This window comes from Sceloporus occidentalis, unplaced genomic scaffold (assembly GCF_023333645.1).
Source record: "Sceloporus occidentalis isolate IW3139 unplaced genomic scaffold, rSceOcc1.0.p SCAF_44, whole genome shotgun sequence".
In the NCBI taxonomy this organism is placed as follows: domain Eukaryota; kingdom Metazoa; phylum Chordata; class Lepidosauria; order Squamata; family Phrynosomatidae; genus Sceloporus; species Sceloporus occidentalis.
Window position 1 is genome coordinate 2,446,296 of NW_028317024.1, and position 111,565 is coordinate 2,557,860.

Genomic DNA, 111,565 nt, shown 5'->3' on the forward strand with positions numbered 1-111,565 from the left:
AATATCAAGGTTGCTGTAGCATGTTTGAAAGTTCTTATCTGTAGCAGAACCAATGAAATATTTTATGAAAGCTGATAATGATAAACAGCCAATTAAAAATAATTCTAATACTGTACCACATGATGCTAAATGTTAGGTTGATGATGATGCAGACACAGAGGATGTCAGCAAAGATGATGTAGGCATAGTAGGTACACTATGGATCAGTCTATATTTGAACTTACCAGTGCATGAATTCATGTTAACTATCCTACAGTATATACAGTATAGTATCTATTCTACAGTATATACAGTATAGTATCTCCATGTCTTCAGTAATTATTTCAAAAGATCACTATTTGTTGCAACTTAAATATACGCAAAATGATAACTATGGACCACAAACTCCCTTTAAGCAGACAATGTGGTTCTTTATACCACATTTATAATATCCTATTATCAAGGTTGCAAATAAGATAAAACACTTTACATTATATAGTACTGTATATACACTGGCATTTCTCTCTGGTATGGCTGTATTAAGGCATCCTTGTTGGTATGTATCCTGCTTTCATTTTCATCAATTTACAGAGGATCATAGATACTGATTTATACTGCTGCAGTCCCTTCTTGAATGTGCATGGCTGTCTAATCACCACAATTATCCTTTCTTTTAAAGCATAGAAAAATAGCTAATGACTACATAATTGTAAAATACAAAGAATCTAACATAAATTACAAAAGGGCAATTAGAATGGCTTAAGTAGATAATGGGAAAATCATTCTCAATGACAGCAAGACAAAACCCAAACAATTTTTAAATACATTAATGACAAAAAATGAAGGAAGGAAACTGTTGGCTTTTTGAAGTCTGTAATTGGTAAGTTGGTTAGCGAAGACCAAAAGTTTTAAATCATTTTTTTTTGCCTCTGTGTATACCAAAGCAGAACCAATGCCTTAAGATTTGAAAAGTATTGCTACAATAAGTTTGCAGCAATCACATGATTGGCTGACACAGGGCAAGTGATGAAACTCGTAAAATTAATTAAAATACATAAAATCCCAGGGGCAGATGGTATACATCCCTGAGTACTTTGGGAGGTTAGCCAAAAACTAGCAAAACTATTGCTTTTGATCTTCAATAATTTTCTCTCGTCTGGGGTGCTGCCAGAAAACTACAGACCTGTGAGACTGTGGTGGGAAAAATATTTAAAGGCTTGCTAAGGATTACTATTGAGGAATACTGTTACATGCTGTTATGCGAACGCCGGAAAACTGTTACATTTTTAAATGCCCGATCGCCCAACCTAGATATGAAGATAGGCTAGAGAAGCTGCATTTGTTTACTTTCGAAAAAAGGGTGTCAAGATGTGATAGCATTATGCAAATAAATACAGGCACAATACCAGCTGCCCTCTGATGAACTGTTCAATAATAGGACTGTGCAAAGAACAAAAGGTCATCCCTTCAGAAAGGAATTTTCATTTAAAATATCGAAAAATGATTTTTTACAGTAAGAACAATAAAGATGTGGAAATCACTACTGACATGTGGTCAAATTATGTCATATTTTATTTGAGCTGAGTGAGGCAACATTAACTTTTTATTGAATCCACTGTTTGTTCCTCACAGACGTGCATAGAGATCGCAGCGTCTGTGCCTCATCGGAGGACAGGATATCCCCAGCAGGGGATATCCTGTCCTCCGATGAACTTCCGGGTTACATCAGCAGTGACGCAACCCAGAAGGGAATGCCCGATCACGCGATCAGGCAGTTTGAAATGTAACAGCTTTCCGTGTGAGGAAAGGGATTTAGGGGTAATTATTTCTGAGGATTTACAGGTAGGCAGACAATGCAGTAGAGCCGCAGGTAATGCTAGCAGAATGCTTGGTTGTATAGCGAGAGGTATTAGCAGTAGAAAGAGGGAAGAACTCATGCCGTTGTACAGATCACTGGTGAGACCTCACTTGGAGTATTGTGTACAGTACTGGAGAGAGTATCTCCAGAAGGATATAGATATGCAGAGAAGGGCTACTAAAATGGTTTATGGATTACAAGATAAACCTTACCAGGACAGGTTAAAGGATCTTAACCTATATAGCCTGGAAAAAAGATGGGACAGGGGGGATATGATAGAAACATTTAAATACTCAAAGGGAATCAACAAGGTAAAGGAAGAGAGTTTATTTAAAAGGAGAAATACTACCACAACAAGAGGACACAAGCATAAACTAGAGGGGCAAAGGTTTAATGGTAACATCAGACACTATTACTTTACGGAAAGGGTAGTGGACACATGGAATAGCCTTCCAGCAGAAGTGGTAGATGTTAATACAGTAAAGTCATTTAAGCAAGCATGGGATAGGCATAAGGCCAAGCTAGATATAGGATAAGGGCAAGTACTAAAGGAAAGTACTCAGAGGTTGGGCAGACTGGATGGGCCCACTGGTTCTTATCTGCAGTCACTTTCTATGTTTCTGGCTTTCATGCCAGGAGCTGTTACATCAGATCGGACAGCAGAAAGCTGGCGACAGCCTGATCTCCCGTGCAGCGTCAGGGACACACACGAAGGGCTGGACGTGCCGGTACGTCCATAGGGGTTTCTTAATAGGCGTTTTTTGGACATCCCAGTATGTCCATAGGGGATTGAAGGGGTTAAGGGGTTAATGGCAACAGCAGTTATTCATAAAAAATACCTAAAATAAGAGGACCTTGCCAGCACATTAGATATTTCAAATTTAATTTTGAATCTGCTCACGTTCTCCAATTAATGTTTTCACTGCTTGTACCACCATGCGTGGCCAGCATCACAATCTCACATCCACTATTAAGATTGAGCACTGCCACTACCCGAAACAGGATGCAACCCCAAACTCCAAACCATAAACCTGACCTGTCGTAATCTCTACAAGCCCAGTCGCCCATCCTGCTGTGCCACAATGTGATCTAGCATTGGGATGTAGTAGCATATTCCTTATGAGCAAAAAGGGGCAACATAATTAAAATAAAAAATGGTGGGCAAATTTCCCCCTGCAGCTCCACCTACACTGTTTATAATATCTTAATCCTAAACTCTCCTTTTCTACAGATTGTTACAACATCTTACATGGGTGATATAAGCATAGTCTGAATGACCTGGCTACAGCTTTTTTTGGATCCTTAATCATGCTGCCTTAAAGCTTAAAGCTTCTGAGCTTTCTTTTTCAGACCAACAAAATGGTAATAAAATTCAAGGCGATATCCGGTGAATAATAGGCATGGGAACAACATACAAAAACTACTTTGCATGTACTTGTGAGAGAGAGTGTTTGTATATAAATGCAGGGCTTGCGGTCCCACCCTGTTCAAGCCACACTCTCAGTCCTTTAATCACAATTAAAAAAATAATTAATTACAGACATCAAGCTTAAATTTGGATGTTTTGGGATAAAAATGTTTTTGTGATTACTAGCTGCTGCTTAAGATTTATGATTGATAATCTTGCTGCTGGTAGGGTTTATTTTGATGTCACTATTTTACTTAGTGGAAAGTAGAATGTAAATCGTTACTTAATTAGAGATAACAGATCAAATTTTTTCCCCCCAGCTGTCATTTATTGTAGAGTTTTAATTGAAACAGAGACATTTCAGCATTTTATAATAACTGTACCATGAAGTACTTCACTTGTGACACATATCCAAGAGTCTCAAAGTCTCCATCTACATATTATACCTAGAGGGAAGGACATTTCACTGAACTAATACATCTTCTTTCCTGATTATGAGCAAAAATATTAGTTGTAGATGAATGCAAAAAGAATCCTGAAATTCCACTTAGACAAGTTCCATTATTTAAAATCCATTAATTCAAAGTCATAGGTCACCAAAATGATAATAATCTAACAGAAAGTGCCTCCAGCGTGTAAGGCTACCCATTTAATTGTCTTTTGTGTTAGCCATTACTTTGTTGTAATCTATCACATGAAAATGAAACAATTAATTCTTGTTGTGGAGCACTAATTAATTATTTAGGAGAGGGTAAGTAAAATGGCACACACATTAACCTCTGCTGGGGGGCACAAACTTCTGGCTAATTTACAAACTGCTTTGCGCGAAGCAGCAAATCGTATGATAACACTTTGTCATTTGTCAGACACTGACATCCAACTATGTCCCTGTGGTATCTAGAGATTTTAGACATGGTGCTAATACACCTTTCCTTAAATAATTGATAGCTGTCTGGCCGTGTGGCCAGGAGGTTTTAGCCTAGGTATTGGCTATTCCTTGATATTATGCAGCAAAATCTGTTTATGTCACTCGAATAAAGAATAGTTAATACACGTAAGAAAGGGGGGGAGTACTGAAAGTCTTACCTTTTTATTATCAAAATGTTAAGCCTGAAAGCTGAAAGATAATGCCACTCTTCTATTCAAAATCTAGACCATGAGTTAGTAATAATCAGTAACTTAAAATGAAGGAGATTAAAGGTCAAACCACAATTCTTGGTTTTGGCTGATTAAGGATTACAAAAAAAATTTTAGGATTTTTTTTAAAGTTTTAATGACATGCCAGAATGAGTGATACTAGTTGGCACTTTCAGTTCAAAACATATTATTATTATACTTTGCTTATAAAGCGCCGACAGATTCCGCAGCGCTGTACAAGATGAAAATGTTACAGATAACGACAAGTACAATACAGCAATTGACATACAGATACAAGAGCAATGAGGAGACCTGTTCCCGCAGGAATTTACAATCTAGGTGATTGTAACACTAACGTTTTCTCACACTATGTTAACCCCACAATCAGTGTCAATAGTTCACAAGTGTAATCCTGTATAACATTATATCATGCCATGTGCTATATATACAGGGTCACCAGTAGGGTCCGTTACATTAGAAGTATTTTATGGGTACCTAATACAGGGTATAGTGCTTTATGCATGCTCATTTTAATTTGTATCTGTACATTCAGGCATATACCCCTAGTGTCTCTTTTTAGCAGGCACAGCCTCAGTCAATCTTTCCTAACTTGATGATGCTCTTTTCTAGGAGACTATTTGAGTATAGATACAGTATCTATAGATGAAATGTGTAGAGCAATATACTGTAATTGGTAATAATGACCAATGTGGTGGAAGACCTTGGTCTGTGTGGTTTTTGTTTGTTTGTAATTACTATAACAACTGAGTCATGGTCCAGGCTGTGCTTGTGAACCATTTATTGAAGAGGACCTGGAATTAAGATGCCTAACATACCAACACCTTCTTTTGTTTTTTTTATTAACTCTCTTTGTCTATACACAGGTATGCACAATGATAAGTGGTGGTGGGTTGAGAACTGCATGAAGTCATTGTTATTCTTATTACCACCAAACTTCTCTTCTCAAAGATATAGCCCAATACTAGTATTTATACGTTTATGCATATGGGGTCCATGGGGTTTATTCACCAAAACAGTTCATTGGTGTACAACAGCAGAAAATAACTGGGATTAGAAATTGGGATATCCAGAAGCAGAGAAGGACATCTGAGAACAGTGATTCAAACGTAAATCAAGATAGAATATGTAAATTAACACAATCATTTCTCATCAGACTCACATACCAGACCATATATCTAGGGGATTACCATGGACAGCTTTGCTTTTCATCAAGGGTCAACTGAGGCAGGTCTCTACTTCCATTATATACCCAATCACTTGATGAGTCTTATATAAAACACTTTACTGTTAAGTACTTGGTGCTCAATTGTTTTACCTGCTTCAAAGCTACTCAGTGATTTTGCACACAAATGGGTTACTGACCTTTTGCTTTGGATACCCATTGCTGAACCTAAGCTGTCTGCACTGACCGTGGTACATTTTGCCTGCCCCCTTTGTACCTTGCTAGTGGCTCTAGGGCCCCAGACCAACTGCAAGTGAATCCGCAGTACCCTTACAATTATCTATAACTATTTTCTGTTATTATTCATATTACGCAACTACATCTATTGTATTCATTAATTTGTGATCATTATTGATGAAACATTTTCTGAAACATGGGCCTAGTCTAAGGTGATATCTCTTATTGGTCCAACACACAGAATTTTTTTTCTGAAACATGGGCCTAGTCTAAGGTGATATCTATTATTGGTCAAACACACAGAAAATTATGTATAGTTGAATATGTTTTAATTACCTCGGACAGGGCCGTCTTTACCCCAGGGAAAAAAGGGCAGCTGTCCAGGGCCAAAACATCCTTTGGAGCCTATGCACATCTTTCCCCCTCCCTGCTGGTTGTCTTTCAATGTCCTGAATGATCCCTTTGTATCAATATACATTGCGAAGCATGGTATCTACTAGGAGTAACACTAAGCTGAATCGATTTCACCCCCTTGCCTCCGCTGTGTTTGTTCTACTGACTGTCCTGTCTGGACTGTAAATGTAGAGTGCATCTTGTAACGTAATATACACCCTGACTACTATAAACATAGATCCCATCCAATTTCTACAGAGTATGTCTCGATGTAGCTGAAGGTTCGTGGCTTGGGATCCTGAAACAGTTAACTCGGAGACTTTCCTTTTGTTTACAACAGAGAGCCATGAGCCTTGCAAGCTTACACCTGACCAGGAAGAAGCGGCAGATCTTGTCACATGACAGGAATTAGAAAGCTCCTGCTGCAGGACAGAGGACCCATGAACCAAGTGTGTGCCCATATGGCCATGCACATCACCCGTCACAACAAGTACTGTATTGATGCTATGCAGTACAAATACATAAATGACATTGTATCACGTAACCAGCAAGTGGGGGCCACGTGCTGGGGGTCCCTGTGTGACAATTTATTTTTTCTGAGCTGTGCTGGCCCATAAAGCTGTTATATTTGATTAGAGACTGCATCTTCTCTTGGACCAACACAACTATATGTATTTTCCTTAAAAAGATTTAGAGATTTTCATCCGCAAACTATTTTATTCTTCATTCTAATATGTAAACAAATTGTACCTGATACATTGCATGTTCTACTACCACATTACTCCATTTAGTATCATTCATGAAATGCAATCAAAATTATCTTTTAATTATGTAGGTACACACAACCGTATGATTCCAAGAATAACATTTACAGCAATGCTAGTGAAAAATGTGGAATTGCATCATTCTCTATTTCTTTGAAAAAATAGGGTGTTATCTTATTATAACACACAAAAAATAGAGCATAATATTTCAGATCACACTTGTATTAAGCAGCTACATCTATCGTATTCGTTACTTTGTGATCATTATTGATGACTAAAGCTGAAATAGGAAAATATAACACATTTTACTAAATCTCATGTATGACTTTATCTTGTCCACAATTCTTGAGATTTGCCTTTAAAGTCCATTATTGGAGGAAAAATCTTAACGTTGTCGACAAGTGAGGATGAGTCACTGTATAATTTGCTCAACCATGTTCATATGAGTCATCAGTGACTGACATGCATTTCTCTGCGTATAGCGTCTTATTATGAAACCATTTTTTACCCAGAGGTGCTATTCCATTAGACCTTTCAGCTGCCCGGTTACATTTGTTGAAATGTGTCTTAGGATGACCTGCTTAGAATAGAATGAACTATGGTTATCAGTTAGCAGGTGTCATTGTTCAATGTAAGCAAAAGAAGAAACAAGACCAATAATGCTTTTTACTAAAGCAGTGAATCAAGGAGAACACATAAATACACTGGTATAGTTCCCTGTCTGCCTGCATCGATCATATCCTCCTTTTCTGTATTCTCATTTTCATTCCTTCCCTATCTATTCAGCCATTTTCTAAGATGTTTTGTGTGTGACATTTATCTCTGTGCCACTGAGAGGGTCAATAATAATAATAATACCGCATCCTCCTGAACTCTTCATGTAGGTATTACATGAGTCTTTCAAAGGTAGGCAGAAATGCTGCACTAAAATCTGTACATTTCTCAATGTTGCCTATTCTGATTTATAAACAGATAGACTTTAAAGTCACCCAAAAAGAAACTTCAAATTTTATTGAAGCAAGAAAACATATAGCTTTTTGGGTATTTTGTTTTTAAAGGGACACTCCAGTCATCATATGCACTTTAATGCGTGGCCATTTAAATGGAGGTATTCTGCAATGCTTCCCCTACCTCCACCCCCACCCAATTTGGCTTGCAGGAGAAGTGTTTTGGCCAAAATCCATTTTCTGCTAAATAGTATACTTAGTGCCAGCTTGGGCACTGGCTCTGCAAGTGTTCTGGGTAGGGTCTAAAAAGTGCGCTTTAAGCTGCCAATTGGTTGCGCAAAACATCAGACCATGAAAGAGGCATTGCACTATAGCTCCGGAGATGAACATTCCCCTGAAGGTAAGTGATTTAATTTATTTTATTTGTTTTTTAGCTTTAGCGAACGCATATTAAAATATTTACAAAGTAAAGTGTATCTTTCCAATTTGTATAATTTTACCTTCAAATTTGGAGTTGGCTGCATCTTTATTTATGGAAAACATGCAAAATTATACATTCCAGTTACTACTTTTCATTAATTTACTACTCCCTGTCATAGTGAGTATTTACAAAAATAGGTAAAACTTTAATTAGGTAAAATGTTCTACCTTGTAGATAATAACAACATATGAAGAAAATATTTTACAAAGTAGTAATTCAAGGAAACTGAGAAACTCTTAAGTGGATTTCCGAACCTGATGTAATATAGAAAGCATTACCTCTTTCTCCTTCGTTCAGAGGAAAATGTGTGCAGCAGGGTCATTCGGATTTAGTTAAGAATTCATTAAAACTGAAAATTGTGAGGCTAATTGAATAAAATGATCTCAAAGTTTGCTTTTAGCTATTAGTGCACACTTTTAACGAGTGCTCAGGGAGCCACATTTTCCTGCACCCTTTTCCATAGAACCTATCTCTGTTTTGATTAGCATGCATGTATAATTATTTTTGCCTGAAGTCAATCTAGTTTCCAGAGATTGCTCTGTTTATGTGGACCTAATCATTTTTATGAGCTAGGAAAGTTCTTGTTTCTTTTAAATCGTACTTTGAATATTACATTCAAAGGAAGAAAACGATCAATTAAGAAGGTAATTTTTCAGAATACTACGTGTATTAGACTTGTGCACATGGACCAAAAAATGAAATGAAAAATGTGTCATTTGTTTTCAGGCAACAAAAATTGATTCGTGCAATTTTGGTTCTGATTAAATATGGAGGGCTTTTTCTATTTGAAAATGAAATTCATTTTCACTCAACGCCCTCACTCTCATTCTCTCTCATACTCTCATTCACACTCTCATTCTCATTCTCTCACACTCTAGTTTCTGTGTTTTTGCAACTCCTTCTTTCTTTGTCCACTTCTCCCCCTGATCTGCTCCAGACACCCCTGAGCATTTCTTCAAAAGGGCAGAGCCTCTGTGCACACCTTCTCCCACAATTGGAGAAAGGGAGAGACATGGCTCCACTCCTCCGTGGAGATACTCCAAGAGGCCAGAATAATGATAATGGATTTGTGAAGAGAAGTGTTTCACAAATCTGTCTTCATTATTCTGGCCTCTTGGATTGCCCTCTCAGACAAGGGAGAGGTTAAGTAACTCCTCTGTGAGACCTGTTCAACGAAGAAGATAGCAGAGATAAGCTATGAGATATGAAAGACAAGAAGAGACAGGAGAAGAAGCTGAGGGAAAGGAGACAGAGACACAGAAGCAGTCAATATAGAAGGATGGGAGACATTGAAAGAGTATATGAGCACGTTAAAAAAAGAGAACCCCTCTAAAAAGAGTTAAACAACAAAATGCAAACTGAAATTCAGAGCTCACTGCTTCATTTTGTTTGATTCATTGGATTCCCTACTCATTTTTGGACATATGTACGAATTAAAATTGACAAATAAAAATGTTTTTTATAATGTTTATAGTGCAATGTTCCTTTAAAGGTGGGAGTGTGAGATTGCATAAGGGCACATTCATGTATAAAATTACCACAACTTTGTGCAAATTATCAAATGTTTCTAAGCTGTTTCACGCTAGCATAAGGAGGCCATGCGTAAATTTTCTCACTTCAATATCTAAAAAAATGGCTGCACTGGACATGTCAAATGATGCCAATGTGCATTTAACATGAAAAAACCTAGAGTGTTCTTTCAAAGCGACACGGTGATGTGTAAGTACTTTCATATGTATTCAGCTAGGAAAAATGAAACTCAATTCCATAGCTTTAAGAGAAGCTGTTGCCAACCAATGGTAGGAAAACACAGCCATTTTAATCAATGGGAGGTCTTTTTGCCCTATTGTGACATCACATCCACCTTTGGAAGTGGATCCAGGGGCGTTCCTCTTATCCCAATAGTATGGCAAAGCAATGCTGCCTATTTTTAGAAAGCTTGTAACACTGAACTTTGCAAATCTAATGTATTTGTAATGTATTTTAGCATGGAGTAAAATGTTTAAAATATATTACATTCTTAAAGCCGGTTTATAATATCACAACGTTTAAGAAGGTAGTAGATACGTATTTGTATCAAGTTACTAGTGTCTTTGCGTGTAGAAGGCTGGTCTGGAGGCAGGGGGCAATTTCCCTCTGGTCCATTTCAAAATCCCACAGTTGACTGGGCAACTTGGACCAGTCCAGTCACATGGTGGGGTCATGCAATGAGATTATATGTGACCCTGCTGTGAAGCTGCTTGCACAACATATATATCTAAGTTAAAGCGAGTGTGTATGTGTTAGCATTGGGTATGTATGTGTAAATGTTTGTTAGAGGGAAGGTGAGTTAGCATGAGTATGTATGTGTGTGTTAGTGTGACATTAAGTGTGTATGTATAAATTGGTGTTAGTGAGATTGTGTATGTATACGTATGTGTTTGTGTGTTTCAATGAGTGCGAAAGTGTAAGAGCATGTATGCATATGTGTGTGCTGGCACTCGACCGAGGGTGCAAAGGGCCGAGGGGGTCACTTGGCTTTACCTGCACCCTGGGACCATAAGGTGCCATCCCTGTGTCTTTGCATGGACACTTTGCCTACTGATGGCTAGGAATCAGGTCCCAATCCAAACAATGTAGCATTGAACATGATACAAGATACATACAATACCAATAAGCACTTGTAAATGCATATCCTATGTGAGTGTGTGTGGGGGGGGTATATTAGACATGTTAATGGCATGTTAATAAGCTTGAGAACTCCAGCCCTTGACTATGCAGATATTCCATCCTGCAGCAGGTGTTTTTGAATTTGCAAACAATCCACACTAGATTGAAATCTTAATGCAGTGCGTTATGTGTGATCCTGTTATTATTAATTCATGATAAAGACAGCCGGTGTTGAGATCTGGCACATTATATCGATGTATGAAGTTTTTCCGCTCAGCTGCACTGGGTGATGGGTGATGTGTGACGCTGTGGAGCTGCACGTTACTCCCGGTACGGGATCGTTCAAAGCACAAGTGTGCGAGCTGCCCCTCCTACGCTGGATGCTCGCCGGCCTCGGCAGCTCACTGAGCTCAGTGCGCAGGCACAGGGAGCGGGGCTCTCGACAGGGGGAATAATACGTGGTGTCTGAGGCTGGAGACGCTCAGAGGGATGGGACCCGAACGAGAAGAGATCGGCAGCTAGCAGCACGGCTCCTCGGGCAGAGCACGGCATCGGGAAAGGTAACGGGAACGGGGGTGCGGGGTAGCGCGGGGCTTCGTGTTCCAGAATATACAACGAAAGCGGCACTAGATACACGTATATGCGTTATACATTGCACAGGCACCAGGGGAGAGCCGGCATCACATTGCACATATATATATATATATATATATATATATATATATATATATATATATATATATATATATATATATATATATATATATATATATATATATATATATATATATATATATATATATATATATATATATATATATATATATAACCATACATATATATATAGATATATAATTATATACGTGTATGTGTGTATAATATATGTATGAGCATGTAAAGCCCGTTTTGAAGGCATTAGCGATGTTTGACCGAGAAGTAACGTAAAGTAGGCAGGGCATCTTTAGAAGTGTTGCAGGAATCTCCTTTATTTTGGACATTCTGATCCCCGAGAATCCGTTGAAGGTTCTGCGGGTGACACGGCGTGTGACGGATAGGAGGTGGTTGTAAGCCCACAGTGCACTCAGCACTAGAAAGGCATTGATGGATGAACAGATGGCGAGTAGTGTCGTCACAATGTACGTGTGCCTGGGCTTGGAATCGACTCCAGCACCATGGAGAGCGGAGTGAAGGACACGCAGAGACCGGATCGTTCCTCCCACACACTGCCGAGATGCGTTAAGAAAGGTGGCCTGCTTCCTTCAGCTCTGCGCTCATACATTGATCCCACAAGACATGGCAGCTTAGTCACTGGAACATAACGGCCGTGCTGCTCTATGACTCGTTCCTGCCAGGTGCCCTGATACCCAGCGCTGCACACAAAGCTGCTCACATAAACCACAGACAATAAAATCATGCCAATTATACAGATTTCTGGGGTTTTTGTTTTGTTTTTTCTCTTATGAGCAGACGACGCTTTATTTCAGTTTAATAAAATTACAGTGGAATATATAATTTCTTCTTATTAAATGAACATTTAGAATTTGACTTAGAGGATGTGGGTTCTGGATTGGATCCAAATAGTTTAGTTATCTAAGTTTGCATCCAGACATGATCTCGCTTTCTCTCTCTGTCACTTCTATTTTCCTCCCTCTTTCTATCTCTCTTTTCCCTCTATCTCTCTCCTTTCCTCTCTCTACCTCTCAAGTCTCTTTTGCTTTGTCTTTTCTTCTTTCTTTTGTAAAATACCTTCTGGATTTAACAGCGACACACGTTTAATCCGTACCCAATGAACAAAACATACTTCCTCTGTACTATATATATATATATTTATATATATATATGAATATGGAACAGTGTTCCCATTTCTAAAGCTTCATCTCGCCTTCAGTGAATGGCGATGATCCTTTCCCATGGAAACGTAATTTAAATAATCATTAACCAATGTGCTAATGCGTGGATTAAAATTCCTACTTTGTCATTTACGTGTAAAGGTCAACAACAGATTTTCTGGAGCCAATTTCTATGGCTCTGAAGCATTTGATTTTGTAATTGTCCTTTCTGTAATCAAAACTCTCATCTTCAAAAAATCCTATTTGCCTGCCTAATGCTATGTGCTTATTAGAATTCCCAGGATGCGGTTCCTGGTTGCTATTGCTAGGGAGCAATATTCTTACTGCTCAACTCATATGTGTTGCTGTATGACTCGATACGGAGGAGGAGTGACATAAATGTTAGCATTTCCACCCACCACTTCCTCCTGGCAGAATTGCTCTTGAAGCTATATCTTCATTTTTACATTTTTCAATTTCTTTTTTTTTTTTCGTGTTACGTTGTGATTATTTTTACAATTTTTTTCTTCAGCAGAAGAAGACGACGGTGTGAAGATAATAATGTCCTGTTACACTGTGTGTCCCACAAAGATTATAATATATACAATATTATTTGATATGGCATGCGACGATACGATCTCCTTGGCATTTACTTAACAAAGGATCTGTTTACAGTACAGCAAAATATTAATATCAAATTCTATTAATGGTAATTCTGTTATATTTAGAATACCAATAATTTAACATATTAATGAAGGACGACCAAATACTTTATAAAATGCAATATTATTAGGTAGGCATATATTACAAACAGTAGTGAGTGGAAATATATTTACAATGAACTAAGTTTACTTACATTGTGAAAGCTATTTTGATACAGTGCCATGCGGGAGGTTAAAGTAGATATTTATTAAAGGAGACAGTGGCAGAGTGCAGAGACCTATCATTAGAAGACAGTAGTAAGGGCTTTTCCTCCCGAGAGGTCAGGGTGATAATACCTAATATACTGTACAATGAAAAACTTTAAAATAATAATTAATACTATTTGTGTTGACTTTGGAGCCACAAAAAGTACAACAATTCTATAAGAGCTGTGGCGATAATACCATTTTCCAGGTGCTGTTTTTATTGTATCACTTGTGCCTCCAGAGGTATCCTATGTTGATAAAGAAAACCTGTTGGGTACAGTGTAGCAATTAATTTGTATAATACAAGAATGTACCTTCAGTAAGGAAGTTTTCTTATTTATTTATTTGCTTAGTGGCATTATTTTGGATTAATAGCAACTGGTAGAGGATTTGTAAACTGCTATCTCGTTTCCAAGTTTATAGTTCAGAAATCAAGGCTGCAATAGGTGGTGTAGGTCAGCATATAGATTGCTTAGCTCCTAAAACTTATATAGTAAGCAAGAACATATGCAAGTACATGTAAAAATACTTTTTCAAACAATTATGCAATTTTTAGTTGCTCCAACATTTCTGAAGTCAAGCTAAACATCTGGTAATTAATATGTGTGAATTGTATTAAGAAGTATTCCTTCCTAAGCCTTTTATGGCGACCTTAAATCTCATCACTGAGTTTGATAGTATTTTTACAAAAAAGTATTTGTTTTTAAATAAACGTACAATATATAGAGATTATGGTAATTTGATGAGCTACATTCTTCATGTGATATATTTCTGGCATACTTATCTATAGCTGGCTTTCTAGCTGTAAACTGAATTTAATTTGAATCTATCCTAGAAATATAATCTTTCCTAAGTGTCAAATCGGTGGTTTTACACAGTATATAGCAGATCATGCTATTTTATTTTTTTTCTTTGAAGGTAATATTCCATTTATACAAAACATTAACTGCACTTCCTAGCGTGATAAACTATGACAACAGATATGTAATTTTTTAATTTATTTTTTTAATTTAACAAAATAACTAAAAAGGTTTTTTTTCAGTTTCCACAGCAACAACTTATCAGTGACTGCTTTGTGTCATATGACAATTAAGTGTTCCCAGTAAAAGTTATGAAAGGTAAAATTATACACAATGGAATATATTTCCAGGAAAGGTTTAGACGCTCAACAGTCCTAGAAAATATTTTTTTCCACTGCTGCATTAACAAAAATGTTCAATTCAACAGAATAGCAGGAACAACACCTCTAAATAGCTGAATAAAGAAATTAGAAAGGTTGTTGTATATTTAGATGCTGACCTTTGCAAAGTGACTAGATATACAGGGAGCCCATTGAGTTCTCTTATTTGAGAGAAATAATTAAAGGTGTGAGGCAGAGGGCAGATTCACTAAATAGTGTATCCAAATGTTCTTGCATGCAATAAAACAGTTGTTTCATGTGTATGTGAAATGTTTAAAATGTACCTATCATCTTCAATTATACACTTGGAATGTAAAAGAAAAGTTCCTTATTGTCCATGTGCCAATAAAGATATGCATTTTGAATAACGATGTCCCTCCTTATGAAAGACTGCGCTAAGCTGTCACAGCCTCTTTAGTTCGCTTTCCTCCGATACCACCTATCCTTATAAAGCAGAAGGCTGGGATATGACATCATATCCTATCAAGAAGGAGGATGATGTCATAGAGGGGGCTGTTGGTGGCTCTGCCGTGGCTTAGGCCTAAACCAGCGCTGCAGATTAATATGTACATGGCAACTGAATAAAATCATTCTCCAAAAGGCTAGTCATAACAAAATAGTTGTTTTTATTAATGACTCTAGAGTCCATGAAGTGTTGCTAAGTGAATGAAAGCTATTTAGAGTGTATGCTGGGCTTTATCAAGTTAGGGTGTGTATGGGGTCCCTTAGAAAAACATTTGTTATACTGATATTTATTTATATTTAGCTTTCCTATAACCATTGGGGTATTCCTACTTGGTCTATGTCTGAGGTGGTCCCTCTCTTGCATTACTGAGGTCAGATTTGCCTATTGGGTGATCAGGCTCCCCAGTTATGGGAAAACAAAGATATCCATTGTAACTGAGTCATTTACCCGCAAGTATGGGGGGAAAAAATGGGTGTGGGCACTATAACCTTAAAATAGTATTTTAAAATAACCAGTGTAAAATACATTGAAACACTGTGTCAGGTGCTAAATCACAAGTGTGATATTCCTCCCAAATCACACACATAGCGAACCAACACATAAATCAAAATGGAGATGAATAACAAGAGATACAAAAAAAGTACAACACATATAATTAGGGCTGAAACAACGAATCGATAAAATTGATAATAATCGATAACGGAAATCGTTGTCGACGATTTCCGTTATCGATTAATCGAGTGATCGATTCGTTGTTGGAGCACTCGGCTCCTTTTACTTACCTCCGCGAGCGTTCCCCGCTTCCGCTGCACTCTCCGCCTTCTTTTAGTTGCGAGTGGCTCCGTTCGCACAGAGCGGTTCGCGGGGGTGGGGGTGGGGTTTCAGGGGATGCAGGGCAGAGTGGGGGTGGGGGGGCAGGCCAGGGTAGGAGACTGAGTGCAGGGCAGAGTGGGGGTGGGGATGCAGGGCAGGGTGTGAGTGTGGGGGCAGGGCAGGAGACTGGGTGCAGGGCAGAGTGGGGGTGGGGGTGCAGGGCAGAGTTGGAGACTGGGTGCAGGGCAGAGTTGGAGACTGGGTGCAGGGCAGAGTGGGTGCAGGGTGTGAGTGTGGGTGCAGGGCAGAGTGGGTGCAGGGTGTGAGTGTGGGGGCAGGGCAGAATGTGGGGGCAGGGCTGGGTGCAGGGCAGAGTTGGAGACTGGGTGCAGGGGCACAGTGCAACGTGCTGGGTGCAAAGTGCCAGGGCTGGGTGCAAAGTGCCAGGGTGCAAAGTTCTGGGTGCAAAGTGCCAGGGCTGGGTGCAAAGTGCTGGGTGCACAGTGCCAGGGCTGGGGCAAAGTGCTGAGTGCTGGGTGCAAAGTGCCGGGTGCAAAGTGCTGGGTGCAAAGTGCCAGGGCTGGGTGCAAAGTGCCAGGGCTGGGTGCAAAGTTCTGGGTGCAAAGTGCCAGGGCTGGGTGCAAAGTGCCAGGGCTGGGGCAAAGTGCTGAGTGCTGGGTGCAAAGTGCCAGGGCTGGGTGCAAAGTGCTGGGTGCAAAGTGCTGGGTGCAAAGTGCCAGGGGTGGGGCAAAGTGCTGGGTGCAAAGTGCCAGGGCTGGGTGCAAAGTGCTGGGTGCAAAGTGCTGGGTGCAAAGTGCCAGGGCTGGGGCAAAGTTTCTTGAACAGTAATAGTCCACCTCTTTTCAGAATGTTTGGGGTTATTTTGTTTCATAAATATTGTGTTTGGGTTTTTGTACTTTGAACATATTGTTTTTTTATTACATCATAACAAAAAAAAATGTTAATGTAAATTTTAAGTTGTTTTTTAACATTCAGTTCATTAAATTTTAAATAAACAAAAAATTTGCATATTGTTTTTTTTTATCCGATTAATCGATTAATCGAAAAAATAATCGGCCAACTAATCGATTATTAAAATAATCGTTAGTTGCAGCCCTACATATAATATCGCATTCCTATGTGCTACTATAAGCAGTGATATAGGCAAAAAAGCCTCCTTTTGTTGTGGTGCGGCTTGCGCAGAAGGAGGCGCAAACCTGGCTGTTCATTGTGAAATGGTAGAAACCAAGGTGTCTCTTCCTTCAAAACACTAACAGTCATATATTGACCGATATTATAGTTTGGTGTATCGAAACATAAAAAATCAAAACAAGTACAAGTGAAGTACTTCTTCATGTTATAAAGTTATTACATCAAAAAAAGGGAGAAGACCGAAAACTGCTACTATAACTACCATACTCTGACTGATTACCCAATAGCTGAAGGGTGTTTCGAGTGCTTGTATGGATGTGATATGATATGTTGTGTGGTTGTGAGGTGTAAATTGATCTTCTATCACACTATAAATTTGTTTCTGCCGAAGTTCTGCGATATGTTCCTGTCCATTTGTAGTCAATACCACATTTTAATTATTGGCGATAGCTGAGAGGGGAAGGGATACTCTGACTACAATCAACTGCTTTTCTGCAAGAGCCTGGTTTGGGCCTCCCTCTTTGCGAGTGGGAATATATTATTTAATGCACTTTTGTTCTTTTGTTTTTTTTAAAAAAGGTATATTTTTGCATCTATCATTGCTTTTAGTAATCACAATATTATACGGTATTAATTGTAGGTTTAATTTCACTTAATCATTTTACTGGTTATTGCATGTTTTATTAAAGTCCATAAGTTTGTTTAGTACTTTTTTGATTGACATGCGTATGTGCCTAGTTGAGACTCCATAGCACTTTACCCCTAGCCACGCGTTCCTATAACTACTCAGTGTTTTGAGATTCATGTAAATGAATCAATTATTTATTGTAATCCTACTATGTGGTATTTCTGTAATTTCAGTTAATAAGGATGAGTTCATGTGCTGATATCTGTGGGTCCCATCAATCCCAAAACACCCCAGAAGGAGGATACCATCGTTATGGAGTTCGGTCCTATCTGCATCAGTTTTATGAGGACTGCACAGCTTCAATCTGGGAATATGAGGATGATTTTCAGATCCAGAGATCGCCGAGTAGGTGGAGCTCTGCTTTCTGGAAGGTAGATAATCAGGTCACATTACTCAAATGTTGTTAGATTCTGATGACACTGATACTGTAATTACATTCTCTTCATCTGGTTAAATAAAGAAGGACAATCTATCTTTTTGCTTCAGGCAGAGATAAGTCATAATTTCCTCTATTTAAATCAAGACTGTTTGTATTTAATGGCTGGCTATGAGAATGCTTGCCCTGAATTCATGATTATTTATTCCACTTTGGTTATGAATTCAGTGATAGTTATGATTCTCAAAATATATGGTATTACAAATACAATTAGTTCTGTGCTACACACAACCACCCAAAAATTGACAAAACATATTGCAAATAAAGGAGAAATATCATATTTTTTAAAAAAAAGTTTTTTTCTAAAATATTGTCTATGTTACAAACCTGCAATTTACCCCTGGACAATGACACCCCTCCCCATACAAACCTCACCCAACCTTCACCTAAACATAGCCACCAGGACAGGAGCATACCAAGATGAAACCCTGTCCAAAACCAGGTTCCAAACCATTGACCAGCTGAAAACCACCCACACCACACCGCTACACCGCATTTAGAACAGATCCTGCTGCTTTTTAAACCTTTCTACCACAACTCTACCAGAACTTCTGTTACAATAAGAGTAGCAAAGGGACCAATCACAGTGCAGCAAGTCCACTATTATGGAGCCACCATAGTTCCCATGATGACATTTGATAGACATGTAAGCCATATAAGTGATGTCACTAAAAGAGACAGAGTTTTTCTGTCACTTTCCAAATACACTAAACAAAGCTATATAATGATCTGGTATGGTTTTTGCCTTCTGTTTGGGGGATTTGAATGACTCTTATTCTGCATTGCCCCACCCCTGCCTTTTATTACGTTCTCATGAAACGCATGATCATCCCTCCCCTTTGGTTGAAGTTGGTTTAGTGGCCTTTGGAATGGTAGGGTTTGGATAAGGCAGAGGTCTTAAGAAAAATAGTTTTACTGGTTTGGCGCTATTTGCCAATAAACGCTACTTCACTGAGGTCAAATGCTACTACTTCACTGAGGTCTTAACTTTGTATGATAATCATAAGCTATAAGTAATTTAATTATACACATGTGATGAGGTAAGATTCGCTGTTTTAGTATGTTCTCCATGTTTAATTGTGATGGTAATTAATTTTGTAAACTTTTATTTTAGGTCGGACTCATTTTGGGCATTGTCCTCATGCTGATAGGTTTAACAGTACTCGCAGTTGGTTTTCTGGTGTCTCCTAAAATCGAGGCTTTCGGCGAAGACAATTTTGTTGTTGTGGATAGTCGTGCCATTGAGTTTAATGGCGCACTTGATATTTGTAAGTTATCAGGGGCAATTATGTTCTGCATTGGAGGAACCACATTGGCGGCATGTCTGCTTATGTCTGCCTTTGCCAAGAGTTACTCCAAAGAAGAAAAGTACCTTCAGCAAAAATTTAAAGAAAGAATAGCAGACCTAAAAGCTCACGTCCACCCGGTGACAAAGGCCCCAGCACCAGGAGAATCGAAGATACCTGTCACTCTGTCCAAAGTTCAAAATATTCAGCCATCATCTGAAACTTGACATTTACTCATAAGTGTAAGTGTAATTACATTGAAAAGGTCAGCTTTTGTGAATGTTACAGTTAAAGTCTTATTTTCAGAACTGTACCAAGCTGAAAAAACATATGAATAGACCTCATATCAGCAAAGTGTGAAAAGATAGCAATTTTTGTGTGTTAATATGGGAAGTTTACAATGTCTTAATGGTAAAGCTTCTGAATCTTATACAGCTGGCTACACACAATACTTATTGACAACAGCAGCAAAGTGCTATTTATCTTGTGCTTTGACTTTTTTTGTTTGAACTGTTACTTAAGCTAAATAGGGAAGTATTTCAACACAATTTTGAGTTTACCGAAAATCTAAGAGAGTTACATATCCGTTATGAAGTGCTTGGCTCCATGCATAGACTGAAGATGCATAAGTGGAGAGTCATATGTACAAGCATAGTGCTTAGAGAAAAAAATTTCATTTTTTTTCTCATTAGTATTTTTTAGTCTCTGTTTACTCATTGGGTCTTTTATTTGATATAATTCATGCTTCCTTTATTGCTATTTTGTTGTTTAATCTAAAAATTTGTTTGATGTGCTTTCCCTTGTCCTCTTCTAATGTCAATTATTGAACCCAATCTCTATTCCATTCATTCATTTGATGAGATTTCATTAATGGAAAATACGCCTCAAAAAAAAACAAAAACATATCTTTAGACTCCAGCATTTGAGAGAAGTCAATTATTACTGACAGATCACTCAGTCTGTGTAAACCAGGAAATGCAAAAAAGATCATTTCTTGCATCATTTGACACCTCTGATAATTTAAGTGTAAAACGTGGGTGCTTGCTTTTCTACATCCTCCAAGGTTTGCAGATGCAGAAGAAATAACCTATTCATTGCACTCCATGAAGCTAAGGCAAATGTTGAATTGCTAGTTGATTTGTTAATGATCAGCAAACATAAGCAGGTTCACTTGCCTATGCGTTCAATTTACAGATTGTAGGTCAAAGGATCTATTTTCTTGTATGTTGTTGAAGGTTTAATTGAGGTAAACTGCAAGTGTCAGATACTATTGTAAAACATTTATCTATTTTGGAGACCAGTGCACCAAAGCAGGCATATGGTAGGCATCCAGCTGGTATTTAACTACAACTCCCACAATGCCATTTCCCACAGGAGCTCAGAACCAGTCGAATTGTAACGCTTTAATTATATCATCAGATATCATCAGATTCATTTTTAGAGCAGAACTGTCAAGTCGATCTATAAAAAATATTGCAATTAAATATACCTCTAGTTGAAGCCTTAAGTAGTGATTTGTAGTTTTTACATTTGAATATAATTCAGTCATGTATCTCTGTACAGCTTCCATCTCCTCACTCCATGCTCACCTTACTTGTTGACTAACTAGCCAGAAAACTACTGCCACTAACTGTATGATTTATTTTTAAGATGAAACCCCAAGCGCCATTAATGTTCAACCCAATGAAACTTTTAGAGTTATTGTGGCACTAATCCTTCTTCAAATACTTGGTCTTACTTTGCCCGGAGTCCAATAAACGTAGTCATCACACATTTAGCACCTGCTGAGATGTCACATATTATACAGTAGCTTGACCTTACAGCATTGATTTGCCTGATCTGTAGAATAAAACATGCATTTATGTTTTCAGAAAGCTCAATAGGGTTTTAGCAGATGTGTTTTCTCTGATTTAGCAAGTTTTGGGGTTTGAGCTAAACAGATTGGGAAGCCTCAACATCCAGGATGCCCCAGAAACATTGCTCATTATGCACCTGCCTAGTGTAAAATCACACCCCGACTACATAAACCTTTACATGATACCTATGGTCAATACTGCACTAAATGACACTACCATATTTTTAAAGATATAGAGCAGGGGTTTCAAATTCAGGTCCATCGGGCCACAAAAACAGGAATTCTGTATATCTATGTAGAACACAAGTGGTTTAATCAATTTTACCGTTTTTGATTGCACTACTTGTGCTCAAGGCAGGATATTCAAACAAAAACCTGTAGCCTGTTCATTCACCTCAAATCCTGAAATTCAACACCATTTGTTCAAAATATAAGAACATGTTGTTTTCATGATAGAGTGCCTTTAAAACCATAATTTTCTCTGCTGCTTAGGGAATTGATTTTACAACTTTATAACACTAATCGACAATTTCACTCACCTTTTGCATAGGTTTATAGCTTTCTCAGAGTTTCCAAAACGCTCTACAATGTGTACATGGGTCTACCTAGACTGTATGAGGGTAATGAATGGGATCACAATGAACATCAATATAATGCTTAGATGCAGCCGCTAATGGTCCAATCCAGAATATGTTAAAACCACAGATAAAAATATCACAAAGTATATATTTTGAAGCAAAACCGGGTACAAATATGCAAACATTCAAAACCCATGCCGAGTTATTATCATATACAGTATATTGCCATATGTGAATTTATAAAGATGAGTAATAATGTATGTTGTACCATCTCCAGCAGTGCAGTGAGGTCTACAATTCATGTCATGCTTATAGTCAATAAGAGAACTTTATAAATGTGATGATATATTTTTATAACCATATTAATGTATTCCTTCAAGGAATATATGATCTGTCTATACACATGTTATATAGCCTATAACATTTTCTCAAAAACAAAAATCAATTATAAGCTCAGATATTTTTATTTTTCTGTTTTAAAGATTATAACAGTTCTCAATTTTAAGGTAGTCAAGAAAAAAAATCAAATGAATCCATGAAAGTGATTTTATCTGGTATGCTGTTAAACTTTGTGTGTCTCTTGGTCACTTATTCTACTGTATGTAACACGGAGCTGTTCTATGTTTTAACTGAGATTTGTCACAATACAGTAGAATTTCACTAATTAACATGTAATCTATTCGGTGTTAATACATCTTCTGCATCTGCTATACAAATCAAACGTCTAGATGTGTATTGTTATCGCGAATAGCAAAGAAAAAAAAATGAAACAGTAAACAATTTCGATTTTTTTGCATAATTTCTTTTGTTGCAAAATGTCACAAGCGAGCCGAAAAATACCAGTGTTTTGTCAGTCTAGACTGAAGACTCCTTGTATGTCAACTAATGATAAAAAATTGTTTTCCAATGTTTACTGTAGATTTCACGATTAGTAGCTGCCATCTTTATCGTCTGAAATAAAAGATTGTTGAGCAATGACAGAAGTGTGGAATTTTTTAAATGTCACTATATAATCTATAAAAGGAACTATGCATAATTGTATACACTGGGGTTAGTAGATAATAGTTACAGTCGAATTGGAAATAAAAATAGACCAAAAGTTAAAGGTAAACACCTTCCTATATTTTGTAATAATGGCCCACTACTTATCCACCCTATACACCCTTCGACTTTATATACATTGTATTACATCTATTTGTATTTACATCTAAAACAAGCCCCTTGGTATGGAGCAAAGTGGTCTGTTGTGTTAATTTGGGCTAAGCAATGGTAATATGGTATATATTTTTGTTAAAACTGCAAATAAGTTTATGAAATATTCATTTTCCCCATAATTTAGCAAAACTCCTAATCAAAGCATTTTTCATTATTGTACTTTATTTCATATTATTATTATTATTATTATTATTATTATTATTATTGACATATTGTTTCAATTCAAAACTCTTCACAGCAAAATGTTCAAGCAACCTAATTTAAAATTCATATGCAACCTATAAAGATGACTTTTTAGTGTATAACAACACAGAATGTTTGAATCACATGCATTATTGATTTATTATTTGTATAAAAGAACATAAGTGTAGAAACAGATTACAGAGCATGGCAGCAAAGAAAAGGGAGGTCGGTCTGGAGGTAGCTATAGGTAACACCCCTAATAAATACCATGTTTAAATATCGGCATATGGCAATGTTTTTTCAAGAAAAATAATCTGAAATTGAAACCTCACCTTTTATTCATACCTAACAGAGCTCACATAAAAAAAATTATCTTTTAATATTTTTAGTTTTATTCTAGGGGCGTAAATTAGGGCCCCACAGCCCATGCCATGCAGCACCGGACCTGGGTCTTAGGGTCCTCTCAAAAGCTTCTTGTGTACAGGGGTGTTTCCAGAGGTAGGTAAGGTGCCGAGGTTATTGAGTTGAATTGGGTGGGTACAGGGAGTGGATAGTGTTGGTCTTTATTTTCCTTCCCTCCCCAATGTTTTCTTTGTATTTGTTGCAGGGCTGTGCTTGGTGGTGTGGATTAAACATTCTCATGTTTACTGGGACTGGCAGATAGCCAAAGTTAGAAACAACAGGCCTGCGGCTGCACTTCTCTAAGGACCAGGTTCATGTGAAGTGGTTTCGTGTGCAGGGTATTTTGTCGGATGGTGTTGACAGTTGTCAAGTTTCTTGGGAGTTTCGGTGATCCATGCTGGGGTGAAGGATATGGTGGTCCCTCAGAGGGAGTTGGTATGAAATATGAAGCAGGATGTGTTGTGGTTATTGGAGCTACTCCCTGGTGTAAACTTAATGTGGTCAGAAATGATCCGTAGGGTGCACTGGCATCAGGTCAAGTATTATGCGGCAATGGAGCACAGTCGGGGGGGGGGAAGCAGAGTAAATAGAGACAGCAAGGGTTAGTGGTGAGGCATGTGGCTCTTGAAAGGGAATGCTCCAGGTTACTAATTGGGAATGGGGTGCATCTTAATGACTCGGGTTCAGACTTTTTAAGCCATGAGATGGACTCATGGCGGTAGCTTGGGGGTTTATGGGGTTACGTATGTTACATTTTTGGTGTCATTGTTGATGTTAACAGTCCTTTATGTTTACAGGTTGCATGGCAATTACTTTGTAAATATATTGGCTCTGGCCTTTTCAACCCACAAAGTGTTTTATTTGAGGGCACTGGGCATAGCATAGCTTGGGAGTCAGGGCTACACCTGTCAATAGTGCAAGCAACCAGTTTGATCTTCTCTAAATTTTAGGAGCACATGGAAACCTTAAGGAACAAAATGTTGCTCCAATACCTGTTTGGAAAATGAATAGTATTTGATAGGAAATCATTGGCGTTAAAAGTATCCGTTGAACGAAGTCATAATATTAATCTGTTTACTGGTAATTGGTTGGATAAAAGTTGGGAATGTCAACAAGCATAATAATTAATAAACGAGTCATGATTTCAATACTCAGCATGCGAGTGTTTTGACTTTTTAATTAATTATATTCATTGAATAAAAGCAGAACACCAAGGTTCAAAAAAGGAATTCAAATTGAGTACACATTTCTAACACTGTTATGATCTCTCAATAATGAAATCAAAATATGTGTTACTGGCAAGGCATCCCTCAGCACAAATATGTGGCAGAAGGATGACAATATCAATATTTTAAGTTATGCTTTAGAGAAGGCTTAAACCAGCTTTTTAATGAAATGTGCATTTTACGAAATAAAAGGAGAAAGGCCATCAAAAGCACATACCCAGGTACTCAAATCTGCAGCCTAAGAGACAATTCTTTAGTGACACTTAAATAATAGCAAATATCTCTGATGCTATAATTGCATATATTTTGCCTCGTGATGCGCTGCTAAGCCAGGAATCAGCAAGCAAACAGCCGAAGCACATTAACATGGGATGCAGTCTGGACTGGTGCTTCTTGGGAGAAATTCGGTTGTTTTTTTTTGGTAATAATACAGACATCTCTAAATACTATTGCCTGGATTGTGGTATTTAACTTGCTACAAAGACGGGTATAGATCCTTCAGAGCATATTTTGTGAATATAAAAATATCAGCTCTCTATACAAAAAAGTAAACCCTGAAGTCCATGAGGTTAGACAAAAAGCAGTGTTGTTGAGTCCACGTAGAGAAACTGAATACAAATCAAAAGTTAAAACTTGTACTGTGAACATCAGTGTCGGGATTATATATTCCTTACATTTTATCAGTTTAAAGAGGTTAAGATCAGTTAAGAAGAGAAGGAGCCTTAACATCTTTTTCTATGAAGAGTAAAACTAGTGTCTGCCTAATTAACTTGGCAAATTTCTTGACATGAGTGTATATGAATTAATACAGTATTTGCTTGATTATAAGAGCTAACTAAATAAAGTTGGTAGATTTATCTACTTCTAATTTAGAAAAATTATATATTTCAACTTTAGTGTGGTTGTATTAGTAAAAAAAAAAATCATGACCTCTGCACAGACAACGGTGAAGTCACACCTAAAATAAAAGATAAATGAAATTGGCAGACTAACTGGATTTTAAAGTCCACACTGCAACATGTTTCATAAATAGCAATTATCAAGTATAACATAAACGTACTTTTTTTTCAAGAATTCTAAACATCTTAAAGTAAACGCATTCCTCTGTCTTCATCCATTTCTTGAGCAGCGTGTTGCTGAATGCCACCGGCCGCATCCAACACCAACATGGTGGGTCAGGGATGCCCCCACCCTGGTTTCCACCAGGAAGGATCCTTGAACTTAATCTGTCCCCCAAGGATGCAATCAGACAACCAAATTTAAACAAGGTTGCCCCCAGCCCAAACTTATCCTACCTGGAGGGTATGCTACACAATTCTCCTATCACTTAACAAACACGATGCCCAAAAAGGGAGAAAGGGCAAAAATACCTAAAAGGAAGTGGTCCAGCAGTACTCTCCCCTAATATGCAGCTCCTGAGGGACCAACCCCTAAGGCCCAGCACGGCCCTCACCCAATAACTGCCCCAAATTATATGTGACTTTACCTCACCTCTGGCGAGGTCATTCTATCCCTCCACTTATGCTGCTCAGTGGGACACTTATGCTCCTCCAAAGTAATGTCTCTACCATCCAATAAAAACATGGCGTCTACATGATGTAAATCAGTTCCAAGGTGTAGGGCGCCAGCTCTCTCCTGGGCTACACGCTTGCACTGAATCCTCCAACAAACATGCACCATGATGCATTTGACATCAGAGGTAGACGCTAGACATGTGAAAATGGGCTAAAAAAATATTTGGACAAATTTTTCGGTTTGCATTTGACCCATTCGCTTTCAGTGGTGAATGGAGTGGAATCATGGCTGGTGATAAAGGACCTCTGTACACCTATGAAGATATTCCATAAAAAATCCGCCATTTCCAGATACAATAGTCATTTACAACATTAACAACGTCTGAACTATATTTATGATCCATTTGATGTTATTTTAATGGACAAAATTTGTCTTTCAAAAACAAGGACATTTCTCAGTGACCTCAAATTTTTTAACAGGGGTGTTAATTTTCAAAAATTAGGGTTTTTAAATTTGGAAACAAAATTGGTGGTCCAAAGCTCACATTCTCTCTCACTTTCTCTAATGTTAGAGTGCTTCTCCCCGGTGTCAGATATGCTGACCAGGCTCCACAGAGTGCTTCCACACAAGGGAGGAGTCACTATGCACAACCGATTGGAGGAATGGGGAGAGGTGCCCATCGGTGGAAAAGGGACTTTCTGAGAGACTTGGGACCTCTGCGTGTGGCACCTCCCTGATGAGTGGCATTCATGGCGAACTGCCCCGCCCTCCCTAAAGTACACCACTTGGCCAACTAACCAATTCCCCCCAAGTAATCTTCAAAAACATGTTATGTGTAAGCTACTGTGCCCTGTGTGTTCAATGAGAAGCATCTGACAGCCGAGCTGAAAAAATGGAATGCCTGGAATCAGTGCATGGAACTGATAACGTATTATTATTTCTGGGAATGTTTTGGACATCTAACAGTAGTTGAAGTTACCTAGCTCTGAAACATATAGTAGGTTGAACAACCAGTAAGGGAGTTCCCCCTTAAAAAAAAGAGAAAATTCACAACAAAATGAAATGTTAAAGACCAAGATGTACATCTGGTACTGGAGAAATAACATTAATTTTCTAACTGTGACTTTTCACAGAATATCATATGAAATAATGAGTACAGAAATGCAAAGCAGTGTTCTTGAACAATAATACTGATGACCATATCCATATTTTTTTTAAAAAACAGAGACAGATTATGAGGTCTCTCTTTAACAGATGGGCCTATTGGCAGCTCCTGAAAGGCAGCTGTGCACATATTGATAACTGAAAGTGAAGTAAGATAACAGAATTAATTGCTGTATAGGTCTGGTAGAAATATTTCCAAAGGGTGTGTAGGTCCTATTAAGGAATATCATAAACTGGATTTAAATTGCTATATTAAACTCAACACATTTTTCATGGTAAAATTTTTCATGTCAGCTTCTGGGGCCCTACATTTCATAGTTCTTTGTAAAGAATAATGTATGATACTGACTATAGACTATGTAATTATGCATGTAATAAATAAGTATTATCTACCAGCTAAAAGGATCAACCAGTCTTGTAGACTTGTGCATAGCAAGTAAAATTGATTTGAATAAAAGTTTCGTTTCATTTTTCATTTTCGGCCAAAGAATTTCTTTGACCATTTGGGTCAGACGAAATTCAGAGGGCTTTTTTAATTCAGAAAGTAAATTCAGAAGGGTATTTTGAAAGGGGGAGGTCCCTACCACCTTCTGGACTTTTAGTTACAAGAGCAGTATCTCAAGGTTTAGGAAGACTCTATTTTGCATTACAGGACACAAGCAAAGCAGCATACCAAGACATTTTGGACAATGCTATGCTTCCAACTTTGTGGGGACAGCTTGGGGAAGGCACTTTTCTATTCCAGTATGATGGTGCACCTGTGAACAAAGCAAGGCCCATAAAGACATGGTTGGATGAGTCTGGTGTGGAAAAACATGACTCGCCCGCACAGAGCAGAACAGAAACACTCCAAAATCTTCTGGAAATCCTTCCCAGAAGAGTAGAAGCTATTTTAGCGGGGACCAACTGCATATTAATGTATGTATTTAGAATGTGATGTCATAAAAGTCCCTGTTGGTGTAATGGTCAGGTGTCCCCAATACTTTTGTCCTTATAGTGTGTGTGCGTTTATATATGTATATAAATACATTTTAGTAAATTTGGCGATTTGTACGAAGCCCTGGAAACGAGGTCACACCCCCCATGAATTTGGGACAAAAATTCAGAGCTTTTGGCTTAGTTTTTGTCCCAAAGTCATGGTTCCACATCCACTCACACTCATATTCTCGTTCACTCTCAATTCACAAACCCCCCCCCATATTAGAAAAAAGAAAGAGAATTGATCAACTGGAGTAAGGAAGGACATTGAGACACATGGCAGGCGCTGGCAGACAGATACATCCAGCCATATGGCACAAGACTAAATGCCCCCAATATTAGAAAAACAACAATAATTGATTACCCCAGAGTAAGGAAGAAGATTGAAATGCAGAGATAGAGCACGGGGAAATCACCAGCATAGAGAAATAGAGTCACATAGTCCAAGACTTAATTTCCCCCAATAACAGAAAAAAAACAACAAGAATTGACCACCTCGGGGGGAGGAAAGAGATAGAAGGGCTGCAGCAGTAGTAGGGCATGTGGCCTGGGTAGGCACTGGCAGATAGAGGCATGCAACCCCTTGGTGCAGGATATTCAAAAAAAAAATTAAAGAACTGACAACCTAAGAGTAAGGAAGGAGAAAGAGGATCAGCATCAACAGTAGTAAGGGCATGTGACCTTGGCAGGCTCTGGCACATGCAGCCCCTTGCAGGACTACATTTCCCTAATATTCAACAAAAAATGTAACTGCTTATGGTAGTGGTAGCCCCAGTGATGGTTGTGGTGGCACTGCTAGTTGTTTTATTCAGTGCTTCACCACAGCTTATAAGAAATCTTCGCCTTTGATCCAACAAAGGCGCAAGAATATGACCCTTCACTTGGTGAGTCCTTGGTAGTGACTAAGATTGCGATTCACGTTGGTAGGTGGGGTACAGAATATTTTACCACTGATACAGTCAGGATGTTTGCTAGTACTGCTTGTGCTGCATGTGGCTGGTTATATTTTGGCAAGAAGGCTCTTACAAGCTGCTGTGAAGCCTATGGCTGGAGATTAAAGGCCATGTAGTATGAAGGGAAACAAGAGGTAGGGCAGTGAAGTGAGGAAATAAAAAGGAAGCTGGACAGCCAATTAGAGTGCACTCTGGCTTAAAGCCCTCCCTTGCCTCTTGGTTAATCCAGTGGCATATTCTAGTTGGCCTAGGCCTATAGTGGAACAATGTTGGGCAAGTAGCCTATCCAGTTTACTGCTTATTTAATGGACCAGTTCATGGTATAGGAGACCTCCCTTGTATCCAGCCCAATTACACTATGGCACAACCTCAATAAAATACGATATCCATATTTCAGGTCCATAAGAGGCAGAGCCCAAGCATATTGCATCATATCCTGGCAGTCAGCACAGAGGACAGTAGAATGAAGGAAAGTACTGCGGTGCTACCCTGGGTCTGACTATCTAGTCAATTAATTGTTAACTTGCCATTTCTCCCTAATCAATAATTCTTCCTATGATTTGACGATGAGTCTGACACCAGTTGTGATAAATATAAGCAATGATGGTAAAATTGTGTAGGTAATAGGTCTATTTCAGCATTTCAATATTTAGAATAACATCACACAAAACAAAATATTGATAAAATAGCACACATCAAGCATGAATAACGCATGTGTATAGTTTATTTATGACAATTTCGCATTTTATTTTTCAATATGCTGCATATATGTCTGTACTTGTATAGCCTTTTAACAAACTGTGTCAAAAATAGCATTCTATTTTATACATGGATGATCTGATCATACAAGTAATAAAGCAACAGTTCACATATCAAATAGAAATGTAATATTATTCAATAAATTATAGAAGCTGATTTAGTATCTTTATTTCTGATTTTGTATTTTTAATATATCAGTAGTATTCTGATAATGCCTCGAAAAATATATTTGCCCACAGCAACTCCAGAGATAATCTGCAAATTGTGCATGCCTAAAAACTATTCAAATCACTTGAATTCCCAGCCATTAACAAAGTAGGTCAGATTATATCTGCTCAGATGGATACAAATTCTCTATTTTGTGTTCACGTTGAGAGTCCAGAAAAATCTCCACTAGTGCATTTTCTACATTTTATCATTGCTGCAATATGTAACTTTCCGTAAAATGACCAGTTCTAGAGGTAAACTTATAGGTAAAGAATTTCTGTGTTCCATTGATAGAACCATTTACGATTCATTCTTTTGTACGACATTACACATTTCACAAGAACACAAAGATAAGTAAGTGTTAGTGTGCGTTTCAGGATGGTGATCACAGTAAACATGGTGAACAAGTATTACATAAAAAGCTAGTTCCAAACTTGGTTTATTTGTGTTATGTCATCTACAGAAGCAACATATAAACAATGAAGATCTGCAGTACAATTAACTTTATAGAAACTATGTATTACTTAACAGAATAGGCCTCCATTTTGGCACCCTAATCCTGGAGCTATTTTATAGCAGAACCTAAAAGCTTCAGATGGAGAAAAACTAAGTTCTAAAGTGAACTCAGTAGCGTATGACCATTATACAGATGCTATAATGTTGAGCATTGATATTGCTGCCAAATTCTACCCCATGGATAGCCAACCTAGTCACTGAGAAAGTCTGGTAGACTGAAAATCATAAATAACCGTAGCTAATCAGTAATCATTTTTTAAAATCTGTGTTTATTTTGCTTTTTTTTTCTTTCTAAATCCAGTTCTATATTCTGTAACAGTGTAATCATCAATTAAGAAATGAAACAGACAGTAAGAAGATCTATATTCGGCAAACAGTACATGAGAAGTTAAGTTAGTAATTAGAAGGAATAGTGCAATGTTTCCATAGTTCAATAGGCTTATGGCTTGGCAAAATAAGTCTCCAAATTACCATTATAAAAAATATAACAATATAAAAAGCACCTAATAAATACCTAAACAGAAAAACAATCTTGTTTTTATTGTATGTTTTTTCCACAATATTTAAAAAATAACCTTTACATTTGTTTTGCTTTTAGAAACAGTGCACTGTTCCAACAGTATGTATATAGTAATGTCCGATATATAAGTATATATGTATATTTATATTATGGAAATGTATGAAGATGAATGTATATATATCAAGAAAAAGAAGAGCATTTAGTGAGAAATATATACCTATGCTTACGCAGTATATTAATAAAGATATATATCTGTATGTGTATGTTCATTTATATACATATACACATATACCCAATAATATACTACCAGTATAGTGACATCACAAAAATAAATGTGCCAATTCAAGTATCAAGGTAGCATTGTTCAGCAGACCCTATCATCTCCTTTCTTCTAGGCTACGCCATTAGTTTCATTTTTTTCTGCTTCACTGGGAGTTGATACTTTTTCCAAAAGTCTTGATGAAGTTGGCCTAGGAAGTGAATATTCTGCCTGTTAAAGGAAAACACAATAACATGTTATTGATTTTATTTCATTTTTTGTACATCTATTAGTTATTTTTTCCTGACCAAAATTCACCATTTAGGAAGAGACAATACTATAAAGAAGTTGGTATATAATTGGCGGTAACAAATGCATTAAATAAGTAACCGTGATTTGAATGTTGCATTTTTTAAACATATAAGCATTATTTCTGTATAAAAAGTTTGAAAAATGTGATATCAGCTATAACACTTTATTATATAATGTTTTGAAATCTATAAGGGATATATGATACTGGATCATTTTAACCTCAGTTGCATAAGAAATTAGGTTCTCTGGTAGATAAATGTCCACTTAAATAAAAGTACCACAGCAGTAACTGCACCACATTCACAAAACATATAACAAAATAAAATCAACTTGTAGTCTCCATGTTCCCCATGTCCTTCTATAGTATGCTTAAATGTTGTGGTAGAAATTTCATTAAATTGTAAAAAAAAAAAAAGCCGTACGTCATATGATGTAATGTCGTAAACTAAATAATGAATGCATAATTAGTATACTGACATACTTTAAAACTATCAGTCTCTCTGGTAATTGTGTAAGCTTTCACACCAAAATTACTATATGTTAATATTATGGTTACTCTCCAAGGCCACATCAGAGAGCGATTAAGACGGTACTAACGGATTCTGAGTAATGCAAAGGCAAATTCAATTTTGGCCTTATTACTGCTGAATGTTAATTTTTTATTTATATGTTACCATGCAATGTACACTGTACTTCAGTAAGATATTACGCAAGGCATGGATAATGAAATTAGCAATAAGTGCATTATAGATTTATTAGTAAAAATAGGAAATGGAGTCCTGGTGGAGTTCATTTTAGAACCAGGAATAAGAAAGAATAGTGGCTAGTATTTGTTATATTGTTCAGCACAGGTTGAGAAGCTTGTCCCTAAAATGGCATTCAGTAATAGTACAAGGATATACGTCTATGAAAAGCAACTTAATTGTGTCCCTTATATACATACCAAAAGTTTGTGGCACAAAAATATTTACATTAAAGCTTAGTGAATGAGAAATGGTTCCTTTGCCAAGCACCACTCGGGAATGAAGTTGATTAGAGGATATGAGTGAGACAAAAACAGTTTGCATAACTGATACGTGATACAGAATATGTGGACGTTAATGCCGTTTCATGCACTACAAGTATGGCGACTGAGCTGGCCTTAGGCAAGTGCAAAAGGTTTACTGCATTCAGTCATAGAAATTTACCAGGTATGGTAACATTCTACTCACAATTCAATTATTCTGTATGTAAGTCTTTGAGATATACATGGTATAGTATGGTAAACAGCATGTAATCCATGTTCCTGGCGCTCCCATCGAGAAACGCAATACATGAAGCATAAGTGGGAGTTAAGCCATCTGTCAGTTCAGTTGCTAACATGATCAGTCAATGTATCTGACAAGATGTCTTTCTCAGATCTAGCTGAGGCTCCCCTGCTTCCTGACATGGTAAAACTATTGTCTCAGCCCTGTGACTTGTCAGGTATTAACAGATCTGTCAGTGGAAAAAGAGAAGGTTCTTATAGCTGAGACTTTACTGGACTCCATTCACTGGCATACATGGTACCTGAATACTCCTCTTCAATGTCACTCAGAACTATAGGTTCAGCTTAGATGTTTATTTTCTTTACAACCACAACCACAGTATATTGCTGACACATTCCCCGCCAAAAAGCCTTCTTACATCAAAAATGGGCACCTAAGTCAGCTCAGAAGGCAAATTAGCCACCAATTACAGCCAAATTCGCTACTGCTAATTGTCAGATCTGTGTGGTAGTACTGAAGCAGTATTTGGTTGTTAGTAAATCTGCTAGTTTCAACATAATGTTGGGAATCCAACAATCAAACTGTGTTCTGACAACCAATATGGGTGACGAATAAGAGGGTTGACTTTCAAGAACTGAATAAATATACCCATCTGTGTCAAAAATGCCAAACTATGTTGTTTGTTTTCAAAAAACTATCACTATTCATCTGACCAACTGTGTGCAGTTATTGAAAATAAGAGATGAGTTATTGTTGAGTGTATTCATCAAGACTACCATCTATTAAACCACTGTTTATCTTCAAGATCTTTGGACTTACCATGCTATGGCCCTCTGCTTCTTCTGTTTCTTCTGCTACTTCAGCTTCATCTTCATTGGCATCCTCATGAATGATGTTGTTTTGTGTGTCTTCCTCTTCTGCTTCTGCCACTGCCTCTTCTTCATTAGCATCTTCATCAGCATTGTCTATATTGGCCTTCTCTTCTTCCTCCACAGTCTCTGCCACTCTCTGTGGAAACCAGTAACAGGTATTCAATAACAAAAGCCATGGTATTAGAAAGGTATTTTATTTTAAGATTGATGATTTGAAGGAAGAAACGATAGACTTAACTAATAAAAATAGACATTGCTTTTATATGTCAAGGTTTAAACACAAAAAAGCAGTTCCTGGTATGGCAACAATTTAAAGAAGTACACTATATCAAATCTAAAAAAAACAGCACAATCTACAACACCATTTCTGAAGGACATCCTGAACTGTAGTTACAAAATTATAATTGTTTTAGGCATGTAAGGCTTACAAAATGGGAGATCTGCTGTAGAAATTGGTAGATGAATAATCCATAGAAAGACAGCAGGGTGCAGATTGCTCCACGTTTCCAGTCTCATTACATTGTTAATGAAAACTGTCACCTGCACATACACCCGGTGATACATAATTGTCCTCTCTATTAGAATTGTCACTTTCGGAGATGACAATTTCTTCTCTTTCATATGTATAAGTGAGACATTGGACTTCTCTACAACAGTAGATTACCATAATAATCCCTGTTATGGTCACTATATGTTTCCAAACTTTTATCTACACAAATGAAACCAACAAAAATAAATAATATTCTAATTGTTATTACTTGGACTTCCTAACTGATGCCCTGGCTAGGTAACTGATGCCCTGGCTAGGTATATATATATATATCAGGTTCTAATTATGTTTCTACCAGTATTCTGCAATATTCACATTTATAAACTAACCTTCACATACTTGGCCATGTTGTATCTATCTAATTATGTATTATATATTTTCATTACAATGTTATTTTGTAATGAAGGTTTTAGCGAATGCAAGCTTTCAAGAGGTAACTTAAATTGTGCCTTTAAAATGTGTTTCACTCTTATACTTAAAAATGAATTGTGAGTTTGACTACAGACTTTTTTTCTGGCAACAAATGAAAACATAGACGAGAGAGAGAAATACAGAGAAATACCTGCTTTAAGTACTTGATAAATAGTTTGTTTTTAACAAACCCAATCCTTCTTTTCTATCTCTTCTGTTATTTCGTTTCAATAATGTCTCATCCATTTGCCTCAATACTCCTTCCTTCTCCCAATCATATCTCAACCCCCTCCTACTCATATTGCCCTTACCATGGTTCATCTAACACATATTGTATAATCCCTTATAAATGCCTTCCCTATCCCACATCTATCTATCTATCTATCTACAGTGAAGGAAAATAATATTTGATCCCCTGCTGATTTGGTATGTTTGCCCACTGACAAAGACATAATCAGTCTACAATTTTAATGGTAGGTTTATTTGAACAGTGAGAGAAAAAATCCAGAATAACGCATTTCAAATACATTTTACTGCTGCCTATGACCCCTAGAACACCATCCCCACCATCAAACATAGAGGTGGAAACATTATGCTTTGGGGGTGTTTTTCTGCTAAGGGGACAGGACAACTTCACAGCATCAATGGATGGGGCCATGTACCGTCAAATCTTGGGAGAGAACCTCCTTCCCTCAGCCAGGCCATTGAAAATGGGTCGTGGATGGGTATTCCAGCATGACAATGACCCAAAACACACGGTCAAGGCAACAAAGGAGTAGTTTAGCCAGTCTCCAGACCTTAATCCCATTGAAAATCTGTGGAGGGAGCTGAAGGTTCAAGTTGCCAAACATCAGCATGAAAACCTTAATGATTTGGAGAGGATCTGCAAAGAAGAGTGGGACAAAATCCCTCCTGAGATGTGTGCATACCTGGTGGCCAACTACAAGAAACATCTGACCTCTATGATTGCCAACAAGGGTTTTGCCACCAAGTACTTAGTCATGTTTTGCAAAGGAGTCAAATACTTATTTCACAGAGTAAAATGCAAATCAATTTATAAGTTATTTGAAATGCGTTATTCTGGATTTTTGTGTTGTTATTCTGTCCCTCACTGTTCAAATAAACCTACCATCCCAGCAGGGGATCAAAATACTTTTGTTAAGCAGGGAGAAAAAAATCTCACTGCAAATGCACAACACTAATCAATATAAGACTTAAGGTCAAAGTTCCCAGGCTTGTGGATAGTAGACACTAAGTTTTTTTCTGCCAAATGGCGTTTGAGTTGCTTTATGATTACGGCATCTGGCTGGACTTGCCTACCTGGCTGAACGCGGCCTGCCCTCCCATACACGTAAGCCTATACAGAGTATGTACCTTGTGCCCTGCAGCACAGTAAATGGTTAGATACATACCCCCAACATTTTAGGAGTCCAAAGCAGGACGCCTGTGTTGGGAGTATGATTATAGGTTGGGCAGGACCATCCACCTACAGAACCATCTTATGTGTGTAAAGAATAATGATATGACATCATAGTGGGCATATGGGAGATGAGATTATGATCTCTCCTGCAAAAGCACAGACATCGATCAATTTTGGAGCTCAGTGAGTCATCCAGGGAGATCCACTGATTGTGGACTCTAACTGATCCCTGAGCCCCACTGACCACAAAAGTGGAACAGCTCTGTGTGCCAAAAAATCATGACTTGTACAAACCAGGGCACTTGGGGGGGGTAGATAGATGATACAGAGTCAGACATAGATATAAAGCTAGAAAATGCAAATATTCCTTAATTTTTCTTCTAATTTATTGCACTCTAAAAAACAACCTAAAAGGCTCTAAATGCTTCAAATTAAAAGCAGTTATCTCCATTGCAACTTTAATTAGCTGCTGGAATATGAGGTTTAAAATTAGTCCTTTATAGCTTCCCAGTCTCAGCTGCTAGTGTTGAGCAGCCTAACAATTTGTATTATTTTGCTTTTTCTCATTACCATTTGATGGCTTAAAAGCTGTAAGGCAAATTACCTGATCAACCGGAACCTCCACTTTAGTGTTTTCATCTTCCTGAACTTCTGATGCCCCCCACATTTCTGATCTGTCTTCAGAAGCTTTAAAAATGCCATCATCTGCAAAAGAATTATAACGGAATAAACCATTTCATTGAAATACAGCTCAATTCTGTCTCTTTGTGGTAGAACAAAATAACTACACGACTACTATCTTTTATACTAGCAATTTAGCAAAAAAAACCAACAAAGTACTACTTTGTAAATCTGGGGTATGATCTGGTGTTTAAAAGAAGCAATTAAAAATTCATGGAATATCATAGGTTTATATGCATTCTACTAAATCACTAAATCTACTAAATACCCCCATTATCTATGCAATGGACAAAAATATCCCTTATATAATGTAAAAATTAAGATACATTTTATGAATTTAAGGTTAAAGTGACACAACAGTCAAAACTCAAATTAACTGTCTATATGCTGTTTGAATATTATTTAATATTTTACATAAGTTTCTAAAAATATTTTGTGCTTTTTGTAAGGTGGTAGACGCTTGTTTACAGCTCCTTTTACTTTCTCTTTTAAGCACAGTTTAGGAAACATTAGAATTATAATAACAAATTAGCAGCCAATCACAAAAAAGGAGGTTGCCAAAAGAAAAGCTAAAATTTAGATATCTAAAGTAGGTTGGCAAACCGATGTTTAATATTCTAAGTACGATTTAGAGTTGAACTGTCATTTGTGGATAACAGGTCAACATCAAGGAAGGAAATACTCTATAAAAGTAGTACTAGTCAGACACTCCAAATGTAAGTGGCCAGCAGACAATAAATCACAGGAGTACAGCTGCAGGCTATGCTTTTACAGGATGTTGTATTCGTCTTGTATACCCGACAACCAGAATGGGCTTGGTGGCCACCTAAAATGCACTCATTATGTCCAGGGCCGGCCCGACAATGGAGCCAAGTGGGGCAACCGCTCCAGGCGGCACTTTTGAAGCCCTTTTTTTTTTTTTTTAAAAGCGAAAGAGAGAAAGGGGCGCCGAGTGGTTTTCGCTTACCAAGCTGTCAGTACCTGCTCGGCGCCCCTCTCTCTCTCCTCTGCGGCAAGTCTCCCTGTTCGGTCTCGGTGCCGGCTTGTAATGCTGAGTGCCGGAAGATTTCCGGCGCTCAGCATTACAAGCCGGCACCGAGACCGAACAGGGAGACTCGCCGCAGGACTGCTGAAAGGTAAGTACAAGGGGGGGGGGGAGGAGAGGAAGGGTAGATAATGGGGGGGGGGAGGAAGGGTAGATAATGGGGGGGGCGGCAGGGACGGAGGGAGAGGAAGAGTAGATAAGGGGGATTAAGTTATTTCATTTGTCCAATAAATAAAACTACATTTTCACATCTTCTACGTTCTTCCTTCTTGCCTTTTCAGTTTATTACCAAGATGACCAATGGTTAATTATGTATGTACTGTAAATTTAAAACCATAAAGGTAAGCCACGGGTGTCTCAGTAGGAAGCCCAGATTCAGAAGTGTTATTAACTACAACAGATGGATGGGGCTGGAGAGACTGAGATTGCTGAACTGAAGGAGAATCCAACGTCTGACAAGACACAAGCCATTTGTGAATAAAAAATTAATATACACGCTTTGACTAGACTACTTTAATTATTTCCCTGTTTTCAATACATATGTATGCAAATATGGTTCACACCCAATGACAGGACAATTTATCACTAACAACTATACAACATATGGTGGAAGTAGTGGGTACTTCAACTCTATAAATCACACTTCTTGCAGATTTCAACACTTATGAAAAACATCAGTAACAATTACTTCAAATGCCATTCAAATATAGTTTATTTCAAATATTTATATTCAGATATATACAAAAATGTGAAACTCAATAAATCATCTGCTAAACTAATGATTTTGTCATTAATTTGTTACATAGGATATGTGAATTTCTATTAACAAACTAGATTCTCTAAAAAAAAAAATCTCTGTATTTTGGTAATTCAGTATATTAAGAGTATTTTCCAGACTTAAAAAGGTACTATGTAATTAGAATTTAGTATAACAAGTAAGAGTTGTCTTGGTCTTAATTAGAAATTACTTAAATAGTTGTCCAGTAGTTGGGAAGGAAATGTCCTATTATCTTTTGCTGCAATTTTTATTTTAAATGGGGAAAAAATCCTTTTTAGACTAAACATACTATTTGTTGGACTCGGAGACATGTTTATCTATACATTTACAATACAATTTTACCTGGAAGCTCCTCAGTGGGTGGATCCAGGCCAATAGGAAAAGGCTAGACATGAGTGTGTGGGCGGAGCTGAAGAATGGGCAGACCTTAGTACCACGCCCCTACGCATACATCAAAGCCCCGGCAATCAGTTACCACATGGGAAAAGCCCTTATAGATAAGCTGGAGGGCTACCTAAAACTTGTATTTAGGTTTTAAGTCCTGCCCTTATGTATGTCTAATATAATATTTCTGTAACTAACTCAGTATTCCAAGGTTAGCTGAGAAAATTAAGCACAAATTCATATCAAACTGGCTCATAGCAATTCAACAATGGATTCCAGTCCACGTCAATAAAAGAAGCAAAGCTGTGTGCCAATTCATGGACCTTTCACTAATGTTAGATAAAAAAACAATAGCTATAAGCAGAAAACCACTCAAGATTACATTATTTTAGTGCAGTACCATAGAAATATGTAAACACTGCTAAGTAAGTTAATTACATATGTCAATTAAAGAACATATTGATATACAAATTTAAATAACTAATACAAAATCAATATATTTTAAATAATTAAGCACCTCAATTAATACCTTCTCTGCAGAAAAAGAATATTGCAGTACAAATTATGACATTAAATGCACTGCAAATCCAAAACTGATTGAAGTTTAGCAGTACGGATAAAAGGAAAAAAAATCATTGTAATAATGGTCTGTTCTGAATATTTTATGGAAATCAGAGTCATTTATTAACTGTAAGCTCTGTATGTAAGCAAGAAAGTTAATGCAACCATAAACATTTTTAATGTGATTTACCACGGAGTCTGCCTCATAAAAATGCAAAATCAAATTAAAAACAAAATGTAAAAATCTTTGCCTCATTAAATCCCATGGATTGCTGTGAGGGATGAAGAAGGACACATGCGTTTATGATTTGCTGTCGATAATATAATTTGCCAGGGGGAAAAAAAAAAGTACATTGAAATGTTGATAACATTAGTGAAGGTATATTCCAATAAAAAAATTAAGAAGACAAATAACAATGGGTTTATAATAAAAGTCTGCAACATCTGTCCTCAACAATGAAGTGAAACTACCCAGAATCCATAGCAGCTGTAGCATTTAATTTGTGCAGTTAGAACGTCATGATCTAAATATGTAGTAAATATTTACAATGTCCTTAGAAGAAGGTTTTAGAAGAGAAATGGAGACAACCTCTCAATCTATACGGAATGCAGATATATTAGTGTAATATAAGGTAATAGACATCCAAGGTAGAGGGATGCATTCTCTCTCTCTGTTATTTAAACATTTAAAAGGCAATAAGATTGCTGAAGCTGAATAATGCTCAGAACATGTCTCTGCACTAGGGTTGCCAACCACTGGGAGTAATTGTTGTTGGCGCCATCATAAAAAAATACAGACACCAAAACTTTTTTTTACAATCAAGGCAAAAAATCAACAAAGTGGATGGAAATTATATTAGTTGTTTTTCTATTAGTGCAAACACATTTACAACTTGTTACTACCAATTAAATTAGCTCAATTAGGATAATAATGTTTTAGATTATTTCAGATATTGTCTTTAAAATGCAACATTGAGGCTTTGGGGTTTATTCACTAAAGCAGGAGTTGACAGGGATGTTTTAGGAGGGTTATGGCTTTGCCCAATTCACTAGGGGATATCCCTTGCACATTTTCTCCTGCAGGACAAGACCTAAGCACTCTCTGTGTCATCAGTAGGGTGGCTTTCAGGAATCTCTGATTTAACTATGAATTGAGCAGGGCTTGCTTAGCCCTTGCTGCAGGAAAAATGTGCCCTTCAAAATGTATAATGATATGCACGATTTAAATCCACATCTCTCCAGCGAACTCCATATTTAATGAATAAAGACTGAAGCAAAAAATACCATAAATCCCAACATGCATCCCTAGTTTCCACCATCCCTAGTTTCATAGACAGGCGTTAGGAAGTACAACTGTGTGAACTTTGGTTTTTAAAGCTTCAGTGCCTTTACATCTTGTATGTTGGTCCACTAAAGAATATCTTCTTTGCGCGATACATTTTTGTGTTCAGGGCTAGGAATAAATGCCTAAAATCTTATCCTATGAGGTTTCTTGGCTTTAGACTGTTTCAAATTAAAAAAAATGATGTTTCTTTTAATGTAGCCTATTGTTGACGAGATGGTAACATTGTAGGGCGCATGTTTTAAGAAAGTTCTTATTCTTTTAAAACTAGGAACAATAAATTTATGTCAAGTACAGGCTGTTCTCCGGCACTTTGGTTTCTGCCTTTCGACTGGATATAATTATCACATGATGGACAGGCATATGGACGAAAATATGAACGTGGGTGATAAATGTATCTTGTAACAACATTAGACAATAGCACTATCGTTTAGTTATTGCCATGTTCGCAGCATCCAACACCCACTTAAGGTTGGCTTTTCACTTGGAAAATAATGGCCATACTATTTTATTTTTTTATTATGGTTATTATATTAAAGTAATTTGCCTTGTGGGTAAAATAGCTAGATGACGTCAATGAGCAAGAAGTACTAATTTATTATGCTCTTTAAATATGTTGTAAAATGTTATTTGAAAAAATGTATTACTTACAAAACACAATCCATTGCTAGTATAGGCTTTATCACCGCAACTGCAATAGAAACCACCTCAAGGGTAAATATGCCTGTCTAATAACAATAAGTATTTGCACATTCTTACGAAAGCAAAAGGAGCTTAAATATCCCAAATAATGTAGCGCAAAATTAGCATGTACAGACACGACTTAGTGATTTGGATGAAATAACCAAGTAGAGAAATTGCTATATCTGGTACAATCATACAGAAAACATTTAGGCTGAGGTAACAGTTTTCCCTGTACATACTCCTTTCCCATGTAGGTTAACAGAGCTATAATAAGACACAGCGGGAAGTAAAAAAGAGCTGAGAAAAATTGTTTCCATAAGCGAGAAGAAAAAATAGCAACACAATTTCAAATAAATTAAGTTCTGCAAAGTTACTATACTTGGTAGAAAAGTATTTTATTCTGTTCCAATAAATGTATTTGTCCTGCAGGTAGGACAATTACCTCCTTTCCAATTCTGCTAAAGAATTAATAAGATTATACTGGGGTTTTAGTGGAATGAGAAATGTCATCTCACTGTCTTGCCTATGCATTATGCAGAGCTCTTGTTCAAGAGACCTGTCATGTCATGGGTTAGTCCTTTCTAGTGCATAGTCAATCTAGCCATGCATCTAGCCATGCCCCCAGCCCCACCTCCGATCCGGGGGTAGATCTGAAATGTACTACATATTTGTTCAAATGTTCCTTAGCTTACAGTTCCGGAGCATAGGATATTCTCACAACTACAAAAATTGCCAGCATAAACATTAATAAAAAAAAATAATACTAAGATGTTGAGCTGTGTAAAAGTCTGTGGTGACACTATAGGGTCTGTTTTAGGCAGAATGATGTCCCAGACATGGTTGCAAGTGGCAGTTTAGAACTAATTGGGGCTCTGATGTCACTGAGCCGTACCTGGGAACTCCCCAGTTTTGATCTGGAGTCTAAGGGTGAAGACATGCTTCCCCGGTATTCCTTTCACCTTCGGCTTTCTCTGGGCAAAAGAGAAGCTTTTGGCCATGTCCACTCTCTGTCCACTTCCATCTCCTACACTTACATTTAAGGGTATCCAAGCCAAGTCCTGCTTCCACATGATGTGGCTAGCCCTAGCCCTCACAGATCTAGCTCTTCCCCATGTAAAGCCCAAACAAAAGCCACCAGTTTTCGACATGATTGACTCACCATATCAGTTAGTTTATCTTTCTTTATGAAAACAGATGGTATATTTTAAGTTGGTCTGCAATATAAACATTTTCATGTTTTTTGCATAAGGTAAAATGACCACTGAAAATGACACATTGCCATGTCCCCTAAAACCACATCCATTATTTGATCATTAACCCTAATAGTTATAGTTCTAATTGATTAATTATAACTGTACTTTTATACAAATAAAAGTATATATTCATTCAAAAAAATATACTCACAAGTACTTATTTTACAACCTAAAAGAACCTATATGTTACATGGATAAGATTTTTGAAGAACACAAAACATTTATTAATGTCCAGTTTTGCTTGTCCTTTAAAACCATTCCAGTACTTTGATCTCTACTGAAAGCCTTAGATCTGTGGTCACTCGCTGATTCATATACTTAATTAATTGTGACTGTAAGAAAAATACACATGATAAAATGTGAACATGCTGGCATCTACAGGCACAATTCCCCCCAAGCAACTTATAACCTTTCTCTCTCTCCTGCATCAAATATAGATGATAAGGCTCTACGTCGAAATGGCCACAGCAGATTTTAATTTAGGTATCTGCAGGAAAGCAAAGAGAACAATGTTTTTTTATAAACAGCTTTAGTTATAGAAGAATGAGATGCCTTGAATCAAAATCGGGACACAATATTGTGTTAACATGTTAGAGGATATTTTCAGATATGCGATTAATCATCATAATATTCAGCTATAGTGTCTGTGCCAATAGATATTTAATTATACAAACAAATAACTTTTTTTTTTTTTTTTAAATGAACTAGAAAAGGTTTCTGAGACTCTGGATAATTGCCATTTTTCTATCAAATAAATCAGAACATTACACGGTAAACATATCAAATAGTCTGTATACCCAGTATGAACTGGTTACATAAAACCTTTTCTGTATTTATTATTTATTTATTGCTTTTTTATTTTTTTACCTTTTGTTTTTTTGAACAAGCTAAGACAATTCCTTTGGAGTACATCCAGCCACAGATATGTATTTTGCTTAACAAAGTCATTTTCATTTCACTACTAAAATGGATTCAAATTACCAAGGTGGTTTATTTCAATTTAGTAGGACACAGATTATTTGAATAAACCCATTTTGAAGACTTGGCAATTAGTGAAGTGAAGCAAGTTAATAGGAAACATTTTGCCCATATAGTTTGCAATACATTTAAATTAACTGCTCATTATCACCTTTATTTCTCTACCTATTGTGTGTATATGTGATTTAAAAAAACTCTCTTTTGCACACAAAATCACCAGAAATATATCATTTATTTATTCCTTATCAATGGTTACATGGGCTCCCTCACTGTATATGTCTGCCCTTTCGGACACAGGATTGGATAACACTACAGGGTTGCCATGGCATATAAATTGTTATATATAGACACATACATGTATATTTACTAAAGTATTACTAAAATACCCTTGTACTGTATGATCTTGTGCTGCCTGTTTTCTAAGTTTGAATTTCATTTCTTACTGAAACTGAGAAAATGAGAAAACAATTCCCCAATTCCTAAAAGTAAATGTATTTTGGTTTCAGCGTTATATTGAAGCAGCAGCTATAACGGGATTTACAAGCTTTCTGAAAAGAAGGAATATATCAAACACAATTCAGTCCTGGGTTCTGTCCAGTGAGAATGTGGTAATTACTCGCTACAATTGAGAAGGCGGTAGAAATATAAAAAAAAATCTTGAAGAATACCAATTTTAGCATCCTCCTACAGGTGTTCTTAGATGCTTGTGACGCCATATAGGTGAACCACTATATCCTCAGACAGAAGATGAGTCACATTGGGGCCTCTGAGGTCTTAGAATACGTATGTGACTATACATCTTATTCTATGAGTATGATGGCCCACTAAAAGCGTCACAGACTTGTAAACATGCTATTTCCTCAGGATCATTACAGCTGCCAATGTTCCTATCCAAAATATCTTTTCGAAAACTGTTGTTATTCATCCATGAGTCTTATATATATATATATATATATATATATATCCAAAGAATATCTTAATTTGCCAAACAATTATATGGTTACTGATAATTTAGAACATGTCTTGTAACTGTTTTACTGTGCTCATCTTACCTACAGTATACAACAAAATTATTTTATTAACATTAATACAAATGTATAACAGTCTATAAAGCCAAGAAATAATTTTTTCAAAAAGTATTTTTCTGTGAATAAAAGGCAATAAGGCACTATGTTAGCTCCAAATAGGTAAATATGTAATTCTGGAATCTCCTGCAAAAGCACAGCAACATGTATGTGATAACAATTTGCTAAAGTATATCAAATGGATCCACTGTTGCCATGCCGAAATATTATGCCTACGTTAAAAATCTTCTGGAACTTTACAAAACAGACCCCCTTTAGGAGCAAAGTACCTGTCTATTATTTCCAGCTGTCAAAGCATATACGCTAATTCTCGGGATGCTTTTGGCATTTTTTGAGATGTAACTTATACAATATCTTTTTCTCATGATGCATTCTGCTAGGTCGGTGGAGAGGTGACAATAACAGTGTAGGGGTAATGTCTAAACCTATTCGGATTAGCATAATTACAAATAAATTGCGAAGACCGTTAAATGAAAATACATCCTCAATATATGCTGACTTATTAGTTTTAATTAAACACATAAAATCTGGGAGAGGACATCATCATCTAGGCCACCATTTGTTGTGCCTTCAGGGCATAAGTCTGTTGGTGATTTAAAAAGCACACTTAATTTTCAGCTTTGACATGCTATAAAATAGCAGATAAGCAAGAAATGTGTTGCTACATAGAAAAGCATCAGACTTCACCTTCTGAGACTTCTAAGTCAGTTTAAAGCCTGAGGAGGCGCTGAGTCTGTAACTATGAATAAGAAAGGGTTCACTTCTAAAGTAGTTTGTCCTGCAAAGAAAGGTCATTTGTTCAAAGAGAGAAATAAGAATAAAAACGTACAAAATGGCCCAACAGAGAGTAAAATGGACTAATCAATGGATCCATTCTATGCATTAAAACAGGTGGTACATATTTGAAAACTAAATATATAATGGCATACAACATTCTTAGTTCATTGAGTTTTTATATCGTTTCTAAAATGTTTTACTTTCACCAAAATGAAACACAATGACCTTTATTAAGGAAAATTGCAACTCCCCTCCTCTTATACCCTCTAGGCAAGTGCTACTTTTTACTAGATATTTCTACCTATAAGATCAATAATACAGAAATATATATACAGTATATCACTAATGAGATATTAAAATGTAACCAGTAGTTTTTCTGATCGTTTAAAGTTAAGACAAGGACAAGAGAAGGCAGTGTAAAAGGAAATTATAAAAATCAACTCAAAGTGACAAAACAATTAATATAGAGAATGTCAAGCCCTAATTTCAGAACATCTCATTAAACTACATATTCAAACTACAATTCTGCTCTATGTGATCTTTTTTCAAAGCTAAAATGTAAAAAAAATCAACCCAATTACTTTGTGTTTCAAACTATGAAACAAAAAGTAAGGATCAAAAAAATAACAATGGCTTAAAGGGCTACCATCTACAGTATAATTAGAGACAGGTGAAGATTAAGCAATATATCGTGTGGTGAAATTTACGTGCAATATCTTTTTTTTTAAAAAGGACTTTTTTTTACTGCTTTAGTCAAAACTATTTCACATCTTCTTACAAGATGATGGCATTCATGGAACTTAAGAATTATCCATGCCATGACAAACATCAGAGGAGGGCTGGCAACATTCACACTGGGGAGCAAATGCAACCAAGTGGCCCAATAATAAAGTAGCCCAAAAGCCATCTGGCACAGAACACGCGCCATGTAAGATAATGTATGCAAAAATTAAAAAGGTACATAGAAGGATCCAGTCATCATTGAAATGTCAGCTAAAGCCCTTCTTACTATAGATATCCTTGATACCATAGAATTGTTATACAATACTGAAAGAAAGCTTTGGGTAGCTGCCCAAAACCTTTAGACTAGCCAAGCCCTTCACTGATATACAAAGCCGTCCTGAACATGAACAAGCTAAGAATGCAGTCATGGCAAATAATACCAAGAAATTTGTTTTTAACATCTCCTGTCATGGAATTTTAATTTCACATTTTTGGTACGCTACATTACTGCATCTACTGTACAAGAACAAATTGTGGAAACAGAGCTTTTACAGATGATTCGATATTTTCTTTCTAAAGCATTAAATTAAAACATAATAAAACAAAATAATTAACACTACTGTAGTTTGGTAATATTACCATTAAGAGCTGTTACCTAAAGTTAAATTAAATAAGAACATTTGGTGATAGGTATTATTTTTGTGGATAATTACATGTCCTATCCATTTTACACAGATACAGTATATGTGAGAATTGATATATGTTGTTCCTTTAAAGATCTAATATATGGAGCGCAAAATATAGATACAGATCAAGGCAAATCATTTATAATGTGTAATCGATATTTCTGGCATATAGTGAGTTTAATGTCTGCTGCTATAATATATATATATATATATTATATATATATATTATAACAGTTATTAATTGCTCCAAGATATTTGTTTTGTAAGCCACTACCTGATTAGGTGAAAAGTATAATTCTACATAGGAGGGATACATTGTATATATTCTTAACACATGAAAAATGAAGTTGGCATTACAAAGTTGAGAGGAAGATAATAATTCACTAAGGACCTTTATTATTACTTTTTCAGATTGAAGTCATGCCACTGCTGGGAAGCAAATAGGAAGATGCCTCCAGGAACTGTGGAACGTGATTAGTCTCTGCCACAATTGGCTAACTGGAGTTCTCACTATTTCGATTCACCAAGGATGAAATTTCTTGTTGAAGAGGAATCATGCAACAACTATGTGTCTTCGGGGAGTGCTTGGCACATATTGAATAGACCAAGCTGATTTTTCAAGGCAGATCCAAACGGTGACAAATTGATTCAGTCAAAGTGTTTTCTAAGGTTTGCGCGTAAGCCAAACACACCAACCTGAGCCAAATATACAATCAATGTAATTACAGACACTTTTCTTTCTATAAAAATATTACTTGCAAAAGAGTGGTTATTAAAAATCCTCCTTGTGCAAAATGTACTAGTGAAATGTACACACAATAACTCGAAATTACTGTAACAAACACTGTATAAAACAAGTTTATTTTTTTATTATTATTATAATTTAGAGGGTTTTTTTTTTAAATATAGAGGTAAGGCATATTAAGTTAAATGTCATGGCTGGACCATGACTTCTTTAAAGGAGGAAGGGTAGAGCCTGGGATCTACAAAGGCAAAGTTTGGCTTTGAGTAGCCATTAGATAGATTTTGGGTGGTGGTGGTTGTTTAGGACAAGAATAGACTTGGAGATAAGCAGGAGAGGCTGAAACCAGATGTAGAATGAGCAGAATTGGACTGTTATATGTTATGCTCAACTCCCCCTACCCAGAGACTGACACTCTCTCCAACAGGACTAGGAATGATTAAGTCACAACATTGTTTGAGGATGTCACACTGTGACCATATAGGCAATCCACTAGTCATCATACTGAAACCCTATTGCTTATTTATAGGGTCTGGTGTTTACCCTATGCCTGATGTGGGTGTCTTCCAGTTGCTCCTTGGAAAATACCTCAATAAGGGTATCTTCTTTCATTACACTCATTAAAAATCATTTATTCAACAATGTTTGCTTTTAAAAACATGTATATGCATATTCCTTTAGTGCTGGTTTATCAAGTACAGCAATTGATGACATTATCCAAAATATATAGCTAGTAGAAAAACAATGCAACTAATAAAGTCAAGAGTGGCTTAGTCTAAAGTATTCTGGCATCTCAAAGGTTATTTTCTATTACTGGGATAATAAAGAAAGATATAAAATGCTATACTTGATATATATCGATTTGGAAATGGTATTTTGATTATTTTAATATTCAAATTATTTTACTCTTTGCTAGAAAATTTCATCACAATACAGCCCTACTCTACATTCATATCCAGATAATGAGTTCTTATTGTCAATGAGCCCAATTTCACTTAGGCTTAAAGCAGCCATCATTTTACTGATGTTTTTGTTGAACATCGCCATTTGGATTATACTCTGCAAATAAAGATACATGTGTGCTATTATATTGATGAGGCAATGCGTACTAATGCACAGAAGGGCCGTGTCAGAACTTATCTCATGCAGATATTGTAATCTTTTTTAATTAAGTCCTTTCCAGAAAGTCTCTGCTGATTCTCACCATATGTTGGATAGCATAATCTCAGACTGCAGAAGAAAAATATAAATGTCTTATATTGAGTGCCTTTCTTTCTAGCATATAAATATTTTAGCTGAATGTGTCATTTTTTGTGGACACGGATCATGCTCCGAAGAAAGCTGGGAAATAGATTCCTCAGACTTTGCTAAGAGACAGAACTGCATATTATGGGCTTTAGCACAATCATTTTTCTGCTTGTCCTCCTTTAGAAATAAAAAATGTTGCAAAATATATGCATAATTAGCTTTTTAGTGTGAGCATTGCTGCCTGTCATCATGATTTTCAACACGAGCAGTTATAATAATCAGATCTTTATGAATACATCAGGAGACTAAAATTGCAGGAGACAACCATGCAACTCAGATTTTACTCAAGGCAATATATATAATATTACTATATAAATATATATATATAATATAATGATTACATGTTGTGTTATGTTATTTTAACGTCAGGGTGTATCAATTATTTCTCTATATGGGACTTGGTATTAAATTATTGCCACTGCAAATACAGTTGAGAAGGCTATATGTTGTTTTATGTTTTTAAGATGATTTGGTCATCCTCTTGATATATGGACTAGTTTTAATGTGCTGTACATTTTGTGTAAACCATTACATGAGCAATTATACCCAGTCGCTAACTAAAAAAAAACCGGGAACGTTTCATATAAATAAAAACTTAATTTCACAATATTCTACAACAGAAGTGGGCTCCGTTTTGTCCCACTGGTACATATCCATATAACAATTTTATTCACTAAAATGCGAGGAAAGTAAATCATAAACATCTGGAATTGTCAGTTGGGCAACCAATACGTCTAACATACTAGACTTCCTTCTTTAAACATGTCTTGTCTCCCTGTCTAGTATCTAGATAATATTAGAAATGTGGGCTTTGCAATAAAGTACAACAAAAAACAAAAAGGACACCGCTAAATACCCAAAACTAACAGAGCACGCATTTGCCGCTCATATGACATATGAAGGTGATAAGCAACAGTGATTAATTAGAGTAATTAGTGGAAAGGCTAAAAAAGTAGCTGATAGTTGCAGCATTATCATGATGTGGTTCAATGTTCACAGGCCCAAGGTTCACTAAACAGCATTAGCTATTTTAAAGGAAGGCAGCAAAAAATGCTATTTTTTATATATCCATGGATAATTTTAAAAACCTATCAACATTGTCATATATTTACAGAACCGAGTAACGTCTGAAACTACATGTAAAAAGGCTTAAAGTACATTGATTTCCTGAGAAAGAGAGGCTAGTGTAGAATACAGCAGGAAGACAATTATCACCGAAAATTGTTTCCACAGCCTAATTAATGATGCATTAAACTTTTTACTCATTAAGAAGGTAATAGAGTGTTAGCAAGCACCTAGTGTATGATATTAGGTGTAGGATTTAAGAAATATGTTCAGACCAATCAAACTGTAAAGTATTTGGCTGTGTATGCCACTGGGCTCTGTGCCTAATTCATTTTAATTGAAATAAATCATTCAATCATAACCAAAAATGAAGACATGAAAGTAAAATAATGTACGGTTTCGATTTTTACAATGAAAAGTACATTTTGGTCTTGTCACAATTAAGCAATTAATACATAGCATATTTTCATGATTTTGCCTTTTTTGTCATTTATGTACATAATTTCCTATACAGATCATCCTTCAACAACTCACCAATAGTCTGAGTTATTAATCAAATGTTGTCAATACATACTCTGCAGGTGAAGTCGGTTTGAGTATTGGGTGCTTCCTGCTCCAAATCTCCAGGATCAATAACACAGCAGGCAAATCAATGATCAACACTCTATTTTAAATGCACCGCTAAGACACTTGTACACAGTTTGCAGGATCTTGAAAACGTACACTACTGATGTTCTTGGATTGGAGAAATATCTGAAGAGAGGAGTGACTAACATGCACCTTCTTTGTTACAACAAAGGTTACACGGTTCCTAGACTATCTTTACTCATGGTATACTCTTGGTATGAATGCATGTTTTCCACAGGATTTTGTAGGGAATTTGTGCACATTCAGCGAAAAGAGCATTTGTGAGGTTCAGCCGCTGATGTTGGGCGAAAAGTCCTGGCTTGCAATCAGCGTTTCTATTCATCGCAAAGGTTCTCATTGGGGTTAAGGTCAGAGCTCTGTGCAGGACACGAGTTCCCCCACACCAAACCCGTCTCCCCATGTCTATGGCCATCGCTTTGAGCATAGAGGCACAGTCATGCTGGAACAGCAAAAGTCATTCCTGAGACTGTTCCCATAAAGATGGAAACATATGTTTGTGTAAAATGTCACTGTATGCTGTAGCATTAACACTGAAACTAGGAGACCCAAACTCTGAAACACAGCCCCAATTTTCCCTCCTTCACCAAACTTTACAGTAGGCACTATACATTATGGTAGGTAGTGTTATCCTGGCATTTGCCAAACACAGATTTACCCATAAGACAGATAGTTAAGTGTGATTTGTTGTTTCAGAGAATATGTTTCCACTGGTCCTGAGTCCAGTGGTGAAATTTGAAGGATCTGGAGAGATTCTGTATTGAGGAATGGTCACAGATCCCATGCCATGTATTCTTCAACCTCATCATCAGGCATTATAGGAGAAGACTCAGAGCTGTTATCTTGGCAAAGGGAGGTAGCACAAAGTATTGACTAAAAGGGTGCCAATAATTGTGCCACACATATATTTAACAATTTAATCTTGCCTAAACCTGTGTTGTGTTTACAATTGTTTGATATCCATGAGAGCAGAGTATTTTTGTGTATTGTTTGAAGAATCAAAAGATGTGATTGTCGAGCTCGAAAGTCGAAGAGCGTCCCACAAGCAGCTTTTGTGCAGAAGAATGCAAAATGTCTGTCAGTATCTATTGATAACATGCTGCATTCATCTTGACATCAATTTTCACACAATGTCATGTGCCTTTAGAGCTCACCCCCCAAAAAAAACATCAGTGAACCACCATCACGCTTCACAGTGGGTATGGTGTTCTTTTCACTATAGGCCTTGTTGACCCCTCTCCAAACATAACGTTTATGGTTGTGACCATAAAGCTCTATTTTGGTGTGCCAGAAGCTGTGAGGCGTGTCAAGGTGTTGTCAGGCATATTGTAACCGGGTTTGTTTGTGGCATTGGTGCAGTAAAGGCTTCTTTCTAGCAACTCGACTATACAACTCATTTTTGTTTAAGTATCCTCCTACTGTGCTCCTTGAAACAACCACGCCGTCTTTTTCCAGAGCAGCCTGTATTTCTCCTGAGGATAACTGTGGGAGGTTTTTTGTACTCCGAACAATTCTTCTGGCAGTTGTGGCTGAAATCGTTCATGGTCTACCTGACCTTGGCTTGGCATCAAGCGGTCCCCAAATTTTTCACTTCTAAGTAAGTGACTGAACAGCACTGACTGACATTTTCAAGGCTTTGGATATCTTTTTATAAAGGAAATTAAGCTTTAATTGCAAATTTAACCTGTGCGTGTCACCCTGTGTGTCTGTAAAAAGGCAAAACATTTAAGGGTATGTAAACTTTTGATCAGGGCCATTTGGGTGATTTCTGTTATCATTATGACTTCAAAAAGAGCCAAACAACTATGTGATAATAAATGGCTTTATATGATCAGTAGCCTTAAATAAATCAATGGCAAACATTTCACAATTTCTGCCAGGTTATGCAAACATTTGAGCACAACTGTATGCATATATGTACTGTATGTACATCTACATGTGTTTGTGTATATGTACAGTAGGTGAACCCTTTGAAATTGCCACCATTTATGTATAAATTTGTCTTGATGATATGATCTTAATCTTAGTTACACTAATGAACAAACACAATCTGTTTTAACTAATAACGCACAAATTATTGTATTGTTCTTGTATTTAAAAAAATGTATACATGGTACAGAGAGTATTAGCAATCAGCAGAATCAGAGTAGACACCTGGGCCTCCTAAAATAAAAGTTTCATTAGGCCAACTTAAAAGTTGTGAAGTACTTCGTATTAAATGGCTAAATTGGTAGTATCTGAAGCTTTCTGACTTGTTTCAGGCATGTTACCATGTGCCAATAATAAGCAAGATATTTGCCTTTTTAAAAAAATCTCTATATACAGGCCTCCAACAAAAAGTCAAGGCATAAAAAAGACAAATGGAAGAAATCAATGTAAGGAAATGTGTAGGAAAGAGAGGGAGATGATAAACTAAAGACCGCTCCTCTCTTGGGAATATTGCATTTTAAACGGAAGTTAAATAGGTACGGAAGTGAAAATGTAGATAAGGACCAGTGGGAACTCCTTCATCTTACATCATTCAGCCTCGCACATCCGCTGGCATGCAGACAAGGAAATGTTGGACATCTGACAGCTATATTGCACACTATATCCTCCTATTCTCATGACTCTGGAAGGTGCAGAGATCAGGATATTAAAGCCAATAGCTGCAAGTTCTCTAAAATCTCCCCCAGGAGTTAAGAGACATAATGCCAAAGCGGGCTAGGAAAGCCTGCAACACTTCAAACTTCCAATCTGAGCAAGTAAGAGATAAACGAAAAGCATCCCAAGAAGAACCAGATATGCAAATACTGCATTCACTGTAAAAATGTCCAATTAACTCTTTCTTTACCTATACACTGCTTCTGGGACTTGAAAATACTATTCACTACATTATGCTTAGTTCATGATAGGAAAACCTGTGGCTATCAACGCTACTTCCTCTGCTATGTCATGATCTCTTTGCGCAGCTTAAACAGGGCATTTATTCAATCATTGCCTGAAGATTAAACCAAAATCCTAGAAACTCCATAAAGAGAAAAAAGCAGCATAAACATTTAAGTGAACATTACACCTCAAATAATTACGGGAACAAGACCACTAACTGGTATAGAGAGCAGGTTGGGAAATCTGATTGCCACAGACAACATGCACACATGGCATGGCAACGAGGCCATTTGGGAATATTACATTTAAAATCACTGAATCTCATTAATGTTACCTATTAAAGCATTTCTTAAAATATGATCTCACTGCTTACAGTCATTTTCTTCTCTTTCCCATCGTATCTCTAGAAACGGCACCCAATGCACGAAAGTCAAGCGTCAAGGCTGGCGCTCAAATAGACGTAAAAATTGTGATTCACGACCGACTTTATCAATCACCACCATATCACACATTGCATCTTGGGTACCAAGTGAAAATAGGATGTTTTTCCCTGAATAACTGGCTGTTGCTTTCTTTGTTCATTAAGCCGTTCCCTGTTAAACAAACATTGGTGTTTTGCTGCCATCATCAGGTAGATGCTGATACTTTATAAAAGCCAAGAAGGTTCATACAGTCCTATCAACGTTAACCATTTCACATTAAATACAGTTTAATTGCCGGTTCTATTTGCCCGTGCCTGACATTTATGTGTTTACAAAAAAAAATACATGCAATTATGATACTAAAGTTTCATAGAACACACATAGCTTAAACAATATATAATGGGTGATAGAATTAACTATAAGCTGTTTGCATTGTGTCAAATATACTGCAATAATCACTTGACTAAGCATGAGAGAACAGTCCAATGAGCCAATATGTACAGTATATATATTTGATACAAAACATATCTAATCCAACCTTTTTGTGAAGCAGGCAGGACATCAGTGGATGGAGATTCAGCCATCAATATTATAAAGATGTAACCAACTTGCCATTCACACTGACAATGGCGCTGGTATGCTGAAACCAGACGGTGTTTGGTGGTTATAACGCTTGAAACCATAAAGGCTGCGAAGATCCTGGGGGATGTTTTACATCCTTTGTGGTTATGGCGAGTTGGTTATATCTTTATATTATTGATGGTTTTGCCCAATTCACAAAGGGTTGGATTAGATACATTTGTATGAATCATGTATACATAGTGGCTCCTGGGACTGTTAGTCAAGTCATTATTGTGTTGTTTCATAATAGTTCCTCCACCCCAAGTACAGCTGTTTTTTTACATGCTACATTTTTGGGACTATACAGTAAGTTATATTATTTGCATTGTGTACAATGCCAGATTTTCAAGTAGACAACAAGGGTACATAATAGTATAGCCCTCACAACAAACATTCTATAATAAATATTAAAATACTAAAATACTACTTAAAATTTATACCTGGATATCCCATTCCGTGACACTCTGTACACCAAAAGTTGCGTGTCAGCCAAAACAAAGTCTCAAATGATGAATATGGACACCCATTGAGTTCAGTGCATGTGATCATTTCTACTGAACAAAACTAAATAATTATTTGGGACTCTTTATGCACATAAAGCATGACTCGCATGGTAACTACATTTCCCTTTTAACACATATTAGTTCAAACTTACCAATCATCTTGGAAAGGCAAAGTTTGGACAACCTACACTATTCGTCATAACACAGCTTGCTAGTATTACCACCGGAAGGTGTCTAACAAAAATCATAAGAACATACTTTCTCATTATATTCAATATACAATACAAAGTCCAAAATTAACAATTGCACTCCAAATGCCAAGTTTATGCCCAGTGCCAAATAACTGTAGCAGTAAATAATATAAAGTCCAAAAATAGTTACCGGCACTCCAGGGACTTTCCAAATAACCACACAAACAACTTCGGTTTTCAAGTCAACGTTTCAGTCTTGTTTATTTCAGACTTTCATCAGGTCAATATACAATACAGATGTAATATTGCGACGAGTTCTAAAACAAGAGTTCCAAATACTGTGCTGCAATAAGTATGACGTAGGACCCTGTTCTCCAACAAGATTCGTGATTTCACGCAAGTCCTCTGCATTTTGATGTTGGGCACAGCAAAGGCTAGAACATCCTTCTACTCTTATTCTAGGTAAACAATGTAGAGTGCTATTTGTTGTAGTTGATGTGTATTTTGTTCTTAAAAAAATTATATGGCTATGTTTTTTGCTAACAGTGAAAGAAAAGCTTTGGCAATTAGACAAATAGTCCTCTCGTGAGCACATGTGCTCCTTGAAATGTAATTTCTCATAACCACCCTATCTACCAGGTACCTATAAGAACAGTTAATTACTTCCTTAATTAAACAATTTATCATCTGGATATGCTTCATAAAAACAGATTCATTGCAATAGCATATGTGGAATTTAGTGAAGTTTAATTAAAAGCGTTAAATGGGGTCACTGATACTTTATATAATGAATGTATGACCTGCCAAAGAATGAAGGAGACAGTTGTCCAACACAGCAAGTTAAGCGAATGCCCAGTTATAGTGAGAACATAATGTCACTTAGGCCAGTGCTCCTCAGGAACCCTCAGAAGTTTTGTTTATGAGTAGCCCTGATAGGCCTACTGTGCTATCTAATGGCCACATTGAGCATTTATTGATTTTGAAAACTGCACTTTTTGAGGAGTTTTTCACATAAATTACTGATTCCATGCTGAGTCATCAAACACCCTATATTGTATACTTGACATAAAAAGAGTTCTACACAGGCCCTTATGTTAAAATATATTATTTTATTGTACAAAAACATATAGATAAAAAACATATAGAATATTACATAGTATAGACAACAGAGGGGAAGTGGAGGACAATATGGGTAAGGAGCATAATGATCTCAAGATATGGCTCTGATTATTTGGATTACCCGTATATTGATTTTTGATGTCTATGGTGATTTATACATTTACGAAATTTAAAGGTGCACTCCACAGTGAGCAATATTTATTATGCACTTGATAATGTTTCTGTGGTCAATGGATGCACTCTACAGAGAGTAATATATAATTATACTTGAATGATTTAGCACTTTATGATTATTAGATGGTTTACATGCACTTGAGACACTTTATATATGTATAGCCATATTTCCTCCTTATGCTCTGATTAGTTTCCTAGAAACCTCTGTTGTCTATACTATGTAATATTCTATATGTTTTTTATCTATATGTTTTTGTACAATAAAATAATATATTTTAACATAAGGGCCTGTGTAGAACTCTTTTTATGTCAAGTATACAAGTTTTCAGGAGTTTCCCTGTTTTGAGGATGAGATCCTTATACATACCACAATATTTATAACATTATGTTATTTGTGAAAAGTGTGGTTGGATTCTTTTGTGTTATACCCTATATTGTAGTAGGAAAAAAACTATCTCTGTGTCTCTGTAAATATGTTGCTGTGTATACCAAACATACTGTACAACTTTTATGGTGTGATTCTCAACATCAAAGATCCTACTTTGCTAATGTGACTCATGGCCCTTTACACTATTTTTAGGCGCGGGTATATTCTACAAACCTGTGTATTTTGTACAGGAGTATGTGATATAAAAAAGGAAACTTCAACTCTACACTTTTTGGTAGCCTCCAGTGAGGCCCTTCTCCTCATCATGATAAATGTATAAAGTCCTCACTGATGCTAATGTAAGAATCTTATAAGTTGATATTATTAATTATTAATTAAAAAATTGCCGACTTGTGGTAAAACTGTCTTGGACCAGCATTATGACACAAATGCCTGATGAGCTGATTTGCTTTGAGTGCAAGGTAAACCTCTAGTCTAGTCCAGATATGTATAGTCTAAGTTAGAGTTACCTATGAAACTGAATTCAGATTTAAGTTTTTTAAGCATTATGATGAAGGACATTTAAAATTATGCCAACATTCAGAATTTTAATTTGGGGTCACGATAAACTCACCCTGACCATTGCAATGAGTCCTATACAAGCTTTCAAAGTAATTTGGATTATTAAAAAATCCTGCTAACAATACAAATAGTAATTTTCCAAAAATCTTTTACTTTCTATGTTTTACTGTAAAAAAGGGAACGTTTGGTGATTATCTTTACATGTAAATTATTAATCTTTTCTTAGATATTATTGATTATGATCACTCCTTTGTGAAATCTAAGTGGCATCTAAGAGTTGCAGCCAAACATTATTATCTAAGATTCATGATCCTAGAATCTACAATAAACAAATTTCCTCTGCATCCATGCATCACCCTGGTAATTTTTAAATTGTATGAATAAGATTAAGATTAAAATAAATAATGGAAGGATCTTTAGAGTTGTTCATCAAAGATCTGAAGGCTACTACACAATCCCTTTAACGAAAGTCCACGGCAGGAATATAACCTAAATGTGTTTAGCTATTCTATTCTACTATTGTAGGGAACACGACAAGTATTTTTACCAAAAGCATGTTGGAATTATTTATGTACATGATATATGCAATACAGACGCCAGCATGAGGCAGTTTCATATAATAGAAATAGACAGAGTATACATGATAGAGACCAGACAAACAAAACAGATAAGCAATTGTGCTAATTACCTCTGCTGTTCTCCTGTTTTCAGTAGCGCAATGTTTCCAGGGACCAGTAGGTGGTGGTATTACACAGAGCCAATTATTAAAGCACACAAAAATATTCAACATATAATGTTGCCTATTGATTCAATTTCCGATTTAGTTAGGTCAGGTATAATTACCCTGACATTATTATATTATGCATTTTTTCTTAGTTTATTAATTCAGGTCTGTCTCCCCCAATCTAAGTCTGTCTGTCACTTTTGGGGCAGTTCTAAAGCTACTGCGACAGATCCATGAATCTTTTAACCGTAAGAAGCTTGTCCTTGACTGGCAAACCTATAGCTGGTGTCCATGCATTCTAAATGTGCTTTACAAATCTTTGCAGGTCTGGAATGCAACATTTATATAAAGGTGAGTAGCAGTGAGAGATAGCAAGGTAGTACAACAATTAAGAGATTAGAAGGGACAGTAAGGCCAAGAGAGTGGTCAGTTACTACTGATGTACCAGCTACAAGGCACCAAAAACTAAAGAACCTACTACATGAAACTGAACACACAGTATATATATATGATTGTGGTCAAATTGAGGAATGGCTTCAAAGCAGTAGTAATGCATAATATAATTAGGAATAGTGTGCTTACCTTACAAGCAGAATAAAAGTACCGGTATATATGCAGCCAAGTGAAGAAATATTTTGGGATGGTTGACCTTGTTCCACTATATCCATATACAGCACAAACTTTTCAATCTACTATTTTAATATAACAATTTGGATTTTGTACATTTGAAAGTACTTTTTAAACCTGCATATATTAACAATGTTAATTGTTAATTCTAATTTTAATCATATAACAAATAATAGTCTGGATTTTTGGCAAGAAGAGAAGCTACTAAAACAGGGCTTACTCTTCACCTGCTTCATTAACTTTTCCCCACTTGTTGAGCCCCTGTGTACTCGGTGGACTTTGAAAAGACACTATACCCAAGAACAAAAACATATAACCAAAGACTTGCCAGGGGGGTTAGGGAAGGAGGAGAACAATCAAACTTTAAGAGCAAAGCTGGGTTCTGGTACATGGAGAATACTAATACGGAGGGAGAGAACTAAATACGCTGAGGGTAGTATCAGAATAGGTGCCCTTAGTGACAGGATGTTTAAACGTGTGTCAAACTTAACATATCAGCTGGTAATGGCTTAATAGTCAATAATCACAATAGACAGTGATCAATGTTATGTGTAACAGAAAGACAACACACAAAGTAATAGAGGGAGTTTTCTGAGTTGGAGGTTTATTGCTTTAAGCAGAAAAGGTTAATTTTGATGGTAAAATCCCCATCAAAAAAGTCTTCAGAAGAGCAGTTTTTATCAAAAACTTTCACTTTACAAGTTTCTGCTGTAACAATATAGAAGTTGTTTACCTCACCACTTCTGTTTTGACTTTCCAACAAAACAGAAGCCTATAAATTCAGACCTGTGTCTCTGCAGCTCTTTTTTGCCATGGTCCAATCTCGGTTCGTTTTTACGGCTAAAGTATGGCACAATCCTAATCATTATCTTCCATAAAGTCTCACCAAGATAAAGTAATTTATGATAGACGTGCTGCATTGGGTTATAACTCCAAGGATGTTTAAGTGGTCTTTAGCTCTCACAACAGGTAAAGGAAATTGACCACTTTAACTTCTACATAGATTATGGGCTTTTGTAGCTTTTCACTTACCATTATCTGGGTAATTTTCGTTAACGAGCTGTCCGTTATTCAGTCTCACTTGAACAGGTTTGGTCAGTATTTGTGGCTCATGTTTTTTCTTTTCTTTTGCTTTTGGGGGTTGGGGAGATATGATATTATCTACAGTGTCAGTGGAACCTCCAGTAGATTTGGTCTGACGCTCATGTCTCTGTAAAACCAAAAAAAAATGCCAGAACTTCTCAACATGCTCATGTAAATATCTCGACAAAATACATATGATGAATGATATGCTTGGCATAAGTATTTTAAATGAACAACCATGTCGATGTTTGATACCACTATAATAAATACCCCTTAATATCCTCTGACTAATGTGAGTGAATAAACCTAAATTTATTCCTGCTACGTCTTTACCAAAATCAAGATCATAGTAAGTAAGCTTAGTTTTCTGAGTTTCAGTGCCTCAGTCTTCGATCAATGGAAAAAATGGCATATGTACCTCTTTAAAGAGGTCTTATTAGGCTAAAGGCGTTTTTACAGGCATCTATAAAGTCTTGTTCCTGTAAAATAATTACATTTCACCAATCAAGAACATTGTTAAGAAAGTCCTCTAAATGATGACAATAAGTTTCACTGTTAAACACTTGTTTACATTTCACACGGGTTCCTAAACACCCATGATCCCCAAAGCTTAGCCCATCTGTCCATAGAGATTACTTTATTTAGAGCCTATGGGATTGTTTCTTCAACAGAGGTGCAAGTTTCCCTGGCAGCAGAACAGGCCACATACATTGCATCACATTGCTTGACTTAACAACCACTTAAATATTCCACCTTTACCTGGAGGATAAAGCAATGCCCCTGGGCTACTGCAGTTCCTCCAGTAACAGCATAAATAAATACATTCCACAAGATTACCAGAACTCGGAGACTGTCAGATCTTGGGATCATATAGGTCTACGTGTACTGGCACTATCCATAGTGCAATCATGGTACAGTGAATATGTTACACCATGAACTGCCACTTCATGCTATAATTGAGATGAAAAGGCATGCTATAAAACAATACAAAAAAAAACACACATGCACAATTGCCTCATTATATTGAAATACTATCCCTGCAATCCTACTCTATAATATTTTTATTTAAGGTAGTACAGGTTGTATGCACAGGGCATATTAATTGCCTTCCAATGACCCCTGAAAGGGGAGAAAAATGTATTTTCAGGCAACACAATTGGGTTGCCATGTACAGCCATGCGGTACGTCAAATACATACAAGTGATTCATCTTATTTTGTATTATTTAGTACATAAAATAGAGGAAAAAAATCGGATTGCCTCCAATGAGTAGTTCCATCCTTAAAACAAAGTCACGGGCTATGCAAAATGTAAAATTTTGTTTTTATTCCTGAACCTTAATAAAGATCAGTTATTTTATATAGCCCGTCTGGACAGTCGTGTTTTATCAGCAATAACAGGGTCAAAAAGTCATTTGACAGCAAGAGAAAATTGCATTACAAATACTGACTGAGAGTATATTGGTTAAAAAATGACTGATCATGCGTTTCTAGCAGCCATGTATTTACCTTTTTCGTTGCCCTAGGCCTGACCTAGGGAACATCTCCACCTGCCCCCTCCTCGGTCAGTGTCTGCACCAAATTAAACGGCTTGCCCTGCCTTTAAAACACAGAGTCGGGGTATGACATCACAGCCCGGCGCTCTGTGCCTTAAAGGTGCAGTCTGTACTAGCTTGGCCCAGCCTCCATAGTGCAAATGGGCCAGTTGGGGAGATCAAAGACCTCCCTTGTGCAGCGGGGCACTTGGTCGCAATCTTCTTCTCTCATTGGCAGCTGGGGGCTGCCACACCCCTAGACTTGCCACCATAGGCCTAGGTCTAGTGGGCCTAGGTAAGGATACGTCCCTTGTTTCTAGACACTTAAGATTAATAATAATAAAAATTCCCTATGACAGGTGTTGTATACCTAAATCCTTTGCTGTTGGAGTTGCAGTTAAACATTAGCTACATTCTCTCCTTGCTGGCTCACACCCCTTACAAAGCACATTTGCTGAATAATAAGATCCCCTGCAGCGCCTTCCGATCATTTGTACCATGTCCTTTGCACTGCTCTGTCTTGTGCTTTAACTGATTCAAATTAACTTCTTAACTTCTGTACTTTTTTGGTCAATTACTGTGGCAGATTTCATTAAATAGCTTATAAGAGGATATTTTAGCAAGCAGTATAAAATATGAAGCCACCTGCAGGCCATGCATGGCATGGGGGTAGTCAAATGCTGCTCTCCTAGCCAGAGAAAGAGGATGCTACCCAGAAAACTAGGGATGCAAGACTTCACCCAGAGACTGTCAGACAAACCCAGAGAGTTTCTTGGTATGGTCATGTTCATAGTTACCATCATCAGGGTCAGAAAAAACAATCATAGTGGCATTTGTCCTTGTCTCTGTGCTGTCTGAGCAGAGGTTGAGTCAAAAATGCGGCTCTTCAACGTACCCTGACATCAGTCAAGCAGGAGTTTTGCGTTAGTGCATATTTATTCCAACCACATATCCCCCCTGTTGCTGGTTTTAGTACTGAACCAAGTGATGCCCTGTCTAATGCTACAGAAATGTTGGCTTTCTAGACAGTAAATCTGGGGGACTATGTTTCAATACTTATAACCATAGCGACCAACAGATTGGTCAAATCAGATTAGTTTTTTAATACATAGATGTCATAGGTTCTGAAAAAAACACCATGTTGTGTTATGATAAAAAATAAAAAAAAATCAATTATTACTGTTTCTTTAGGAATCTCAAGATTTCGTAGTATAAGAGCATTAACATTTGTTCTCATGTAAAGTAGTCTTTTACTTACATTCTCTTTTGATTTTCGGAATCCATTTATCGGAGGCAATGAGGAGGCTTTAGAGCTAAATGGAATTAGAAAGCACATAACTATTATTTTATGCCATTATAGAATGGCTAACAAAAATCAAATATTAATGATAAAATGGTCATGTCAGGGAAAACATAATTTTCCATGTCATTTTCTAATTCATTTTAGGGACTTGTTGTTTTGTAGACTGTAAAAAAATTGGTTTAAAACCATGTTAAATTATTTTTAAGAAATAATGAAATAATAATAATAATAATAATAATATTTAATGGTGGGGAGAATATAATTTTTTATTCATAACATGTCAACAAGTGAATTATTAGTTCATAGTAACTCTACCATGGGCATAAGGGTAGATAAATGCCATATCTGTATGATACTTTAACTTTACACAGTGATATAGAGAATAAGATATAAAAACATGCTAGCAGCACATAATAGTGCACCTGCTAGAATAACACTGCTAAAGATGAAGCAGTAGGTTACAGTTGTGTAAGCTATTAGCACACAGACTATATAATAAAGGGTATCTTTTTCCACGAACGCTGACTCATGGAAATTCCCAACGTACTTAATACAAACACAAAACAAGCTTTATGCACTATTCCGCTAATAATGCATATAAAGCTTGTTTTGTGTTTGCATTAAGTACGTTCTGCAACAATGCGTAAATTCTTAGCAAAAGAGTACTGGAGTATGCAATAGTGACTTTAGCCCATAGAGTTGTGAAACACTTTCCACTAAACTGTAAATCTTCTACTCACCCTGGAGTAGAAGCTGGAGCAAGATTATATATATATATATATATATACTATGTTACATATCCATCATGATGCGCATGCTTACCCATGAGCTCTTCTCACTGAACTTTTGGAAAAAATCAGATCATAGTAAGGCAACTTTTTGAACTTCTCCCTGCCAACTGCAACATAAAACTGTCCATTCTCAAGTTCTGAGCCATCTTGGATAGGAGTTCCTTCTAAAGTGTATAACCTATTGGAAAATAAAAAGTGATCTTCTCTCTATCATGTTTAAATTACACCAGAGGTTGAGTATGCATTGGCAGTTAGTCTCCACTAGTAAATGAATCAGCATTTTAGTTGTACTTTAATAAAGCATACAGACATTACTGTATTCCATGCTACTTCACAACCCACAGCAGGTACTTTAGGGAATTCCAGCTGCTGACATGTATGTCAGAGACACGGGAGGGAATGTTACATTGGGAGCTTCTAGTCCAGGCCAAATGAGACCTAGAAAAAGCCTGTCATAGCAGAGGAGGATTGTGCATTGGTCAGTACTCCATACCATGACCACCGTGCTTTCTACACACATGTAATAAAAAGTAATTTAGGTACAAAGTGTGAAAAGTGGTCCTGTCTCCATAGCCACCAATGAAATGGTCCAATCAGCAAGATTATCCAACTGGTTGCTATGGTGATAAGACCACTTTTCAAATTGAGCAGCAGAATTACATTTTGTGTAATATCCACATAGTTTATTTCAACTTTATAGTTTTGTGCATAGTATTATAGTGTCAATAACCAATGAATAATGTAAGTGGTTATATAGTGTCAGACAAACCTGTGCACAGCTCCATTTCGGAGCCTTACTTTCTCTGTAACCATCGCCAGAACAAGTTCCCACTGTTCTAGAATTCTTCGGGGTATCAGCAGACGCACAACTGGATTCATCGTGTCCCCATTAGCAATTAAGCTGTAAGGGTAAACCGATATAATTCATTATGAACAAGCCATATAAAGAGATTGCACATTTTTTTCTTCTAAAGAATACTTACAAAATAGTACAAGGTTCTTGAACAATTTTTCGAAATCTTGCAGACACATTGATTCTGCTATGGGACACAGGCTTAACCTGCAAAACATAAGAATAACAAAGCACGCCTTCACATTTTAATAGTAGGAACAAAACAGTGTTTCATTTCCCATACATTTAAGTTCATTTGAAGAGATTATTCCTTGATCTTTCTTCTAGTCATGATAAATACATTTTCCTTAGCTTTACAGAAATATAAGTACTAAGGCACAGCACTTAGTGTGACCTTGTTAGTGCTTATAGGGTTAGCACTACAATATGGATTGTGTATATAGAGATCTTATCACAGTGGCTCTTATCTTGGTTCTTATGTTGATGGCACTTTGTTCCCAAACCACTTTTAATTCCCGGTATCTATTTCTCTGATAGTTCACTCACAACCATCACCCATGTAGATGTTTTAATTCATGCTTATAAAGCTCACTGTTGTTGATGAGATCATTTCATTATGATCCAGCATTGGGGATAGCACACGTGCAGGAAAGGGTTAAGTGTAATAATATGACTGGTAACAGGTGGGATAATGAGCGAGCATGGAAAAAATAATGGTGGACTGTTGAATGGAGTAGCAAAAGAGATGGCTGGTAGTTAAGGGTAGGGAGCTGCTGGGGTTAAGTAAAAGGGTAAGATTTTCATATAAAATGGAGGAAATGCCAAATGCTGGCATGCTTCAGAACTGCATGCACAGTAAAACCAGAAGAGTGCCTTCCAGGAAGCAGATGGACATACTTTCCGTAGACCTCTCAATGAACAAGTCAGGTTGTAGTAAAATTGCTAGTTGGACACATCTGACTCCAAAACAAATCACTCCAAAGCAGATTGAGTAGGTAATTGCAACATTTTATCCAGATCCTCAGACTTAGACCCCTTTTCCTATTGTAAAGTCTTTGTAAGCTTTGCACCTTGTTAGTTTTGACTTATGCCAGAACATCAGTTGGCTTTGTAATTTGGATAAATATGCGCAATGCCAACACTAAATAACATTTCTCAATCCCGCATTATCAATGTTTAACAACCCTAGCTATGAGTGACTGCTTCACATTATTCGGTATCAATATGTAGAATGATATGCATTTCTTATAGTCAAATATAAAGCTATCAATCAATGAATACAATGTGACATATTCTGTAGAACTGAACTGTTCTATAATAACACAAATAGTATGAATATCTTGCAAAATATTTTATAAACATGTATAATGCCGTTAGTAACTGTAAAACAGTGATTATGGAATAACTGTTTCCAAACATCCAGTCAAAAATTGCTAAAAATATAAAAGCAACTTTCCGGTACAACAAAATAAATGAATATCTATGAGATGCTACAAACTTTAAAAGGAAGCCATGCTGGGTTCTATAACACTACGGTGCTATATGCTTCAACCCTTCCATACTGCTAACCATATGACCAGGTGCGAATAAATCTCACGAGCAGGCAATATCCTCAGTATTCTGACTTTTTACATATATTTATTCAGTCCTACTTAGGATAGGGAGGCCAAATTTCCCAGGGACTGGGAAATGCATTTTGTTGAGATGCATCCATATTAAGAATACCTTGATGAATGCATTGTTTATGTGCAACCAAAATTAATGGAACCATCTGGTCACCTTAACCTAAGACCTTTAAGACGTGTGTAAGACATTACACATCTTTGTCCTTACTATGAGTGCAATGCTATAACTAAATGTGCACAGGGGTACACATAACACCAGCTTCAACATGTTCAATACACATTACTTAGCCTCCACTCACAGTCATCAAAAGACCTACAAAGCCAATGCTTTTTAGAAAGATTAGAATTCAATAGCTACATGTTAAAATGCAAGTAAAAACACAGGTAGTGGCCCAAAATTGTGAAATCACATTGATGCAGTGTTGAGTAACCCATGTCTTCTTGCAGTAACTTCCTTCAGGAGCAGAGGTCCATGGAACACTGAGGGACTGTCATCTGGTCCACTGAATATCTAGCTTTTTGGTTTTATACATAAAATTATATACATAGGCACTTTCATGTTACAGACCCCATACTGTTCTATTATCTAAGGACGGACGCTCTATAAAGGTTGATGGGTTAACAAATTCTATGGCACAAATAATTAGACATTTTCCACTACTATATTATTTCAGTAATGATATTTCCATGTATGTCAATACTTAAGCCAACACAAAAGTTGATGCACCGCATTGCAAAAAAGATTCAATAAACCATCTACAGCTACAACTATTGTGGTCCATGCAGATCCTATAATTAGGGATTTCCGTAGTTAAAATTCTTATTATACATACACACACAATTATATACGGTATAATATACGTGTGGATGGATATTGTTGTGGACTTGAATGATTAAACAAAAGTCTTTTTTTTATCGATAAACCAAACAGTGTTTCCAGTGTGATTAGAAACAAGATCTATCCCTAATTATAGGATTTATTAAGCAAATATTTTTTTTTGTATACTTTGCAGTTACCAGTTCTAAAGAATTCATACTTACATCTTCTGTTGGAGACTATTGGCAAAGAATAAAATGACAAAATAAAATATCTATTAATAAAACACTGAATTAATACATTTAAATTATATGATGCTAGGTGTACAATTGGTTATATAACTAGCTGTTAATAGGTAATAAAACCACTAACCACACCACCTAAAACACAGTATCCATCTTTGGTCATTTCAATTACTGGGAAGTATGAATAAACAACAGACACAGTCGAGTGGTACCATTATTACTGATAACATGATTAATATTATTATCTTTTATTTATATAGCTCCAACAATTCACTCAGCGCTTCTTACAATACATATATTCAAGGAGTATGGCAAGACTAAGACAAACCGATACATTAGGTGGAGAAAACCCTACTCGCAAGCTTACAATCTTGAGATAGTAACATAGTAACCTAGTAACATAGTTCATAAGGTTGAAAAAAGACCAAAGTCCATCAAGTTCAACCTATATACATATTGTGTCCCTACTGTGTTGATCCAGAGGAAGGCAAAAAACCCTTATGAAGCAGATGCCAATTGCCCCATACCAGGGGGAAAATTCCTTCCCGACTCCAAATATAGCAATCAGAATAAATCCCTGGATCAACGTTCTGTCCCTATTAATCTAATATCCATAACTTTAATATTATTGCTTTCAAGAAACACGTCCAGGCTCCTTTTGAACTCTTTTATTGAGTTTACCATCACCACTTCCTCTGGCAGAGAGTTCCATAATCTCACCGCTCTTACTGTAAAGAACCCCCGTCTGTGCTTTCCTCCAGCCGTAGAGGATGTCCCCTTGTTATAGATACAGTCCTGGGTATAAATAGGTCCTGGGAGTGATCTCTGTACTGCCCCCTTATATATTTATACATAGTTATTAAGTCCCCCCTAAGCTGTCTTTTTTCCAAACTAACCCTCTCCAGCTCCACTATATCTTTCTTGTACACTGGTGCCCAGTACTGTACACAGTATTCCATGTTTGGTCTGACTAGTGACTTGTACAGTGGTAGAATTATTTCCTTGTCGTGGGCATCTATGCCCCTTTTGATGCACCCCATGATTTTATTTGCCTTAGCAGCAGCTGCCTGACACTGGTCGCTACAGGTAAATTTACTGTTAAACTAAAACTCCTTTTCCATGTCAGTCGTCCCCAGTGTTTTCCCATTTAATACATATTCCCAGCCTGGATTTTTCTTCCCCATGTGCATAACCTTACATTTATCTGTGTTGAACCTCATCTGCCACATCCCAGCCCAAGCCTCCAACCTATGCAGATCCATTTGTAACCGTGCACTGTCCTCTATTGTGTTAACCACAAACTCTGTAACAGAGTTTAGTATCGTCTGCAAAGATTGATACTTTACTATACAATCCCTCTACAAGGTCATTAATAAATATATTAAAAAGAATAGGACCCAAAACTGACCCCTGTGGTACCCCACTAGCAACAGTCACCCACTCAGAGTATGTACCATTAATAACCACCCTCTGTTTCCTATCACTGAGCCAGTTACTTACCCACATACACACATTCTCCCCCAGCCCAAGCATTCTCATTTTATGTTCCAGCCTTTTATGTGGCACCGTATCAAATGCTTTGGAAAAATCAAGATATACGACATCCAGCGATTCACCCCAATCCAGTCTTGAGCTCACCTCCTCATAAAAGCTGATCAGGTTAGTTTGACAGGACCGATCCCTTGTAAACCCATGCTGATATGGAGTCATACACTTATTTTCATTGAGATACTCCAAAATAGCATCTCTAAGGAAACCCTCAAACAGTTTACACACAACAGAAGTTAAACTAACAGGCCTATAATTCCCTGGGTCACTTTTTGTCCCCTTTTTGAATATTGGCACAACATTTGCTATGCGCCAGTCCTGGGGAACAGACCCTGTCACTATAGAGTCCTTGAATATTAGAAATAGGGGTCTGTCTATTACATTACTTAACTCCCTTAGAACGCGGGGGTGAATGCCATCTGGACCTGGTGATTTGTCTATTTTGATTTTTTTTAGGCGGCACTGCACTTCTTCCTGGGTTAGACAGGCGACATGTACTGGGGCAGTTATCTCATCCTGCTGTATATTACCTGGCATTTCATTTTCCTCTGTGAATACAGCAGAGAAGAATATATTTAATAGATTAGCTTTTTCCTGATCCCCGTCTATAACTTCTCCCTCAACGCTTTCATTTTTAACCTTTTTACTATTTATATAGTTAAAGAACATTTTGGGGTTTGTTTTACTCTCTTTGGCAACGAGTCTTTCTGTCTCCAATTTTGCTGCTTTTATATGATTTTTACATATTTTATTTTTTTCCCGATAGCTTTTTAGTGCTTCCTCACTGCCTTCCTGTTTTAGTAGCTTAAATGCCTTTTTTTTGCCATTTATTACCCCCTTTACATTTTTATTTATCCACATTGGTTTTCTCTTGTTCCTGACTCTTTTATTCCCATACGGTATGTACCTTTCACAGTGAGAATTTAAGATATTCTTAAAAATCTCCCATTGAGTGTCTGTACTCTTGTTTTTGAGGACATTTTCCCAATTTACAGTGTTAAGGGCTTCTCTTAGTTGATCAAACTTTGCCTTCCTAAAGTTCATAGTTCTTGTGGCTCCTCTAAGAGTTCCCTTATTGAAGGACAAGTTATAATGTATCATATTGTGATCACTATTTCCTAGATGCCCCCTGACCTGCACATTAGTTACTCTGTCAGGTCTGTTGGTTAATATTAAGTCCAGTAGGGCGCCCCCTCTGGTCGGGTCCTGTACCATTTGGGACAGATAATTATCCTTACTTATAGTCAGAAACCGGTCTCCTTTATGAGATTCACAGGTCTCGGTTTCCCAGTTTATGTCGGGATAGTTAAAGTCCCCCATAATAACCACCTCATTGTGATTTGCTGCCTTGTTTATTTGCTTTAATAATTGATCTTCTGCTGCTTCCATTATATTTGGTGGCTTATAGCAAACCCCGATCAGTATTTTATTATTTTTCTTTCCATATATTTCTACCTATAATAACTCCACATTATCATTTCCCTCACATATATTCTCCCGCAGTGTGGCCTTTAGGCTGGACTTTACATAAAGGCAAACTCCTCCCCCTTTTAGTTTTTTTCTTTCCTTCCTGAATAGACTATACCCCTGTATGTTAACCGCCCAGTCATAGCTATCATCCAACCATGTCTCTGTTATACCCACTATGTCATCATTTTCTTCAGACATTATTAACTCCAGTTCGTCAGTTTTATTGGTCAGACTTCTGGCATTAGTAAGCATACAATTTAGAGGTGTATGTTTTTTTTCCCTATGAAGCCTATCCCTATTGACTATTCTAACCCCTCCCTCCGCTCCACCCCCAGGTACATTTATAAGCCCCAGCTCTCTTCCCCTTCTATATTGTAGTTTCCCTCCCCACCTTTCCCTAGTTTAAACACTCCTCCATCCTTCTGGCCATCTTCTCCCCGAGCACAGCAGCACCCTCCCCATTGAGGTGCAGCCCGTCCCTACCGTAGAGCCTGTATCCGACAGAGAAGTCGGCCCAGTTCTCCATGAACCCAAATTGAGCTATGAAACACCAGTCGCAGTTGGTACCTCTTTATAATGTAATGTTTGAACATTTGGTTACTACACTAAAAATTAAGAATCAATGGGATAGACATAAGGCTTTCCTAAACATAAGACAAGACTGATGAATGAGTAAAGTTTGATGTTTCTACAGCAATAACTAGATAATTCTATATATTATAATTATAATCTGCCATCAAATTCTACGTCATCATGTTTTACGTTTCTGTGTTTCTACTACCTTACATAGGCCAGAGCAACTTTGACAGGGGGCAGCAGGCCAAAGACTTTGTGTTTCATTTATTTTTTATTAATAAGTAATTTGCATCTCTATTAAAATTGCATGAGAGCATGGATATGAACTTGGGATAAATGGCACACGCAGATAAATAATGCACAATGCAACATGAATTATGAAGTATACAATAACACTGTTGTTCATTTAACTGTTATACTTAAACAGTTTTGCTTAAAAGTTAAAGCAACACATTTGTTTTTTATAACTTTTTTAATGAAGAAGTGGGTAAAAATACCAAAGCAGTGTTGGCTTAGCAGGAACTACTGCATAAAAGTTAGATGCAGATGGTCAGTTCTCAAACTGGATAACGGCAGCAACCAGCATCCTTCAAGGTTCTGTACCTGGTTCAATTGTCCTTAATTTGGTCTTCTGAGTAGATGTGTGAATGCAAGCAGGTTTTTTTAAATGCATTAAAAACCCTTCTACTCATTAGACATTTTATATACTGTAATACTTTACTTTTGTTGCCAACAGTCCCATGATTTGGAAGCTTGTCTCTGTACTTTCAGTGTCGGCAGGGCCGTGCTTAGGCGAGTGTGAAGGGTGCACTGCACCCAGGTGCCACAATTGACTTGTCTTAGTACCAGGCAGTTGCCTGGGGTGCCCGCTGCCTAAGGGCAGGGACGGTTAGTGAGATCACAGATCTCCTTTTAACCAGCCCAAAAGTAAGGGAGTAGGAGGTCTGCCCCTTCAGACCTCTGCTAGCATTGTGTGCCTTCAATTGATGCCGAGTGCAAGGATATGATGTCATATCCTCAGGCTCAGCACTGAAGCTGCGCTCACCACAAGGGAGCACTGAATCAGAGGTTCAACGAAACAGACCTCGCACTCCTACCACAGGATTAAAGAAGGGAAAAGGAGAGGGAGAAACTTCAAAAAAATGGGAGAAAGGTTAAAGACAAAGTGGAGAGAGGGTGTGTTTGTTTTTTGAAAGTGTTTGTATGTTAGGGCAAATCTCTCTATGGACTAGTAAGAGTGTGGCTGCAAGGGCAAGTGTGAGTTTGTATTTTTGTGCGTAAATGCAAGCGTGAATGTGCATCTGTATGTATATGTATGGACAGGTATTGTAAGGGCAGTGTATGTGTGATAGTCCAGACATACTATTACTGTTTTGGGCCTAAAGGAACTAGAATGATTCACTATAACGCACATTTAACCCATGGGCACTATTTAGTATTATTTTAAAGTAAAAAAAAATCATAGTGTCCTTCGAGATGCTGTGCTGCAAATGTGTCTACCAGATAAGGATGTATGGTAGTGGTGATGGAACTTGGTGATATAATCTGCACCATAATAACTAGGTTGAGCTAAATTATGCTAATTCTGAGGATTGTGTGGAGTGTTTGGAGCTTTAGGGCAGTGGGTGGGGTAAACTTTCAAGTGAGTAACTGATAGTTGGCTTGCAATATGTCCCTAGACATTTTTTCCCCCAAACATTGGCTACTAAGTATTATGCATTATTTGAGTTCATATAGTTGGCAAAAATGGACCTAATCAGGATGGGAAATTTATGTTAGGGGTCATAACTCATAGCAAAAAAAAACACAAATGTGTTACATGTATCTAAAAAAATGCAATATAACTCAGTACTATCCAACTGAAGATGGAATAAATGATTTCTGTAACCATCAACATACAAGAGAATCTGAAGGTTTAAATATATTATTTCAATTGAATTCTTTAGTGAAGGATAAGGCTTTCTGACTATAGCGCCTATTGAAAACATTAAAAGTTCTCTTGAAATAGCTCAGTGATGTTTTTCCAAAGACTTTGCAAGGCATGTTCTTTATTTGTTAGCTACCACTAACTATACACAATGATGCACATGTGCAAAGAGCAGTTATGGGGCAAAGTTGTAAAATGCAAAGCAATTACCAAGGAATCCAATGGAATGTCCTAAGCACACTAGCTACAGAATTAATTGCTATAAATGTAACTGCACAACAAAATGTATATCAGAAACAGCCTTCATGACCAGGATAAAAGAGATAGCTATGCCAAAGTGCATTACAAATAAGAATTCACAGATCATCTTAAAATGCATAGTGGCCATGCGCAGTACATGGTTATGTTGTTTGCAAACAGCACTTACAGTAGCACTAAGGATCTTAAGGTTACTTAAGGATCTTAAGGTTAGTACATTGTTTCATTGTTCTGTATTTTTTTATTTACTCATTTTTACATAGACGAGGTATGTATGTTGCAACCAGTTGTATACAGTATATCCTAAATATATGTTAAATACTAGACATGCGCAAATGGGCCAAAAACAATTCTAATTTTTGGCCCATTTCTTTTCGGGCAATGAATATCCCTCCCTTCCCAAGGGAATTTTTGAATTGGGAAGGAAATCTGTTGTCCGGTGCCCACATTCACACTCACTCTCTCTCTCTGACACTCTCATTTTTGTTCACTCTCTGTCTCAAACTCTCTAAAAGTTTCCCTGCCTTCTATCAACCACTTTCGCTTCTGCATCTTCCTCCACATCTTCTTCTTCATCTTCTGGCTTCTCCCACCTCTTGTCTCTTCTCTATTCTCTCTTCAATTATTAACCTACTATCTTTTTTCTTCGTGAACCGAGAGCAATATGCTCTCTGTGACATCCTCTTCCCTGATTGGAGGATCTGGGAGTATGTCACCACAGTGCAGCCATTTGGGCGGAAGTTGCCGCCGGGTTATGTCTGTGGACATGCGAACGAAGAAAGAGGTTTAAGGACTGAAGATTGAAATTAGAAAAGAGAAGAGAAGTGTGAAGATAGAAGATGAAGAGAAGAAGATGCAGAAGTGGTCTACACAGAACCGTGAGAGAGAGTGAACGAGAGTGTGAGAGAGTAAGTGAGATTGTGAGAGAGTGAATGTGGACCTACACATTTCAGATTAAAATTTTGAGCTTTTTGCTTCGTTTTCGTCAGATTTGTGGGGGGTCTGGCCTCATTTTTGGGACTTACAAAAATTCTGTAGGTTTGCAATTTGTACAAATCTAAATGCACAAGTCTATTAAATACTATTTTTAATGGACTAGGAGCAATGACAAAACTTGCATTATTTGTCTATGTGTACATAGAGTCAGGTGAATAATTAATTTTTTTTTACTTCTAGAAAATGTGTGGGTCCTAAGTTTCTTGAAAATGGAACAAAATCATTTGTGCACTTGAAAACTCAGAAGGAAGCATCTCATCACAGTTTTGGGCTTTCAGTTATAATTTTGGAGCTCCAGATAAGAATCCTTATATACCTGATTTTTCTGCACCACCAAGAACCACAGAGGAGAATTACGTTTTAGCTACTAGGTCAATATTTCACAGCGTAGAGTGAACTGGAAGTATCTCCCCTCTTTTTCCAAATGGGAGCAAAGATAGAAGATGGAGCCAGGTTGAGGTAATGGGCTTATACCCTCTCAGCCCTACATTTATCTTAAATTCTTGGAAATTATGTTTACATAATTATTACCATATTCCAGTTGGAACCCCAAGGTTGGATTTGAGATCAATTAGGTAGGTTCCTAAATCTGCTTATAACAGATAGGACTTGAGTATTATTTTTCATTAAAACAAAACACTTAAGAATGTTTTTTTTATTTTAAACATAGTCTTCCCCACTATGGAGCCATGGCTAATTATTAACACAAAATTCTTGGTTGAAATTACAACAGATCCCAATTACGTAAAGCGGAAACATGGACATTCCCATAAATGCCATAGTTGCAAATAGTGGTAATTGCTATCAATAGCCAAATCAGATAATTAGTCAATGTTATGTGCAGATGAATAGTGGGAATTGTTAAAACTAGCTTGAACAATTAATAATTAAGCTAGCAAAGTTAAAAATAAACTTGTTTTTCCAGAAAACTTGGGGTAATATCTGCGATGTGGCTTGGTGAGAGTGAAAGATTACAGAGGCCTGGGGATCAGCTTCACAAATCTACGTGCCCTCTGTAAGCTTATGTTTGGTTGTCCCTACAAGAAATATGTCTGCATGATTCACAGGTTAAATTTTAAACTGATAAAAAAAGGGTGGTAGAAACACCCTGCTGGGAGCTGTGATTGAGGTCTGTGCTGCAAAAGTCCCTCATCTTCTTAATCAGCCTATTATTCCAACTATTCACAAAAGCAGGATAGCAGTACTGTCCAACGTAAATCAGGATCCTTGGGAGGTGTTGGGTTGTATGAGCAAACAAAAAAAGAAGAGGCCTTAATATAAGGTTTCCCTAAGGTTGTCGCATTTGTCACCCTAGGAAATTACGTAGAATATGATTATGGTATAATAATAAGTCTCTGTATAATAATGCGCATTACTTAGTATTTAGAAGCAGTGTTCCCTCTGAGCTGTGCGCTTGTGCGCGCGCACATAGCTTTTTTAGAGAGCGCACACGTCCAAAAATTGTGCGCACAACAGTTTTTCCCAAAAAAAGAAACAAATAATATATTTTTTTTAAACTTTATGTGGCGCGGATATTGTGCGCACAAAATGTTTGCTCTGTGAAAATTTTTGCACAAGAGAAAATTTTTGCACAAGAGAAATTTTCTGCGCACGCCAACTAAGAAAAATTAGATGGAACATTGTTTAGAAGTATGTAACTTTTAATTTCAATAAAAAACATGTTGTTAAAAAATGGATTTCCAGTTTTCTTTTTACCGACTTTATCTCCATGTCACTTTCCTCTTCCAAGATAGAAGAGGAAAGCAAGTGGAGAAGTAGGAATGTTGGCAGAAGGTCAAGATAACTGTTGGTGGTACGGCATGTACCGCTCCTGAGGTCTGAATATTAGGGAACCTGAAATATATGGCAAAGTTGTTTTTTCAGACTCTTTCTTCTGAAAAAGCCCCACTTTATTTTCCAGTAAGTCTGGACACATAAGAATATATCTGACCTAAAAAGCAACCTATTTTTGGTTCATAAGCTAAATTGAGACGAGGCATGTCTGGGCATGATTATGAGGTTTTTCTGCACCCATTTATCCTTGAAATCCTCTGCGCTAACAGGTAACTATTTCAATCGAATGGCAATGTCTCCTCACTGCTCTGGCCTTTTTATTTAAAAAGCTGCTCCCCTTCAAGTCTATCTCCTTTAATTGAATTCAATTTAATTGAATTGAAAAACGGCACACTTTTGTAAATTTTTTTTAATTTTATTCCAATAAACTTTGCATGCCTACAGACCTTACGGTCATTATTCTAGGGACTCATATGCTGATGACATCACAAAAGTAGCAAAATGTGTCATTATTTGCGATGATTCTGTGGCTTCAAGTATGACGCTTATGATGTCAGTTTAGGCTAGTACCTCCATAGTCTCTGGCTAGTTGAGGTGACACTCAACAAGAACACTGGGAAACAGACATTTTGGAACACCCATGTAAAACATCATTATTATTATAATACATTTTATTATAATCATATTATCACTTGTATTTCCCCTGCTCTTCTGCTTCAAGGGACAAAAAACTACTTAGGATACATTGCTAGGTACTTAATTGACAAATTAAATATGCCGCATGCTGGAAAAACTATTTTAAGTAGATTTACATTAGTAGTATTGAATTCAAAATCCATAAAAATACTCATCTAAAGTAATAACTAAAGAGCAAAAGCTATAATAGTTTAAGATCACATTTGAACACCTGTATACAACAAAATGTAAAAATGTATAATCTCAACCATTTCTTAATCCTAAAAGGATTGTGCACTCTGTAAAAGATTATATAGGTGTCTGCTAAATAAGATTCTTAACTAACAGTCCATGTTTTACCATCTCATTTAAGAGGTTTCTTGTAATCGGCATCTAACAAACTACAAAAAAAAAATCTCCCCAGCTAGCTGTATGTAGGTAATGAATAACACTATGAAAATAGCGGGCATATTTTCAGACATATTATTAGCTTGTACTTTTCAGAATGTCTAGAACTACCAGAGTTCAAACAAACCGAGAAACATTCAGTAGTGTGGGCCCTGGACATAGCAATTTAAGGTACCCTTCTGTTTTAACCCATGACTGCACACGCCTGCGTGAACAGGTAGGGGTTAACAGGTTTGAGGATACAGAAACTTTGACTCAATGGATGAAATCATACATATAGTTTATTACTCAATCAAAATACATGCATGATAATTAGCAACGAAAGAGGAATGAAACAGATTCTGCTTATGGGACCTGCACTGGGAGACCCCCATACGCAGCTTCCCAGTGCATGATAGGCTGGAGGGCTAACACCAGGCACCATTCACTAGTCGGTGGCAGAGTCTCGACAGTGCTGGAAGGGGTCAACTTTTATAGCTTCTTAGTAATACATGAAATTCTACGTAAATATCTACGTGGTCGTACTCACTAACTATTGTTTCTAAATTCTGTGGTTAAAGAAACAGGATTCTCATGCTGTACTCCCTATCCTGTCAGTCTGGGTTCTCAAACTCCCAGCATGCCTAATTCAAGGACATACTCAACTGTGTTCAGACAAATTAAAACATTTCACATGACATTATCCTGATTTAAAGTTCCTGTTATACTTTATATGGAGAATAGCTGAAAAACAACATATTAACCCTTACACCAACATGCCTTCATCACTGTTAACCCATTCGCATCACAATTCTCTTCCAGGCACTGCACCTTTCTCTTCAATCCCTAGGATAGTTATGAAAAACCTAAGTAGAAACACCCAAAATAAAGCTATATTAAAGCCTAAGAGAGAGAAAAATCATTTTTTTCCCTTAAAAAATCAGTCCCAAGTACACTGATCAGCAATGCCACAGTGCTCAGAATTACCCAATTCATTTTGAAACATTTAAGAAGCATTTTCTGTTTCTATGGCAACAATCTATTGGTGCCTATCTTTTATGCCGATCAATTTAAAATGTATTAAAATAATAATTAAAATTCCCTAAAAATATACGAATGAAGCATTATTTATGGCCACAGTAAAGATCATATAATTTCATTCTGATAAAATGTAAATATTTAATAAAGCCTATAATAAAATATGGCCCCGTTGGTATTTCAGCGGAACACAATCACCGACATGAAATCTGTGCTATAGGGGTATTATTTTTTGAAATTGATAGGGGTACAAATGTCATAATTATGTATGCATTCCAAAAATTGTACTACACTTGATTAATATATCATTAAGATACAAATGTTGAGACGGTGCTATTTAAATAAGAGTCTAGTTGTTTTGGTTTTCATCTTAGAACTAGTTTCAGTAGCAAAGCTCAAGGAGAAGCAGTGTTTGGAAGGCTTGTACTAATTATGTTACTAGGATACGTGCAAAACATAAGCGTTCTGAATGTACTTGCATGCTGGTCCGCAGCCCTGAAATTAAGACATTTTAGTTTACTATGCATCTAGGTTGCAAACACCGCAGGTCTAAAATCCATTGCACATAATTATGGTTTACTTTAATAGCCAACTAATGAAATGTAATTGCCCCATTCTTGTGGTGCAAAGGGACACACAAGTCTATTTCAGAACTAAATTTCTTAATCGTGTTTCAAAACTTTATTTAGATAAGTAAATATACTCTAGAGATGTTTAGAAATACAGTAAGGCCCGGTTTGTATGCTCCTTCTGTCCTTCTAAAACCAATGGAAATAAAATGCACGTAATCTGAGTGAGGAAAGAGTTTGCTACTGAAGCTGAGTATGTTCCAATGTCTTCATTTACCATTCAACCAAATGTTTTATCTAATTCTGGGCTAAGATTTGACTTTTTTGCACAGAAGCTGCCACGGTTACTGGGAACCTCCTGAGAAATGGTGATCTCACTGTCCTGTCCCACAACGTGAACACTTTCTTCAGTTATTTACCTCCTTTCTCTCTCTCTGTCTCTAGTTCTGCACCCTGGTAAGTGATATCACATCTGGACATGCATTAAAGTTATACGTGATTTTAGGTTAGTAAATGTACTATAGAATACACAGGAGCTTTAGAAAACAACAGAGTAAAAGGAAACAAAGCCAAATTATCAGAGTAGATGTTAAAGAAAACCCTATCTGCTCCTGTGATCCATAACTTGCCTGCTATATACTTAAAAAAGAGGAAAGAGATCTCCCTGCTCTTTGTGGCCAAATTGAGCTGAGACTTAACATACCGCTCCATACGTAGCACTAAAACATAGTATTCCATTTCTACAGAAACAGAACAATCTCCTTCAAGCCCAAAGAATGGTCCTCCCAGGTGGGTCCACACTAGCGTACAAAGTTACAAAGGGGTCAAAGTAGTAATGGTATGTAGAAGTCCACTCTTAGAATATAAAATGTAGAAGGGATTATATCAGCATCTTTGGCCATGTCTTGATGTCTTGATTGTCTTTAATATGTACAGAATTGTATATTATCTCTTGTTATCACTGCATTTTTTAAATATTTTTTTTGGTGTTTCTCCTTTTCATTCAGCAGGGTGGAGGTCGGTATTTACTGTAATGCCACTTCATTTCAATGTTTTAGAGGTGTCTTTCACAAAGTTTTTAGTCGTATCACATTGTACACTTCAGTGGCATTGTGTTGTATCAATAGTTTCATGTATAAACTACTGCTCTTTTTATTTTTTAATTGCTTTTCATGCCAATATCTTCTGACTATGTAATAAAATAGCGTATGTTTAGGAAAATCCCACCCAAAAAAATAGAATGCAAAAAAGTTAAAATTGTTAATGAGTATATTCATTGGTTAGGCATCTGGATCAATACATCAACACATCAGGTTTAAGAAGCCCCAACTAAACTGTGACTAAATATTAACTGCCTAATACTATACCATAATGGCATTAAGGAAGGCACATGGCCTGTTAATGTATTCTTTGCCACAATCAATATGTGAGTTACCATAAGAAGGGGGCATTTAAGGCAAAACAGAACGAATGTGCTAGAAAGGTAAAGGCATTAAATCATTCTGTTAGTTTCTAAATGAGATCTAATTTATGAAGAATCAAAACAAAGAAAAAAAGATAATATCAGATAATTTACAATGACACTGGTAGATACTGTAGGAACAGAAAAAATCCCAAATAGCCTGTATGTGTTATAGTAAAGAGACCTACTAGTTCACTTAATCTACTAGTTCACTTAACCTACTGGTTCACTTAATCACTTAGTCAACCTTCGTTCTATGCAAGTGTACAATGAATGCATTGGCATCCTTCATACAGTGTTGTTTTTGACGCAAGGCAAAATGGACAGCTGTCCACGGCCCAGACTTTCCTTAGGGGCCACAACAACTGTCCCTTGGGCACCTTCAAAAGTCACCAGGGGTAAAGTGGGTGCACCACACCCTAGAGTTGCTAATCAAGAGGCCTATGCTGGCAGTTGTACAGGCCTCCACCTCCAAAGCATGAGTGAACCTGTTGGAATTTGCTGTCGTCAACAAGATTCTTGTATACAACAGAACTGATTATTATTATTTATTGTTTTATATAGTTGTTTACCTCTTGAACAACAGCCTCTGGATATCTTTCTGTCCTTGTTCCTTCAAATTCCTTCCCCAAATGTAAATAGCTTATTTCAGTAGATCTTATTACTTGAAATTGTTTCCCCATTGCCATTTATTACAAAGTATATACACTAGTTTAAAGTATGATCTACATCTTTGATTTTGAATAAATCATCATGGAATGGATGCGAAAAGTTCCTTTACATGCAATGTAAAGCAGACAAGGTATGCCAGTAACTGCTTGGTATAATAGCAGCAATGTAGTGTAGAGATTGTTGTCACTTGTTATTTCTCAGCGGACATAATTGCTTTCAACAACACTCTTAAGGGTTTAAGTACAAAACAACCTCTGGGGAAACGGCTTCCTATAATAAGACCAAAACACCTCAATGCCTTCTGCAGTTATACATATATTATCCATGCAAGTTGTGTGGCAGAAGAAAGTAAAGCAAAATACCATAAATCAAGGTCTGAGGCATTACTATTGTATAGTTATTATAAAGTTCACAACCTAAGGCTACAGCAGATTTAGGGGCCTTTCTAATATAAGGGTGCTTTTAACTCACTGGAGTCTGAAGTAGAATGGAACCCCCATTATTTACTTAAAAAAGAACTTACATGATTTGATCCAGCGTCAAGAATGTCAACAACCCTGGCACCAGGAATTGCGCTACAAAAAGCATTGTATCAAAAGAAGTGTAGATACATAAATAGCGATGTCAGAAAAAGAAAAGTATATTCCAGCTTCCTATTGCCATTTCTGGAAAGTAGTCACCACTCTTCCATTTTTAAATCCGTGTTCTTCAAACTTTTACCCGTGACCCAGTAAAGTAATATCACACGCATACACGGTCCTATTAGTGCGCTTACAAAGTAGGTCGGCTAACTCTTAGCCCAGCCATTCTCTAGTAACATAGTGGTGCTTCAATAACATTTGGAAAACAATACTGATTCAGAGGAATGTGACCCTTATTTCATTGTCATAGAAATTATCTGTAACAGCAATTACAGTGTTAAATTGTACTGTATAGTGCAGTGCCAGTACAATGAGTGTAGAGTGAAAGCCCTGAGCCACCAAGTGATGAGCATGTCGCAACATGGTACTGGGTCCCAACCCCAAGTTTGAAGAACCCTGTTCTCAATCGTGCCATCTAGTTCTGCACTTCTCTCTTTATTAAAATGCTTCTTTCTTAGACTTTTAATTGTCAAGTAGGCAGAAGGCTGTCATAGACTTTTGGGATGAGACCATGGTTCCTTCCATCACTTTTCTGCATAAGGAAGTCCCCTTGTCAATTTTAACATCACAGGTAGGTTTCACACTTTTAAGATTGGGATATATATTTAAATTTGTATATGATAATGATTTATAAAGAAATGATATTAGCAGAATTGTACAAAAAATGCTAATTAATATGGACATCAAATACAAATAATGATCGCCAGCAAAAATCTTGCAAAAGTTTAGAAAACCCTAACTTGAAACAGAATGTTAGAGAGTTGTATGGCCATTGTGTATACTAAACAAAACAACTTCAGTGTCATCCACAGAGAATGCTGTAACTATACCCTGAAGACATAAACAAAAAACAGTATTGAGTTACTTTGCAATGGTATGTGAGTTTCTCGGTTACAGTGTGTAGTTTATAAGTTGGGCCAGTTAGATTGCAAGGAAGTTAAAAGTAAAAGCTCACTTTGCTGAATACAATATCTGACATTGGGATGTTGTATCAAACAATCTGAAAAGGCAAAAATCTAAAATGTGGTGTATGATCTTCTTATACAGATCAGCATCAAAGAACGTGAAACAACACAATAGGCATGAGTAACTGGCCATTGTATCTATCACCAACACACCACACTCTGCATCTACAACCAGGAAAAAAATATCTTAAAGAGCAGTTTGGAAAAGTGAAGGGGATTCAATTGGATAGCTTAGTCCTGCTCAACGCTGATGACAGCCCCAAAAATCTGGTGACTTTATAGCCATAGTCATAGTCATCCCAAAGAGGGAGGGCTCAGGGTAGCTGGGAATAAGTCCTCTACAGTGGTCACCTTAAGATTTCTTAAGTGTATGTGATGACATATTTATTTGTAAAATACCCCAGACACATACCACCTAGCTGTCCTGTATTTAGGGCACTGCCCCACAGAGCTGTCCCACTTTTACGGGCATTGGGGATCATTGACTGATAGAGGGGCTCCCACCTCCAAGAGCCCAGTCCTGCCTCCATCCCACCTCCCCCTCACCAATGGTGTCCTGATTTGGACACCTAGAATGTTGGCGGAGGATGCAGATATGTAGGACTACATGTTAGCTGGGAGTTGTAGTTCAGCAACTGAACTGCCAGATGTACTCATTCTTTCTCACAAATTAACCTTACTCCTTCATCATAAATGTTTTAATAAAAAAATAACATCCAATCACCATCCTCGCATATCTTCATAGGCTGTAAACCTTTGATTACATTTGATTACACCCAGCATCTATAATGGATATTTCTATTTATTTATAGGAGTGAAATAATTGCACATCAATAAAGCAGGCAATGTTCTGTCTCACAAAGCATTCATTCTGGAAACATATTTTCATAATTTTTAGCATTTATTATTAGTGAAGGTTATACAAAAGGCATAACCTGAATCTACATTCCATCCAAAATCCAGCCAGAAAAAAATACATATAATATACAAAAAAATTACAATACCTGACTCAGGGGATCAACAGGTCTTTTCTTTATTTCCCCAATATGCAAATAACTGGAAAAAATAATAATATATGGGTGAGAATTTGCAGCTTTTTTGTTTATTCGAACCATGTAAGTCTATAAAGAATATAAATTACCGTATTTGCTCGATTATAAGACGAGGTTTTTTTCAGAGCAAATGCTCTGAAAAATACCCCTCGTCTTCTAATCGGGGTCGTCTTCTAATCAGACCTCAAATAGAGGTCTGATTATGAGACCAAGATCCAGATCCCCCGCACCGCTGCAGGGGACCTGGATCCTCCTGTCTCCCACCCCACACACACCCCACACACACCCCACACCCCCCACACCCCCCACACACACTTACCGGTGCTTCCTGCTGTATTGCCGGGGCAGCGGGTTGACGTCTAAGCGATTCGCGTAGACAACGTCCGCTGCAGCCGGAAGGAGGTGTGGCTAGCAGCAGGGGTTGTCTGCGTCCGTCGCGGATACCTTCCCCGACTGTCAGAGATCAGGGGAACTCTGATCTCTGACAGCCGGGGAAGGTATCCGCGACGGACGCAGACAAACCCCCGCTGCCAACTCCACCTCCTTCCGGCTGCAGTGGAAGGAGACGTCAACCCGCTGCCCCGGCAATACAGCAGGAAATTGGAAGCCCGGTAAGTGTGTGTGTGTGTGTGTGTGTGTGTGTGTGTGTGTGTGTTAAATGGGGGCATAGGGCATTTCTGGAATGCCTTATACCCCTATATGCCACTCTGGCACTTAGGGGGTTAAAATGCATATTATGGGGCAGAGTGGCATATAGGGAGGTATAAGGCATTTCAGGAGGCATAGTGGCATTAAGGGGGCATTTAATAGAGCACTCTGCCTCCTGAAATGCCTTATACCTCCCTATATGCCACTCTGCCCCATAATATGCCTTTTAACCCCCTAAATGCCAGAGTGGCATATAGGGGTATAAGGCATTTCTGGAGGCAGAGTGCTCTATACAATGCCTTTTAACTCCCTTAATGCCACTCTGCCTCCTGGAATGCCTTATACCTCCCTATATGCCACTCTGCCCCATAATATGCATTTTAACCCCCTAAATGCCAGAATGGGAAATAGGGGTATAAGGCATTTCTGGAGGCAGAGTGGCACATAGGAGGTCAAAAGGCATACCATGGGGCACAGTGGCATATAGAGGGTTAAAAGGCATATCATGGGCCACAGTGCCATATTGGTGTGGCAAGCCTTGGGGCAGATGTGCGTAACTGGGGGACAGGTTGGAAAATACAAGGAAATAAAAACAAAAAAAAATATTTTTCTCAATCATAGCTTTTATTTAAAAAAAATAGTTTGCATGAATTAACATTTACTGGTAAAACTTTTTTTCCTTTAGGGTCGTCTTATATTCAGGCTTTTTCTTTTTTTCCTAAGTTAATATTCAGATTTTGGGGGGTCGTCTTATAATCAGGGTCGTCTTATAATCGAGCAAATACGGTACATAACAGGAATTAAGCAGTAACTTTACAGAAGGATGTAGTTTATATAATATCATGGAAGAAGCCCCTTACCATGCAATGCATAGTTTTAACTGAAATAATTAAATCGTATTCCCATGTAAGGGATTATATATATACCTTATCGTATATACGCCTAAGTGTCTGAAATTGTTGGAATCTCATCACACATCTACTTATAGTATGTTTATAGTTAACGCTCTAATTCAGAAGTCAATAAAATGCAGCATTATATATAGTATTTTTCAGCAATACTGTAATTTAAAGGCGCTTGTGTGCTTTTGTATATTATACATAAATGAAGCACTGTAGATACCATGCCTAAAACTTTTTTTTAATAGCAGTGCTTAATTCATATTCATCTGCACGTATACTATAGTTTGTGTATTACCGTAGTCTTAGGATCCTTATCATTGTACCTGGCCACCCTGGTTCCTGTTTTTTGTGTTGAAATGTACTGTATATAGGACAGAGCTTTAGGAATGCATGAGTGAAAAATAGGACTTACTAGTTCTTACTGGAACGCTCTGTGACTTGGACAATGATATGAATGAGGCATTCTCTATACAGTATTGAAGTCATAGTGCAGAATGCTATGAACCTGACTAAAGTTTTGAGTCTTTACAGCAGACTAGATGAGTTGAGAGGTTCATATCTTCTGTTAAATTATACTGTATGGTTCCAGCCACTCTTCTCTGCTGTCATACCTAAGACAGCTCGACGGTCTGGGTAGCAAGTGGCTACTTCTGGCAAAGGATCTTGCTGACCCGGCTGCTGGTCTCCATCAGTATCATAACAGTAGGATTCTGCAGAATACCTCCGTATGTACCGTATTGGCCTGATTATAGCCCACACTCTTATGGTTTGGTGCTATTTTAAGGAAGAAAATATTTTTATGCCCCTGATATGTCACTCTGCACCCCAGATATGCTGCTCTGCTCCCCAGATGTACTTTATGCCCCCCTGATATGCCACTGTGCTCCCCAGATATGCCACTCTGCCCCCAAATATGCCACTCATCCCCTTGATATGCCACATACCCCCCTGATATGCCTTATACCGCCTGATATGCCACTCTGCCCCTCTGATATTCGACTCTGCCCACCTGATATGCTTACCTATGCATCCCCAGACTTGCTCCCCATGCTCCAGACTCCTTGGTGTCTAGTGGGGGCAGCAGGTGGACGTCTGCACGATGCGCGTAGAAAACATCTGCTACTGTCCGCCATTCCGCCGAGGCTTCTATGACGGAGCATCAGAAGGTCACGTCACGTCGGAGCTCCATCATAGAAGTCCCAGCGAAAGCGGGCAGCTGCGGGGGTTGTCTTCATCGCACAGACATACGAATTGCGCATCTCTGGGCTAAACCCCGATTATAAGCCGTATAACTTAAATTAGGAGAAAAAAGTGCGGCCTATAATCGGGCAAATACACATTTGCACAACCCCCCAGCAAAAATGTATAATGCCATTTTTATGCTTGTGATATGCTTATCTCTACAGCTGGAAACTCTCCAGTTTTCACCCAGAGACTCCAGGTGAAGAGCCATTTCTCTGGTTCTCCAGGTTAGAGCACTAAATCTCGGGGTCATGGGGCGGTGTTTAGGCATGCCCACTCTCTGCCTGATTACCCTCCCACCTCAATAAAATGTAAGGCGTTTGGAGCAAAGCCACGCCCATGTATGTGGCTAGCCAAGCCCAGGTACGACCTAATCCCCGCCCACATTTTGTATAAATCTCAAACATGCACCTGACAAGTCCCGCCCTCACAAAGCCATTCTGGGTAGCCAGTACCTATAAATTCCCTGGTAAGCTTATCTCCAATCAGCTCCAGCACTGGCTCTGTGAACAGTGACAGTGATCTGTTTAGACCCCTGTGTGTGCAGAAAGTGCCCCCATTGATTTCAGGAATTACCGTGCCATACTCAGAGTATTTTAATATGTATTCTTCTTTAGTGGGGCTGTCAGGGACAGTAAACTGCCCCTTTAAAGGCCAACCACAAAACCTACAATGACACATTTCAATAAAACAGAATATACTTACACGCAGCCCTTAAATAAATGAGAGAAAAGGTTACCGTAATTATCATGTTTTTTTTAGTCTCCTGCCCTTTACGCAAATGTATTTGCCCATTTGTTAATCTATTTCATTTTCGTGTTTTATGTGCTTTTGTAACAATGGTAAAATAAAGAGCTGATCTCTTAACTGCTGAGGAACGTGTGCTGGTCCTTCAAAGCTTTGATGCAGCTCATGTAATAAATGATCTTAACAACAGCTTCTTGGCTTAAACAAGTATCCCCTAGTTAATTTTTATTACATGAGTCATTTGTAAAAGTGACTTTTTGTTGGCTTTGGAAGTTGCGCTTGGTCTAAGTGTACTTGAATACGTTTTCATTGGGTTTCCCAAGTAGAAAACAAGCCAATAAATGAAGACAGGCACGGTATAGAGATCTTTCAAGGTCTGTATAACCATTTTCTCCAAACACCTAATTTTCCAGGTACATGGACAGTTCTAGATCTTTATGACCCCAAAGGAAAACATTTTTTTTGTCCGAATAATAATGGACAAAATGTATGACCACAGTTTTTAGAAAAAAATGCATTATATTGGTATAAATTAATGACACCCTTATCGCTCTGTATTATCAGCTTATATAGTAGCCTCATCATTGTTAAGAAAAATTATGTTGAAAGTTTTTTATATATATATATATATAAAAACTTTTTATATAAAGAACGTAACATTTTCTGGAAGAACAAGCGAAAGGTTTTAACCATCCCTATTGGTAATACCCAGTTAAAAAGAGTTTGACATTTTATACAGAGATAATTTTAGCAATAATAAGTATGATTTTATTTTATTTTGTTGATTTTATATTCATTTTGATTTAATATTCGATTACACAGAAATATGACTTTTATATTTTTTTTTTATTAATAGTTTATTTACTATACAGGTAGGTTTATCTTAAATGTAAAAAAAATAACATAACATACGCCCTAACATGTGACACATATTATTTGTTTATTGTCGAGAAATAAAAAAAATAAAAAAACAATATATGAAAAAGGTAATTCTGCTGCAGTGTTTGAAGAGTGGCTTTATCGCCATAGCAACCAATGGAATCGTCCTATTAATTGGCGCTTTGGCCACTCCTCAAACTCTGTATCAGAATCACTTCTTTAGACATAAACCCCATAACGTTCTATTATATTTTTGAAGATAGTTCTGGGGCAAAATGAATAAATTGTGAAAATTCAAAAGTCACATACAGAGACCAGGACAAGGAGCAGTATGTATTTCCATTACTAAACCTCAAAAAGAAACCTAAAAAAAACATGCCATTTTAACAATATATTTTTGTTGTAACACTTTATAAATATTTCCTGAATCACGAAAGGTTGGAGATCCCAAAAACCGAGCAGTCAGTTACCCTAGTTTTACTTATATTGCCCATTATTACACTAATTTGCAAAGGTATTATTGTTGCCCACGCTTAAACCTTCACTAGGACCCTGAAACTAGAGTCAAATTAACTCGAGACATACTTCCAATCTTGTTGTAAAAAAAATCTCACAATTCTTCCGAGTACTGAAATTTGAAGACCAGAGATAGACAATTTTATGTAGAAATTAAGAAACGTAAAGAGGTATTTAGGAGCCGGCCTTTTTCAGAAGCTAGGATAAGACAGTTATACTTTAGACAGCTTGAGAAGTTGGATATCATCGGTAGGGCATGAAAAGGCTCACGTACATGTCAAGTGAAGTAGTGAATGGGAAACACTAAACAAAGGGTTGGATATCCAATGTCACAAATATTTGATGGGATCTATCAAGCAAAACATGTTATGAGTAACATTAGATGCTGTGAGGTGTAGCTTAAGTTCTATCTTAGATTCAAACAGGCCGAAGGTCCCTTCTCTAATCTAATCAATGGGTTTCATTGGTAAGAAAAGGCGGTCATCTATTTTAACCAGGGCAAGTCCACATTAAGACCACACCACATCTCAATAGATACAACTTTTCGTGGCTTGTGGAAAAATGAAGGTGACTTTCTTCCAGACATATCCATTCTACATAGATGTGTTCATCTCTATCAGCTTCTGCCTGGTAGAAGGTGGCACTGAGAACATACACTTTGTTCTGGGGGTGAGGGGAAGACTTCAGAGGATGGTGTAGAACTGGCATCTAAGAAATTACCTACAGGCCAGACTGGACAAACTCTAAAAAGCCGCTTAGATAAGCAGTAACACAGTCACAGACTTGGAATTCTTCATATTATTTTTACTGCATCACTCATCTTTCCTGACAATTAAGCGATTGGGATCTGTAGACTAAATCAGTTAGACCAGTATTAAGGTCCCAACTTACAATACATAAAACAGCTATTGAATCAGAAGGGTGCATTACTTATATATGCTTTGCTTAATCCAACTTACTGCAAAAAAAGGGTTCAACATAAGAACAAAGTTTGGTAATACACAAATTTGAAAACACAAAACACAACCCTATTTTTGAAAACACACATATATATATATATACATATAAACAATATATATATATATATACATTAACCCATGTGATTGCCAAACAATACATTCCATTACTTTATCTCATAGTTAGTTATGTGTTGTGCATGTTAGGGGTAAGCATGCCTTCGATGGCTTTACTTACTCCATCTTCTTGAAGGTTTCTCGCCCTCCTGCCACATAGCATTCTCCCGGCTGCAGGTCCTCCAGAGACGTGATCCGGTGTCCGTTTTTCGGGGTGTACAGGTTCCTGACCGCCCCAAAGGGAGCTTGCACCCCACCCGTCACATCCTTCAGGAACACTTCGAAAGTCCCCACTCGCTTTTCGTGGATCAGCATGCGGCGCCCACGGAAAAACGGGTCTCCGTTTCTGTACACATGCACTGCCTTGACAGCAGGTTGCTGGGCGAGAGGGGCTAAGGTGCGCCCACCGCCTCCTGCAACTTGGGCCGGCTGCATAGTTTAACCGAGATCTGCAAAGGGCTACCCACCTTCCTTACATATACCGAGTCACCTGGCTCTACTTTCTAGATAAGTCCCTTATGGGGATTCCAGCACATCAGCAACTCACAATGCAGCCAACACTCTAGTATTTCCTTACGATTCTATACGTTCTGATAATGAAGTTATTATGCGGATACTCTACTACTCATCTATATGCTATTCCCTTAGCCTACATCTAGCCATTACACACAGTCCTGAAGCACTATTCTTTATACTGCTCTATGGCTTTATGCTTCCACTTAAAGAATGCACGCATGCATTGTTACTCCTTCTATAACCATCTACCGCTGCCCACACACCTCATCGGAGCCTAGAAAGGTCTGCTGTAAGAAGCCAATGACACCTGCAGCTGTCTCCTCCCCGTGTCACCCCTGACCACACCTGCTAACTGTGCACAACTATACCCTCACATGAATAATGCAATGGGTTAAAATAATATCCCCCGTACTACAAATCCTCCTTCTCCGGCGAGACTCCGAGTCCTCCCTGGTCAATGATTACTCAGACGCCTTTTCGGTTAAAGTGGCATAATGTTAGCACGAAGGGGTGTGTGTTTTCGGAGGCTTCCTAAGGTTTCCATGGTAACCCCCCTCTAGGCTGGTCACATGGTTTGCTCGAGGCCACGCTCGTTGTGCCATGTGCATGCTGGAGAATCCTGAATTTAAGGCAAGGAAAAGGACTGATTAAGATCTGGGTCTGGGCAGACTAGACGCAGGGCCGGCCCTATAATGGGGCAGACTGGGGCAATTGCCCCAGGCGGCACTTTAGAAGGGGCGGCACTTTGCCGGCCAATGCGCTTTTTTTTTTTTTTTTTGAAGCGGAGGAGAGAGAGAGGGGCACCGAGTGGTTTTCGCTTACCCTCTCGGCGCCCCTCTCTCTCTCTCTCCTCTGCGGCGAGTCTCCCTGTTCGGTCCCGGTGCCGGCTTGTAATGCAGAGCGCCGGAAGTGACGTCAATTTCCGGCGCTCAGCATTACAAGCCGGCACCGTGGCAGAGCAGGGAGACTCGCCGCAGGACTGTTTAAAGGTAAGTACCGGGGGGGATCGTAGATTATGGCGTCGGCGAAGTTTAAAATGCCGCCCCCCCCCCCCCCGGCGTCGGCGGGGGGGGGGCGGCGTTTTAAACTTCGCCCCAGGCGGCGTTAAGTCTTCGGCCGGCCCTGACTAGACGGGCCCAATGGTTGTTAAATTCTATGTTTCAGCTGAACTATACTGCCCTCTATAAAACTAATATTGATCTAGGGTCTTAGTGGGGGGTAGTAGGAAATCAAACAGTAGATCCAGGAAAACTGCATAATCACATATGTGAATTCATAGACATTAACGAGACGCTAATTAAATTTCCCTCATTACATCATCAAAGGGATCTGAAACACGAATTTAAAATAAAAATCTAGGAAACATTAGATTTTAGATTGTACTCAGTTGCATCCAGTGCGTATATAATTGTGAAAACCAGTTGTGATAAGTGTGAATTGGCACAGGCATACGCCTGATGGCATAAAACACAAGGCACCATTGTTCTGATATATAATACATTGTGTTTATTTCATGCATATTACAAACAGTTTATTATTGTGTAAAACTGGAAATCATCGCTGATAAACATAATAACAATAATACGATTTTGTGATTTAGACAAATTTGAGAAGAAAAAATAAACCTAAAAATCAGCCAAAGAACTTTATTTATTTTGACATCAGAATATATTTACTGTTAATATACTTTATTTTTTGCAGGCGTAATACCGGTATTTTTGAACTAACGTGTAGTTGCTCTTTGTAACTAATACTTTGTGGAATGTTCTGTAAACACACGGTGGCCGGTCTAGTGTTTCAGAGAACCTATCTTTGCTTTAACAGGGCTTTTGACCCCCCACTGAGAGTAATAACCGAGGGTTAACCATTACAAAAGCACACGGGCACTGTAAATCAACCTGTTTTAACCTCAATATACGCCAAGCAGATTTAACCCTTTGAATCGCAAAGCTGTTTTTTTTATCGCTTAGGTTTAATAACACCGAAATGTTAATTTAATGAAATGTTCGTTAATCAGTTTTGGAAAGCAAGTATTGTAAGAAGGTTGAGTACTGGGATTTCCGGTTCCCCAAGCAAATAAAGTACCAGTATACCCCCTTATGCATGGATTTCAAATTCAGACAAAGGTAAGGACCTTGTGGTTGTACCAGCCACTAAATAAACAGCCACCTGTAGTGCCTAAATAGCAAGGAACGGCTCTGAGGGGTTCCAGTGCACCAACACCACCAGCTGCATAGCAAGCTCAGTGGGGTCATGTTAAGAGTGTTTATGCAGACTTATAATTGGTATGTGTGCGTAAGAGAGAGAGAGGCGCAGTCATGACCCATATTATTCATATCCAAGCATTACAGATTAAAATTAAAAGGCTTGGACGCACAAAATAATAAAGTATTGGGTTATGCTAACCAAATACATACAGAAGGGTAAGTGTGAAATGGTGTTGCAACATAATACTAAATATTGAAGACCTCTTCTTCTAATAGCTCACAACATCGCATCAAAAGTCCCTCTAAAACCCTGTCCCTAGCCACACATCTAACTATGACTCCTACTGTTGAGATTTATGTACTAATGCCTTATTGCAGATGTCGACAAATATGGTATGGATCTAAAAGCCAAACCATATTTGTCGACACCTGCAATAAGGCACTAGTACATAAATCTCATACAGTAACACACACACACACTAACATTCTACACTCATGTACATGCATGCCAACACCATACACTCTTTAACACTATATGCTGACATACACATTCATGCTAATGCCATTCTGTGACATACACAACACCATACACACACTGGCTAATGCTATACATATATAAAGTTACACTCTAACACTACGGACACATACACATGACTCCAGCACTAAACATATACACACATAAACACTGACTCTGTCATTATAGTATTTGTACACACAATCACACATACACACTGACTCTGCCACTCTAGTATATCTACACACAATCACACATACACACACACGTTCACATACACTACTCTCCCCCCACCTTACCTCACACCGCTGCCTATGTTCTGCCACCATGAAGACTGAAGATGAAATCAAGCGTATGGAAATTGTGTTCGTACTGGAGAAACAAACACAGCAATAGTGAAGTATAGAAAAATGTATTCTCCTTATACAAGAAAAGACAGAAATTCATGAGGCAAAATTAATAAACAAGTCATAGCTATATATAAATGGTACTGGTCGGCTCCAGCAGCATGCAGCGTGATCTTCTGAAATACAAATCATACACCTCATGAATGGAATAAAATCCCTCCGGTGTCATCATGGTCTACACACATAATCCTCAAACAACGTGTTAAGATTCTTCTTCAGCTTCCTCAGGGTAGTCTAACAGGTCTATTAGCATATCCAAACGGTGGCCGCACACCATAGTACCGGATCTCACATACAGATTGGGTATGTATGGAGCGATGTTGCCCAGCGGCCCAGAGCAGATTTGCCTCATCTGTCAGGTGGCCTGATGTCTACCACACAGCATCTACTTCCTTTAACATCAACATACATATAATCATCTGTATTGTGCATACAAGGCCAGAAAACGTGTTGGAAATGTATAGGGTAAGAGATCTACCCTATACATTTCCACTCAAAGAAAAGACTGGCCTTGTGTGTTTCAATGTTGCTTTGAGAATTGCCCAACGCAGCATGGAAAGCAGCCATCTGTATGACTCAGTCCGTAAGAGGAGACTAGCGGAATGTGTTAACTAGCGGAATGTGTACAACTTTTGTTTGGTTTGTTTCAAAATCTTTTAACGTGGTGTGGGGTTTAATAACTGCAATTTCTTCTAAATTTGGTTCTAAAAGCTCACAATTGCAGTGCCATCTTCTCCTTCGAGTATGTCTTTATCCATTTTAATGTTATTCATTTTCACTGACCCCTTAGTGTAATAGTGATAGGTTCTATAAATAAATGCAATTTAACTTAATAAACAATAGACGAAATATCAAGTCCACCTTGAGAGACAGGCAAAATTAGCAGACTATGCAGCCTGACAAACCATTAATTGTATTTTTTTTATTAGTAGTAGTAGTAGTAGTAGTAGTAGTAGTATTGTATACCATGAACCGGCCTACATTTTAGATTTTGTTATTGATCTTCGTTTGAAACTTCAACAGTTTATGACGTGCTGGAATAAAGACCTCCAGTGAAGACTGAGGGCCCTCTGTGGTGAAATTGGGGATTGCATCTAAAACAAAGTACCAACAACAGTAACCCCCTCCTCCCATGTAAGAGTCTTACGTGGGTAAGGAGTAGGAGGGGAGAGGGAAATGTCGACTACCTCTACCCTACCCAGAAGAAATAGTGACCTGGATACCCAAGGAAGTAGCTCTTCACATCAAGACTCGGGTTGAAATCCAGAGAGTTACCAGAAATGCTTCTGTGCCATGAAACATCTTGCTGAAAGCAAAATTCCAGGAAGGACAACTGCCCAATTTTCCCTACCAGAAGCATTTTTAGACATTTAATATTGTTTCTGGTGGTGTCAGGACCAATGTAGCCAGCAGAGAATGCCTAAACTTCTGTTCAGGCATTCTCCGTTATTCTGGTGTAACCAGTGCTCGTACTGAGTGCCGCCACACAGGATCACTCAGCAAGAAGCCAGAGATGCTGGCTTTTGCTGACAGAGAAGACCCCAGGTTGTCTAATGACAGCCTTACATACTGTGTACCGCCAGGAAACGTCCCTGCGAGTGCAAAAAAGGTGGGACGTACGATTATTGTTCAGCCTTGGTCTTGACTTGGATTCAGGATAGCCATATCTGAGAAATGGCTCAAACCTTAAAATCAGAGCAGCCCAGGGGGCATATTGGCGCTCTGCCCTTCTTTCCAGCTCGCCTGGAACATCATTGAGATGTTGAATAAATGCCTTCTCTTTGAAACTCAAATTTCCTGATGGTTGTAACAATGTGTCAATGATTTTGTTTCCAAATCCAACAACAGCCTGGCATCTTTTAAACAAAGCTTGCAAATAAAACGCAGGAATACTATTGAATAATAGTGAATACTATTGGTAATTTGAACTTGAGCAAAGAATAGCTTTCATTTTTACTATTGTCACAGTCTCTATTGTATGCCAGAATGCCATGTGTAAGTTATAACCACAGGATATAATTAAAATGAAGTTCCATAATTGAAGGTGTACAGGGACATTGTTTCTTCTATCAATTATATTTTGTTTCTAATTGTAGCATTACATCATCTTTCTTCATTGATTTGGTAATCGTATTGTATGGCCTGACATCATAATTACTTACCATCTCTTAAATCAACAAAATGTTGATTTTGTATTCAATGTTATAATTAGGCCATTGATTAAAATCCATGTTCTATACATTTAACTCTAACTGTTATGACACAACTACATATGTCTGTTTGAAGGAAACCAAGGGCCTTAGTTGGACAAAGAATGTTACGTTAAAATAATTATTGCATAAAGAAAAGGTTTTTTTTATTTGAGTTGTCAACTAGAAACACTTTAGAACATTCTTCATTCAGATGAAGTTGCTTGAAGAAGCTTCCAAGATCTTGGAAATATTTAAATACATAAAAAAGATTTATCAAACTGAAGGAGGGAAGTTTATTTCAAAGGAGGAGAACACGAGATCATAATCTTAAATGAGAGGGACAAAGGCTTAGATGTGTTACCTTGCTGAGAGGGTGGTAGACATGTAGAATTGCCCCCCTCCAGCAAAGGTTGTAGAGGTTAATATAGAGAATGAATTTAAATGTACAAGGGACAAAACAAGGTGTAGGACTGATTAAGGGTTTTAACCTTTTTATCAGTAATAATGAGCAAAATGGTTCCTATTTGCATCAAATTTTAAGTTTCTATGTAAAACAATCTTTCACTTTATATGGGCTATTATTATCATTTAAATCAGTAAAATACCAATTGCTTTGAAGTGTTAGCACAAACACGCATTAGATGCTGTAGATGCCACCCATTTCTAGGGTTGTTTAACCCGTTGAGTCCCCTTAGGCCTTACCTGTACATTCTTAAAATTTGTGGCGAAAACGGCACTCGCCACAAGCACCAGTACACTGTCATTTAAGTGATGCCCTATCGTGTAATTGAGCATTCCCTTTCTGGTAGCTGACACCCACTGAAAGTCAGGAGAGCCTCAGCTGGGTCTTTCTAGACCCTGTTGGGCTCCCCCATTGCACCCCCTGCTGGCTGATTACAGTTATTGCAATCTGCAATGCAGAGCTATGGTGCACAGCTTGTAATCAGCACAAACACATAAATAGTTTCTCCCCTTCCAATTTTTTTGAAAAAAATTACAAAAATGAAGGGGGAAAATTTAACTGACATGACATCACTGACATAAAAAATGTATGACTTGAGTACAAGGTACAGTGCAAAAAATATAATAAAATAAAAAAAATCTAAAGAATTACCCCTTACTGCTTTTGCTATAAGTAATAAAATATATATAAAAACAATACAACCCCCCCCCAAACCCCTTAAGTAAATATAGGGTAATACGTAAAGCATGGATGTGGCCCTCTGGATCGTAAAAAAATATGTATGTGGGGCATGACTGTAATCAGATGTTGCTGAACAAAAATAGGGTCATTGTTTAGCTGTGACACCTACACTATAGAAGAAAATTTAAGTAAGATTGCAAAAATTTGATTTCGTTTTATTTTAAGTATACTTTTTTAAATCTATTATCACTAATATGTTTTATGTATTTCTATTAAAGAAGACTCTATTTCTCCTCAACAAAATGACCTATATTTGGGGGCTCATCAAATATGGAAAAGGGGAATCGTGCTTTAACAGGCATGTGCAAAAATTACAAAAAAATATGTTGATGCTTTGGTTGACAGGACTGCAGGGGTTAAATAACATTTATGCTGTAAAAATGCAGTATGAGGTCTGCTATAGTCATGTTGTAATTTGTTTCATCACAACACGCATGCTCACATTATTATTGAGCACAGTAATGAGCGAGTCAAACCCTCGCCGAACCATTTCAAACAGAACTATCCACAAGGAGGTTCCTTGTGTCATTTGACAGGCTACGTCAATAAAGTTTGTTTAAAAAAAAAACCACACCGGTCTGTAGTATGACAAGGAAAGCGGTTCCGGTGCACAAACCCATGTGTATCCTTATGACGGCAGAGTGAAAGCTTTACGAGTCATCGGAAGGGTCATGATATAAATTGATTTTATTATTTTGAGTTGGTTTTTTTTTTTTACTCCCTCTAACGCGAACCTATTATTCCATGGAGATACCGTGTGTTTTACGTAGCCTCGGCTCTTGCAGAAGGGCACTCTTGGGAGTGTTGAGACAGGCAGGGACAGTCAGAGGTTGCAGTTTGTACTCTCATGTGGGTCGGGGAGTTAAATCAAGATGGACCCACAGATCTTTATTGGGTTACACCAGGAGACCTATCTGCAGCGGTCAGTAGTGTTCTGATAGATATATATATATATATATATATATATATAATGTGTATGTATGTATTTGTGTTTCATATTATATATAGGTGACCGTCATTTTAGATGTATATACAGAGAAGGAATGGCTTGCAATGTAGTGAAAGCATAACATTTCCACAGTATTGATATTTCAATGTATTTGTTTCACTTACTTCAGGCCTTGTTATGACACAAGATTCACAGAAGCTTTGCTGGTGCATTGGTTTATTCAGTCCGTAGCGTACCAGACCAGTGTAAGCCACCTCTTAGAGACAGAGAATCATTCATTTAGTATGCAAAGTTTTGTGTCACACTGTGGCAACTCATGTCCCCTCTGATTGCTTTTGAATAAAGGGCATACAAAATATATTAATGGTAACTAGATTGGAAGCACGGTTCTGTGCATGCCATCAGCGATGCTCTGTGCGGTGGTGGAAGTTCTCTTAGGGTATTGATGACTTGATACGTATTGATGTGAACTGTACATTGCAAATATACCAACGCCTCTTGATCTTGAAATATTTCCCAAACACATCGACCATACTTTTAGTTCTATTAGCACATTGATAGTTATAATTTTTTTATAAAATAAAATAAAAAATGTTGCATGATAAATGAGCATGGCTTACCCTTTAAAATTGTAACTTCTTTTTAGAATCGGTTTGCTGCCTTTATTTATTTAAAAGACATCAGGAAGCTCCAATGAACAAATCATTGTAATCGGTTATTTTATTGGTTTTCTAGGTGGATCATTTCGACTTTCATCCACTGATGTAACACAAGCCACGTTATCCAGCGTAGCTCCTGTATTTTCTATTGTAAGTATATGATGTTTCTACCGCATCAGATGAACTATTAACTTACATTACATCTAAATGCTCTAAAGGGTTGATCAAACTTGTGTTTTATGATGACAAATTCATGGAATATTTGGTAATGTTAGTTTGCAGTAATACGAAATACATCCTTTGAAAGAGGTTTGTACTCTGGATAGTGTTTCCATCCATTACTATTTTTGGGCTACACAAAAACGTCTCCCAAGAACATCATGCTGCTTTCTTTGTTCTGTAGAAACAGAAATAGTCTTATCTACATATTTTATTCTTTTTATTTTTAGGTGAAATTCGACACAGAGGGAAACATCATGTCTTTTGGTAAGCTTTTCCAACATAATGTGCTTCCTTAGATCCTTAGACACATATGTTACTAATGATAGGTTTCTTGTACGTTAATGTATGGCATCAAAATTCGCTTCTTTTACTGTGTATTTCCATGGTTTATTATGGTTATTATAAGTTTTGTAACATGTACTGTACTTCAATTCATTGTTTTATTTTTACAGAAAGGAAAAAAACTGAACTGTACCAGGAGTTAGGTCTTCAAGCTCGAGATTTAAGATTCCAGCATCTGATGAGTATCACCTCTAGGAATAAGAGGATTATACTAAGAATGGAGGTACCCCAGCCCTTAAATCTTTTTAGCTGACTTTTGTTTTATTCACATGTTCTGTCAATGAATAAGAGTGTGGATATTGTTCCGTTCAATAGTTCTTACTTCCTATGCAAATAATTTGTATCATTTTTCAATTCACCATTTCACGATTTCTGTATAAAAATGTTTATTGTATTTTCTGTCTCTTGTATTAGTTTCTAAAAGCTGTTATAACCTCTGAGTATCTTCTGATATTGGATTATCGGAACCTCCACTTGGATCACTGGTTATTCAGAGAACTTGCCCCCCAGTTAGCAGGCGAAGGTCAACTGGTCACCTATTCCTTGCCTTTTGAATTCAGAGCTTTAGAAGCTATTCTGCAGCATAGGGTGAGTTCTTGTATGTACGCATCTATTTAAACTTCTTTTTGACTCACATTTCAGTTGTTCAGAACTTCACTATATAATGTGCGTACGTTTTCAAATTGTTTCTCCATATCAGACGGGTGTAAAAATGTGTGTCCTTTTCAGGTCTCTGTTAGTTAGAAACCTTCTAACTGGTGAGGGTACATGACGACTTAAGTTTACAAATTTTATATAAAAAGGACAGATGTATGATATGAGATTAGGGTGTCTTCATTACTGTAAGTGGCCCTGCCTCTGTGTTTTTAAAATAACTGACTTTCAATGCTTATGAAGGGTAACATTGTCATCTAGATGAGCACTCTTCAGGGACGACTTCAGTATTTGCAACCTTATATCCTGGAAACCTTGGAAGCTTTGGTGGATCCCAAGCTACTGTCCATAGACAGGAGCAAATTGCACGTTTTGTTGCAAAATGGAAAAAGGCAAGTTTGGCTCGGTTCTTAAAGATAAAGCATTTGTTTTTCCAATACTAGCGAATGCAAATAAAAAAACAAAAAACCACGTGTGAATATAAATGACAAAAATACTTCCCTCAATGAGAGCAATAAACAATAAAAACAAGCATAAACCAGGATGGTGCAGTATCCTCAATGAGCTGATCTTAAAAGATCAAAATGCACTTACAATTGGGATGTAGCACAACTCAACGAGTATTGTGCAAAAGCGAGTAGAAATCAAACGGTATATGATAAGAATAAATTGGTTTATGCTTGTTTTTACAGCATACTACATACAGTTTTAGAAGCTTGACATTTGATGAGCCTGCTTTGTCCAGCCCTTTTGTGAGTGGAATTTACACATTATATAGACACACACCTCTTTAACAATATTACACTATTGTATTTGTTTTTTTCTTCCCCTATGTATATGCGCTCCATCATTCCTGGTTTTTCCAATACTGTCTGATAAGTTATCAATCTTACCATTTCTTCCATTCAGATCAAGGACTGTTTCCACACATGCTTACTTGCCCATTTTGCTACTTTGTGAGTGCCAGACTTCAGTATATGAGAGGAAGTTTGTAAACATCACCGATGCTGTAAGCATTCTAGTGTGTGCTAATCTACTTCCCGCATTACATAGCCATTAGCTAATTTTATATTTGTTATGGAAGTAATGTCATTGCCTTTACAGTGTTTAATTACTATTTTTTCCCATTATTCTACCATTGTGTTTATAACACAATGTGTGTAGTGGTCCACGGGCATTTGTGTTGGTGTCATATTATCACAGAGAGGGTTACGTATTAAAAGTAATATTGGTTTAAATCTTATCATAAATATAACCAATAGACAGGAACAAAGTATTATATAAGCAGAATGCTACATCTTAATTGTGAGATCCTTCCTTATTTGTTGTACATTGCTTTTACTTTTAAAGATATATGTGTAAAAAGCTCATTCGAAATGTGTTCTAAGCTTCTACATTGCGAACTCTGTTATTAGAGTTTGTAATATCGTCTGTGAAGATAACGTTCACGTAAGGTTTTTCATTTTTGTTATGTTTTATTTATGAAAATGTTCCTCACTTTCTGCTGCAGAGCGGCTTAGCCTCTGCCCTTACTGCTAAGAGCATTGTTTTGTGCCTCTGGCACTTTGGGGCAAACCCAGCTGAAAGGGAGAAGGCATTGAAAATGTGTGATGCAGACTCTTAATGACCATGTCATGCTCACACACTGATGCACACTAAGTTACAACCGGGCAAGCAACTTGGATTCGAACATGTCTAGTTTGAGCCACCATCCATAATTGTACCATTTTGATGTGCAAAGAAACCTAGCCAGGCATTCTGTGCTGCCACAACAGGTTTTTTGTTGGATACATGCCACATTGCCCTGTGATTCAAACTGTTAAAAACCCATCACCGGAAGACAGATCAGTTTGCTTTTTTTGCACTTATCTGTTATGCCATCACATGTTGTTCCTACAGCTTGTCAGAATTGGAAACGGACATTAAAGTTTTCAAAGAAGCAATACTAGAGATTCTTGATGAAGATGAATTAATTGAGGATTTGTGCCTCACCAAGATGGCATATCCTCAGGTCCTGTAAGTATTACGGTTTTTATTATTGTGTTTCTGTTTCATTGATGTAAAAGGTTCTGTTCCACAGATATTTCCTTTATGTTTCTATTAGTACGTACTGCTATGGTATACATGTCAACGTGTTTCTTTTTTTAAATAAAATACGGTTTTGCTTTATTCTGTAGTTGAAAAATTTGGTGGGGCGGCTTGAATCCTGTCTGCCCTGCCCTGCCCTGGATGCCAATTTTCACATAACAGAAGAAGAGACTAAAAGTAATGTTCCTGTTTTAAAGGGACCTCACACCCATCCCCCTTTACTCCCATCACACCTATTGCACATTACTCCCCTTACACCTATTACACGTTATAACTCACCCCCCATCACTGACCATCACTGTGTATTAGTAGGCAGTCAGACTACAGTGATGTAATACATAGAGGAGGGATTAAGTGATGGGTAGCACAAAATTATTTTTTTTAGATTTTTTTTTATCTGGTTATCTTTTAAAAGGCTCCCTATGTGGAACAGAACCTTTTAAAATATGTTGTCTTTAACAGTGGTATTTCTGTTGGCCAACTTTCAGACTTCATTAGGAAACCCTTATGAAAGTGAACAGTTGTATTTCACTGTAGCAACATGAGCAGTTTATTATGTTGAATATTTAAATATTTTTTTATGTTGTGCGCATAGTGAAGAGAGCGCTTCCAGAATTGACCATGCAGAGGAAATGGAACTACTTTTGGAGAACTATTATAGACAAGCCGACGACCTCGCCAATGCTGCCAGAGAGCTCAGGGTTCTGATTGATGACTCTGAAAGTGTCATCTTCATCAACCTGGACAGGTTGGTCTCAATTCACTCTATATTGTGCCTTAATTTAATAATGACCTTTATACTGCATAGTTTGCAGCACTTACAAAGCACACAATTGAGTGCAACTTAGTAAATATTATATATTGCATTAGTATTGTCCTGAAATGAAAGTAATTTAAAACATAAAACGTAATTTGCTGTGTTAGTACTAAGCATTTTCCCTTCTGGTGTTCCAGCCATCGCAATGTAATGATGAGACTGAACTTACAGTTGACTATGGGGACTTTCTCACTCTCTCTTTTTGGCCTGATTGGGGTTGCATTCGGAATGAATTTGGAGTCTTCGTTTGAAGAGGTGAGACAATAAATGTCTTTTATTTATTGTTTATTCTGGGGTGGTTTTAATGTCTGTGTTTAACATTTATTTGACTTGTATTCTCTTCTATAGACTGATTCCCATTAACTTATTTTACCACAGTCACTGCTTAGTATAACGAATTTTATAGAAACTACACATAGCTTCTGGTTTTGTCAGTCACTGTATTTGGGAAATATCGTTTACATGTAAAAGGCTATTATCCTATAAGTGCTAATATTTGTGCCACATCATATTTAATCAATTTCCTGCCCTGCGTTTATCTCCCTTTTTTCAGTCCACCTTTACAAAAATAGCCAAAGGGGAAAAATATATATATATATATATTTGATCAACAGTAAAAGTTATATTGTTCTTCATCTAGAATCCTCAAGTATTTTGGCTGGTTACTGGAATAATGTTTTTGGGAAGTGGATTAATCTGGCGACGCTTACTTTCATTTCTTGGAAGACATCTGGAGCCGTCTTTACCCCCTCCGGTATGTTGAAGACCAACAGATTTATAAGGCTTGGAAGTTCATGAATGCCGTGTTCTTTCCTTCATATAGGGAAATACTTGATATACGAGCAATATGAGTTTTTAGAGCAAAGTTGTGTTTTTTTAATGGCATATATTATAATGCCATTTATTATTAAAAATGTATTATTGAAAATTAAATAACTCAGTCCCAAGATATAGTTGTGTGTGAACAAAGAATAAAATATGAATATGATGTTGGAATTAGCTGATTTATAACTGGATCCATTGTGTTTATATTTGTGTCTGAATTCAATCAGGTGCATTGATCTGATCTCTGCCATTCTATAGTTGGTCAGAACTGAATAGGAAACCATGCACACGGCGGCATCTTTTGTAAACCGTCTTTACAAAGAAAGACTTGTATACTGTTGTTTCAGATTCATTCTGGACCTGTGTTTGCTGTTTTTTGGTTTAGGTCCCATCACTGCTAAAGAGGCCGTACCCTGTGAGCGGAAGAGTTGAAACCAGGAATGGGAATAAACTGGAAACATTTGTGTCGAATAGGAGTAACATGTCTGGCAGATAACCCTCAGCCCACAAATGTATACTGTGACTGTTACAACGACATATTACCTCGGAGAGGGAAGTCGGCAATGGATCAAGTGGACTTTCAAGAAATTCAACTTCATTTAATATCCTCAAACGATTGCATGGGGTTTTAACACCGTGTCCATCATGGTCAGCCCTGTTGTCTCAGGATAGCATTGCACAATGTGTCTGGCTTCCCTTCAACTGCACACGGTACCTACTCAGGAATAACCCTTAACACACCACGCTGTAGGGCTCACATCAGCGATTTTACTTACAATACATTTTTGTATGTCTTCAGTAGAAGAGAAATTCACAGAGATAACTCTCCCCAAAATACCCAGAGGAAGGGGGTAAAATCAAGCAATCCAAAGGTAGACCCGAATCACATTTATGGCTGTAATTGTGTTTGTGTCTTGATACAATCAAGCGTATTAACATCTGCCATTTTAAAACACAAGCCTGATTAGAAAAAAACATGCACATAGTAGCTGCTTTTGTAAACAGACTGTATGAAGAAGATGAAAAACTTAAGTCTTGGCTAAATAACTTAATGATCCGCATAGGAAGCTGAAGATGCCTTGCTTAATCCAAGCATTTGTGTGAAGTGATTATAGATATTACATGAACCAAATGACTGCGAGTTAGCCAATGATACAAGAAGACTTATGCAAAGGCATATTCCTGGTTGTTTTTCCCTGTACTTATATAGCCAAGGTGCCTTAAATTATATATATCTAGAATATCTATTTTACTAAATATACCAAACAATTGTTTTGTGCCTTTTTTGTTATGCATTCTGTAAGACCAAATAATAGAATTGGCATAGTTAGCCAATAAAGGTGGAATATAGGATCCCAGTTTTCAAGTTACAGTTGTTAATTGCAAGAAAAGTATTCACATTGCATTATTATAGCCTCTCTAGTGCCATTGACCACCGCAGTATACTAGTTTCTTACCAATATAAACCACAGCAAATTTCATACAGTGGCGAATTTCTGAAGGTCAAAACTTTTTTAAACTATTTTTTTTTATAAATAACCTTACATACAGGGAGATGCAGGTGCAGATTAAAAAAAAGTGCAGATTGGAAATGCTTTTTTTTTTTTTTGTATGGCTTTACTGGACCAATCCTCTAATAACTTGCCTGATTGAAATACAGGTTCATCCCGTAGTGTAGGTATTTAATAGAAATTCACCACAGAATAAGATTAGGTAGTCACGATCTATTAGTGTTTTAAGAAAGCACTATTTATTCCAAATCAGTTTTTTGCATCCATTGTATTCGATGACCACTCAAAGTAATGTTTATTATTAATACTAGATGTCCTCTTTGGCGAATTAAAAGAATATTCAACCTCAATGGTATTTTTTTTTTTCATCTATTTCTAACAAAATTAAAAAAAAAAATAGCATGGCCCACATTCCCTGGAGACAGATAATCACAATAAAAGCATCAAGTTTGATTAACAACTCATTTAAAGCTGGCAAATAACGGGCCACTGGGTACATTCATCTACTAAATTCCTTATTCTCCAGTATATACATCATCACTCCAGGCCAAAATATTTTTTACTCTTTCATTAGTTTCTCCAAAAGTGTCTTGTTTTACATGTGCAATTTTATTATTTCCTATAACTTTGAATAATAGTCTATTAGGTTTTTTACTTTACTGGAGACTTTTAATATTGTGTTTATTTTTGTGTCTCTTGTTAGTGATTTATTATTTAAAAATAACTGTTTACATTTTGTCAAGAAATCAATGTGACTTGGTATTTTCAATGTCGCAATTTTGGAACAGATAATTAGAATATTCTTGCAAATGTATTTGTGTATATTAAAAAAGGGCCACTTGCTGAATGACACATTGTCAGTATTTGCACACAATATTCTGTCACACACAGCGAGGTTTGTAGATGCTGATGGTAGGTACAACCTCAAGGCGTGGGCTGAAACAAGGATGAGCCGAGGTTGGGGTGCCAGAAATAAGGGAGAGAGGAAGAACGAGCCGAGGTCAGCATCAACAAGGTCAGGCCAAGGTCAAACAACTGGAGACTTATCAGAACACGCACTGAGGAATAGCCACTATGAAGCAGAGACATGACCATCACAAGGCAAGATCTGATGTCTTCTGAGGGTTTAAATAGGATAGGGAGTAAATAGGCAGCAATTTGAGGTTTTGGCACCAAACTGTTGAAAAGTCTGATGTCACTTCCTGTTCAGAGATTACATCTTGTTTGTGGCACGGCCGTAATCTATGTATAGGGACCAGGATTCCCATGACTCGCCACCAGACGGCGCATGGTGGAGGATCGAGGTCTTCCTCTCCTCTGGGACGGCTGCTGTTACAGGTAGGTGACAAGTGTCATGATTAACTCATATAACGTAGTGGATGCATGGAAGGGTAACCCAGCAGAGGTGGTTAGTTTCTTTGTTTAAGCATTCAATGAGTTAATCTGAGGTTAATTTAATGTGTTTCTTTGTGAATGCCCTCTGTATCTGTTCTGGCTAGAGGTGTCATCTTCCCAAAGGACCCCTGTGGTGATTCATGGCCTAACAGATAAGGACCTGAGTTATAGGAATTCCATTCCTATCTTAAGTGGGGGGTTTCCATCACCTTTACCCCACCATAACTTATTGGCACATCAAAGATGGGACCCGATTCTTGGGGATGGTGTCATATAATCAGTCATGTGGTCAGAGGGGCGTTTGTTTGCAAAAGTCTGATTTAGGGACAAAGCAGCGACCTCAAAGCAGAACTCCATGATATACTCTGATCGGAACAACATCGTAAGAATCCATCTGGACTAAAGGAGTTCCCACAGGCCTACTTATTGGAGAAACTCGTGAGTGAGGGTCCTGTGTTTAAGTCCTATTGTTTTTAAGAACTGTTTGCTGTTTTACTTTTATTTTGTATGTCTTGTTTTTGTAATTCTGGCACTGTGTAATCTTTGTCTTTTTGTTATTAAAATATTCATAATCCAAGTCTGTCTTTGGGCTCTAGTATCGATATCCACAAACCCTAAGAGAGGATAACACGTTACCATATTGTTATTAAGTTTTACAGGATATATATATATATATGTTAGTTGCCCGGGGTGGGTTGATATATATATAGAGATAAAGGTTCTAATTCGGATTTCTCACGAATCCGGTATCAAAATCGTGAGTGGTGGCAGACTACCTGGGGGGATACAGGCAGGATTTGGGGGTTAATTTGGTATAGCTTGTGAATGCTCAGTAACTTTGAGACACAGATTCTTCCCAAAAGAGTTGAATAAGCAGATTTTATTGCTCGTGCACACGAGGGAGTGTCATCAGCCAGACTACTCTCTCTCAATGAAAACAACACATGTCTTATATACCTTTACAAACAAGAGAGCTACGTGCTAAGATCTGTCTACTTAGCAAGTGTCCTGAAATATACATACAGAAAGATACAGAAAACCATTCATCCTATTATGGTCAGTTTATGTCAAAGACCATGTTTGCAGCTGAGATGATCAATCACTTCTGACCCCCCTCATTGTGGTCCTTGAATAGACTTGGTCAGTTTCTTTTAACTTACTTGGAGCAAGAAATAGCCAACCACCTGTCCACTCTTAACCTTTCATTGCACATAGAGTCACACAGAAAAGGACACTCAGGGTTAACATAAAAATATCTGCTGAGAAGCTGAAGGCACATATTCAATATTCACAGTCCTCCCTTTTTATTCTTAACAGATCCTGTTAAGTAATCAATAATTTGTTGTTTTTTTTTTTACGAGATGGAGCTTGTTGCATAGCGAACCATGCGTCCATTAATTCCTTTTCATGTGGATCATACAATGTGTTATCCAGAGTTTCCGGGTCTTTAAAATCGGGGGATTCTTCACCTTCCAACAAAGGCATTGCGTGGCTAGTGCCAGTACACTTTACACTCAGCGACTTAATTAGTAGAAAGAAAACATACACACACATACAATAACAAACAAAGCCACAATCATACCAATCACCAGTTTTGCTCCAAGTGAACCGAACCATCTTTCAAGGCCAAATGGATCCCATTCCTCATCGCTTTATAAAACTAAACCCATTACCTAGTTCCCGTGAAACCCCCGACCTGGCACAGGGACACCCAACACAGGGAGCACCCGCAGCATGTGGAACAAACCCACACACCCAACATGACTGATCACACCCGAAGCTCCACGAAACATTCTGCCTATGTCAAAATACAAACCATCCCTCTCCCATGGTACTCTAATATCCTCCCTTTTGTGTCTGACAATGCAAAGGGAATTCTACCAACATGCACAATCCCATAAAAATCTAACAAGACATGCAAAAAAAACCCATTTAGATCTTTCTTTCAGCTTTTCCAATATTTTGCTGCATGGTTTCACGAGTGGCCTCTTGGCCTTTCTCGGCTTTCCCACGTAGGTTAGTCAGCTAGGGTTATTGTGCCTGTTGGAGGACTAACGTGTTGATTTCCTTGGAGTTGGGAAAAGCTTTATATGGCTGCAATGAATACAAGAAGCAATCTCAGCTACCTTTGCAGCTCTGTTAGTTACAAGCAGACATGATATGGGCATTTCCAGCAAAGTTGAAGAACTTTCTTTTAAAAACTCTTGACCAATACGTATTCTCCTGGTTGGATTTGGTGAATTGGTTTGTCGTCCTGTGTCCGTGCGCACTGCTTGCACCTGTGATTTGAGAGACTTAAAGGACTTCATTAGAGTCTTACAATACACGCTAATTGTGTCATCTATCAGCATGATCATGCACTAATACTTTTAGTGAATTAGCTGCTAGCATAGGACGTCCCATTATGAGCTCGTGAGGTGTAGCTTTTATGGCTGCATGAACTGAGTTTCGCATAGACATTAATGCTAAGGGTAAAGCTGCTGGCCAGAGCATATGAGTTTCTGCGCATATTTTGCTAATCTTTTTTTTTTAAGACTCCATTAGCTCTTTCTACTTTTCTTGCACTCTGAGGGTGATATGGACAATGCAGATGGTACACAATACCTAAAACTCTAGCAAGCTCCTGTACTATATCAGCAGTAAAGTGCGTTCCTTGATCTGAAAAGATGTGCAGAGGTATACCATATCTAGGAATAAATTCCTGTAGTAGTTTCTTTGCTACTGTTCTTGCCTCTGCACCTTGGCATGGGTAGGCTTCTATCCAGCGGGAATATGTACACACTATAACAAGGACGTATTTATAATGCAAAGATCTTGGCATTTCAATAAAGTCAATTTGCAAACTTCTAAAGGGTCCCATGGGACACAGAGTCCTCCCATGCCCTTGTATGTGTACTCGCTTACCCACATTGTGCTGTTGACAAATAACACATTGTTCACAATATTCTTTAACAAGGGGCCGTATACCTGGGGCCCACCAATCAGCTTGTATAGCTTTAACCGTTGCTTCACTAGACACATGACTCAGGCCATGCACTAGTCTGATAATATAGGGTGTCAAATCAGTAGGTAAAGCTGGTAAATGTTGAAAAATTTGAGGGCCATGCCAAAAACCATTTTCTTCCACTCCCCCCTTTTGTTCCCAATATTGTTGAGTTTTCTCATCAATTTGGGAATAAAATTTAATTTTATTTTAACCGGGGGTTCTTCCCAAATCAACCCTGCAGAATCACCTGGGACTGCCCATACCCATTTAGGTAGCCCTTTCCACATATCATTTGTAACCTGCTCTGTCAATGGATATGCAATATCAAAATCAATCGTAGACATCGATTTTCTATCTTTGATCACTTCTTCTAACCTACCCAAATACAATTCCTCATACTCATGAAGTTCTAAAACAATATGGCCATTAGGAGTGCAAGATATGGTTCAAACCATATCACACAGCAAGTCCTTTCCTAGCAAATTTATGGGACAAGTGGGGCTTACAAGAAATTTTACTTGTAAATTTATTCCTGCCAATTGAAAGTTTAGAGGCTGAGAAACAGGGTGAGGAATTGCTTTGTCACCAACACCTTTTACAAGAACTGGCAGGTCTGAGCTTAAGGGAAATTTCCCTATCCAGTCTTTAGACAGACAGGAGCGGGGAGCTCCGGTGTCTACCAAAAATTTCAGTATTTTACCTTGTACCTTTGCTTTAATAAATGGGCCTTCATCTTCGGCCGTTATAGTGGGGAATGAGTCGGAAACAGCAGGAGCATGGGTGTCAGTGTTAACTAGTCAATCTCGTACATTACTGTCCTGTCTGTATAGTGGGGGTACCCACTTTGCTCTCTGTTGACCGGTTGCACTAGAGAACTGCCGTCTGTCAAAGCTATAACCTTCACCATTATTCACATTCTTTTTTTGGGAATTTGCAATTCCTAGCCATATGACCAAGTTTGCCACAATTATAACATGTCACGTTTCCTCCAGGTTGCTGCACCAACTGATCAGTACTTCCCCCTCCAGCCACAGGCTGTGAAGCAGAGACCACTGCTCTCATTGCAGCTCTATACTCCTTAACTTCAGCAACTCTCTGCCTTTCTCTAGAATCCTCTTTATATTTCTCAAAATGCTTTGCAGCAGAGACCACATCTTTTAAACTCTTCTCTTCCCAACCAATCACCACTCTTTTTACTCCCTTCTTTACCTCTGGTAACAATCCTTTCACAAATGCAGCAACTATCATAGGTTCTGCGTTTCTCTCTGGGTCATTCACACCACTATATGCTTTCACCAACTTTTTAACTCTATCCGCAAACTCTTCAACACTTTCATTTTTACCCTGTGAAGCAGTGTTAATCTTAGTCCAGTCAGTGTTCTGAGGAAATCCTTCAACAAAAGCTTTAATAATATTATCATTCAATGTCTTGCGTGCGGCAGCATTGCGCTCTACCAATTCAACATCTGTATCCCAATTAAAGTCATGTACTACTTTAGGAAACGCTGCTTTAAAACAAGTAAACTCTGCACTGGTTAAAATAATCTGCCACAATTGATCATAATCTCGTTTAACAGGGTCATAAGCAGTCATCAGTCCTTTCAAAACATCACAAAATTTAGTAATATCATCTCCAGGACGGGGAAATTGTTGTTTTAGAACTAACAGTTCTCCCGGTGCCCAAGGGTGATGAATGGTAAAGGGAACACCAGCATTATCCATTTGTCCTATTTCTTTCATAGGATACATGCTTTCTGTGCTCGAAGCAATCTGTTTTACTTTAACAGTTTTATCTGTATTTCTTAAATCATATGGATGTTTAACATCAGTAGAAGGAGGAGGGGAAATTGGGTGCAGAGGAGGAGGGGAAGCAGTAGATTGGGATAAGGGTGATAGAGATGAAAAGGGTGTTGGGACAG

At 37.5% G+C, this 111,565-nt stretch overlaps 3 protein-coding genes across 3 annotated transcripts; 2 read left to right on the forward strand and 1 right to left on the reverse strand.

Annotated features, from left to right (window-relative positions):
• The first annotated feature begins 18,254 nt into the window (after window positions 1-18,254).
• Window positions 18,255-20,021, forward strand: LOC149289575 (neurensin-1-like). Its single transcript, XM_089490477.1, has 2 exons — window positions 18,255-18,443; window positions 19,623-20,021. The coding sequence occupies exons 1-2, from the start codon at window positions 18,255-18,257 to the stop codon at window positions 20,019-20,021; spliced, it is 588 nt and encodes a 195-aa protein (XP_089346603.1).
• Window positions 20,022-32,256: 12,235 nt separating this feature from the next.
• Window positions 32,257-90,593, reverse strand: LOC149289576 (doublecortin domain-containing protein 2-like). Its single transcript, XM_089490400.1, has 10 exons — window positions 90,280-90,593; window positions 84,104-84,155; window positions 65,565-65,641; window positions 65,351-65,482; window positions 64,613-64,759; window positions 63,742-63,800; window positions 60,904-61,050; window positions 37,541-37,641; window positions 34,503-34,691; window positions 32,257-32,355 (listed from the first exon to the last, which is right to left on the reverse strand). Exons 1-10 carry the CDS (start codon window positions 90,591-90,593, stop codon window positions 32,257-32,259), a joined length of 1,317 nt encoding a protein of 438 aa, XP_089346526.1.
• Window positions 90,594-93,722: 3,129 nt separating this feature from the next.
• On the forward strand, window positions 93,723-104,250 carry LOC149289577 (magnesium transporter MRS2 homolog, mitochondrial-like). Its single transcript, XM_089490401.1, has 12 exons — window positions 93,723-93,747; window positions 95,239-95,418; window positions 98,883-98,956; window positions 99,256-99,292; window positions 99,481-99,593; window positions 99,785-99,958; window positions 100,286-100,416; window positions 101,924-102,040; window positions 102,708-102,860; window positions 103,067-103,184; window positions 103,570-103,683; window positions 104,140-104,250. Exons 1-12 carry the CDS (start codon window positions 93,723-93,725, stop codon window positions 104,248-104,250), a joined length of 1,347 nt encoding a protein of 448 aa, XP_089346527.1.
• Window positions 104,251-111,565: the final 7,315 nt, after the last annotated feature.

What these genes read in the sequence shown, in the direction of transcription:
- LOC149289575 (XM_089490477.1), top strand. Translation starts at nt 18,255, where the DNA reads ATGAGTTCATGTGCTGATATCTGTGGGTCCCATCAATCCCAAAACACC. An exon ending in GGAGCTCTGCTTTCTGGAAG is followed by an intron (nt 18,444 to 19,622) that starts GTAGATAATCAG and finishes CTTTTATTTTAG; the next exon opens with GTCGGACTCATTTTGGGCAT.
- LOC149289576 (XM_089490400.1), bottom strand. Translation starts at nt 90,593, where the DNA reads ATGCAGCCGGCCCAAGTTGCAGGAGGCGGTGGGCGCACCTTAGCCCCT. An exon ending in CTGTTGATCCCCTGAGTCAG is followed by an intron (nt 65,642 to 84,103) that starts GTATTGTAATTT and finishes TATGTTTTGCAG; the next exon opens with GTTAAGCCTGTGTCCCATAG. An exon ending in CGAAAATTACCCAGATAATG is followed by an intron (nt 37,642 to 60,903) that starts GTAAGTGAAAAG and finishes ATTCTTTTGCAG; the next exon opens with ATGATGGCATTTTTAAAGCT.
- LOC149289577 (XM_089490401.1), top strand. Translation starts at nt 93,723, where the DNA reads ATGAAGACTGAAGATGAAATCAAGC. An exon ending in TAGCTCCTGTATTTTCTATT is followed by an intron (nt 98,957 to 99,255) that starts GTAAGTATATGA and finishes TTTTATTTTTAG; the next exon opens with GTGAAATTCGACACAGAGGG. An exon ending in GGGAAACATCATGTCTTTTG is followed by an intron (nt 99,293 to 99,480) that starts GTAAGCTTTTCC and finishes TTATTTTTACAG; the next exon opens with AAAGGAAAAAAACTGAACTG.